Below are 118,714 nucleotides of genomic sequence, written 5' to 3'. Positions count from 1 at the left end.
ATGCCTTTCCTCTGCCCTCCAGCCCTCACCCCGCAGGGCCAGGGCGCTGAACGCTGCTCCCAGCATGACCGAGGGCCTGATGCCAACAGGCTAAACGGAGTCCTGATTGACAGGGGACAAAACAGCAGGGAAAAGAGCCTTTGGATACCCTACGAGCTCAAGGAAGATAAAGTGCAGGCTCATGACCCGAGGAAAGAGCCGAACGATCCCGCTGCAGTGACGCTTGGTGCAGTCGCTGCTTCTTTTGGTTTAGTCTTTCCAGAAAGGATTATCTCTAAGCAGAGCAAACGAATTTTAACAAGCAAATAAACTTACATCCAGACAAACAGGCTTGAGAACATTCAGATAAAGTGGATGTCTTCAGGTGGGTAGGGCCTTATTAATCCTGGAGCACTTAACGACCTGAACACCAATGCAACCTGAACCACGGGCAGCTCTCTTTGAGGCCTGTAGCAAACAGAAGTCTTTAAAAACTGAAGGACCAACATCAAGTTTGTCTTCAGAAAGGAAGCATCCAAGAAATTATTGGTCCATTTGTCCAACTTTTACCCCTACAGTAATTCTGAAAGAAAGTAAACAATTTTTTTTATTCCCTTCTTTGCGTTGTTTACCAGCCATCAAGAACAGTTTGTGCCAAAGCAATCCAGTTTCCCTTTTTGATAGGCCTCATGTATGAGGCAACATCCTTCTAATCATCGTGAGGAAACACGACAGTTAATCACTGAGATGGATACGCAGCTGAAAAAAAAAACCTCTTAAAGGAGCACTTGACCACCCAGCAGGACAGTGAACGCTGCTGTTCTGCAGGAATCTGTCAGGTTAGCAGCTTTATGTAGCACCTTGAACAACTTGATCGTGTCAAAGAAGGCATTCCATGGATTATATCAAAGGAGGAATAGTTAGAAAGATGTCCAAGGACACAATTAGAGCATATAAAAAAAAAAAATTGCAGCTGTTTTCCAAACGGCACAGCAACACAAGCGACAAAAATGCAACTCAATAAAATTGTTAAAAGCATTCCTCTCAGGCAGGAGAAATCAGTTTTCCAGTAAGGAGTGACTGACGGGGCAGCAGCATTGCTAAAAAGCTCAGAAATCATAGAAAGCCACTGACGGAGGCCCAGCCATACAACGACCCGTTGCCACAGAAAGCAGCAGTGGCTCGTTCTGGAGGAGCGTGGGGAAAGAGGGCTGAGGGACAAATAAGGTAATTGTTCTGCTGGCTTGGGGATGATGCAGTTGGCTGAGAGAGCAACACAGCCCTCGATAAGACCAACAAGAACGATGAATGATTTAGAAAACATAATTTAGGAGGTGAGGTTGAAAGACTTGGGCTTTTTTTTTTTTTTTTCCAAAGCAGAAAAGAGCAGAGACAGAACTGATAGCGGTGAGATCAGGGCGCAGACCAGATGGTAAACCACCACAGTCTGTGATGAGGGGAGGAAGGAGGAGAAGGCAACTTAATTTGCAGCAAAACCAATTTATGTCAGTTACTGGGGGAGTGTTCTAATTAAGCAGAATCCAGCAGTGGGTCAGAACATTTGGGAGACTCTTTCACAAGAGTTTTTTCAGCAGTTGGACAAACCTCCACCAAGCGCACTCTGTCCTGGTGCTGCTCAGCAGAGCATGGGGCCAGCCGTGCCCTTCCAACTCCTCCAGCCCTGCCTAAGGACTAATAAACGGATGATCAATACCATTTTACATACGTCCCAGAAACAAACAAACAAAAAAAAAATCATGTTACACACCTAATAAAAATGGCCTGGTGTTTCCAAGGCTGCGGGATTTTTGCTGCGATCCAAGCTCAAACACAGCCCTGAAGACCCGCATACAGAAAGGCAGATTCCCTCCTCTCTGACTGGGATCTTGTCAGCTTTTCTGCCTTTTATTCCTCCTAGGAAAACAAGTCGCAAAGTCTTGTATGCAAAAAAAGTGCTATGAAAATCAGCTGTGGGAAAATGTCGACTAATGGCTCTGCCTTAGTACCTGCCGATCTGGTGAGGGTTATCCACAGCTGAACGTTCTCCTGGAACACGATAGGATGTGAAGTTAAAACTGAACAGCCAGACCCTGAGTAACTTCCCCCGTAGCTGACTTTGACATTTGAAGGATGGAACAGTTTCACACTTTTTAGAGTACCTAGCTGGCATTTCTGAAGTTTCTACACTGACGTTTTTTGTGTGAAGAGAGGAAACTAGTGACGCTAAGAGGCTTTGAAGTGCAGGAGGGAGAAAGGCTCCAAGAGGCAGAACAGACAGACACGAGCTAATTTTAGTGCTCTCACCACCATCGTTAAAAAATCAGTGGATTCTGTTTCAACTTGCTACGTTAAAACAGGTTCAGGAGAAGTGGCAATGACATAGCTAAGTGCTTTAAAAACGCCCCATTTCTGGTGTTTCAGACTTTACAGAATTACACTGTACATGTGCAGCGAGTTCTGAGACAGCAGTTACTGATCGCACGGGAACTAACCAATCTCTCGTTAGATCACTAGGAAAGGATGCCCGTTGCACACACCAATCTGTTCCAAGCATGAAGCACATGTTCAGTTGTTTGGGGTTGGGTTTTTTTTAGCACAGACGATGTAGGGCCAGCTGTACTTTTAAAGCAAGACATTAGTTTAACTCCTGGTTCAAGCTGCTCCTAACTTTTGATCTAGCTAAGTAAATTTTGTCCAGGTGCCAAAAAGCGACAGCGTCTGAGCTTAACCAAACCTCCTTCTCGCTAAGCTCTCAATCTTGTCGTGCTCTTTGCCAAGTCCATTTTAGCAGTTTGAGCCAAATTAAATAGTGGAAGATTTCAATGTAATAAGTTAAGAGTATGATTACTGGAAGTACTGGTTAACTGGAAAGCATCTCTTTTTAGATGCTTTGTGCAAGAGTCATCAAAATAATTGCAGTACTTTGGCAAAAGCAAAACAAGGAGCAGAGTTTTACTAGAATACGCTGGCTGTTTTACAGCTCTGCGGTGACAGCAGGGATTGTCTTTCCCTGCCGAGTTATTACCTTCAGAAGTCTGCTTGGCAACAACAGAGTACAGCCACAGAAGGGATACTTCAGTGATAAACAACACAAGGTTTACAAGCAAAAAGAAAGGATTTCATTAACCTAACCAATGTAGCTGGTGAAAAGAGAGCAAAAAAAACCCGAAAAACCCCAAAAGTCATCACCAAGCTTTCAGGCTCTTATGCGCTACCAGCCTGAGGCAGAGTTTCCGGACCTGAAAGAAAGTTTGTCTCTGCCCTATGCCTCCCACTCCAACCCACGTTGCTTTGCTGTGGTGACAGCGTGGATTTGGTTACATCATGGTGATTGCAAGACTCCTACTTTCACCATGATTCAACATAGATAGCAGGAAGTTCATCCAAACAGAGAGATTTTAATCTGGTTTTGCATTCAGATTTTAAGTACTATTAGAAGCCATGTTTCTAGAGCTGGCAAACGCGACCCATGGGGCTTGCTACCATAAAATGGGGTGGTTTTTTGCAAATATCGAGTAAAACTGCAGTATTTGGGAGTCATCTAGATGAACCTCCAATAACTCTGGCAGATCTGCCCCTTGCAGCCCCACCGTACCCACTCCTGGACCCGAAGAGCTGAGCCGCTGCCTGACCACAGCACTGGGCTGAGGTGAAGGGAGCGAGGTCCCCGTGGCGCCCTGACCCACATGGGTTTCTACCCACCCACCTCCCACTTTAGCTTGGGTGAGGGGAAAAACCTCCAAAACTGAAAGTTTCTTTTTTTTTTCTTTTTTTTTTAAATGAAAAAAAATAAAAATCAACCTTTCCCTTCCAGGGGAAATTCTGAATATTTGAGGTTCCAATTCAGAACTAATCTTATTAGATACTTTCCAGTGAATGGAAATACCCAATCTGAATAGCTCTACCTAGTGAGCATTGAAACACCATGGCTTACAATTCGGTGTGTTCATCTATTCACTCCCTTAAAGCTATCCAACTACGTAATGGCATTCCTTAATTGAAATAAATCAGAGTTCACCAAAAAAAAGAAATAAAATGTTCAGTTTTTCTAGCATGCTGAATGCTAGAAAAAAAAATTATTTAACATAATGTATTAAAATAGTTTAAGGTCACTTATTGGGAGTGATCAAAATCATTATTGCCACAAAAACTGTAGAATTGGAGAAGAAAAATCCATATAGCCTTGCTTTTTAACTTCACTGTTTATTCCTTAATTTTGAATGACCTGCTCACTGACCTGAAGGGAACAAAGCATGCTTTCCCTGAATCTTTCAAAGACACCGCTGCTGATGTGTTTATTTGGCACTGGAACACATTTGGGTCTAAGCAACTAGGTAATGGTTTTCATCAGTTTAGCGACGTGGCATTTTCAACGACCTCAGCAGCTAACAAAGACATAAAACACGGGAGCTATGTTTGATAAGGCTGCAGCAACCTCAGTCAAACTCCAGTTTGAGAACTAACTAACTCCCTACAGCGTTACAAAAAAACATGCCGATGTCAGGCAGCAGCATGGCACTGAGCGCATGGAGAGGGAGAGCACAAGTCTCGGGCACAGCTCCATCTCCGCTTCGTTACCCCAGCCAAAAACCGGCAGCCGTAGCATCCCCAGGGACGGCGTGGGCCGAGTTCACTTTTGAAAGGGAGGAGGGCAAAGCAACACTCAGGTTTTCTTCTCTGGGTTCCGCACACCTCAAACACAGTTTCTCATTAAACCACTGCCATCTCTTCTGTCTCAGTTTATCTCCTCAACCAAAGCCAGCCAATCATATTTTTCAATACTCGTATTTATTCATTCTTTAAACAAACTCACAGATCAAGTAACTGCAATGAAGAACAAATAAACGATAGCAAAATTTGGAAAATTTCATGATAAAAACCCTAACCATAAACAAGACACTCATAGATGAAAATATACTCAGACACTTACTTTACATGCCAAAACACCGACTCAACAAATCCATCCATTAGGAAGTGTGTCAATCCCTATTATTCAAGAAACAAAGAATCACCCCCAAACATTTCTATATAGCGATGTAAACCATCCTCTGCATTTAAGTCCTCCTTTTGGCTTAACACCTTCCATCTTTTTTTCCCCACTCCTTTGGTTTTATGAATTTTTGTTTTGTTTTTCAAACAAATGAACTTTGGCTTCACCATAAACACCAAAACAGAAGTCAAAAGAGTTTAGGGTAAAGTACCAAGGACCAGCTTCCTAGATCAATATACTGAAAGCCACAATACTTGATATTACCCCATTACGCTTACATATGTTGCAATCATGTATTTCTGTTTGTCTACGATGAGCAACGTTCTAGATGAGGTAGATTTGAGAAATATTTCTATCGCTATAATGGCATAAATGTTGCAGGGGAGAGGGAATGAACTTGGCACAAGAATTTAATTACCTTTTACCCCTCACTTTTCCTTTACCTTGGGAATATCAGGTGGTGCTACCAGATGACTTGGTATAACCTGAGTTCTGTTTTATCTCACTGAAATCCCTGAGGCTTTCTTTTTCTTTTGTCTCATTAACCAATTTTTATAATGTCTTTTTTTTTTTTTAGCCTGGTTGTAAGTGGAAGATTTACATTAATATGGAGTCTGCTGGTTCTGCTACATTCCTCCTTCCCTTTCTAGCACCGGTAACGAGAGGCAGAGAAGAGATGTGGAGGAAATTGCATATTTGAGAGGCTCAGTGGGGAGCGGGGAAAGAATGGGATTTATTGAGAGGGAGGGGATACGTAAGAGGGTAAAGGATGTAAATTTGTAACTAAAAAGCAAGCTCCTAGTTCTACTCCTTGCAGAACAGTATGTTCTAAAAATGTAGCCTTTCATTTCAGATTTTTGACTGAATGGAGTTTGAGGACAGGGCTGAACTTTAAAAGGTTCATGGCTGTAGAGCTTGCTCCTAGCAAACTTCTGAGGAGATCTCTTCCCAGTCTGCTAAGACTGACTGTATCAATGATTAACGTGTCTGCACTCAGCTGGGAGAAGCAAGAAGTTCCTGAGCACTAACCATTAAACAGCCTGCACGGATCCTTTTCTCCCCATGGCGTTACTTCCTGCCTCCAGCACGTTCAAGGAACTGCTGTTTACACCCTTGCGCACAGACAGGGTAGAAACCACCCTCAGAATTCAGAGCAATGTCACAGTTGTGCCAGAAAACGTCTATTGAGCTTTGCTGGGTAAAGCAACCTGAAAATAAAATCATCAAAGAACAAACAAATCAATTCGTTATTTACAAAAAAAAAAAAAAAAAAAAAATTAAAAAAACCCCAAAACAAACCAAAACTCAAACTAGCACCTTGCTTTAAATTGCTAAGTTCCTAGAAGGGAGGCTCAAATCACAGCCCCATCACTATAGAAACAATGAAGTTTAGCCCTTATAAAGCAGGCCAAGGTTGTCATCCCTTCTTCCCCCAAACCCATCAGCTCAATAAGGACAGGTCATGAAGTCTTTGAATTAATTCGGTTTCACTGGCTTAGCACTTGCTAATCAATTTGACCACAGCTCCTTAGACTTGTGCATCCATCCCGGTAATTTCGCTGGACAGATTCAGGATGACTTAGCTTCCAAAAATCAAGGTGTTTTCAGGCCAATATGGCCAAAGTAGAATCACAGTCTGGTGAGACTCAATACATTTATCTGCCACTGCACAACACAGGTAAAAAAAAAAAATATCTATTTATCATTTTAAACAAAGTACAATGAACAGAAGAAGTTCATGAAAGCAAGGCATCTGAGAACAGGCACTTGAAAGGATGAAAAAATAAGCTTTTTCTATGAATAGTCTGAATACCAGCTGGGAAGGGGAGAGGCTTTTCATACACATTTTAAAAGAAAAAAACAACCCTGTTTTATGGGGTTTGACCAGGCCACAGCTGACGCTCATCAACCAGAAGTGAAAGGTCAGTCCATCAATGCCCTCTGGAAAGCGCCCTGCCCTGGAGCACACAGAACCAGCCATCCTCAAACGGTCCACGCTCTGGCAGCAGTTCCACACAGTGGCGATAATGGGCCATCTACTGTAAACAAGCCCCGTCTCACCTGCTGCGAAACTGAGCCAAACGCTTCAGAGGAGTCACAGTGCTTGCTCCAAAAAATCCATTTGCAGTCTAACGTGAGGCACAAACACGAGTGCAAACAACAAGTAACAGGGCAGAGCGGGTGGGAGCCGGGCTGATGAGATGCTGCGATGCAGTCAGAGGGAAGGTATGTACACGCTACTCTCCAATGATCCAAGATGAGTATTTCTAGCAGAGATGGAGGAATGGCCACTGTTAGCGATGTATTTTCTGAGCATCACAGAAGTAAGGCTCCGAAGGGACTCAGTAAGGTGAAAGTTGGTGACTGTCTTGCAGGCCTCTTCACATCTACATTGTGCGGGAGCAGGAATGAAAGTTTCCTCATCTTTCACTGGTAAAGCAGAGTTTATCGGTTTTCTTTTTCAGAATTAGCGGACACTGGAGTTTCTGTTAAAATTAAAGAATGAATTTCTTCTTCCTTATTTAACCTGTCATAAGCATTCACAGAATCATCCTTTGCACAGCTCTGAAAAAGAACAACGACATTTTTAACAGTGCTTCTTCACGGCAAGCGTTGCTTTTTCAGCCCAATAGGATAGACCCGTTTCACAATGTATAGCCTGTATTATGGCGAAAAAGCCAAGGTAGCTGGGCCACAGATTGTGCTTATTAGGGCCCGGGTTAGGCCTGGTTCACAGAAGAGTTATCCTCCCTGAAGACAAGGAAGAACTGAAGATTGGCCCTCAAATTAAGAGTGCTTCCAACTAGAGCTAATGGGTGAAGCTCAGGCAGGAGGACGGAGAAGTGAGGATATACACACTTAGTAGAGTTTTCACTGGGACCCTGAGCACGTAGAGAAGACCAAGATAATACTCAGAGGCAAGACCACAGCGTTAGTTGGGGCAGTAACGAAGCACAGGTCAAAGCACAAGAAAGCGTAACAGCTACCGTACTTATGATCCTCATGGCCAAGAGTCCCATCTTAGTCCCATAACGACTGATATATGCTGAAATATGTATCTATAAGGTAGTAAACTAGGAGGCCAGATCCATGCTTTCCACATAGTTCTGGTTTATTATTAGGTGAACTCAGAATACCCCTGTGGGAAAGGGGAATACTGGATTTTGGACTCTGACTCCTTTTGCAATTGGGAGGCCACAGAAGGAGACTTCTTTTCAAGAAGTCAGCAATTCCTGCAACTCCTGTTCAACTGAAAACATCCAATGCACATGCAGCACCAGACACCCAGATAGTCATTATCCTCCACAAAGGTTTCACGGATGGCATCAATTTTAAGATGCCACAGTGAGTCAGAAGGCCCCTTCCATACAAGGACTGTGTTCAGAGAACAACATACACCACCTCAAGTCTAGGTTTGAATTAGGGCTCGTCAGTTCCCTTTGGACTTTTATAAAGGGCTACTGAGTTAGATTTGTTTAGAAATAACAGTTTCCATAATCAGCATTACGTTTATTTCTCCTGAAATAAGGGCCGATAGCAAGTCTTTCATCAACCAAAGCGTGAAGCAGCTCTAGTTAGTTTTGTTCTTTTGCCAATGAGAAGCTAAGTGTCCTGATTTACTTCATAGCTAACTGACTGTGATAAATGTGAAAGTGCTAAAAATATGAACTTCTGGAAGTCAAATATGAATAGCTTTATTCAGCATCACAAATACGAGCAACCAGCAGAGAAAGACGTAAATGTTCAGGAGAAGGAGTTTAATGAAGCTGAAACCAAAACAAAAACCAAAAAAACACCCAATAAAACCCAACACCCAGACAACCTGCACCCAAAAAACCCAACCCCCCAAACCAAACCGAAACACATTTAAGGGACTAGCAGTCTACGAAATAACAGAATAGCGCAATTCTACTAATGTGTCTAGAAAAGTATATGCAATTTAAGGGGGGAAAAAAAATCCCTCTCAGCTTTAGCTAATTGTTTCTGAACAACTCTTACTATTGTAAATGCTTAATCTTCATACGACATACTTACATACAGTTGGTTTTAAGACAGACATATGTATTAGGAAAAAGAAAACTGGAACCCTAAAGATTCCAGTTCAATAGATTCCTTGGCCCAACAGCTTCTTACTAACCTGGGAATCCTCATTCTGCTCTCCAAACATGCGCTTCAGAATTTCTCTAGGGTCCGGAACTGGTGGAAGAATTAATATCTTCAGCCTTCAGAAAATTAAAAAGAAAAGCTTTAGATGAAAGATGTATTAATTTAAAAATCACCATTTCGATGTCATACTTGGGTGCAGTCAAGAAAATCTGTGGAGTCAGCTTTGACATCACTGGCCAGCTTTTGTTCTCTGCAACTGTAGCCCAACTCTCATTTTTACTCCCCAAACCAAAAGGAAACGGGCACGTTCACGCCGACAGATTCTAAATAACATTCACTGTTGACAAAGACAGGAGCAAAAGGAAACTTTTTAAAGAAATCTGGTAAAATATGCTATGTAAGCTTAATTTTGAATTTGGACTTCGTTGCCTAACGGAAGGGGATGCAACAGCTGCGCAACAAGAAGCTGCAAGCTCACAGAAGCAGAGTTACCCAAGTGCGCCCAGAGCGTGTACGTGGTCTATAGACCTAATTCTAGTGACTGAGGCACGATGGTGCTGCCACTTCTGTTATGCAATGCGTGTTACGGATAAAACAGCCGCTACTGAAACATGACACATCACGGACGGTCGCCTGGAAGAGACGTGACTTATAACACGAGTCAAAGATCAATCAGAATTAGTGGGCTGTAAATAAAGGGAGGTCATTATTTACCTTTTCAGATAAACTAGTAGAATTATCGTAGATACTGCTACTATTAATGGAATGGTGATTATTAAAACAAAATAGAATGTAGAGTCCGTCTTCTCACCTGGAAAAGAAAAATTGTAGAAACTTAGGGATGTCTGAGAGGCTTTTTAGCAATAAGGATAACAAATTAATTAATTCTCTAATTTGTTCATAGACAATGTTCTCCAAATACACTAGCACTTTTGTAGGCAAGGACTCATTTTTCAAAGCACTATCCTATAATGTAGATACATTTGGCACAAAAAATGAACACCAGCAAGACTCAGGGCTGAAAAACTGACGGCCCCGGGAAAGGGCAATTGCACCAGCGGTGACCGCAGCAGCGAATACAGTGGTACAGGTAGTAACTGATGGCGCTGCTGAAGGACTAGAGCTCCCTTCCCCTCTTTTCACCTAAAATGACATAGATACATTGGAGGATAGTCTTCAGCTCCTGTTTGCTTAGCAGACAGAAGGTATTAGACGCCTTACAGATGAAGAATAAAGTGCAACAAATCGTAGGCACAACTGTTCTCACCAATACTCTTCTCTTCACTCCAGTCACTGAAGAGCTTGCTGCTGTAACACTCGGGCTTCGGTTTTGCTCTCACTTTGAAGGTGTACTTGCTGTTAGGATCAACGCTAGGAATTGATGTATAATTAATTTCAACCTAGGGCAAAAAGAAAAGGTAATTTGCTTTGTTCAATTACCAGTGTATTCTCAGTCATTTACAAGCCCATTTTCATTATGCAGTTAATGTATTCTGAATGTTTGCATAGAAGATCTTTTTGTGAATACTAAACTTCATAAAAAAGGACATAGTAGCATTTAACCAGCAAAGACTGCCTAAATAGAGATTCCAAAGCTAAGATTTAATCTTATTCGCTGCTACATCTATTGTGCAGCATTTGGCATCAATGATTAAACTCAGATTCGGTGTCTGGAACAGTGCCCTTTTTTTTTTTATCTTTTTGAGAAACATCTGTGATTTACACTGCCTTCCCCTCTCTGTCAGGGCAGCAACGCTGATCCAACTTTGACCACGCAAAAGTCTTCTGTGATGTCTCTACAGAGGCACTCAAACGCACTAGCTGGGATCAAACTCCACTTATTATTGATTCAAAATGCTGGTTTTCTGAGGTATGTTGGTATTATTTGAGTTTGCTAAAATTTGGGGTAGGACAAACAGCTAAATATGCTCCACAGGAGAAGACTGCCACCTTACTTTTAAATTTATCACACTGTTTACCATTCTGATCAAACAGAGAGTCAGTCTGGCTGTGCAGATCCAGGCATGAGTACATCCAGACGCCGAAGTCAGTGCTTCTACAGGTACATTAAAATCAGTCTATCTAAGAGCGCACACCTTTTTCTCCCCTGGCATCCTCAGTCTTTTTATCCCCTTGTTTTTCTGTATAACGTTCTGCGTTCTTGTGTGCACGAGCAACTAATTTTGCTTTACGGTAATCAAGTCCCGTCATTCAAGAACACGGCAATCATCTGACCGAGCGCAGGCCAACACCAGGAAAACCCAGCACCAACAGACCAAAGTCCCGTATCAGGGAGAAGCAAACAGGTACATGCTCCGCAGTATATTTCCGGATAGGTGTTGTTTAGTTTAGTAAGTACTTCTTTACCAGACTGTTCTTACACGTTACTCCTCTGCCGTAACAAATGATGGCAAGGATTCAGAAGACCAGCTACTGCACCAGACCCGTCCACATGCAGCAGATGTAATTTTTCATTTTTAAACAGCAAATATTTGACTTACTGTGAATAGCAACATAAATTATAAAAGATACATAGTAAAAAAATAAATCGGTTAACTGTAAGTAATGAAAAGTTACTTTAATTATCTGAGCAGTGTCCAAATCACCATTATGATATTCAACTTCATAAAATAAACAATTTTCTGGGAAGGTGTCTGATTCACTCCATTCTACGTATATTCCATCATTAATCTTTGACAGTGTAAGTCGTCTTGGCGTAGCAGGTCTTACTGAAATGCAAAACAGAAGAATTAGTTACAAATTGTATTTCACTGGTTACAGAAGTAGTTAGAAGTCCTGTATTGCATAACTTTACACTTACACTAGTTTAGGAACAGAAAGAGGAAAAAGCACCAAAACGTTAAGAAAGAATAAAACCAACAAAAGAATAAGAGTAAAATTGAGCGGAAAATAAATAAATAAAAAACCCAAACAAACAAAACCCAAACATCAAACATCCACCCCTCAAAAACACAGCCTGTCTATATAATTCCTAAATCAAAGATCAAGAGAAGAAGAGAGCATCGAATCGTGTTGTCTCACCCACAACTCATCAGTTGCAAGCTTCTCAAACACAGTGATACACTAGCAAACTTCTTTCTTTATATTTTTTGTAAGATGGTGTCAAACTTACCAAGGGTGGTAGGATTTTTACTTGCACACACAGGCCTAATGTCTTCAGAATCATCTCTAATCAAAATACTTATAGCTGGGTAAGTATTGGTGACCTTGGGGAAGCTAAGATTGAAAACGCATCTTCCATGGTCCGTAGAATAGTTGTTGCACTTCTTAGGGTTTTTCAAACCATCAAACCTATAGGGATTAAATATATTTTTTTAAACTACAAAAGAATAGGACAGCAAGAGGCAAGCTTGTTTTGAAACCTGTGCTACGAATTCTAAAGAGTAATCTTGCATTAAAGCTGTGCTATAGCACATACAGAAGTTAAGCTAAGCAAAGTAAGAACCTTCTCATTATCTCAAGCTTTAGAAAGAATATTATTTTTGTAAAGAGTGCCAAGTAGCAGAATAAGAGGCAGGTTTGCTTTATACCCAGGCATCAAAGACAACAGCTGCTTTCAGCTTTGGTTCACATTTTCCATACAGGAAAACAATTTCAAGGAAAAAAAAAAAAAAAGTATTTAGAAATTAAACTAATTTGTATCACTTCCTGTCAGCAAATTTTCACTTCTGTGCTAGAACGAGCGGACCTGTCTCCTTCAGTGACGCCTCGGGCACCGCAGCTCTCGCTCCAGACGGTCCAGTTTCACCTACTGCCTGTGGCTGCTTTGCAAAATGTCAGTGCTCACTTCCAATAACAGAGAAGCTACGACAGCCTTCTTCCTTGCTTCTCTATGCTCCCCAAGTTCCAATGAGAATATGCCACCAGCTTTTCCTCCACAAAAGATTGGGAAATAGATTTTTATTTATTTTTTTTTTTAAATGATATGGAGCAAATCAGAGCTTTGTTTAGGAGCATAGTAAGAGCGGCACTCCCCTACTTCACACCGCCCTGGACAGGGGCTGCAGAAGACAAAACCATCTCTCCCATTTTCACGCCCAAACCCCCTTTTTACCCCCCTCTTCTCCCCTCCCCGCCCCGGGCTGAAGAAGACGGGGGCATTCAGAGTGACACCATGCACCGACCCGCTCTCGTGCGCCCATGGTTCAGCAATTAATTACTGGGCGCTGACGGGATGCATTTGTTCTAACCTAACATATTCACGTTCGCTTTGGATGAAGAGAGAGGTTTTTGGAGGAAAATATCAATGAAGAATGTAAAAAAGAACCATCATTTTTCAGGTAATTGCTCGCTCATTTCTGAAAAACAAAAACAAAACAAAAACTCCACCTCACCTGCACTATGGAAAATGTATCTTTCAGCCCAAAAATCAAGTGTTTCCTTAGTTTTCAGCTTTAAAACTAAAAAAAACCCCAGCAGTCTCTTTCTTTCTAAGCAGCAGGAATGAAAACACTTTGCTGTCACCACAGATACATCTTTCAATAAAATTAAGGGGTAAATTGAAAATATATAGCTCTAATCTAAAGCATTATTCCACTAAGTATCCGTACACCCAGAAACTCAGACCCCCACCATCTCATTGTTATCGTTCTTGTAATAAAGAAAAAAATTTATTTGAGTAGCAATTTAGAGACAGAACAGTCCTCCCTGCATTTAACTAAGGCAGCAAGTTTTCTGCTGTTTGCTGCCCAAATGCCTTAAATCAAACAGCCTGCGAGACTGCCACTGGAGAGGAAGAGGAAAACATTTATTTAGTCAGTTCAGATAAGACAGAAAGCCGATTTAAAACTACAACAAGGGGCTTTCAGAGAGAAAACTTCACTATTTCTACAGAAGCTAATGCAATCGGGCATTTCACAAGCCCCATCAACACGCAGAGCCGTGCGGAGATCAGCGTGCGCAGAAGACCTTGCTGCCAAGTTTTTGCTCACACCACAAGTTTGTTCCTTTGGAACAAGAGTCTATTTATGGCAGTCAGCTGGCAAGCAGGGATGATGACAAAAAGATGTTCTCCGTAACTTTCAAGGTGAATCAGTTATTTATTACGTTGAAGACACAAACAGAACTACTGCTAAACGTTATTAATGCTTTCATACCATTTCACAATGATTTAAGAGCTGACACATAACATTAATGAGTGATTCCAACTTAAGCAGCCCATGTTTGTTGAGCTCCAAAGAAAGCAATTAATATATTGGTCTAGCTCAGTTCTTAATTCTTCCTTCTTTGAATCCACAATTAGAAAAAAATTAGAAAGCAATAGCAGCTGTTTTAAAATGGGCTACAGAAGCAGCCAAGCTTCACATAGCGGTTCTATCAACTTCCCAAAAAAAGACTCAGCAGCAGCAACCTCTTGACCCTTCAGCAGCGAAGTTCTCTGCTGGACAGGACCCAGCGCTAACTTGTACACAATGCCCCGAGACATTCAAAGCAGCAGAAAGCAAACAAGTAAGATGTGTCACGTAAAACTAAAGATTAGAGCTAAAGCACTTCAGAGTTGGGAATAAAAAGTTCTTACGAACCAGTAGAACAACGTGTAATTGGTATCGCTGCTTGCATTCTCCCCAGGACGCCACGAACAATCCATGTACTCCAAATTGTGCCAAACACAGCTCAAACCAACAGCAGCAGTACCTGGAATACCTGCAAGGCAAGTTGGAAAGGTCTCTTCAGATTTATTTCGCCAGCAAAGTATTCTCCCCAAATTCCTGATGCAAAACATCCCTTTTTAACGTAACTGAAACAGTCTGGAAGGCAAAGGTGGGCCACCTCAGCCTGTCTCAGCACAGCAAACAATGAATTCCAGTTGTTTATCGCTTGCAGCGGCTGAAATCCCAGAGTAACTTCTAAATGCAAGCCAATCCCAACAGTGAATCTCAAGTTTCCACCACCTCAGAATTACTACTTAGAGTTACCTGATGCTAAGGACCAGGTGTTGAGTCAGGAAAATATCTTGTTCTTCTAAACTACCGATACTTTAAATAGGATTTGAAGTAACTAGCAATTACATGCGTAGCACTTAGCTTTGTTATAATTATTACAGCCATCAACATTAAAAATAGTCAGCATTTTTTTATCTTCTGCAGATACAATATTAGTTTCTCAATGTTCTGATTATGGAAATACCTGTAGATCTTAAATATGGACAAAAGCAACGCTGGTTGAATTTTTAATTGAGACTCTTATACCCCTAGACATTCAACTTCTTCAACATACCAAAAACCCAAATTACAGAACGTAATGAGTTCTGTAAATGAGTACGTAGTACTCATAGTTCTGGAAATGAGTACATAGCCATTGTGAATAGAGACGTCAATGTATCTCCCAGGTAGAGCTATTACGGAATAAAGCCTTTCATATTCAATCTTGCATTTTTGTACGGTACAAGTTCTTCATACTGTATTATCATATTACAGCATATTAGATATTTTTTCCTTGTAACAAGCAGCAACATCTCCACAAACTAAAAATAAAATGCATGTTAATTTTACCAACAGTCCAGACTTTTTATTGATAGCAAACCCCAAACTACCTTCTCCTTCCGAGCTTGCATTCTCCCTGAAGTAGCAACTGTCTAAGAGTACAGGAAAATGAAACCACTTTTCCTATTTCAGGAAGCATTTAAAAATATTTCACCTGCAAGCAGACTTTTAAAAGACCCAGCCTGTTTAGTACATGCTGTCCTAATGACCTCCTTCCCCGATTTTCCAGAATACCCTTTTGACAGACACGCAGACAAGCCTGATAAGGTCTCAGATCCTCCCCTCCACAGGCTGTTTTCATCCGCATCAAGTCACACTACTGGGTTAGACAGACTTTTACTATACAAGGGAAGAGGCCCTATTTCCTTGCTGTACCTGCTAGCTCCCAGCACAACACATTATTCCTTAAAGTCTGCTTCCTAATAATTTTGCTATGGACCCCTTATTTCTGGATGTCAAGAAACAAAAAATATTTTTTCCTCTATTCATTTTGCTACGCGCAGCTTTGCAGGCCCCACTCACCTCTTCTGAAAAGGAGAGCGCCCTACTATAATTATTTAATTAAGTCACTTACTTATTCAACAAATCGTTAAATATGCTAGATTCATCCCTCTCAATTTACAAATGTAGGTTTGTTGTTTTTTTTTTTATGGACCTGTGCTCACATGGAAAAATCATACAAAATAAACTGACTTAGACATCAGTCGTGAAGTCAGCAGGCCTAATACAACCCAAGTTATCTCTTCTCTCACCGCCACAGCGCGGCAGGGACAAGAAGAATAACAGGAATCACTTTGGTGCCTTGGAAGAGCACTTAAATTTTACAAGCTTGCCCATAAGGTTTTAAGCGTCAACAGACTCCAGTCATGTTTAAATGTAGTACAATCGTTCTGCTTAAACTCCATCCATTGAACTAGCCGTTGCCTCTGGTATCTCTCCGTATTTCTCTACGATATACGCACATGACGTTTTGTTAGAGCAGGACAGAAAGCAAGGCTGTGTCCCCTCAGGCCGGAGGGAGATGTGCCGGGTCCGGCGGCTCCGCGCGCTCTCGTTACCTGTTGGCAGAAGGGAGGTCTCCACCCATCGGCTGGGCGCGCTGCCGTTGCCATGCCTGCATTCGCTTCTCACTTTGAAACGCATTTCCTCATTCAAGAACGTATCCGTCACACGGAAGCGACTCTTACTCCATTCCTGGGTTTAGACGGAGGGGAAATATAACCAGAACATTTGGCATACCGTACCAAACACGTGGGAATTACTATTAATGCAAGAATACATTAGAGTCCCTAAAAAATACTGCGGCTCAAAGCCAAACAAAATGAGCATCTGGCAACACGGGAAGCCTCAGCATGGCTTCGCTTTTCTTTTTCCTCACCAGGCACACTCAGAACTCACCAAAGAAAATCCGCTTCTACTCCAGTGACCCGCAGACATGAGCAATGGCCATACAGAGATCAAGGAACAACTACAACATGGGGGAGAATGTTCCTACGGTAAGTCTTCAGCTATATAAACAGGAGTTTACAGATCTAATCCTCATCTTCCTCTGTGTTTGCACACAAGCGTGTGACAAACAGAAGAAAGAATGTTTGAAGGCGTAACCACAAAGCAATGAGAAGAGTTTGCATGGATTTAAAGGATTTAAAGAATTTAAAGAGCAAAGGTAAAACAAACAAACAAACAACCCAAAACAAATCCACCACAAAATCCGCATCAGGCCTGAGCAGCCCGTGAGCTCCCATTTTCAGAAGAGAGGTTGTGTTTGCGTGAGAAAAAAGCTTTTCTCACATGCTTTCTTGAGCATCTTTTATTGGGCTAGGGGGGTGCCTTTTACTTAACTGGAAACAGAACAAAAAAAAAAATAATGAAAGAAATCTTTGTTATGACCAAAGAATGGCATAACCACTCACGTATAAAAAATAATAATAAATATTAGCACTAATGAGAGGGCAAGGAAATCAAACCGCAATGAACAGACTAGGTGCTACAGCTGTAGTGCAAAAAGATGCGGCAAGATGCTACGCAGTCTGGTCCGTCCTGTTGCTGTTCCACTGCCGCTGACCTTCACATCGGTGACATCCTTCCACAAACTCATTCAGCTCGTTAACCACACAGACTTTCAACTTATTAATTTGTTAATGAACCCATCAGAAGAGGTAAATAGGTTTCTGCCGAGTTAGCAACTTTGACCTGCTCATCTAAAGGCCTGACGAAGATCATTAGAGAAGGGGGTGTCAAAAATGAAACATCACCCTTTTAGCAGCGTTAAGCCACTAGATCAGCTCAGCTGTTTGTAAACTGCAGCCTTACCTCAAGTCCAGGATATCCCGGAGCTGCCAGAAAGACCACGGCAGCCACTGTGAGGAGGCCGTTGAAAACATCAGGACATAAAACTAATGGGGCTCAACAGCAAAAGTCTGCTTCGAGAGGCATCGGATCAGTTGTGACCATACCCAAAATGGCAGTGCTGCCGAGCCCACAGCTGGTGTGTTTTCACGGCTTCAAATTCTGACAGTTTGGAATTATGGACTGATAGCATATTATCTTCCTGGCAATAAACTGTAAAAACGTTTGTCCTGCAGTCCCCTTCGGTGCCACGGCGGCACCGCGCTCAGTCCTGACCAAAGAGCAAGCGACACTGGGCTGCAAACCATCCGACACGAGAATAAAAACAAAAGTCCGAAACAAAGAAGTTTTACAATTTCTGTTCCGGGGAACAAATGCATTCCACGTTGTTTTCACACCACACCACACACACCCTCCCCAAATAACTGTAAGCGCAGGGACAGGATACATGTGGGAATATGTTAAGACCTGGCATCACCTCCAACAGACGCTATGCTGTCAAATCAGAGCTACACCCAGGCCAACCTGCACGCTGCTTTCCTGAATGGAGTTCAAAGTGAAAGCGATCAGCCTTTCCAAATTCCCATTGAAGTCTCAGGGATGCAGACTGCCCCGTATGTATCTTATTTTTTTCTAGAAAGCTGCATAAGCAAAGACTGAAACAAGACTTTTCCACATGGTTATTATTATGGTACTTCTGTGTTATCGGCAGCAGCTCCATTATCAGAGAGCGACAGACAGATTTTTCTGATCTGAAGATCCCACACGCTGGTATGACTCATTTTGGAGGTTTTGATCCCATGACAAGAATCAAAGGCTATACTAAAACAGTATTTTTGTATGTTTCTATACGTATATACACACAGACAGTTTTATCGCAATAAGACATTTACTGGGGCACAGCAGAGTTTGAAGAGGTGATGCACTCACTCTTTTGTCCTGAGGGACCTCATCAATCACGATGTCGCTGGAATACTCCAGGTCACAGCTACCGCTGACGTTCTCTGGGGGGTTCCACGTCCAGTTCAGGGTGCAGATTTGGATGAACGAGTAGTCTAGGTTGGATGGAGGTGGAAGAACTTTTGCCCCTAAAAGAAAGAAGTTATCAGTGTAACAACCCTGTTGGTCCACATTTCACCGTTAGCAGAACTGACAGATTTTTAACTCTCCAACAGAAAAGAACACAAATGACTCCTCAACTTCATCAGCTCGCATGTGCCATATCAGATAAGGTACTGCCCACTAAATTGTGTCTATTATTCCTGTTATCTTAGTCCATCAATCATTTAAATAATTATAAGGAATGCACACACACAAAAAAATCATTGAAAAGTGATTTTTAAGAAATCACAGCTTGCAACAACGTAGTGGCTGTGGTAATGAAACTTACGCTCGTGGAGGGAAGACAAGCCTCATTTTTCAGGTCTTTTCTGCTGCAAGTTTGCATCACACATGCCAAATCTTTAGCAAAAACAGTATACACATTTTGTGGAGCAACTAATATTTTATTCTACCCAAAAAATATCCATCAGTGCAGTTTCAGAGAGAAAACTTTAAAGAGCCACGCGATTACATGTTGCAAGCAACAGCTGCATGTCAGAACCACAATTTAGCCCAATCTCAGCCAAACCGAGAGTGCTAAAAAGCAACAAAAGAAACCACAATGCTTTTTCAATTACTCACCTATTAAACTTTTAATGCTATGCTCCAGCACAGCGAGCAAAAACCAGTCCGGGACAAATAGTAATTTGCTGCTGGCGCAATTCAGCCGTACGTTTTTTCACCTCCCCAAAAGCAAGATAGAAGCCGAGGAAGGGCCATGACTCAGACGGTTGCTGGGATAAATCCATTTGTGCGTTGACGCTTCCTTACTCTTGTGCACTGAGTCACAGCCTCTTCCATGCCCAGTGACACAGCTTGAAGGTCGTATTAGAAAACAAAGAAGGGAAATACGGCAGAAACCAGAAAAATGCCAGGAAAAATGAAAGTATGCGGCAAGACTCCAATTCTAGAAAAAAATTACCAACTGGTAATTCCCTAAGAAAATGAATTTTGTTTTTTTTAAAGGGCTGCTCCAGTGTGTACTAGTAGAAGACGCGACTGTTTCTCAAGGGTATCTACAGGTATTGTCACTGAGGCACCGCCACCTATTTGGCCGTGGAAAGGAAGTGCCCTTCTTACACAGTAGTTTCACAAGCGCTTCAGAGCGACATCAACCAGCGCTGCAGGTCTTGCTCGTCCCAGGAGACCGGGCTCGAGCCGCCCCAAGATCTGGGGAAGCGCAGAGGGAAAGGGCAGAATAATCCCACCCCTTTTCCCATCCAGGTCACGGTGAGGCCCCGGTTCCTTCTGCCAGCACAAGGAAGAGGGCAGATGGAAAGGCACACCAGCTTATTTCCGCAAGAATTCTGCTCAAAGCATCCGTGACACCATCATCTTGCAGTTCCCGAGGGACAGAGCTGCCAAAGCTTGAAGAAAATTCATCGAACTCCATCAGACCTTTGCACAGTTAAAGGACAGGCAGTGGTAGATATCAGGCATTGTTACCATTGGCGTGTATGTGCGCGTAACATATGCTCACAGAGAAAATGTGAATAATTACTAGGATTTACATTTGTAGTTTGAATATGCTCAGCTTTTTTGAATATTTGAAACTTCTGGAATTTTTATTTGCTTGTTCAGTTTCACAGCTGACCTCAGAGGCAGGCAAGAGAAATTTTTGTTCTTATAAAAATACAGTCTCCTCTGAGAAAACTGAACCTAGCCAGAACACCTTTGCCTCTTACCTGTTCCACTAACAAAACCTTATAACGGGTTTTGGGAACAGCATTGGGGCCTTAAGTTTGTGAATACCGAGTCCCTTAGATCACAAAAAAGAAGTAATTTATTTTAACAAGACTACACAGCTCCAAGCATTCTGTCTTTTCCCAATTAAACTTTTTATTACCTACAAAAGCGACAAACCATTAAAAAAATTCCAGTGTCATCCCTGGCTGCCGCTCTGAAGTTCTACACATTTCTTTTTCATAAGCTCAATTAGAAGTAATTGCGCTTAAGCTTACAGATTTCTAACTGCACGAAGTAAGAAGTGGGGATATTGAAGGTTTATCAATAAATTGACGAATTGTATTAGCATAAAAAGTGGAAAACCTAGTAGGTTTTAGACTGATCTATACAATTCTGAAGCTTGTGCTTTAATGTTAGATTCAGCTAAAGATTTTGCTTTTATTCATAGGCTTGGCCAGTCTCATAGTTTTGATGTGTAAAATAGACAGACAGTCTAATACTTTTGTTGTTAAAATCTCATCGCTACTGAAATTTAGCAGAACAACTCAAAGACCAACTATGAAGCACAGGCAAGACAGTATTTCTCGCTTACAAGACCAAACCACGGGGATGCGTCCGAGGAAGCCAAGCGCAGCGGTGCCGAGCCGAGGCCATCCTGCCCAGAAAACGCTGGATTTCTAAACGCCGTAACGCGGAAACACCAACAAATGCCTCGCGTCAAGCATCACAAAAGCGTTACACCATAAAAAACTGTTGTGTTTCGCCCTACTGTATTTTCTTAAGGTCGGTTTCACAGTTAGAAAACGTACTGTAGCCCGTTGAAAAATAACAATCCTCTAACATTTGCAGCTGTATTTTTGCAAAGACAGAACTAACACAGCTTCCAGCCCCGGTTCTTACGAAACACGCCGGCGCACGGGCAGCTTTCCTGCCATAAACGTTCGCGCTCCTGTCCCGGTCTGAGGTAAAACAGAACTCCCAACAGCGGGGAACGGAAAGGCGAAGGCGACGGAAGGGGCTCACGGGGAGCCGCGCCCGCTCCGGGGGACCCCCGGCTTCTCCTGCGGCGCCGGGGGCACGGGCGGTCCCGGGAGCCGCTGAAACGCTTTCCGCGGCCCTGCCGAACGCTGCCTTTCGGGGAGGGAAAAGCAGATTTTATTTCAGGCGCTCGCCGTCCGGTGGGAAGCCGGGCTCCCGCACGCAGCTGACGCCCTTCGGCCCGTTTCTACCGCAAAACGAAAGCGTTTCGCTGAGATTCGCGGCCGAACGCGCCCGCCGCCCGCCCCGTCCTGGGGAGGCCCCCGCGGCCCGTCCCGCTCCTACCTGCCGCCCTCCCCGCGGCGACCACCAGCCAGCAGACAGCCAGGAGGAGCCGGCGGGCCGGCGGCGCTGCTGGCGGACCCATGTCTCCCTCCGGCCGTCCCGGCGCGGCTCCCGGCTCCCACTTCCCGCGGCGGGGGCCGGGCCAGACGGGAAGAGCCCCGGCCGCGGCCCGCCCAGGTAGCGCCGGCTCGGCGGGGAGCGGCGGCGGTGCCGCCCCTCTACCTGGTCGGCGCCGCCCCGGGGCCGGCCTCCCGACCCCCGCTCCCTCCTCACCCCGCGTCACCCCGGGCCTCACCCGCTCCCCGCCCGCCCGTCTCTGCTGGCCGCCGCCCGCACCGCCCTGCAGAGAGGCTTCTCTCCCCCCCGCGCCGCCCCAGCGCTCCCGCAGGAGCAGACCGGCCGCTGCCCGCGCCCCTCGCCCGGGACCGCCCGGTGACCTCCCGCCATCCCCGCAGGGCACGGCCAGCAGCTCCGAGACGTCTCCCCCGGGGGATTAGACTCGCCTCCCCGTCGCAGCCGGACCCACGCTCAGCTCCCACCACTGCTGAGACGTGCCTGAGACACTCATGTCCTCTCACCAGCAAAGCCCATTCCTGACTCACTATCTTAAACCTAGTTATCCAGCCCTCCCCCCCTCTCCCCGCGCCCGGCAGAACTCCTCTTTGCAAAATCCCTCTTGCAAATTCAGGTCATTTCTATAGTTCTCATCTGTACTAAAAACACTTATTGTTCTTGGAACAGGCTGCCCAGAGAGGTGGTGGAGTCTCCGTCTCTGGAGACATTCCAAACCTGCCTGGAGGTGTTCCTGTGCCACCTGGCCTGGGTGACCCTGCTCTGGCAGGGTGTTGGACTGGATCATCTCCAGAGGTCCCTTCCCACCCCTGCCATTCTGTGATTCTTTCCCTGATCCACTTACTACAGATGCTTCTTTCTACACACTTCCCCAAACACCCTCTGCTCCTCTGCTTCACCCCCTTCCGAACACCACATGGTCACTTGCAGTTTTGCTCTTACTTTTGTGGGTCTGATGCAGCAAGTAGTTTTCCTAAATTTTCACCGAAGTGGGAATATCCTGCAAGTGATACATAGATACATTTCAGGATAAGACAACCTCTGGGATAAGGCTTTTTCTTCTGAACTAGATTTTTGTGGTAGCTAGCAAGCTTGCTCCTAGGCGCCACCCAAAACCAGGTATTATAAAAATAATCCCGATCCAGCAGAGAGGAAATTTTGGCTAAGTTTCAAGACAAAATTCATTAGTGAAAATTACCTATTCCTTGATCAACAGAACGTTTCAGTGTTTACGCAGCTCTTCAAGGAGTTTTGCAAGAGTTTATCTGCTTTTTAGATACTCATTGCAGAAAAAGGGAAGCGGATCTTTTTATGACAGGGCGGGGAATATCCTGTGTTAATGTTGATTTTTTTTTCTTGCTTTTCTGCCTGTTTGTTTTTGTATTTCTGGGAAAAGAAGAGGATTTAGCAAGTTTCCTAGTTGCTGTTACAAAGTGCCCAGGGGCCTGCAATTATAATCAAATAAAAATTGTGGCTTAAAGTTCCAGGCTGTCAGCATTTAAGCCATGTGACTGTGCCCAGGCTGTGTGACTACCTGTAGCCGGCGTGGACTACGCCTGCTGGTGCTGGCCTTTCCTTTCCTTCCTTCTTTCTGTTTTGACTGCTCTTTCTCCCGGCAGTGCCAGTGCCGTGCACACGTCCACGCGTTCGCGTGCTTTTGGCCGCCTGCCCAGCTGGTGATGTTTTTCCCTGACGGTCTCCCTCCTCCCCGAGCCCCAGCTTGTCCCGCTGCGCGGCAATCATAATTCCTGCCAAAGCCTTTGATCTCTGCCACCTACCCGCGACTTCCCCGTTTCTCAATCCCATTGAGTCCTGTCCCGCATCGTTCAGGTGCAAATCTCTTGCTGGCTCATGTTCTTCTTAGAAAACACGCCTGCGCTGTAGTGACTGGAACTCACGTAGACACACCCGGCCTATCTTTAAAATGATCTGTTAAACAAGCACTTGGGGTATGGCTTCACGCTTGGTGTAAACTGATTGAGGATCGTGTTGGGGATCTGCCCTTGGCCGTGCATTCCTGCTGTTCCCACCCACGCCACCAAAGCCAGTGACTGGGGGGCCGTGCAGTAAGTTTCCCACTGCATTAAAAAAAAAAAAATTTTCTTTTTCAGTACCTGTTCTCTAAATCATATTAACAAATGACACTGATGCATGGTGTGGCTGCACAATTACTAGGTCCAATGAGAAGCAGCAGTAATTAGCAGCATGGGACTGTGGGCAATTGTCCCTTTTGGCAGCAGGAGTCCTTAGTTGCCCCTGCTGATGGTGAGGTTCCTGCTTTATCATTTCTGATTTTGCAGCAGCTTCTGTGAAGACTTTAGATCTCAACTGACATAATTATAGGCTCTTCAGAAGATGGCTGGGGTCATATCAAAAAGGGGTAAGTCAATTAGAATACAGCTGGATTTGAGGCGCAAAAATCCAAAATTGTGAGCTGAAAAAACCCGGTCTGACTCACGGGGCCTCATGGGGAACGTCTGGAGATTTGTGATACGTGTGTTCAAAACGGCTGTGAACTTTGCAAGTTCTCCGCGAGCTGCTGCCTGAGCATCACCGGAAATCAGAAATTACACCGAGGAGAAACGACGTCCTTTGGAGAGCACTTCTCGGTAGAAGTGGAACTAAGCATGCTTGTGCAAAAATTGTTTCCCTCTCCATTAAGCTGCCCTTGCAAGGCCACGCATCAGCTTTTCTGCTCACAGGTCCCTAAATACCAAGGTCAATTTAATTCGTCTGTTTATCCAGCAAGGGAGTGACTCCTTTACCCATCACCGGAGGCAGGGCGTGAACCTGGTTCTACAGCTGCTTGGCCAAGGCGTGCAAGAGCCCCGTACAGGCAGCCTCCGCGGTAGAAGACAGTAGAAAAAGCAGTTTGTCCTTTATCCGCTGGTGAGGTAAATAGCGATAGTTACACCTGACTTACGTCGCACCATGTAACAGCCAGTACAGCTGCCTGAGCTTGGCACGCATACGGGTACACCGGCCGTTTGAGTTAGCTGGAGAAGAGCAGCAATAAATACATTCCCAAAGAGCAGAAGTCTGGGTCTGCAAATTGGAACTACAAAACAGACCCAAAACCTGACCGCAAACTTACTGAATATTCTTTAGGAAAGCAGGCTGATTTGCTGGCCCATTTCCTCACTACTGATTCACTTATTTCTATTTATACATTTGTAAGTGTTTCTATGCCTGGCTCAGGTTTCCTGATGATTTTTTTTGGATGTGTGGCATTTGTGCTCCTTCAGGATTTCTGAATCAACGCCTTCTATTTGCCACCGAATAATTTCGTGCTAACGGTTTCATTTGGTGTACTTGGGTATTTGAAGATTTATTAACGTCGTCTTCTTTAGAGGCAGCACATGCGACAGCTCATTTGACCAGGTTTTAGTCCCATGACTCTTACACTGGTACGAGCTTCAGATCACTCATCGTGTTCTGTGATGAGGAAAAAACCCCTAAGCAAAACATGTTTATTGCAACACTTATTTTTCCTGGTTTTGTAGTATTTTTTTTTTTTTTTTTTTGACCTGGAATAATCTCTCTTTTATCTGGATCAACTGAAATGTGATTTTTCCCCGGCTTCTTGTAAAAATTACTGATTCTTCAAGAAAAAGAGAATAAAAACAGCAATATAGGATTGCTGGTCTCAGAAAGCTCTGGAGCAGCGTCGTGTATTACTGGGTGTCACAGGTACATCGTTAGCAGCCGAGGCAAACGCCATGTCCCGTTCTGTCATCACACACAGAAGGTTAAACAGGGCTCGTACAACACACGTATATACAACATGCACAATAAAAACACTTCTGTTATGAATATGTAGTAGCAGGTGTTAAATTTACATGAAAAGAGAGTAAATTACATCCAGAAGAGCTGAAATACTATGTGTACATCATAATATTGTAGGGTTATTCTGAAGCCTGTTGTGAAGTCTGTGGGAGGGGAAGGGAAAACAAACCTATTTTACCTACTTTGAGACAAAAGGTGCTATGCTTCTGTAAACTCTTATTCTATGCCAAAATACCACGTGGCATATGTTCAAAAGGCTTCCGGAACCAAACAAACATGTTACACAACACAGGTATTCTCACATCCATGGTTTTCTATTTGTTGTCCTATCTCACGACAATTTCTGTTATCGGAGGAAATTTAGAACATTGACTAGTATGTAGAAATATATCCTTGGCTGCCGGTAAATTCTGCGTTCCAGATTTTTTTGGGGGAAAGAAATGTAAATCTGAAATTATTTGTCCTAAGATACTACTTTCTAAACAAAAGGAGTAAGCCAAAGAAGAGAGTAAATGTTTACGCTTTGCTTACTCTGTCTAGGTGTATAAATCTCTAAACGCAGGTTCAGGCACATAAACTGCTGGCAGGCCCTGTGTTGCTTTATATGTCCTATTTGCAAACAATTTGGCTCCAACACATACCATTACCCAAAAGAGTCCTGATACGGAGAGCAGCCAAGTGCTTTTAATCCTCACCGACGGATGCTTTATCCTATTTCTCCTTCTATGCAAAATTTCCAGGGCATCCCTTCTGAAGACTTGATGTGCCATACTGCAGTTTTGCAGCACAAGTAATCAGAGGTGCACGGATAACACAGGCGTGCGTAGCTGTACTGATACATAGAAAGAATTATAATTTGAAATACGTCTACGAATTTTTACAGACCAAAAAACTCCCGCCATTCCTTAGGCGGTATAAGAAAAACAAAAGTGTTAAAGAACAATAAACAGTTATATTCTTCCAAAAAAAGGCAGCAAATAGGAAGCACCCAATGTGAGCATCAGCTACATATAACAGGCACGTATACAGCACACTCCCCAGATGTATCTGTGAATTAAGCTATTTCAGCCCGAAATAAGAAAAAATCTGAAGGACTTCTTTGCACTGGGACAATTGCGTAGGAAAAGGACAGGAAGAGAAAATGTAAACAACTTCTTGGTACCGTCATCCAGATACAGTTGTAAAATATCTAATGACCACTCCCTAACGACCACCAATTTCTAGATTGGTGGAAACGTAAAGAAAACCCAAGCTGGTTTGTTACCAGGCTTTTTATAACCCACCTAAAAAGGAAAAATTTTCCTTTGAGATTTTTCCGTTAAAAATCCAGTGGCATTATTTACCTGCAGGACAGAAGGCAAATCCTTAGGGCATGGTCATTTTTGTTAACTCATCAAAACTGCATAAAAGCGTGTACTCTGAACTGTACTGTCTATATATATCCTAATTGGATGGGTGTTAAATACCTTTTTTTGGCTGAATTACCGAGACAGCTTCCCGGTACATTAAATTGAAATGACAGGACAACTCCAATACCAACAATAAATTGAGAAGTTCAGACAAAAATTCCTCCTGAATCATTAAAGGCGTGCGAAGATATGAATAAGAATTTTCACTAGAATAGGAATAGCCATTGAAAAACCAGCCTACAGTGTTATTTCAGAACACTAAAGACATCAAAAAACATGAATAAGAATTTCACTGCGATTCCAGGAAAACTATTAGGCTAGCTGTAGCATTTAAAAAGGCTATAAGTGCAAGAGCTTTGGGATGACCACCCCTCGTCACTGCTGACTGTGTCCAAGATACACCGTTAGTCCTGATGCGGAGAGTTTAACTGCCTCCAAAACAATCTCGTAATGTATCCACTATTAATCGCCTTCATCACCTTTTAGTCAAGTAATTTGGAAAACTCTCACTGTCTGCCTTCAAATATTATTTGTTGAAAGATGAAAAACAATAAGGTAGTGACCGTATTCAAACGTACTAGTCTCTCTTCCTCTTTCTGTTAAGCTAAATTTAGAGCCTGCCTGGCATAAAAGCACGCACAAGCAGAAACACGGTCTCTTTGTTACACGGGCACATCTGTATGTGGCTAGCAACAGCGAATGGGTGAATTTACGGATCACACATTCTTTTCTCAGAAGACAATTTTAGCTATTTAGAATCATGCACAATGAACATCTTGGAATGTGGTCCAGTTACTATTTGAAGGTAATTTTTGTTACAGAAATTAGGAGCTTGATATTTTATAGCCACTACAGCCAAGCTAAATACCCAGCTGGAGCCCTTTTATTATGGCATTTTGGTACATATCCTTAAAAAACCCCATCCTACTGGAACCATATTTACAATTAATGGGATTTTGGAAAACGCAGATGTTATAAATGCTGCTGGATAAAAGAATTACTGATCTGTTTTCTTCTTCCTGCTTTGGGGAGGGGAAGAAGGAATAAAAGAACTCTGGAAAACACATTTTCTCCAACCACCAAGACAAAAATAACAGGCTTTCAGAAAACAGATCTGTTTAACAAGAGGGAACATGCATGTCATCTGATGTTAAAAAAACCCCTCAATTTTGTATGAGTTATTTTGATGTGCCGCGTTTATTTTTTTAAAAAGCACGTCTCACAGATTATTAGATTTTTTCTGCAAGGTGTTAAAACACTTTATAATTCCCAACTCAATTTAAGGTGTCCTCCGAGTTTATATTTGTGTGAGACCATGAGTGGTACATAGAAAAACTTGTGTCAAATGACAAATCTCTTACATTGTCCTCAGCGAGTAGAATCCATCCTCCTGCGGTGGTGAAAGGGGAGCCTAAATTGAAATCAGCTACATCAGGCTCGGCTCTCGTGGAGGTTACTTTAGAATTAATCTGCTCAGAGGATGTACAAAAAAATACCATTTCTGATTTAGGTTTTAGTTATTCCAGACTAGGGCAAGTTTACTCTCATTGTCTGAGTGGAGCGGGGGCACCTGGGCCCCAAGACACTTTTTAAAAGAGGAAGGTCTCTTACTAGTGACTACGATTTCTCCTTTAACAAAGCTTTTAGCAGCAAATACGATATAATGCTCATTTCTATAGACTCTATGCTCCTTCTATTTACAAAGTACTTTTACATTTTATTATATTCCATTGTACAACTTTACATAGTACCATTACCATTTCAATTCATGGTTCATAGTTCAGCGATTCAATGCATATTTAGATAACTGCCTTTCCATATCCTGTTACACAGTTAGCTTGAAAAAAAATAATAGTAGAAAACAAGCACAGTGGTGCAATGTCCAGGCACTTTCAACGTTGCTCAGCAAAATAAGCAAGCACCCTGTTTGAAAGCATGGCAACTTTTTTTTGGGGGGGGGGGAAATTTGAATCTTTGCTGCTCAGCATGTATTTCCTTAAACATCCTTTGTACGGTTCCAAGTATTCCTGAGAAAGCTCTGTAAAATACGACTGATATGTTTAAATTTCAGCAGTGGGTCTGAGCGAACAGTAACTTCCATCACCAGATGTTCCGCTGATGGCACAGAAGACATGCAGGGAGTCATGCATCCACGGCGAATGCATCGTATCTTCATGGTAGATCTAGACGAAACAGAATAATCACAGATTCAGTAAAAGTTTCGGTTCATTATTATAATCAAGCTGTTTAAAAAAGGTATGCAAAAGAGATATCCAACCTTGCGTTCAAAGCTGTTTCGCAAAGGCAGCATAACAAAGAAATGAGAAAGAAGAGTAATTTAGCAATTTCTGTAGCATTCGTATATACACTGTTCTACGTATTACTGGATTATTTTTAGTCTAGGAAAGAAACAATTGTCTGTATAGCAATTTTTTATTATATCTTAGCAGTAGAAGAATTATAGTAGCTTTTTTCGGGAAGCACGGGCAGTTCCTACAGCTAAAGAACAGCAAACGCTCACTACATCCCTGCCAGGTGGCAAGATCCTGTGCCGTATCACCTGAAGGATGGTCTCACAGCCTGGACTGGTGGAGCTGCTCTCGAGCTGAAGCTGTAATTTTTTTTCGCCCTGTGGTTCACCAGTCACAAGTCAGTTAGCCTGGATTTACATGAGCGAAACTGAGATGACTGGCCATCAGAAACAGTTTCTGGACATCTAGTTTTCTGCCGCTCTCTGAGGCTTCCTGTACGTCTTCAGCTGCAGTTTGTCAATTTTCGGTGTTTATGTTTCCCTAACCTAAAGGATCTGTGGACAGGCCACAGGCTGACCCCGTGAGTTACCCACCTTCCCTGCCATCTCAAACCAAGTGCACTGCCTGTCTTGTTCTGGGGCGCTAACAATGTTTAGAAAAACGTATGTTATTTGCAACCACAGCCCTGAATTAACGTAACATACTTTTTATGTTTAGCTGCATAATTTTGCAGAAGAGGAAAATGCATTCCAGTAAGTTTAATTTGTTAGAGACTTAGGTAATTTGATAGCAATACGTAAGTTCAAGCCAGCAGTTATCTACATAATGTTGTACAACCATAAAGAACAGTGCTCGTAAACGTGATCTTTTAAGCTGCCTTTTGATCTAATACAAGAAGTAAGTGAAAAGTATATCCTTCCCAGTGAGCCCTTTCCTGCGACGTTTCAGTTGCTCTAATATTTTGCCCATTAACCAAAGGCAACACGACAGTGGATTTGTAAATCTATCAAGATAATAGGGAGTGCTTTAACAATGCTCCTTTGTTCTAAGATAATATCAACTATTGTACTGCGACGGGGACGAAATGAGCGATTTGGTTTTGATTTGACTATTGCAGAATTCAGAAACCACCAAAGTTCCAACAGCTGCATGCAAATGAAATGTCTTGGAAAGGTCTGCTTGCAAACAGCTTACAATAAGCAGGTGGCAGCTCCTGTGAATGAATACCTCTGACCAAAATTCACCCGTGGGGTATACGTGGCAGGTAACGTACAAGAAAAAAATGAGCGTGCCGAATGTGCAAAATTAGTAGTTTGCACATGAAGAAAATGATGGTCAGGAGCAGAACAGCACGGTAATCTAGCAAAAGCGAGGGGGGATGCAGCAGTCCCTTATTCTCAAACGGATCCTCCCTTACACTCCTACAACAACGCTCAGCCCCATCATGAAACTCTTTCCCTGAAATGAAACTGTACTCTTCCATAACAGGACTCTGTTTGATTCCTACACGCATTATTTTATCGTAAATAAACTTAACTTACAAATAGCAGCCTGGTGCAGCTGTATTCTTTTGCCCATTTTTGCATTCGTTTGAGCAGCTGCTCAACTTACTGTGGCATTTGCCTATATATTTTTTAGCAACTTAAAATGCTGCCATTTTAATTAAGTCACACACGGACTGTATGTGGAGTAACAGGGAGATTTTGAAAACATTCTCCTAAACGTCAAGAACTATCAATCGCAATGCAGTCTGTACTGTTCATCTTACATGCTTGATAATATAAATCCACAATGAGCTTTCTTTTTAAAGAGCAGAAGTACGCAGATTCCTTCAGAAAGACATTTTTCATCTAATTTCACAGCATGATACTAGGTCAATTTGCAACTGTTCTTTGAACCTCTCACCTCTCTGATGCTACTATTCAAATGTATTTTCCTAGGAAGATCCAAGAAAAGATTAAAACATAAGTCAGATAAATTATTAACTTTATATTTCATATTATTTTTTATCAGTGCATACAAATGGCATGTTGGCACTAGGCCAAGGTTAAAAGAAAACATCCTTTAATCCTTTAAATAAAAAAAAAAGAACTTAAGCTGGACATAACCAAGGAAACGGAAATTTTGCCAGAGAATTTCAACCTGTGACTTATCACAGAATTCTTATGATGTAGAAAACATGAGGCAAAACCTGGCATGGGATTTCTGATGACCCCGGCAGCCAGGAAACTAACGGTATGCATCAGCGAAGACTCCACCCTGAAGCATGCTGTATACCAACACCAGGCTGCAACCTTCCACCCTGGGAAACTGGTTTTAGGAATCCACCAAGTGTATTGTTTACTTTTCACGCTCAGTTACTCGCCTTTTTGTATTTAGCTAAATAACATGAAGAGTGCTCACGTTATCAATTAATTTTCGGCATTAACTAGTTTCAAGCACAGAGAACCACCCCCGTGGGCTCCTGCCACGCAGTACATGCCTGTTCGTGGATGATGTCAGAAAGCTCTTTCACCATATCCCGAAAGTTTGATTTCAGCCCCTCATGGTACTCCGCTTGATCCTCCTTAATGAGTCGCTCGTTGAGCTCCAGAGCAATTCCACAGGCTTGTATAAACTTCCTGGGGAGGAAAGGAATGAACTTTGGGTGTTACGATAGACCAGTCTTCTTCCAAGGCAAACAACCAGATAGGCAAATCTCATTTTTCCCCCCGCCTTTTCCCCCATATTTGGGACAAGTCACATTCTAGGAGCATCCCTGGTACAGTGGATGAGGGAATGGGGAGGACTTGCAACACAGGCACTAGGCTTTCAGCTGGAGCTCCTTCGAGCTGGGTCCTCCATAGATGGTGGTCTCGCAAACTCACCCCGACCTGTAGGACCACCCACAGGTTGCAGACCCCAGCTGAGCCCAACCAGCTGCGTGTGGGGTCACAGAACAGAGGGAGCCACGGTCAGGCACAGGGACCAACAGATCTTGACTTAAGTAAGGCTTGACTTAAGCAAGGTGTTTGACATGGTCTCCCACAGCATCCTCATACGAAGGGTGGGCTTGATGAATGGACAGTAAGGTGGACAGATAACAGATTGAAAGACAGAGCTCAGAGGGTAGTGATTAGGGGCACAGGGTCTAGTTGGAGGTCAGTGATGAGTGGTGTTCCCCAGGGGTCAGTACTGGGCCCAGTCCTCTTCAATATATTCATCAGTGACCTGGATGAGGGGACAGAGTGCACCCTCAGCACGTTTGCTGATGACACAAAGCTGGGGGTGGGGGTGGGGTGGCTGACACACCAGAAGGCTGTGACACCATCCAGAGAGACCTTGGACAGGCTGGAGAGCTGGGTGGAGAGAAACCTTATGAAATTCAAGAAGGGCAAGTGTAGGGTCATGCACCTGGGGAGGAATAACCCCCTGCACCAGGACAGGTTGGGGGTGACCTGCTGGAGAGCAGCTCATCTGAAAGAGACCTGGGAGTCCTGGGGGACAACGGGATGACCATGGGCCAGCAATGTGCCCTTGTGGCCAAGAAAGCCAATGGCACCCTGGGGGGCATCAAGAAGAGTGTGGCTGCAGGTGGAGGGAGGTCATCCTCCCCCTCTGCTCTGCCCTGGGGAGGCCACATCTGGAGTGCTGTGTCCAGTTCTGGGCTCCCCGGTTCCAGAAGGACAGGGAACTGCTGGAGAGGGGACAGCTACCAACGGCTACCAAGATGCTGAGGGGACTGGAACACCTCTCTCATGGAGAAAGGCTGAGGGATTTGGGTCTCTTCAGTCTGGAAAAAAGACAACTGAGGGGGGACCTTATCAACGCTTATAAATACTGAAAGGGTGGGTGTCAGGAGGATGGGGCCAGGCTCTTTTCAGTGGTGCCTGGGGACAGGACAAGGGGTAACGGGCACAAACTTGACCATGGGAAGTTCCACCTCAACATGAGGAGGAACTTCTTTCCTGTGAGGGTGGCAGAGCCCTGGCACAGGCTGCCCAGAGAGGTGGTGGAGTCTCCGTCTCTGGAGACATTCCAAACCCACCTGGACGCGTTCCTGTGCCACCTGCTGTGGGTGACCCTGCTCTGGCAGGGACGTTGGACTAGATGATCTCCAGAGGTCCCTGCCAGCCCTATGATTCTATGATTCTATCTGGATGGATGTGACGGGGCACGTGTGCTTGAGGTCAAGTTGCTAACAGCAGGCACACCCTCCAGAGAGAAACTGAGGTCACAGGGAGCTGTAATATTGTTTCTTGGTTACTATTACTCATTTTCTTCGCTTCATTTCACACACATATTTCTCCTTTTTTATTGACTGTAATGAAAATAGAAGCACAACTGGGATTTTCCGGGATCTTCTGCATGAAGTAGAGATTGTGTTTGCCCTTCTGGCTGCACTGCAAGGCTGGAAAGTAAAATCGCCTTCCCTCTGTTCTGCATCCACATGTGGCAGGTTTGCAGGGATTGTTCCCTTGCTTGTTCCATGGTTTGCTACATTACCCAATACACTTAAGGAAAACAGGATTGGCCCAAATGCTGCCTTCTCCATACAGTAACCGATGGCCAAAGTGGGAGCCACCAGCATCCAGAAATGATTGCAGGAGCTGGTGGGCAACTGGTTGCTCCCAAGAGGTTCAGTAAGTAGCGTGTGAAAGGCACACCATCCTGTGGTGAAGCAGGAGCTGCCTGATTATATCTTGGGGGCCACTTTCAAGTGGGGGGCAAAACCTACCCTAAGGGACAGGAGTTAGAAAAACACCTGAGTGAGTCGTATTGTTTCAATTATTAGCAACAGATGCAAGAATGATGGTCCCCCATAAACTGGAAAGGGATTTGCTTTAAAATATTTCATGTTTGTCATTACATAGTAAAAAAATCCATTTGGAAAGATTGGGAAACGATGCAAATGTGAAAGATCCCTGAGCACCAGACTGCCAACCCTCTGGTTTTCAAACATACTTTCTTCACACTATAACACCCAACACCCACACAAACCGCTGATGCAGGCATCCAGGTACATCTCCCCAGGGAGATCACAGCCCTGAGTTTAGGAACTCTCTATGTACGTCATTACATTGTCTTTTTTCATCTGTCTGAGCACCCACAACCCTGTGAGACCTGGATCTTTAAAAGGCACATCTGAGCATTCAGCATCTGCTGATTTTGGAGACAGACAAAAATAAGAAAAGCAAGTCCCATGTTCAGCCAGCTGGCTAGTTTTGATTACATCAGAAATCCTACCTGAACATTTCTTTTAACTCATTCACCTTCTTAGTAGGATATTTGCTGGACTGGCTGTCACTTAGGAAAGCTCTGGCATAGGCCAAGGGGCCAGCATTAACCTAGGACCAAAGAAGGAAGAAATCACTTATGCTAGAACTTCTGTTGAGTTGTAAAGGCAGTTATGAAGAAAATAACTTTTTTTTTTTTTTTAAAAAAGAACCATTAGCATATTATTTGAATGGCACCAATTCTCTATTACTAATGCCACCGGAGATAAAAAAGAGAGATGCAAACTGTTTCCTCATACTTTTCTCTTATTTCTGTTTGGAAAAGCAGTATGGTCTGAGTCTTAAGGTCATTTATCCAGCTTCAGAAGTCAGGCTCACCAAAAGGCTATTTGTGCCTGATATTTACTGTACAAGCTTCAAGAATTAAGCCTATTTCACCATTCACCCACAGCCAGCCAAGGTGCAATTACACCTGGACTTGACACCGCAAACATCACTGGACACAAATACTAATCAGCTAACGCACCCCTGTACGTGGCAGGGCAAGCTGTGCTGGCAGGTCGATGGCTGCAGTGCTGCCAAGGAGGCAGTTAATCATTTCTGGAAAGTAAATGTGAAAACGTGACTCACTCTGAAATGTGTATATAACGCGATTCTGAAGGGGCACCAAGCCTTACCTGCACAGAGACACAGCCCTGCAATTTGAGCTGCAGCTGGATCATGTCAACGTCACCAGCGGAGCAGAGTTTTTGCAGCTCCGCTGTCTTGTCTTTTATTTCATCAGTAGCAACGTCAATTGGTTTTAAATTAACCTGGTGTTCATAATTGACTGGAATTCTCTTCTTTACGTACGGAAAGGAGTTCAAAGCTAGCAGAAAGAGCAAAGGAAGTTTAGAGATTGAAAAGTCATGCAGCAAATAGGAGGAGTCTTCACGAACACACACAGGCAGACCCTTGCCCTCGGGGTTTTACTCAGGATGTGTGAAATCCCAAACAAGGCTATAATTTACCAGCATGGTGTATTAATCTGTAAAAATCTGCAGACAGAAATATAAGGTAACTTCCCCGTACCAAACAGAATATTATTGCCACAATTCTGATTAAATAGCTGAGAGAATTTTGGACTCTTTTGGGATATTTTTATGCGCTAAAATTGTCTAGAAATAGTTGCTGATTACATAGAGTCTCATGTTCAGGTGCTTGTACTTACTAGTTAGAATGGTCCTTTTTTTACACTGTTCTTCCACACTGCCGTGCTTTTTTCCAGATAAAGTGTAAGGCGTTTCAAATACAAATCTGTTGATGTTATGATTTCTTTCAAATTCAGTCTTTCTCTCAGAGATTTCTTTGTCTTCAAAATAGGGCTTCACATAAGTCACTTGAATATGGGCATACTTAGGATCAAGGTCTTTAATGTTGACCTGTGAAGTAAGCGGGTTAGTCACTACAAGAACAAAGGTTAACAACTTCACTTCTAATTGGTGAATTTATCTGCTGGGATTGGATTTAAACTGATTCCCTGCTGACCTAGCCCCATCGCATGGAGGTGAATGACACACAAAAGCGCCTCCCTTTGACCTCGGCTGCGATGTCTAGACTGTCCCCTACCAGCCACACAGGACCATGAGGGCTGGCATAACAAATACCTCCTCTGGGGCCAAACATGCTGCATCTGCAACAGGCAGCCATGTCACCCCACCCACCAATGCAGCACCTGCCCAAGCTACTTAGGCCTTCTCATACGACCATGTTGCTTCCAGGCCGTGAGCTGGCGCTCGTGCAGTATTGCGCTGTGGCATGCACAAAGCAAGCTTTGGGATCGCCAGCACTGTCTTTAGCAACCCAGACACATCCATGGTTGCATCCCCAGGGCGTGAACAGCCCTCGCAGGGTGCATAAATGGATATGCCACAGGGAAAGGAAGGAGCTATGGCTGCAAGGCCACAAAGGATTTTCTTTTAGACTTGCAGTGTCAAAGCAACAACAAGAAGTTAACTCTGCTTCCAGTCATCTGCTCCTCTGTGCTGGCTCCTAACGCCTCCCAACAAACAGGGCTCAGTGAGATGTGGATTGCAATTTCCCATCCGTAATTCCCAATTCATTTATTTCCACCTGGGAGACAGATCAGCACCAGAACGTGTCAAGCCACGCAACACGTCCACACAGGAGCACCCGGGTGCACGGAGGCAGTCGGACGCCAGGTGCTTGTAAGAGGGCAGAAGACAGGGCTCAGTCCACCGTTCTGACTGGCAGAAGGAAGGGATGCTCTATCACCTCCATCTTCAGCTCCACAGAGCAGAGCTCACCCTTCTGTGCTCTGCTGGCACAGTGCTCAGAGCAGCGCAGCCCCAGGCCCTGAACAGTATTCCAATACATTCCATATTTTTCTCACATTCATCAGTGCTCTCTCGAGTATGTGGTTCTGGTGTTCACTGCTAATTGCATTCCGTTACCTTGTTCATGCAGTTTAACCCTACCTTATTAGAATCCTGGATAATCTTTACCGTCTCCGACCCAAATTTTTCTCCATAAAGTTTAAGAAGTCTGAAGGAGATCTCTGAGAGGCCCGTCAGCTTGGGTTCCTTATAGATGTATTCCTTCCCATCTTCTTCTTCAAAGAATGTCTAGCATTAATCACAAACAAGTAGTGAGGAATAGCTGGGTTTCTTTGCTTGGAAAACTTTATTTTAGATTTGCTACTTTGAAAGCAACTTTCTACTAACATTTCAGAACATCAAGATCTGAACTTGTCCTGTTTAATAGGTTCCTTCAAAAATTGTGTAAAAAAAAATCATAACATTCCTCAATCAACACAAACACGTCATTTGGGAGCACAAAGGCTTGAGTATGACCAGTGAGAAATCTAAACAATGTGGAAGAGAGGTCTGGCCAATGGTTGACTTTTAGGAAGGCTGTAAAGCAGGAGAAAACCCACAAAAACAAGGCACAGAGAAGGAGCAGAGAGACACATATATTGAAGAAGCCCTGACAGCAGAGCCACAAGAAAAGCATAAAGAGAAGGATTTTGTGTAGGCTGAGAGGGACTTCAAGCAAGCAAGAAAGAAATGTGTGTCCTTTGCTTTCATTCCTCTTGTATTCAGGGGAGTGGAACTTGGTGTATCTGCTGTAAATAGAGAAAAAATTGCATTAAAGGTCGTGCCCGCATCACTAGTCCTCCCTGTAATGGAAGCAGCACAAAAGCTTCACGCTTTGGCAAGCTGTTCCAGTCAGAGGTTGTGATAGAGTGTTAGAATTATCTCTCCGTAGCCGGCATATAAAGCTGGCAAAGCTTTAAGGTACATAACTGGATTGTTACAACCAACAACTATTGGTTGTCAGGATGATACGTTACATAGCTTAATTTAGGAGCTGATCCAGTTATTTCTACAGCTTCTAGAAAACCAAGCTAGCAGTTGTTTCCTTTTATCTACTGCTAACCTTATATACTTTTTACATATGCAAAGCTGAAGGTAAGATGAGGACAAAAATAAAATGTACGTTTGCTGCAGCAAAAGCCAATGCTTAGATATGTTCTGTGTATGTAATGACTGCGGTCTTCAAAGGTACAAACCCAGGATGGTTTCAGGGGTACTCATCATCTCCTCTGAAAGAAGGAACCAGGAAAGGCAGGGCTAATATCATCTGCATAGCAATTTCTAAAGAGGGGTCCTGCATCTCCCCCATGGTTATGGGTCCACAGACAGAAGCAGGTAGTTCAGAGGCACAAGGGAGATGAGTGGTAACACACTTTATTAGAAAATAAAAATAAAAATGCAACTGCTTTCAGGCTCAGAAGACTTCATAAGATATGATAAGATCATGCGCCTTTTCAGGACTCTGAGCTCTAGATCTTGTCCATTTTCCAAAAAATACCATCTACCTCTACAAGCACGTAACCAACACTAATACATCATTTGCCTCCACCTTCTCCTAAAATCCAGAATGGAGCAGCAATTTTATGTAGAAGAAAATGTCTGTTAACTACTACTGGTTATATGCTATGGTTATATACTGCTCCTGCTTATATACTATACACGCTACATCGTGTTTGTAACTATAATTACAAAAAAAAACCAAACCCACTAAGCCATTTCCTTACTGCTGAGGTGTTTTACGAACATCCCACCAGCAGAATCATAAACTTTATAATAAACGAAGTGCTCCTGGAGAGAGACAGAAGCTCTCAGCTCCGGGGCGCAATACCAAACCACTCATGGAGAGGAGCCAGCAGGGTTTTCAGCTTCAGATCCGACGGAGCAGCGGCTTTAGGGGACAGGATGCCTGGAGAGACGGTGTATATACTTACTTGTCCATAAAAGGCCACTCTGAAAAAGGTTCCAAGAAGCCTCTTCCTCGTGTGCATTACTTCCAATATCTTAGCATATGCTCCGTGAAGTGTTCTGTACAGCTGAGTAAGTTTCTGGAAACCAAAGCAAGATTTTGCAAGCAGGAAATGCTAGCTAACACTGGAAGCTACTGAGATATCTGAACGCAATCCTTCGGGAGAATTCAAACTTGAATTTCTAAAGAGCTTGAACTCACGCCGTTTTCTTTGAAAAACCTCAGTCTGAAGCACAGCCAGCAGTAATGTCCCTGTCCCTAGAGAGAAGGCTGAGCCCGCTCTCTCAGCATGGTCCCTGGCTGAGCCTTTAAGGGTAGAGCAGCTTGCAGCATTTTACCCAGAAATTCTCTTTTTGATTAAAAACAGCTTTATGATTAAAAAATAGGTCAAGGCTTCCCCTGGCTTCAGTTATAGAGTTGGATGCTGTCCTGGTGTGGAGGGGGTCATGGGAGAGGGGGGCAGTGAGCAGCAGCCTCCCGAAGCAGGTGTGGGGAAGGAGGGAGGTGAGGGCTGGTAACAGCTGCCTGCCTTCCTCTCCACTTGCCACTGAATTACCTGCAGATCTAGTCCTTTCTCTGAACAGTTCTTACTCTGGTTTTAACCCTTAAAATGCACAAGTCTCATAAAGAATCTGGCTTTGATGAGCATATGGGATGATGAAAGCTTTATTTTAGGGGAAGGAAGGTGAGAACCATTCACTAAATAGAAGTCTTCCGTGTCTTCAGCTTTAATAATTAGCCTCCAGGCCATAGAGTCGTAGAATCATAGGGTTGGAAGGGACCTCTGGAGATCATCCAGTCCAACCTCCTGCCAGAGCAGGGTCACCCACAGCAGGTGGCACAGGAATGCGTCCAGGTGGGTTTGGAATGTCTCCAGAGACGGAGACTCCACCACCTCTCTGGGCAGCCTGTGCCAGGGCTCTGCCACCCTCACAGGAAAGAAGTTCCTCCTCATGTTGAGGTGGAACTTCCCATGGTCAAGTTTGTGCCCGTTACCCCTTGTCCTGTCGCCGGGCACCACTGAAAAGAGCCTGGCCCCATCCTCCTGACACCCACCCTTTCAGTATTTATAAGCGTTGATAAGATCCCCCCTCAGTCGTCTTTTTTCCAGACTGAAGAGATCCAAATCCCTCAGCCTTTCTCCATGAGAGAGGTGTTCCAGTCCCCTCAGCATCTTGGTAGCCGTTTGCTGTCCCCTCTCCAGCAGTTCCCTGTCCTTCTGGAACCGGGGAGACCAGAACTGGACACAGCACTCCAGATGTGGCCTCCCCAGGGCAGAGCAGAGGGGGAGGATGACCTCCCTCCACCTGCTGGCCACACAGCTTTCACTAATTTCCATTGCTTTCACTAATTTCTTTAATCACCAGCAATGAAGCAGTGTGGTCTTTGCTGTCACCAATTCATTAACTCATAACTTCAAAAATAAAAGAGCCTCCTGTTTGCTTTATAGTGATCTACGAAGTTACCCGATGGATGCAAAGTAGTTCAAAATGCCTACCTCAAATTCACGCCGCTTTTCATAAATAGGAATGATCAGTTTGGAAACTTCAGAAATTGTTTCATAACGCTCTGCTTTCCACAGGCCATCTACGCATTGCTCTAGCAGCTCTACCAGGACCTCCTACGAGAGCAACCAAATGGGTGTTGTTAATAACAGTCCAAGTTAGAAGAGAAAAACATTTTAACTTCAGATACTTTAACAGGTTCCGGTATAAGTAGACACACCCTGTGTGTTCCTGGCCTTTCCAAAGGTATTATAAATTCTGGGGGGTGGAGGTGGGAAAGGACAAGTTATTTTTCAAAAGTTCATTCATTCTTAATAAATCTATAGCACAACAGACAGCAGGTATGTCTTGGTTATGTAGCTACCTCCCCAGGAGAATGCCAAAATTCTTGCAGGGTATGGAGATGACAGCACTGGAAGTCAGAGACACATGTCTACGAAGAACACAGAACACGTGTGCAATAGCAGTGGGATGTGATGCTAAGGATCCTCAAGCCTAGTCTTGATGAATGGGCAATTGGGCAGCCGGGATGCAAGGCCACCTCGCTCAGCCACATGGCCCACCCAACACAATTGTACGGGGACGCTGCAGAAGTAGTTGTGAGACTTTATGACTCACGGGAGGATCTACCCACTTCCCCAGTGCCCTGCCACGGTTTCTGGATTGTTCTGCTAAGGTGGTGTCCTGCAGCACAGCCCTAACTCAAGGGGAACCCAAGCTGACCTCTCGCTTGGCAGAGCTCGACTTGCATTCTGTCCCTCCTGGGAAATATCATGCTGCGCTGCCCTGTGCTGGCGGAATTAGCATTTGCATAACATGGCAGACAAAGATTTAAGTGTAGCTTTTTCAGTCTCAGTGCTAGAAAAGCCTTTCAAAGGCACCAAGAACTTATGCCCATTTTACCTATTGAATTGCACACAGAATATCCTTCAATGCAGATTTCTCTTGGAAATTGCCATGGAACAGTCTTCCTTACAGATGCCAGTTCACAACTATAATTTGTTAGAACTCACATGAACAAAGTCTAAAACTGAATCTTAATCAGTGATGAAATATCCTGTGGACCTCACCTCACTGTAATGTACATCCATCATGCCACCATCTTCTTTCATTGCACCTTCTTCATCAATGTTGGGAGTGATTTTCCTGAAGGCGGTGCATCCACTGGGGAAGAGTTCTGTATTAGACAAAAGCGAATGGATTAGCGGCGTAACATATCTCAAATGCGTCACACTTCAATGGCCAGGGAAGCAGTCTGGCTGACAGCGAAAACCTAGAAGCACCAGGGGACCTGACTCCCATTTTTGCTAGTGATTTGCTATATGAGACACGCCAGAACCTCCCCAGCCATTTGCCATGGGAGTCATCCCTAGTACTACTATCTACCTAACAACGCCAAGCACAACAGACTTCCCAGTGTGCTATCTCTAAGTCACCTTTGACCAACCCAATGGGCTGCAAACAACTGAAAGTCAGGAGAGAAGGACAACTGTATGTTTTTGCACAGAAGATGGAAGGTGTAAGCTATTGCTGGATGCTGGAGAACTAGGTAGCAGGTGAACAGGACTGTACACTCTTAGCAGAAAGCAGAGTTTTTTAGGCACCCCAAAACTTTGAGTAGTTCAGCCTTTACTGAACCCTTTCCAGCCTATGTACGTGTAAAGGTGCCAGTGACAGAGATAACTCAATGTATTTACTTGATACTCCTTTGGATTTGTTCCTCTTCTTTTTTTAGAGTTCTCCTTTACCACTGGTTGTGGTGAGAAGCCTCCAGGGTACAAAAAAAGAATTGCCAACTTTCAATACTCTCCCCTCTGCAGCCATGTGAAATGTGCGTATGTATCAGAAAAACAAGTCCTGATTTTTCCCAATTAGCCAACACAAAGTACAGAATTTGGAGGGACTCCAACAGCCGAGCCAGGCACTTAAGACCTTTCCAGCCAAGGCAGCGCATGTAATCGGCTTTCATGCAGCCTTAACTTTCTGAAATGTTTACTGTCCTTTTCAACAATTAGTCCCTTACATGGAAATGAGAAATGGGGTCAATATATCAACTGTGGAACAGACATTTAAAAGAAAACCTGCAAAGCGGTGTTATTTGAGAACACACAAGTCTCTCCTTCCTTCCTGTTTTGCATTAAACCCCAACACTCTGATGTGTTGTTTCTGATTGTTCTTTACATATTTGTATAGTTAGGCTGTACTCTCATTTTTTGACTGAATTCTGACTGATTTATTCTATAGGTTTCTGTACCGTCTATGGTCATATTTCTGATGAACATATTGACAGCCAGTTTTTAACACGGGCTTCCCCTGTGAGCACATTTCCTAATGTAAAATACAACTGAACATTTAAACTGAGACATGATGCGTCAGTTCTTATTTTACTCAGCAAACTGCCAACACGACTGTCTAAGCAGACCTGGCCAGCCTAGTAAATCCCTCTGTTTGAACTCTTGGATTCCTTTCTTTAAAAATACTCATCTTCTTCCAGCTTTATCCACTGCATTGATTTTTTTTTTTCCTTTTTAGCTTGTTTCCAAAATAATCATTTATCAAATCAAAAGAAACTTCTCTTTAAAAATACTCTGATCTCCTCCCCAAACCATCACTGCATTGTCTTCCCTGTGCCTCCCAAACAGCACACACTTACTTTTCCTGTGCAGAAACTCTGCAACGAGGGCAGCTACGTGAACGTAACACATGGCTGCCTGCAAAGAACAAAGGGAAAATTAAAATGTCATCTGTACAGCTCTCTTGTTGTGCATCATGTTTTTAATCACATCAATTACCTCTGAAAAGTCTCCGTTTTTGACATGTATCTTTGCCATACTGTCCAGCCACGTTTTCCGGAGCTCTGGGGTACTTGCGTAAGATTTGGCTAAACTGTACTGTAGATCTATCAGCATTTCTGGATCCTTTTCATGTTCTTTCATTTGAGCCGTAGCCATAAGCACTGTACGGATTCTCTTTGTCAAATCTTTGACTTCGGAAGGAAAAGCAGTTGCCTGACACAAAACAAATCTAATTAGAAGCAAATACAGAAATAAAAGCTGTGCCACGCTTTGCCGAAGAAAAAACGTTGCTACCCTTTCAGCCAACACTCCGCTTACTGCCAATCTGAAACCGCCGAGGACACAGGAGACAAGACTAACTGCAGCTTTTACTTATTGAACCCACACTGCACACAGAGTACAGGATTTCACATGCCATGAGAGGCATTTCGATCTGGGCGTGCACAGGGCCAACCTCTCCTGGCCATGTGCAGGGTGCCAGGTTGGCGCTACAGCCAGGCAGGTCCTTCGACCTGCTGAGGAGCTGGTGTGAGAGCGAGAGAGAAGCGCTCCGTGCATGCAAATGTCCCATGATGGGACCATAAACCATGCCCGAAGTATTTTTCATGTCATTCAACATCCGGCTTATTGGTCTTTGATGTGGTCACTCTTTAATTCCAAAAGAACCAAAGGCATCTGTAGAGCTTCTCACCACAGGAATGTCGTAAGTAGAGAAAGAAACACAGGCTCCAGGCTGATCCCCTGCTCAGAGCAGGGCCATCATCGAGTTAGAGCAAGGCTTGTCCAGCCAAATTTTATAATCTCCAGGGACAGAAATCCCACCTCCTTTCTGGGGCCTGGCCCAGGCCTGCACCATGTTCTTGGGAAATAATTTTTTCATTAAGATGAGTTGGAATTTCCCTTGCAGCAATCTGTGCCCATTGCCTCTTGTCCTGCTGCTCCGCACCTCTGAGAGTAGCCTGACCTCCTCATCTCTAGGATCTCCCTTTCGGTAGTGGACAACCGCGCTTAGGTCCCCCTCAGCCTTCCCTCCTGTGTGATGAACCTGGCCCACGTTCCGTCTCCTCGGGCTCCTGCTCCCCAGCCATCTCCGTGGCTGTGCAGGGCAGACTCTCCAGTGTATTGAAATCTCTTTTGTACTCTTGCACATAAACCGTATCTAATGATGTAAAATACGATCAGAAAAGTATGGCTCAGTGAAACCCTTATAAACACCTGTGTATGGAGAAGAACTGAGGTTTTTGCCAGGTATATCCCAACTACAACTTTGTTATAGCACAATTCAACAACTAACCAAGGCTCACATTCCACCTTTAGGTCACAGGATGATCACAGCCCTGTAAAAACGCTTCCCATTGTCCTCTATCCTACCCTGGCAGCTACTCTGTGTGCAATGGAGTAAGCTGCAGTGAAGATATATTGTTCAGTGGGCTGGGTAGAAATACAACCATCAGTCTCCATGAAAGAGTGCTTTCTTAATATTACTGACACTCAATTAATTACTATCAATTCCTGCTAATTATGACCTGCAGGCAACAGAAGTACCAGACCCTCTCTTGTCATTCCTCTCAAGGCTGGAAGTTCACAGAAAGCTCTGGGGACACCCTTGCAGGCAGCACACTTTGCAAAGCGTAACCTGAACTGCTGAGCTCCCTCCTCTCGGCATGAGGCCTCACGGATGGAGCGTGACCTGCTGCGCAGCTGGGCCTGGGGCTGGTGGCACAACACTTGTTTACTGAGCAAACACAGCCCAGTACAAGTTTATAAGTCATAGCTCCAATCATTACCTTTACCCTTAAACATGGTTTCCTTGAGCACATCCCCAGTCTTGCATTAATGTCTGATAGCACACGATGTGATTTAAAGTCTCCGACTTACCTTCATAGGTCTGTCACTGTTTGCAAAGTTGTTAATGATGAGCAAGGAGTCCTGAAACCTCGTCCCACCGCTGAGTGCCACATCTGCTATTAATTGGCTCACCGCAATTATTATCTGTTGGGACAGGGTAGGGGCTTTATTTAATGAGCCCTGATAGAGGTGTTTTAGTGTCACAGTTACATAAAATGCCCATAGGAAAACATCAGGCCTTTCCCACAGCATAAGCCACGGTGGTGGTTGTGGCTTTGCTGTCACATCTCCCGAGGACCAATACTCTACAGAGGATCAAACTGCTCTGCTGAACAGCAGGTTCACAGAATTAACAATATGACAATCGTAATACAAATCCCTGTTTGCACATCAGTTACCTTCTTTCGTGCTTCATTATAACACAGACGGTATTCCTCTATGCCCTTAGGTATCTAAATTTGCTTAAAAAAACCCAGTGCTGCAAAAGCAGCTCCAGAAAAATCCCTCCTCCTGCCTCAAAGGCAGCTCTTCTTGCCATTCCTTCCGCCCCAGCCCAGCCAGCCTCCAGGGCAGAGATGTGTCGTGTGTGGTTCCAAAAACCCAACAGCTTGGAGTACTCGATAGCAGTGTATTTCACCCAAGGGGCCCCGGGCCAATCACTGCAAACAGGAATTAGGCAAAGCCTGGAAATCAAGAGGATTTTTGTCCATATAACGACGACAAGATCCTCTGCAGATACGAGGTGACATAGTTATACTGAAATATCTGGTCATTAAGTCTGAGATGATCTGCTCTCTCCCTTTTCCCCAGTCACTGACCTGAAGATGCGTTCTCAGAAACGTTCTCCTTTTGGTGAACTCAAAGTTATTTCTCATCAGGAGATACAGAAGAGCAGAGGCTTCGTTCCTTGTGGAGGACAGCTTGGAAGTGCAGCACTTCAGGATCTCATAGCAGAGGGCAGCGCACATGTTCACCCTTCCCTTGAAAAATGCTGAGGGAAACTTCACCAGAGGCATGCAAATATGAGAAAATATACCGTTAAATTAAACCCACATAGCTCAGATGGGCAGGGACATGGGACAACACAGTGGGCTCCAGCCTGGACAGCCTCAATAAAATTTCTGCCAGAGTTCTGAGCCTGAAAGTATTTGTGGGAATGAATTCGAGGCCTATTTTAAACCATGTTTCCTAGAGCAATGTGAACTTTGCAGTCATACTTCTTAGGGATGTGCTCGTGTACGTCCATCTATCCCCTCCCCCAACACCCCTTCCCCCAACAGCTTTTGGGTTCATTGGCAAATTCTCACCAAATTGGACGGATAGAAGTTTTATTTTCTTACAAAAGCATAAACACCACCAGTGGGGCAGAGAGGAGAGGTCCCACAGACATTCCCACCAAAGGCTGCCACCTGGGACATCAGAAAATCCTCTGGAGCCCGTCCAGAAGTCCAGGCCCGCTGGGAAGCGTGACCTGAGATGCTCTCACAGCTCCTTCTACATGTTCCCCCCAAAAAAACCTCAAATCATGACTGTCATCATTCAGGAATGCAAACAAGAGACTTGTCTGTCCCAGCAACCCTAAAACACACAGTGACCTGCCCTGGCCCCTCGGTCGGACCCAGCCCCAGGTAGGAGGAGGATCAAACCAAACCGCAGCGTGAGCTACCTCAGCTAGCAACCGGGGCCCAGAGATTTGCAGCAGGGCAAAGGAAAGCAGAAGGGGAAGTCTGCCCTTACTGCCCGTAGCATGTCTGTCACCTTACCAAACACTGACAGCTGAGTACCTCTGCAGGGGCAAGCTCAGCCACGCCTGACAAGCAGACGGCTGAGGGGAGAGGGTTATCACCAAAAGGGTTATCAAACATTGGAGCAGGCTGCCCAGGGAAGCGGGGGAATCACCATCTCTGGTGTATTTAAAAGAAGGGCAGATGTGATGCTGAGGGACATAGCTTAGTGGTGGTTTTGGCAGCGTTAGGTGGACGGTTGGACTCAATGGTCTTAAAGGTCCCTTCCAACCTAGACAATGCTATGATTCTGTGACTGCCAGTGTGCAGCCGTCTGGCTGCGGTCACCAGTGGTGGCTGGCAGGCAGGGGGCACCGCACATGGCTTCCTTCCACCCCGGCCACAGCGGGCTGGGCGCAGGGAAGCAGAAAAAGGAAGGGTTTTGTGCTGGCACTCAGCCGCCTCCGCAACCACCACAGAGACCTGGCTGGAGAGGGGTGACGCCAGCACCTCCCCGAGGGAGCAGAGGCTAGTCGAGCATCGCACTCTGCTCCCCTCTGCGGCAGATGGGGACCAGCCCCAGGGAATTTCCTGGCACAAAGAGGTGACAGGGGCAACTGTGCTTTTTGTCTGTTCAGAGGAAAGATGTGCTCACTCAATGTGTAAATTCAAGACCCAATGATTCTCATGGGGCATGGTCCATGAGCCGCTTCGAGCTGCCCCATTACCTTCTCCCCGTGGGAGATGACAGTAAACACAGTCAGACTGTTCACTCACACCCTCCAAGTCAGAGCCTGCAGCTGTTACCGTGGCCCTCTACTCCTTGTGTTAAGTATATATGATTCAGAAAAGTAGGTACCGCTGTGGCCACCACCATGGCATGCTGGTGAAAGGGTGTCAAAACAGGAATCTAGGAGCTGTGGCTAGCAAGACCACTGTTGTGATTACACCAAGCCACAGAGATCACAAGGCAGCACGAAGACACTGATGAAATACTTGGTGTCCACTGCCTCCGGCCAAAATTATTTTCCAAAAAAAAATGGGAAAAAGAAAAGAAGCAAATAAGCATCATAGTAACACAGGGCCAAGAGGATCATGTGCGCACTTGAGAAAGGAGCCATTAAATAAGTGCTGCCTGTTGTAATGCAATCCTTCTCCCACAGCCAGGTGGGGTCAGGCTCATAACTGGCATTAGCCCAGAGCTGGCCACAGTGGTGTGCGATGGGGCATGCGCAGGCAGCGCACAGGCACCCAAGAAGATACGGCTGGCACTTGCTCTCAGCAGGAACCACCGCTTGCCTGCAGAGGCTTTTCAGACCTTTCCAACCCAATGCTAGGGAAAAAAAACTTTGTCTGGGAATCTGCTGCAGAAGCAGCCCAAGATCCCTCCCCTGTGTGCTCCCCTCCACACTGCACCAGCTCTGGAGGAGAACCTGTGCTCTGTTCACAGGGAACCTGCGTCCCCAGGCAGCCACCTTCTGGAGACCAAGTCCAGGAAGATGCAACCGCTCGGAGCGCCAGGCCCGGGGCAGCAGGCCCAAGGGTGCATGCCTGCTGGAGATCTTCACCACTGCACGGGAGGCTGTAATGATGCTGCATCCCGACAGCACGTGGGGAGGGAAAGCACAGCTTGACATGGTCAGGGGACACTGCTAACAGGGAAAAGCTTCCCAAATCAGCTGTTGCAGGGAAGGAGCAAGGCTCTTCTGGCCTGGTCTTTCTGATGCCTCTAATGTGCCCTGCTAGTGTCAACGCACCGAGGGAGCAGGCAGCTACCTGGGGTTTCCATCACCCCCACATCCACAAGCCTGAGCTGCTCTTTAATGCAGGGCAAGTCATCTCAGCCCCCTCCTCTGTGCATGTTTTCCTCCATAACCTTTAATTTCAAGACCATTCCCAAGCATGTGTACATGTATTTATCTGTAAGTGATACTCTGAAAAGAAGGATTTAGTTGTTAAGAAAACCTAGAGTATAACATAAAAGCAATCTAGTTTTTGTTGCTTCTTCCCAGACAGTAAATCAGAGAGTTTTCTTCCCAAATTCCCAGCACACATGCTTGCAAGCAGCATTCATTCTAAAACCAAAACCAAACATGCAACGAATTACAGAACTCGTTTGTTCTTTGCTTTCTTGCGACATTTCTTTTTTCTTTTTTTTTTTTTTAATCTTTTGCCTACCAAGTAACCAGACTTAATGCAGAAAGAAAGCTATATATGACAGATTTTGGGATGCAGAATAAATCTTGGGAGTTCTTTCCCTTCCAGCAACCATTTTCTGTGACCCTAGATAACAGGAGGATTCTTTTCATTGTAATTATTAGCTACAGAAGGCCATAAAAATGACAAATTGTCCATTCTAGCTGTGTCAAAAGTGTAACTCGCTTTTGGTTTACTTGAAGTTAACACTAATTTATAGTTAACAGTGATATGCAACCCAAAACCAAAGCAGTGCAGCTTTCGTATTTCAAAATAAACTTGCAGGAAAACATGCCATCCTTGCACGTCTCGTGAAACGCAGTGACCTTCACTATTTTATTGTCACTTTGGGCCTCAGAAAAGCCCTTCAGAGGACTTAAAAGGAAGTTTGGGACTCATGTGGTTGTGGAGTTGGCAAAGAAAACACTTCCTTATAGATACCATCTGCTGGGCTCATATCTTGCTTTTACAGAAGCAACACTGTGTCCTGTCATAGGGGAAATGTGAGAAATTAACTGAAACCAGTATTTCGTATCTTTGAAGACCCATGATGCCAAATCCAGTGTGGATTCAGGCTGGCATAAATCCAAGAAAACGACCCCACTGCCCCTCCTTCCAGCAGCCAAAACAGCAGCCTGTGTTGCTGTAATCAGCATTTCAGAAAGGCCTGACAGGCTCCGGGTTTTGAAGGCTGATGGTGAGATCCAGTTGAGCGGTGCACAGGTTTGGCTTCAGCATTTGAACACCCACAGAAAATTTGCCAGGGAGGCAAGGATGGTCTCTTATCTGCTGTAGGCACAAAACAAATATTTCTGGCTAAACAAACTTTTGACTAGTCAGGGGAAGAGACGTGCAGAGAGGCGGTGTCTGGTGGGGTGTGTGCAGACCTGCAGCAGGATGGATCTCAAGGCTAAGCAGATCCCACTCAAGCAGAAAACTCAAAAGGAAGGTAGAGCAATAAACTTGTGCTGGACCCTGTAGAAAAACGGAGCGATTCCTGCCAGTTCCCAATCTAGCAGGCTTTCAGAAGCCCCATGGAAAAACATCTCGTGGGAGACCATGCTGTCTGGAGCCAAACAGGTAGCGAGCAAGACTTCTGCATTTTCTGCTTCTCACATCTGCTTAGGACGACCCAAAATTCAGCCCTAGACACGCTCATACTAGCTCTTAGCTTTGCTGTGGGGTTATAGTAAAACGTACATATCACAGACTTTTCCCACCTTTGAAAAACAGTTTAGCGGCCTCTTTCTTTAATCCAACTGTGCTTGGCAACCGCTGCAGGGCCTTCTTTGGAAGTGGCCCTTTGCTGCCTACCGTCGGCATACTGTGCTCTGCCTGGCTGCGATCTCATGCCACGGGGATTTACCTCATTAATGAAGTGTTGCGTTCAAGTGATTTGAGAGGTTTTAATTCATTTTGAATTTATGATCGTCGTGGTTGGGTTCTGTTTTACCTCAAACCGGGACATTGATAACTGTGCAGCTTGGAAGGAATGGACGTAAATCTGGTCTCCCAGATGTACTTATGAGAAGTGGCAGGTTTTGACAAGCATGAAGGGAAATGTCAGCAATAGCATCAGTCACTGCTCTCCTGTGGTTAGCTGCGGCTTTGACACTGCTTGAGCTCAGGGGATTAAACAGCCTCGCTCCGTACCAGGGCTCAGAAAAGCATAAAGAGAGGTTCGGCAAATACTACCCTCTTTCAAAGGCAGTGGGAGAGGAGCAGCTTGTCAGTACAAGTATTATTCAAGCAATAGCATCGTCAGCGATACTGACGGTTTGGGGCAAAGATTCAAGACACACCAGCTTTTGATTGAACAGATACTAATCTTTAACAGCAGTTTTGTGACCACGGCAAGCGAAGGAATTCCTAGCGATTGCTGCTTTTGTTTCCCGGTATCCAACAAATAATAAATAACTGTCGAAATAGATAACTTAATCTGGGCTGTTTTTTAAATCAGTTCAGAAATTGTTTTCTAAAACCCATCTCCAAACAGCACAAAATAGCAGTTCAACAGGAGTTGAAGTGCACTGATCTCTTCTGTCACACCTACATAAATCTGGAGTCATGTATTACATACCTTGCTAATGAAACCTCTCAGAGAGGCGAACACATGCTTAAGAGCTGCTTCCGACTGCCCGTTTTTGAGAAAAGCAAGATGAATATCAAAAACCTTCTTCATGAGTGGATTGTGGCCATCGTTGCTTAAAAGCTGGGTCTGGAAAGCAACAAATGATTTTATTTTGCAGAGATGCTGTGCCTGAAGCTGGAAATGACATAGGTGATTCTGCATAATTAATCACATCAGTTCTAAACCAGATAAGGTTTAAGATAAAAATAGGTTTAAGATACAAATATAATCAATAAATGTGACAACCAGTACAAACTTACAGTAGTTGGTCAGAAGCTATTTTTACAGCAGAGAATAAACCAAAAATATTTTACCACTTTTGCATCACTAATTCCAAAACCTAATTCAATAATCTGTACAACTTTAACTGGTTGCTTAGAGTTATTTTAAATAAAACAGGTTGTTACCAACATAACTATTGCACTGTTTTTTCCATTTCTTATTTGTCTCGAGTGTTTTATTTGCAGCCCAAAAGAGAGAGAGAGAGAGAGGGGGGGGGAAAAAAAGGCTATCACATCTTTTCACAGATTGCTGTACTAAGTCACTACACTTCCCTTGTCTTCTGCAAAGTTGTGACAGTTTGCACCTCCTGGGAACCTATCTCCCTTTTCCCCCATCCCTGCAGAGAGGTGATAAAATGCAATTACTTGGAGAGGATTAATATAGTTTGGTGTCAAGAGTTATCTTGCCTATGCCTGTGTCATCCTTGCAGCTGCTGCACAGGACATGGTGGCCACCCAGCAAGGACATGGATGTCCCATATCCATGTTGGAGCGAGTCCAGAGGAGGCCACGAAGATGCTGTGAGGGCTGGAGCCCCTCTGCTGTGAGGACAGGCTGAGAGAGCTGGGGGGGTTCAGCCTGGAGAAGAGAAGGCTCCAGGGAGACCTTCCAGCCCCTTCCAGTCCCTAAAGGGGCTCCAGGAGAGACGGGGAGGGACTCTGGAGCAGGGAGGGGAGCCATGGGACCGAGCGGGGACAGTTTTAAACTGAAAGAGGGGAGATTTAGATGAGATATTAGGAAGAAATTCTCTGCTGTGAGGGCGATGAGCCCCTGGCCCATGTTGCCCAGAGAGGTGGTGGAAGCCCCATCCCTGGAGGTGTTCAAGGCTAGGCTGGATGAAGCTCTGAGCAACCTGATCTAGTTGAAGATGTCCCTGTTCACTGCAGGGGGTTGGACTAGATGGCCTTTAGAGGTCCCTTCCAACCCAACACATTCTGTGATTCTATGATTCTAGATCAATAGGAGATCAATAGTCCCTATCTCATTGCCAGTCCAAGCAATCCTTGGGCTAGATAAGATTTGTCTTCTGACATCCTATACACATCTTGTAGTGGGGTAAGTTTAGGTTCCATACTTTCTAACTGAACTTATTTAACACTGTCAGTGGGAGCACCATCAGCGCTTTTACTGCAGAATAGAGCACACTTCTGTGCGGTAACGCTGTGTGACCATAAAAGCAAAGCAGAAGCCCATTAAAGCGGAAGGGAATCCAGTCTATCCTGTGGTTTGAAAATCACATTGTCTTGTGGTTCAGCCATATTCAAAAAGAGGCAACTGAGAAAGTCAAGCAAGTTTTAACTCTTGCATCTAAATCCTTCTGCTGTTGCCAAACTATCAAGGAGTAATTTATTGTATGCACCAGGCTGGCTTTTTCGCTCCTTAACAAAAAAGGGCAAAGGATATGAAGCAGAGAACACGATGAACTTTCTCTTCATGTTGTTCAGTACATCTAAAAAGGAAATCTTCATTATGCTTACTCTGAAATCCAGCGTTGCACTTGTGACATTATGCAAGACACATTGCTATGAGCAGGATTCCTCCAACCACACTTCGAGGAAGAGCTTTTCTGAACAGTATTTCAGTATTTTGCTGCCAGCCTGGGGTTCTCTTCACCACAGAGGCTTTGATTCTTGTACATGGCGATGACTACTGGGAATGTGAATCGGTATATGGAGGAGAAAACTTCTACCAGTGTTACTGATCCTATCTGAACTGGTAACCACAGCTGGAATGCCTCAGCCCCAGAGACATTTATGTTACACTGATTCAAGGAATTCCAGGCCTCGCTTCTAGGCAATTTATGGTAGAAAACAGTGACTGTTCTAAAAATGCTAGACCTTCATTTCCCTTTCCTCTAGTCCCTCCTTTCTACATGATGTACATTTCCTCTTATTCTACTTTTGTAACGCCTACAGTCATGGTATAACATCCACATCATTTTTTCTGGTCTTGCAGTTTTGAAGAAATTGCAAGATTGCATAACTGCACGATTGCTCTGAGACCTTGTGAAACACTCAGCGTTTTGGAAAATAAACAAGCTGCAAACAATTTGCTTTTGTAGAGCCTTCCACACTCTGCCACTCTAGGAGAATGGATCACCAAAATCAAAACCCATACAGAAACACAGCACACTTTTCTACAATACTTTTGATTTCGATGCTGACCTTGAAACTCTGAGTGAAAAACGAGATGGTGTCCAGGATGGTGAGGCACACTTCGGTGGCAATATTTCCCTCCAGTAAGGCCTGGTGCACAATATCTGCTTCTGAGGTGCCTGCATCTGCGGACAGAAAGGAAATCGGGAGGAAACAGTGTTCAACACTCCAGATCGCAATGCCGATATAGATAAGGTTTCCCCTTACACTTCACTGGCTTTGGAAGATGAGGTTAAGAACAGCAAGATGCTGAGTCTGCCAGCCCTATTTGGATAAGCTGCCTCAGCCTGATGCCGATGGAGAAAACCAATGTCAGTATTCCCGCTTAATGTCACTGTCTTTAAAGCCAGACAGAGAATGAGGTGTCCAAGGTGCATCCACAGAGGGGAAACGGCAAGATGCTTCAATGGGGCAAAATTCACCCATGTGGAGAGGCTCAGAGCAGCTCCCAGCCCCCATCTCTGCATAGGGCTGAACCGTCCCCCCAGGGCAGCCCTCCTGCCTGCCCTGCTCACCGCACACTCTCCACCAAAGAGCCGAGCCAAGACAGGCCAGGGGAAAAAGCCACCCAAGTCCTAAGCCCAGGGGTGATTTTTAAGGGGCTGGCTTAAATGTCACCCCCACCAATCTAGGAATATTGTAGGGAGGAGCGGTGACCACTGTAATTCTGCAGAGTTTGAATACCCTGAAGCAACAAGCAGCAAGTGGACAACGGCTACATGCAGTTTTCAACAGGCTAATACTCCGTGGTTCCATCTTGCTTGGCTGTACATACTGTGGTTGAGCGTGAAGGAGGTCTCCAAGCTGCCCAGATGCTGGAGCCGCACCTGCATCCCTCCGGTTCTGCTGCGGAGCGCTGGCATCGTCTGGGATTTCCTATCAGCTCCCGTGTGCTTGGACAACCAGGCGTCATGTACCCTGCAAGGGGAAGGGGAGAGCATGGGTTTGGATAAGCAGTAGCGGCCACACCACTACAGGATTACACGAGGCACCAGGACGGAGACCTGGCCTCCCTCCAACACATGAATCCGGCTTATCCCTGGCAATCCCAGTGGAACTGGCCAGGCAACCCTGGTCTCGCCTGCACCAGGTGGCCCTAGAGCTAATGGAAGAGCAGTGCTGCTGCTCAGGGAGCACAGATGCCACTCATGTCTCACCTGCAGCCGTCTGTGGGGGACACTGCCGACCTGGGCGGGCAGCCGGGAGCACCTGGGCCTGGGGGTCTCATGCAGGAGCTGGAGGGGAGGGAAGGGGCAAGGGGCTAAGATGAGGGGATTCTGCTCGCGGCGTGGCGCTGAGCAGAGTCCTGGCCCCGCAGGCTCCTGGCTGGCCTGGGCTGTCCTGGCGCGGCTGCGCACGGTCCCTTCCTGCCACGGCTGCGGCTGGGAGCATGGGGATGGCCCCCACCATGGCCCCCAACGGAAGAATACAGTACCTGGCAATGTTTCTCTTCCCCACGTATCTGAAGTGAAATAAACACACCCTAGAAAGAAAATAAAATACATCTCTGTTACAGATCCTGCAGATCAGGAACAATCCAGAATATCATTCTAGCTTAGGAAGTGTGGGTTAGATGAGTGGGCAGAGGGGGATGGAGAACTTGCTGACCGGCAGAGCTCAGAGGGTTGCGGTCAGCAGCACGGAGTCCAGTTGGAGGCCTGTAACTAGCTGTCATCCCCAGGGGTCAGTACTGGGGCCGGTCTTATTCAACACACTCATCAACCACCTGGGTGAGGGGACTCTTCAAGTTTGCTGATGACACAAAACTGACACCAGAAGGCGTGGTACCATACAGCCAGACCTAGACAGGCTGGAGAGCTGGGCGGAGAGGAGCCTCGTGGAGTTCAACAAGGGCAAGTGCAGGGTCATGCACCTGGGGAGGAATAACCCCCTGCACCAGGACAGGTTGGGGGTGACCTGCTGGAGAGCAGCTCTGTGGAAAGAGACCTGGGAGTCCTGGGGGACAACAGGATGCCCATGGGGCAGCAATGTGCCCTTGTGGCCAAGGTGGCCAATGGCACCCTGGGGGGCATCAAGAAGAGTGTGGCCGCAGGTGGAGGGAGGTCATCCTCCCCCTCTGCTCTGCCCTGGGGAGGCCACATCTGGAGTGCTGTGTCCAGTGCTGGGCTCCCTGGTTCCAGAAGGACAGGGAACTGCTGGAGAGAGTCCAGGGGAGGCTACAAAGATGATGAGGGGACTGGAGCATCTCTATCATGAGGAAAGGCTGAGAGCCCTGGGGCTGTTTAGCCTGGAGAAGACTGAGAGGGGATCTCATCAATGCTCATCATTATCTAAAGGGCAGGTGTCAAGACTCTTTTCAGTGGTGCCCAGTGACAGGACAAGGGGCAACGGACACAAGCTGGAACACGGGTAATTTCATCTCAACATGAGGAAAAACTTGTTTCCTTTGAGGGTAGCAGAGTACTGGAACAGGCTGCCCAGAAAGGCTGCGGAGTCTCCTTCTCTGGAGATATTCCAAACCCATTCCTGTCCAACCTGCTCTGGGTGAAACTGCTTTGGTGGGAGGGGTTGGACTAAATCATCTCCAGAGGTCCCTTCCAACCCCTACTGTTCTGTGATGCTTCCCTGTCCTTGTCTGCAGACACACTCCTGGGATTTGCATTTACAAGTTACTTGATTTCACACCCTCGGATTCCAAACCCTATGGCACATCCCTGTCACCTCACCCATCTGTTCCACCGAACCCACTGCAAAGCAGAGGCTGTGCTGGTTACGGTGGGATGCTGTGCCAGTTACAGTGGGATGCTGTGCTGTGAGCCCTGCTCACTACGGGTCGGGGACACCCTCCTCACAGCCTGGACTGAGCACAGGACTCCACCACTTCACCGGGCTCCCTCAATACACACATGTTCCTTATCAGAGGGAGGAAGAACATTTCATGACACCCTGACCAGAGGCTGCTAGTGCTACCCAGGACCGCGGGCACCCAGCCAGACACACCACACTCCTCCTTGACTGGTGCTGCCTGCACAAAGGTGCAGTGTTTGAATTGCAGCCTCATGATACTCACTCCAGAAGCACTAGGACGTTGATCAGCTCTTGGGGAGAGAATTTGTTCCAGTAAGCTAAAAGAGTATCTGAAAGAAAGGAAAGAACAGTGCACCGAGATTTAAAAAAAAAAAGAGGCCCTAACAGGCCAAAATCACCAGTGATGGTCTCTTGTCTTTCTGGCTGCCTTGCAGTAAGCAAGACCCACCAACCTTCAGAGATCATCTTCACAATGTAGAGGTAGCACATCAGAAGCGTCCGGATCTCAAACTGGTCCAGGCGGCTGCAGTGCGACACGCTGCTCCTTGTGGAGCTTCTGCGGACCTAAGGGGACATGGATGTGACATGGAGGCCAGCGGCTGCGGGTGCCCGGGCTGCACCCAAGCAGAGCACAGGGCGAGACACCAGCAAAGCCGGCACATACCAGATATGCCAGCATTTCTTCCGTCCCCCTCCATCTGCACCCCCACAGCACCATTTGTGACACGTTTTGAAGACATCTCGCCCCTCAGGGTTGCTGCCCACACAGTGATGGGCAATTTAGAAATCCCGGACACATAGCCAAATGCTTCTCTGGCCAGACAAAAGTCGTCTGGGGGAGAATGATGGCTTATCCAGCAAAATGCAGGGCAGCCCTGCTTTCACTTCCCCTGCTCTCTGCGGCGTCTAAGCTCCCTGGCATTCTTGAAGTCAGTTCTTGTCAAACAAAACAGTTCATCAGCTGCCACGGTTTAAAGCAAGAATCCAACTTTCTGTTAAAGATGTACACTTCAAAACAAAATGTCAGTTATTAAAAAAACCAGGAAATTTCAGCTTAAGAGAACTTTTTTTTCCCTTGATTTTTGGAAGCGTCTCTTGTTTTTCTTCCTACTTAGTGACTTAGGCAAAAGTAAGTGAAATCCTCCTGGTGAGTCAACCTGTGTGGGAAAGGCTTAGGCATTGTGTGGTCGGAAACATGACTTTTAAAGCTTTACCAGTTTTTGGGTTTTGCTTTCTCTGTGCTCGCCCTAGCTGTATCCTCCGACAAATGGACACGATTAAGCCCTAAGCAGGATGCTTCTCCTAAAGCTGTGCCTCACATGTTTGGAGAGCGATCCGCAGATCTTATTTGTTGTTTATTCTGGGACAGGCTGGGGATGTGAGTCATAATAAAACAGAATTAAACATGCAGTTCAGAGTTGCAGATACAGTGCTACAGCCAGAACTTTGCTGTTGAACATGCCAAACTATCAAGCCAGCACACAACTCACTCCAGAGGAACAGGCGATAAGTGACGTGTCTACCTTTGTGGAGCAGTGTTAAAGCTGTGCTCCGCTATGTGGCATTGCTTTTAAATGGTTTTGTGGACATTGCACTCCCTAACAGAAAAGCTGTTTCTCAACGGCTCTGAAAAACGTACCGTCAGGGGCTCAGAATAGGATGCCTAGCTGTGGGGAAGAGCTAAGCTGTGAGCAATAACGCTTTCTAAAGCACACCCCGCCAGCAGGGCTGAAGCATATGCTTAGAGCTGTGCGGAACGGGAACAGTTCAATACCCAAGTGTTTGACTGTACTTGGGTCTTGCAGCTTCGTGATTCACGTGCGAGAGCTTGAAAGGCCCCACCTCTCCTCAGCGTGTCAGGACACAGCCAGCAGGAGCCCAGGTAATCTGCGACGTGCTTGTTGTAAGGGCCAAAGTTTTTAAAGATGCATCAATGATTCATGTCAACCAATCCAAGACATCTGGAAAGCGCCCCGGGGAAAACCAGCGGCTGGTTCGCACAAATACCTGATTCCCATGCGCGCAATATGCCAACACAGAGAGCACACCCTGTCTGAAGAGTGGGGTCAGAGCTCTTTGTGGTGTGACCGCCGTCACCTTTGGCAAGTTTGGGGCTGTGGTTATTAGCCTGTGACAGTTTTCCTACAAATACCTCCTCTTATCTTATGTCAGGGGTCACTGGCCATCTCACATCACGGTGCTTTGCCTCCCAGCTGTGTGTGGAAACCAGTTCCCAGCACCGTGCACTGGCCGGGCTGAGACCCGTCCGTGCACAGGGAGCACGTCTGAGTATGGATAAATGCACCACGGGAGCAGAGATTTTTCCCCATGGATTTTGCCTTTCAGCTTTGGTAAGTAATTTGTCAACAGTTATATTTTTGTCTCAGAGATGTTTGAAGAGGCAAAGCATACCAGACCAGTGAGCCTGACCTCCTCTGTTAAACATGAATCTTACTTGTTTCCAAACAGAGATATTTATAAGCCAGCTTTTAAGAGTGCTACCACAGGGAACTCCTTTTCCCTCCCCCTTTAACACAGCCCACAGACTACTGCAGTGAGCACTGTCCTTTCTAACCCCAGATACATTACATTTTCGCTCTGATCCAGTGAACTGGTTGCCCCCTCTGAGTTCAGGGATCCTTTCGAGTCCTCCCGCTTTATTGCGTGACCATTTGGAAGTGCTGCTCCACAGGCTGAAAAAACCCAAACCCCGCAGTTAAGCCCTTTGCACTGGCACTCCCCAGCACATCACGGCTAGGGAGTAGAGGATGCGATTCCAACAGTACAGACAGGGCTTGCCAAAGCCCCATGTCAGAAGCTGATTAATCTGGAAAGGCCAGTTGGGGTGACACCATGTCCAGGCAAAAGCATATAAACTCTGAGCGGCCCTTTGGCAGGCAGCTATTTCAGGTTTTGGGTAGCAGGTTTTGGCTTTTTGGGACTGCTAACAGTTACATTCAAAATCAATGGGAAAGTTCAAGTTTAGAAAAATCAATTTACCTGGATCTTTGTCTGCAATGAGGCTGGATCTATTTGAGGGGGATGCAAAACTGCACATGAATTCATCCCTGGATGCCTGTAAAGCAATATGCGGTTTTTGTGACCAATGGAAGATAACACTTATTCTCTTATAGAAGAGAATAATGAAATAAAAAAAGGCAAATTAGAGCAGCTTTTAAAATGCAGATGAGAAGAAAAAGATCTATTTCCTTATTCCTATAACAAGGAGAGAAACGACTTGGGGAGGAGTGCAAAGAATAGCAGAACATATTAAAGTAAGTCATAGCAGGTTTTTTCCCTTTTGTTTTTCAACATCCGGGTTGAAACTTTGAATTGTTTTTTTCAAAATTTTTTTTTTATTGCTGTTGTTTTGCCGCAAACAAGGACGCAAGCCTAGTCTGCAAGGCTAAGCCCTCCTGGGAACCACACACAACCCTCAGGCAGGTGGGCAACTCCCCAGAACGGCTGTTGGGGTCTGAGGCTGAGTCCTGTTGCACCTCATTGCGCTTTGAGGGGTCGGGGGGGGACGACAGACAGACTTACCTCACCACATGGCACTACGCAGACCTGTAAAGAAACATATTAAACAATAGCAAGCAAAAGGGTGGAGTCATTGTACCCAGCGCTGCAGACTGAACCAAGTCATAGGAAAGGCCAAATTAAAAGAAACAAGCACATTACGGAGGAGAAAAACACACTTATTTCTAAAGCTGAGCCTGGTTGCTGGCAGCGGGAGTTGCGCAGGGTTATGCAGGGAGAGGAGGACGGAGGAGGAGGGCGAGGAGGCATCGCTGGTTTACTCACGGGGCTGGAGGCGGCTGTGCAGGAGTAGAGTGCCTCACGGCTGGCCACTCGCTGGAGGTTCTCCAGGAGCAGCCCAAACAGCGGCAGGTAGAGCTGGGCTATTTTTGCCTGCTGGTTCTGGAAAAAAAGCCAGGGAGAAAAATGTAGGTAAGAGCCCAGGCTTTTCAATGGAGTGAAAAATGGAAAGTCTTGAGCCAAAACACATGCACATACATATTTACACACTGTTTGTGGTGTCCGAGGACAGGGGTTGGTTTGGCTTCTTGTCTCTGCTTCCACAACTGCCAGGCAGGTATTACCCCTCAGGCAGCGAGCTTGGGACACTCGGGGTTTTGGGGGCTGAATAACGTTCCTAGTCATACAGAACATGTGACGAACGAAACCCCGCATTTCCTAACTCTTTAACTGGCACTTCATTCACACGGTTTGACTTTCAAGTGCAACACCCAGCAGTAATGAAACAAAAACATTTGGTCCTCGCCTGGTGCTGGCAATCGCTTCCAGTCAGAAATTCTCCATAGCAAATGCTCCTACTTAAAACAGTTTCTAAGAACAGATTGATTTGGACTAGGTGATATAGATCGAAAATGGTCTGGTTTCTAAATGCAGGGCTCTCATGTTCATTTTTTTTGTTAAAAAATTATTATTATGGACTTGACAGAAAGGTTAAAAAAAAAAGAAATTTAAGGCTTGCAAATTGAATGGTAAATTTTGACCGATATAAGAATACAATTTTTTCTTCTGGTGCAGTATGACAAAAGACAAAGAAATGCCCACGGGGTGAGAAAACCCTCTCTCAGCCCTTGATGGAGGCAGGGTTTCCTTGGTCGAAGTGAGACTGCAGCAAGAGGGGTTGGACTAGATGATCTCCAGAGGTCCCTTCCAACCCTATGATTCTATGATTCTAAGAGACCTTGCCAGGCTCGGCCTGTCCTGCCTGTGACGTGATTTTTTGCTTTGGTGTCCTGGGACACCAGCTGAGCATCCTGCCCTGGCTCCAGGCCAGTTGCTGGCCACACAGCCCAGAGCACAACACATGTACAAAAATCCAGTGGCACAATTTTAAGGCGGGTAGTGTTTTTGAGGAGGCAGGGAGAGCGCTGCACACTGTGGGGGCAAACAGCTCCTGGACTAGGGGGAGGGTTTTCAGGCATCCAGAAGAGCAGAAGCAGGCTGCCCCCGACACAGTCTTGTCAGAGAGCTGGCAAATCTCCCCTGAAATATCAAGTCTTGCCAAGTATCATGGGCTACAGTTCTGTTTCCAGGCTGTGCAAGTCACCACAGATCCTCAGCGCAGAGGAAAGTAAGCCCACCTCCTGCTCAGCCCTTCCAAACAGGGAGAGGAGAAGGAGGAAAAGGAGAAAAGGAGGGAGGAGAAAAGGAGAAACGGAGGAGAAAAGGAGAAAAGGAGAAAAGACAAGGAGAGAAGGAGGAGAAGGAGGAGGAGAAGGAGAGGAGGAGGAGGAGGAGGAGGAGGAGGAGGAGGAGGAGGAGGAGGAAGAGAAGGAGAAGGAGAAGGAGAAGGAGAAGGAGAAGGAGAAGGAGAAGGAGAAGGAGAAGGAGAAGGAGAAGGAGAAGGAGAAGGAGAAGGAGAAGGAGAAGGAGAAGGAGAAGGAGAAGGAGGGAGGGGAGAGGGGGAAGAGCTGGCTCTGACTCCACGCAGAGCGCAGGACCCTGGGCACATTCGGGTCACTTCTCCCACCTGGCATGCCCGGGAGTCTATTCACATTCCCAGATAAAATTCAGAAATGCAGCACACTAGGAGCAATGTGAGGAGCTAAACTCCAAAGAGAGGCATGTTTTCAGCCTAGGGCAAGGACAGGTAGTATCCGTACAGGTAGCTCAGTGCTTTCAAGGACATATGGGTCAGCAGGGAGCAGCATCAAGAAAGAAAACAAGCCCATCTCCAAGCTCTTTCAGGAATACCGCACGCTCAGCCTCTGACCAAAGAAAGCTGAGAGCTACCCAGCGGAAATCCAGCTTCCCATGGGAATCCGCAGATCCTCTCCTCTGAGTCACTAATTAGTAAAACACGCAGCTGACCTGTAGCAGAGATCAGCCCTGTTTCCTAATTATAGTATATTAATGTGGGATATTAATTTAAGCCCAAGACCAGAACAACATTGACGTTGCTTAATTTTGTTGAACAGCCTCCTGGCTAACGACACTCTCAAGATCCTTAATGGCTCAGGGCTTTATTATCTAAATACTCAGCATGAATAAGAGCACTGCAGTTATCTGACTGCATTGTTTGTGTTTCTAGATCATTTCTCAGAGCTATTACTGTTATGCCATAACTATCAGTTATTTCCAACATTTCCCTAACAAAGTAATTAGAATACCCTTGGTACACCACACAAGATCTAAAACTCTGATGTGTGTTTTATTCATGAAATTCAAGAACATTACGTTTAAAAGCAAACAAAATATGCCTGACCTTGTGCTGGTATCTGTTGTCAAAGGCGTGCTTTATCAAGAGATTTTTTAAGACTGAGACGGCCATATATCTGATATCGTAGTTGTCCTGCAAGGCAACAGAGGCTTCTCTGAGAAGCATCCCCACCAGGAAATGATGCCTGCAATACTCATCAGTTAAACTGTACTCAAGATTTACATCTGAAAGAAACAACAAGGCAACGGTTAAGGATCTGTTCAGAGAAAGACACAACGGTCACGTAAGCCACAGCAGTCTGTGAGTACGGTTCATCGCTCTCTCCTACAGTGCACTGACTATATTTTTCTCCACCACTATTTAAGTCATATCAAAGAATTCGTCATCTTCCAGTTCAGGCTAATCATTAATTTCAGCCTTCACCATTTCAGCAGCAGCTAAAAGAAGGATTTCTGCAGTGTGATGCTTTACAAAGCTTAGCGCTCCAAAGAGTCATCTGTAAAGTAAGAGACGGATGAGATGGGAAAAGGCAGCAGGACTTAACTGCCTGGGGGCTGCCTTGCTCCTGGCTGGGGGTTATCCTGTAAGTCCCCAAACTGCCCAGGCACAGTGGTGCCACCCTCCGCGGCAAGGGTGGTAGCGGGCAGGGGAGGTGGTGCATTTACTGTGGTCACCCAGCCCTAGCAGCACCATCTCTGCACCCTCCTCCACCTCCCCCATGAGCCCTGCATTCCTTCTCCCCAGAGCAAAGGAAATACTCCCACTGGGATGAGGGATGCAAACAAGGACACGGTGCCAAGTGACCACTACTGCGTCCTCCAGCGGCTCACACGGACAGGCTTCCCAGCCCCGCGACAAGGAGCAGGGAGCCAGGACAGCGTTCCAGGCAGCTGCTTGCCAGGATCTGTGAGCTTCCCACCAGCAGATATCGAACGCAGCTCCCTAAAAGCTGCACTGACTGCCAGAAGAAGGCAGCTCAGTATCTAATCACCTTGGTTAATTTAACTTGTACCCTGCATCTCACATATATACTGTGATCAAAGGAGCGTCTGCTGCAAGGGCGAGGCATCATTCCCAGTGAGGTGCCTGGATAATGCAGCAGGGAAGCGACAGAGACAGAGGTTTTGGTGAGGGGGGTGTGTGCACCCAGGCTGCGACCCATGACCTTGCCCTGACACCGTTATCTCCATCAAAAAACCCATACGCCTCATCAGAGCCATGACAGGCACCATTTGACTGTTGCATTTTGGCACTAAGCCTCCCAGCGGGATAACCCCAAAGCTGTGCGTTCTTCCCCCAAGGGGTACAAATACTGTCTGCTCAGCTCAGACATTTTTTTGTGTGAAAATCCCACAGGTGTGAAAGTTTTTCTGTGGTAAGGCAGGCAGGCATCCACACAGCTTTGAAAATCCCAGCCAAAGGGTTCCAACAGCTCTGTGTCTGCAAAAGATATTTTTAGGTTCATTGATTCATAAGTAGCATTTACTGGTTTGTGAAAGTCTGATTCAGAGGAAAGAGAAAACAATCTATCTGGAGCGTTACTAGCTTTCATTGTTAGTCATGTTAGCAAATGCTTAAGTGTCACAAATCACGGTTATTTCATTAATCAAATGCAAGCGAATTGATTGGAAGCTGTGTATTTAATTTGACATTAGAGGATTCAGTGATCCCAGTTGGACCTACCTACTGAAGTGAACCGTTCCACAGCAAATGAAAAAAAATCTAATTCATGTGTAAAAAGAAAAGGGACAAATAAAAAGACAGCAAAAGTAAACAGGAATAAGTAATGCTCTAAACCCTGGAGAAACAGGACAGTACAACATGTTTTAATATTATTTGTAAGGCTATTGCTTAACTCCCAGCTTCTGTCAGTCTCTTGGGTTCTTTGCTATCATGAGATTGCAAAACCAGTTCTGCGCTGCTGGTTGTGAGGACAGGCTCGGGGGTTCACTCTGGCCGATGGCACACACATGTGCCCCCCCAGCCAGGCTGTGGGGATGCAGACCAGCAACAGCCTCGGTAGCTGAGGGGTTTCAGAGAAAATGCTCCAAGCGTAATGCTCCAACTCAACATGATGCAGCCACAGGGATGTGCTCTGCCTGCAGGCCCGTCTGCACCAGCTTCTGCTGCAGAAGCCCTCTCTATCCACCTTCTGGGGGCTATTCCTTCTTTTCCCAGTAACAGAGAGGGCTGGGCGCGTCCCCTCTCTTCATGCAAACAAGCGGATAAAGAGGTGAGGCACACCAGCAGGATACCTCCTTGGTGATGTGCACATCACATCTGCCCATCTCCGAGTCCACTATACCCTGTAATCACAGGTCTGTCCATAAAAACACAGGTTTGTGATGGAGACACATCACTACATGTCACTTTACAGCTTGCCCAGAGAGGTGGTGGAGTCTCCGTCTCCGGAGACATTCCAAACCCGCCTGGACGCATTCCTGTGCCACCTGCTCTGGGTGACCCTGCTCTGGCAGGTGGTTGGACTGGATCATCTCCAGAGGTCCCTGCCAACCCCAGCCGTGCCGTGATTCTGTGATCCTGTGCCATGGCAGAGCACAGCCACCGCTGCAAAGGCACTTCTGCTGCCTGAGGATAGGCTGCTCTACTGTAAGAGATGTGCGTGAATGACAACTGCTACCACTATTTTAAAATACATATTTTAAAAATAAATCCTCATCTGGTAGGTCCTAGTCGGAGTAAAAGAGAGGAGGAAGGATGAGCTGCTCTTACAGCTTTTCAGTTTAACCATCGCAAATGCAAAGGTGAATGTTAATCAAGAAAGAGCATCCTTACGTTATCATGCCACTGAAAAGCAATCGGGAGGCACTGCGGGGGTGTTTTTCTCTTTCTCAGCCATTCCCAGCAGTGCACCTTGTTAAACTGTGCCAGGCAAGTAGCTAAACTAATGTAAGAGATTAGCAGCTGGTGCAGAAAGCTCCGAGCAGTCAGAAACATACCAAAATAAGGGAAACTTCACAGTCACTGGTGCTTCTGCCGCCTGGATGTGTGTGGAACCACTTTGGGACTTGTATGGCTGCACCCTGAGACACAACCAAACATCCTCTTGCCTCCATCAGAATAAATCGTAGAACCATAAATCCACTGGGCTTTCACACAGGGGAATCCCAGACCTCACTCTCCTCTCTGGTACTTATCTTGGCCAGGTTATTAGCATCCAAACCTGGCAATCTTTACTGTATGAGTCTTTTACATTTAGAAGTTTACAGATGAGAAATCGGGACCCAGAGAGAATAAGGCTAGCCAGTCTCTTGAGAGAGAACATACCTTGAACTCTTTGTAGCTTGGGTTTGGAAAAGGTCATTGGTAAGTTCAGAGGAATGTAGTGCTCATGACTGCAAATGGTTTGAAGAAATTCAAACTTGTATTCAACCAGCAGCTGAGAAAAAAAAGAAAAAAAAAGACAAACATAAACTATGTTTTCAGCTTGACTCCTTCACTTCCAGTTTAATGTGTTTGTTGCACAAGGACTGGGGAGTCTAAGTAGCATTTGGTGAAGGCAGATTCTTGTCTTGTTCCCCCTGTCACTTCATGCAACTGTCACATGGGACTTCACCTTTTTTATCCAGACCATCAACCAACCTCTCCTTTAGTTCTGACTCCTTACTTTGTTTTAAAGCTTATCTGTATTCAGGCTCTTGGCCCAGACAAAGAGGTCTCTGCCTCCAGAGGACTCGGCAGGAACAGTGTCTAAAAGGCCTCCAACAGTTGTACAAAATAATCACTACAAAGCTTTGCCTGGCGTAGATACATACAACTGCAAACCACCTTTGACAAACCATGCCGCTTACCTTAGGGTCTTTTGGGCTGAATCCAGAAATGTAATCATTTATCAAGTTAAAAACGAACCCTCTGTCCATAAAAGTCAAGCAACGCTGCAGAAAAAAACAGCAATATGTGATCAAGCATCAAAAATAAAAGCATTCATGCTAAATCATCTCCATACTACCGTCCCGCCAACAGCCAGATTTGATCCTCTCGGCTGCTGCTGGCTGTCCAAAACCTACTTGATCCTGTTTCTCTGCAACTGTTTAGATGACCTCACTTAAGTCTTCAGTGGACAACAGAAATATTTAAAACGAGAGGACATGTATTTCCTCGCAGGTTTTGAACATGACTGAAAACCCTAGATAACATATAGTGTATCATAGTCTTTATCTTGGAAAGAGAAAGTTTCTTTCCTAGGAAAGATAATCCCCTCCAGAGTTTTCATCATCAAAGAAACCAAAGAGATGATAAAGTACGAACGCATTTGTTTGCTTGCTGCTTATTTCTAATTGTTTGGCGCTTTTTTCCTGATAAAAGCCTGGGAGAAGGAAAGAAACTGCTGACCTTCAGGAAGTTAGCCAAGCTAAAGTTGACATTCCTGGACTCTTCGGGGATTTCATTATAGCGAATGGTGACGTGAGGAATGATGGCGAGCAGCAGCGAATGCAGGGCGTGCTGGTAGGAGTCGGGGAACCGCTGGCCCCTGGGCAGCTGGAACCAAAAGCATGTCCCACGCTCAGCGCTGGAGAGAGCCGAGCACAGGCACAAGTTCCCTTTAGCATTTATTTATGTTATTTCCTAATAAAACACCGGCACAAAGAAAGCACTGGCTGAAACTGCAGAGGAGGCAGCTGCGTGAGCCATAAGGGGATCTGGAATTTTTAAATTACAATTGAGAATGAAAAGGGGAACAAGGGAAAAAAAGGAAAGCTCTGGCTAGCTGTTCAGCTTGCCAGGTTTTTTTTAAATAAAGAGTTAGATGGCTTTTCAGAAAAACTTTTGGAGGAGAGTTTGTTTGTGATGGCTCTGTAATGCAAAATTACACAAATTTATTTTTACCTTGATTTTGTTTTCTTCCAGTAAGTACATTGCCATTGACTTCGCCAGTGCTTCAAAGAAAAACCAGGAGTACTAGAATGAGGAAAGGATACTGTTATCTTTCTCAGCAGGATCGAACGTGTTTGACTGTGTGGGGAAGCAGCAGCATGGGAGGGAGAGCTCACGTTCGAATGGCATTCGTAAGCCCACCCATGCTCCCACAGCTCGCTTGGCAGGGCTACCTTTGCTCCCTGGAGGAGCCCTGCCAGTCTCAGGGTGGGAACAGCTCCGTCCCCTCCGCACCCCAGCGCACCCCGCAAGGAGCCAGCGGAGTTTGGGGGTGCAAGCCCTGCAAAGGCCCAGAGAGGCAGAGACTCAATCTGCCTCCCGTGAGCCACTCCTCACGGGCGGCTTGAGGGAAATAAATAAAACTGGCAAAGTGAAGAGCCCTTTGCTGTGTCCTGCCATTAACACAGCCAGGTTCCCTGCAAGAATTCAACTCTCTTGTAAGGGGCAAACCTCAAGGATGCAGACGCGAGGAGCTGCCCTGGTAGCTTTGCTCCTGTGGTGGGTTTGGATGGTTCAAAGTGTTGGGCTTTGTACCAGAGCCCCTTTTCCTCCCCTCCTCCCTTGGCAGCCAAGTACTGCCAATACTTCACCTTGAGCAGCTTATTGATGGCTAGAAAATCTGCGGACTGCTTCAGGATCGTGGCCATGGAAAGGACCAGGATTTCATGCGTCATCTTCGCCTGTGTGACGCTGGGTTTCTCAGCTCGAAAGACGTACTGAGGCAAGAGGAACAGTGTCAGCAGCGGGCCTGCTCCCAGCAGGGAGTTTTGCAGTGCGGTGTGTCATGACTGACCTTTATAAAGGAGCGCAAGTAGTGGTCTAGACCTTCTTCATGGCACTTGGACACGATGTGCAGAAGAACCCTGGGGACAAAATGTGGTTTGTGTTCAGCACGCAATGTGAGGGCAAGTTCCTCCAGCTCATGAAAGCAGACACCATCTGTGTCCTATCCTGCTCAACCCCAAAAGCCTCACTGCTGGCACGGCCAGACATGCAGAGAGCCAGCGCTTGCAGGCGAGCATCCCTCACAGCTCCTGGGGCTGCACCATCCTTGCTGCAGCACGGCCCCTTGCCGGAGCACTCAGAGCCGAGGTGGCCAAAGCCTCTTCTCTGGTCTGGTGCTGGACCAGGTGTCGCCCAGAGCAGCTGCTTTCAACGCTGGAGGCTCCCTGCACAAGGAGGTGAGGTGGAGCAGGGGACTTCTCTGCAGGGGACATATCCTGTTCCTTGGCCTCCGTGCATGCCAGGATTAAAGCCTGCTGCTACTTAAGTTCACACTGCAGTGAACATTAAGCACCTGAACAATGCCCAGGTGTTAGATATCTAAGTCGAAAACAAAAATATTAAGTTTATCTGCTCTGCACCCAGTTCTCTCTGGCTGTACCGACGGACCTGCTATATGGAGAGCAAGCCTCCTTCCCCCACTGCATGCCTTGGATTCACCCACCCCGTGCAGCTTACCACGTGTTGAGTCTGTCCTCACTGGGACGCTGCCCTTTCCTAACAATCACACAAGTGACAACAAACAACTATACTACTACATCAAGCCTGCAAAATGAACACAAAAACCCCACAGAATCTCTGCTGAGAAGCAGGGAGAAAATTCTCCATCATTTTTAGACTCTGATACCTTCCTGCATCCCCTGAATTTATTAATTCTGGAAGGCTTTTCACTGAATTTACATCATATGCTCCTTGTTACATGCACTGGATTATTTTCGGGCTGTTGCCTTGCAGTTCACTGGGGACAGACAGACGCTGGAAAACATGCCAGCCCTCTGGAAGCACTCCAGGCGGCTGATGAAGGCAGCAAGCGCCCAGTTTCCCCAGCCAACATTGGGGATTTACATTCCAGTCCCAGCCAGAGGGAACAACAAACGATTGCACATTGTCACAGACCCCACAGGCCAAACCACAGGGAGGAGTTTACAAGACATTTATCAGATAAAGAGGGTTTTAAATTCCACTCTGAAAGTCTGGATGAGAAAAAAAAAGTTGTCATTAAACAGAAAGCTATTGACAAAGTGGAGAGCATCAGGCCAAGCTTTAAAAAGGTCTCTGGAAGGGAAGGTGGGAGCCGGTCACCCAGTAGGCAGCCAGGGCCACTTGTTCCCTTGTCTTTGCCCTCTGCTGATTCAAGCAGAGTGGGATTGCAGTGCTCCACGCAGGGGGAGTCTCCACAACCTGTACCACATGGCGCAGGACTGTGACTGCATGGGCCCCGCGTCCCTGGGAGAGCAGGGCTCAGGTCCCGCGTCCCTGGGGGAGCAGGGCTCAGCCTCCGACCTCCGGTTCCATGGGAACGAGATGCTTTGGGTACACAGACGCACAGTACCTCCCGGAGTCAGAAAAAGATCTCCATGGAGCAGCATCCAGCATCCCCCTTTGCACTGCAGCCCTTCACAGAGGAAGATGGATGTTTTAATGCATCCATCAGTTTAGGGGTGTTGTGGCCCGCGGTAGGCAGGAAAGGTGCTTTTGCAGCTTTTGCTGCCTTCGGGCCCCGCAGAAGGCTGCAGGCAGCAGAAGCTGGCCCCGGCCGGTGCTGCCCTCTTGGGGCTGCGGGCTCGGCCGAGCATGGCTGCACGAACACGGATGCGCCGCCTGCTTCTGCAGCAGCCAGCTCCGGGGCTTTTTAGCAGTCCTTCTGACTCGGAGGACCGGTGTGCAGGGATGGGAGCAGGGCACCATTCCTGCAAGGAAACCTCATCTGCTGCCTGCAGCTGGGACATGCCTGGGCGCTCCGGAGCTTTTCGACACCCCAGTAACTCGGCTCACAGAGCCATCCCCGCCAGAAGACCCTTTTTCTTTTGAAAACCAAACCGGGAGTATCTTGAAAATACCACGTTTTTCCGCATGCAGCTCCCAGGACAAGGTCCCCACGCTGCCCCATGCCACCCGGTTGTGCCAGGAGAGGACCGCGGCTGGTGTTTCACAGCGCGGGAGCAAGCAGCAGGGGACGGGCAGAGCCGCCACTCCGCGCCTTGGACTGGGAAACCACACCCTGCTCCGTGCTGTACTTGTGGCTTTGCATTTGTAACTGCAGAAAAGCGGATGATTTACCAGACACTCACATGGTGCAGTTGACAGCTACTTCATCTTCCTGGGTCACATTTGTAAGGACTCTAAATAGTTGCATAAGAATTACAGGTAGAAACTGAATCATTACTTGGATCTCCATGGCGTGCAAACACTAAAACAAATGTTCAAAACACAGACACTTTTAGTTCAACATTTTGCAGATGTTAAATATTTACAGTGCACAGACATTTCTGCGGCAAAAGGACAGGCACTAGCAAATGCTTCAGGGTGTGGGCTTCAGCCTGCCGCAGGACAGGACTTAGATCCATGGCAGCGCTCGCTGCCTGCCTTCCAGCTGACAGATCCCAGCTGCGTGCCTTCGGGGAGCGACATGAATCACTCGTGGCAGGTGTTCATCCTCCTCTCCGATGTGCCCAGGCAGCTATGACTTAATTAGAGGTCGCATGCTATGCTTTGACCCCCGATAACCCAGAATTTAAAGCTGAAGTTTTGCTCCCAACTCTTCTCATCGCTCGAGACAGTTTTTTGAAGTGACTAAGTCACAGAATCACAGAATGACATGGGTTGGAAGGGACCTCTGGAGCATGGAAACCTGATATCCAGTGACTTGCAGTGAGACTTTTATTCAAAGAGCATATCTTGCTCTTGGAAATGGAATTTAAGTGACTTGGTGAAGGTCAAGATCAGCTGGTGCATACGCTCTCCACCCAAGTCATAGACCGCTTTTGCCTGAATCTCATGACACAAGTCTAGGAAAGACAGTGTGTTTCATTTTCAGTTTTCAAACCTGCAAATCTAATGAAAGGTTCTTAAGTCTGTATCTAGCCATTTAAATTACTGAGGTATCGGTGGTAAAAAGCCCTCACTGTGACATGTAAATGTCTCCCTGTCTGCAGGCTGCAGCAAGGTCACTGTGGCTGGTCAGGGCTGGGACAGAAAGCAACTGTTCTTCTAGAGCTTGGCTTCGCAACCTGCCATTATTTCTATTTCTTAATATATTTAGACGTTATCTGAAACACACCCAGTAACTTTGTGATGATAAATCCCCACCGCTGGAAGCGGAGCTGTTGCTATGGCAGCACTCTCAAAAACAGGCAGTTATGGAAAGAAACAAGGAGAGTAAACAGCCAAGAAAGATATTCCCTGCAGAAGCCTGTGCTGGACCTGCTCTGAGGCCCTGACTCATGCCACAGCGACTGCCGAAAAGCTGGGGCTGGGTCACAGGTCATCTCTGGTCAAATTTAACTGACTGATAATCTCACAGATCCTTTCCAGCCTGAAAAAAAAATATCCCGTTTTGAATGGATAATCCTGAAAACAAGGAACTGTGCTACAGTTTAAAGGTTTGAATCAGATCTAGGGGGCAGCAGGGAAGGAGTGTGCAAGCCCACCAGGAGGAGGGTTTTCCATGAGCATGGCAGAGCGATGCCGATGGCTTGTTTTACCAACTGTGAAAGGCAGCAGGAGGCAGCACACAGAGAGCAGACAGCCGTGTCAGTAAGCAAAGGTGAGGATATTGCACACTGCGCTGGTCCCAGCGCTGCAGCGAGTGCCTGTTCCTACAGGGCAGGGCTCTGGTTACGTACTGATGGTCCGTAGAAACACAGACAAAGCCCACTGACAGGCCTTTAGGTATTTAGGTTCACCTTTAGGTATTTAACAAGTTCTCCTGGGACTTCCTTAGCTCCCGCCTGAACCAGCTGGCAATAGTGGAAGAACTTGTGCAAGTGCATGTCCTGGAAGAGAAGAAAAACAAGTTCAATGCAGCGGTCTCAATATTTGTCAACCCCCTACTCTGCAGCGTACACCCGAAAAATCTGCCGACTTACCTGCAGCAGCGGGCCCTGTGCCTAGCAAGCCCCACGTCAGTGCCAGTGGCACTTTTGGACCCCAGCTGCCATCTCCCAGGAGTACAGTACTGCTCCCTGCCTTCTCCAACATACCCAGCCACTGCCCAACCCCTGGCTCCCAACTAATCTTGAGATTAAGCACAAAACTGCCAGCAGTGTTAAAATTCTCCTGTGGTTGCACTGCCCCAAGCCCCAGTCCCCATCCGACACTGGCCTGGAGAAGCAGGAGCCCTTCTGTCCTGGCTGCAATGCTTTGAGACTGCCTCAGCATCTGCCTCACCAACCTCCTCCTCTCCATCTGAGGCACTCTCCTTCCCATTTCTCTCCCTCCTTCTCCAAGGTTAAATTTAATTACGGTTATTTAACGCTGAAAAGCACCTGGGAATGTAATTTGGTGGGGAGTGGAACTGCTGTGCTGCTCTCAGCGCTGTACAGAATCAGCAGGACCCTAAAACAGGTTTAGCCAATGCTGGAAGCGAGCTGCTGTGAATGGAAGCGCAGCCGATGATTACCTCCAGCACGGCAGAGGAAGCCCTGCCAAGGGCCCTTCCCCATGAGCAGCGCTGACAGGAGGTGCCCCAGAGCACGTGCTGGGGATCTTTGCTGCACAGCACATGAAGCTCGGGGAAGGCCATCTACCGTAAGAGGGCGGAACACATGAGGACTTGGTAAAACAGCCTGAACTAGTTCCAAAGGGAAATCAGGACTCTTGCTTTCTTGTGTCTTCTGTTGTCAGCAAACTTTTATTTATTTTTTTTTTAAACTCAATGAACAATCAAATATCTGGGGAAACCTCCCATTTCCACCAGTTTTTCTCTCTTTTGCATCATCAAAGCAGATCATTTGCTCAAATGTTTCCTTGGTGCTGCCAGCTACAGTGCAATCGGCCAAGAAAACATCAGCCTCTCCCCAGGCTCATTCACTCACACAACTGCCTCATCACATCCGGACGAAGAAGCAGATCCCTGCAAGTAACCCCAGACTGGCTGCTCCAGAAGTACCTCAGCGCTGCTCTGCAAACACAGGTACCTCTTTCCCACAGCACCTACGGCATAGCATTTGTGTTGAAAGTCTTTGAGAAGGAGGCGCTCGACTTACCTGGGTGTAAATGGTCGAATCCAAATGGATTCTGATTTTAAACAGTGGCTTCGCTCCATCCACCCACTTCGCATCCATGCTGGGCTGCTGTGAACAGACAACACGCAAGTACTTGGTTTCAGCCTGCGGTGAGAAGGTGACTCTGTGCAGGCAGACCTGGGTTGGGGGCGGGGGGAGAATGGGGCCCCCCCGGTGCAAACACCAGTGACCTGACTGCAGCCATGGCAGGGCAAAGGCACCCCCAGGAGAACAAGCCCGCTCTCCTGCTCTGCACCACCTGCAACAGCCCCATCCAGCCTGCCACAGGTTGCAGGTATTCTCTGCAACCTCGCCACGGGAAGTGGCATTAAAAGTGTCCTGTCCCCCACCCCTAAGAACTTTGAGCTTTGGGGGCTGCCCTGCAGTTGGGATCTTTCCAGCTGAGCGGAGCACAAACACAAGCCCAGACTTAGAGTGGGACCAAAAGCTCAGTTCTCCTCTTCCCTTTATGTTTAAGCCCATTTCAAATGGCCTTCCTACCCTTCGTGACTCTGTGTCCCCAAGACCCAGGTAGCCAGGTGGAAGGTTGGATGAAACTGGCAAATGCCGCTCCAGGGTGACAATCCGTCCATCCTTCAGCAACGGGACCCAGGCATATCCCACTGCGGAGGCAACCGGTGGACCAGAGTGAGCAGGCATACAGCCATACGTGTCCAGCTCAAGCTCCAAAAAGAGCCGTGTCTCCCCCCGAGAAGATCAAACCCACAGTTGTGCAAGAGACTTCAATGAGGCCGGGATTGACCATGTCAGCCTTGCAACAGCATGTTTTACCTGGTGACACGGCGAACGGAATTCAGGCAGGGCACAGCCCAGAGCAGAAGTGGGTTTGAGGGGCAGAGACAGGGCGTGAGCCATGGCTGTGCACCACGGCGAGGGTCCTTCAGTCGCCTAAGGACTGGCTCAGTGGAAAGGCATCTCACCCCATGGGACCGGGGCACGCTCAGGCCCTTACACATGCCCGGTGTCGGCAGGACCAGCCCCGCGACCCTGATCTCGCCTCCAGTGTTTGCTGGGGACTTGGCTGACAGCAGGCACACACGTACAAGCCAAGCCAAGGACACTCAGAAATAGCTGTCAGATTGCAGCAAAAATTTGAGCTTTAGCATACACTAAAAACATTGTGGTTTATTCCAGTTTAGACCTCCGATTTGTATTAGGTTGTTTTCAAAAGAGAAAATTCAGACAGGCTAGTATTTTAATCAAATATTTTTTCACACCCCTACGTTCATTTTATCTTGAACTCTTACGCTCCAACAGGAGTAATTTAAACAATGAACATACCTTGAGTTTCAACGGTGTCCTGTTTTTTCGATGTTGCCTTTGTATTAATTTCACAGCTGACATGATAGAAGGTGAAAAGCAAATGATGCTTTTGATGGAGGTGAATTGGAAGCTCAATTTTAATCTAAAATGATATCATGACAGATAAGACTGTATTTTTAATTCTGGAGTAATATTTTAAGTTCTATTTTATTTCACAAATGCTATGTTGTATGTAGTTACACAAGACACATTCTTACCCATCTTAAATAACTCCTGGCTAACATTTTCAGCACAGTTGCACATTACTTATTAATGGGAGCGTGTGATTGGAGTGCACAAAGCGTGACAGTAAAGACAGCAGAAAACAAACCGGCATTAAAAATTGACAGAGCCTCTGGCTTTGCTAAACCTTCTACTGACACAAAGGGCTGATGATTATTTTAACCCATATTTTACCCAGCCCCGGAAAAGGAGATAGCCTTTTGGCTTTGTAGTATCCAGGGAAATCTGTTATTTCCCACCATTTCATTTTTACCTCGTCGTAGAACTCTGGGCTCTGGTTGTGATGCAGCACGGCAGCATATGCATTTGTGGTCAGGAGATGGCCTCCGGGTTTGCCATATATACACTGGAAACACAAACGAAAAGCTGGATTCAGGGTTGCTGCCGGCCAAATGAAAACAGTGAGCATGGAAACTCAGTGCTTTCCTATTGTCCTGCTCAGCCTGGCTGGCACACGGTATAGAGGGGCAAGCAAATGTCGACCCTATTAACAGGTACCCACCTTTAACGGCCTGCCATCAGCTTCATCTGAATCCCTGAACTCAACACAGACAGCAATGTTCCTTGCCTGAAATGGGGGAGAACAGGAGGATGAGCCATTGCTACAGGGCAGCAGCATCAACCTGCACCACGCTGAGTCGGGCTGCAGGCTCTCCAGGCCACGCACCTTCGCAAACACCTTCTGGTTCTCATACTTCAAATGCAAGGGGTAGACGTAGAGGTGGTTTTTGTAAACAGTGAAGGGATAACAGTATTTTGCAACTTCTGGGACAAGCTCCTCCACTTCAACTGCAATGTCCTCACAGCTCTTCTCAAAAGGCTTTATAGGAATATAAGAAGCCGTGACACAATCTAGGAGAGAAGGGAAGCTTGGATGAGCACACACCCCATAGCCCATGTGAAGGGAAATTCATGGGTCTGAAACTCTGCTCTCGAGCACCCAGTTCTCTTCACATCAGAGGATCGTGTATGTCGACCAGGCAGCAGGACTTGCACCACTCCCATTGAAATGATAAGAGAAAATTCTCCCTTAATCTTCTTCTGTGGTCCCCAACTGCCTTAGCAATACTGAGAAAAGATGGGTGCAGGGGCACCGCGGGGCTTTGCTCTCCTTGCCAGTGGGGACTGTAGAAATGACACTTTCCTGCAGCTCTGGGCAACAACAAAGGGTCTTGCGAGTGACCCGTGTCCAGGTAGGGACAGCTGCTCTGCCCAGGACCTGCACCTTGACTCTTCCAGGAATTCGCCCCATTAAGCTACTGTCTGATAAGTCACGCAAACAGCACCTGACTGAAGCAGACAGGCTACTGAGATGATGACTTGAGACTGACGTCTCAAAGTGCATCCCACTGCGTCAGTCCTTCTCCACTCTCTGTTTCAGAAAGCTGATGGGCGGTTTTGTTGCCTCCAAATACCAGTGCACAAGCCCTGCCCAATTCACCGAGACTCACATCCACCACGAGGGAGAGTTCATCTCAAGTGATGGCCTTTCAAAGAACAGAAAAAATTAAGTCCATTAGAAAAGCCTTATGGACAGGGGACCGGACTATGGAACTTGTGACAGCAGCTGCCAAAAGCCCGTGGGGTGACACTGAACACACCACGAGTCCCTTCTTTGCCTCAGTTTCTTTAAATGGAAAGTAAAGAATCACACTGACCATGTCTGTGAAGCCCTCTGGTGTTAAGCATCATATATATTATATTAGATTGGTGTAATAATAATAGCAAAAGCAGGCAGATGGCTTCCTTTAGATTTAGGATGCGATGGCCAAACTGCAAAGCAGATGCACCCCCTGCACTTGGACAACATCCCTCCACAGAATCCATCAGAGAGACTTACAAGACAGTGGTTGTGCTGAATTACTCATTTCTCATTGCAGCCCTGAGATGCTCTGGTTAATGAAACAGCAAAACTCCCCATAGAAGCATTAACTCCTGAGGCTAGAGCAATCAGCATTTATTTTAAGATCCAAGATCCTTACTTGTGAAGTCAAGAGGGATGTCTTTGATGACGATATTCAACTGGGCTGGAATGATCTGCAGTTTTGTCTTCTCTGGTCTGCATTAGGGAGAAAGGAACTTGAAAGTTCAGGTGCTGAACACATCAGCAGTGCTTTCTGTCGTCTCATGCTTACGCTTAACTGTTTACAAATGTGTATTAAAATGCCTGCTCGGCCAGTCTCTTACACTTACTTCTTATACTCTGCTAAAAGCTTCAGCATATCTTCGTTTGAGAGTTTGCCGCTGTCTTGCTTGTAGAGAGGCGAGAATTTTCCTTCAGCATCAAGAGTGCCCTGGGAGTCTTTGAAAACTGGTCTGCAGAAAAGAAGAGAGACATTTCTTAAACATTGGTAAGTACGCAGACACCGACTTCTTTGACATGTCAGGCTGAAGGGCGGGTCATCAGGCAAGAGGTTCGCTGGCCCGCGACTGCTCTGCACACCGCCAGACCTCCCGGTTATCCTCCCACCCTCACGTGTTGCTTAGACCGCACGCAGATTGCAGCCCACCGTGGCATCACCCACATCCCTTCTCTCCAGCCAGGTGAGAAGCACAGACCCAGCCCAGCTCCGAGCCTGGTCCACAGTCACAAACGCCCTTCAATCCCCTTCCACTTAACACCAACTGGTAAAGTAATTTCTAGGTTGCTCGTCCCCATGTGGGGTCAGAGCATGGAAGTCCTCCTAGGAAAGGAGTGCACAATGAAGACCAGTCTGAGGACACACACCAGCTTCCCCTGACCCCAGAGCAGGGGCCTGGACTCTGCCCTGGATGAATACTGGCATCTTTGCCCTTGAACATAAAGGCTGTGAGTGTCTGTGTACAGCAGGAACGTTAAAGCACCTGTGCTCCCTTTCTGTGCAAACTTTCTTCCTCTTCTGAAGCACGCGAGGAAACCGTTCCAGGGATGCAGAGCAACACAGTGCCCCACCCCAGCCTGGTGGCCACTCAGCCGGTCTCCAAATGCAGCTCTTTACCCAGCAAGAACAAATCTGCAGCCTGTCAAAGTCAATGCCCACAGAGGGCCCACCATTAGGCTGTGTGCTGGCTCCCGGGAGTGAGCTGCAACCCAGAAAACACCACCTTGAAAGCGTCACAGCAAATTCCAGCCCAAGAATATACATTGCAAGCTGTACACCACCCGATCCTGGCCTGCTGTGACAGTCATCTGCTGTTCCTGTGTCATTACTATCCCTTTTGTCAGCACCAAACAGCAATTTAGCAATAGGAGGCAAGAGGGATGAACTCGCCTTCAGGCCTTCCTTGACGTGACATTTAAGGGAGTTAGCACTGACATCCTTTATCAGTTCCAATAAAAGAACAGCGAGGGACTGGGATCACTATCTCCAGTCACTCCCAAGAACATTAATTAAAGCAGAGTCTAAGATGGGAGACAGAGCCCAGCAGATTGCCCCCGCCAGGCTGAAGGGCCTCCACTCTCATCCTCTCCCTGGCAATGGCTGGTGCCAGGAGGGAATTTCTGTGCTGATTCCCGCAGTAGCATGGGACGGGGTAATTCGTCCCCAGGAACATTCTGCCATGGTAGCAGTAGCTACAGGTCAGCAGGAAGGTTACTGTCTTCCCAGCACTGTTTAATTTTTTAATATTTTGTTTCTAATTTTAGATAGAGCATCTCAGGCCAATCCCCATTCTGCCTTGGGAATTGGAGCCGTATTCCACCCTCAGCTGCAACTTCACTGGCTCCAGTGGCTTGGCCTTGGCCCGCTGGGGTGGATCGCAACCCTGATACTGGCGGCAGCTCCCGCCATGGCGCAGCCGCGGTGACTGACCTGGCAGCCCAGCCAAAGGGCATCCTGTACTGGCCCAGACGGCTGCACACCTGCTTGGCCACCTTATGGACCTTCTGGGCAGTCTGCAAAACACAAGAAAGGTTAGCTCATGCTTCCACGCTGCCCTGGGAAAGGAGTGAAGAGGGCTGCACTCTCCAGGAAGAAGAAACTCCGTACTCCGCAACGCAGAGCTCCCCAGGCACACGGAGCAGCTGTCGCCGAAGCACTGGCAGACATCCCTCCCTGTCACTTCACACCACGCACATTTATGACTTTTGCAAAGCAAGAGCAAACATGTTGCGGGCACTGCCATATTAAAACTCCTCTTGATTCTGCATTAAAATGTCACGGTATGAGTATTTTATTTTCCAAAGGGTATTAGTTTATTTTCCAAAACTGACTGTAATTGCCTAATTCTATACAGACTTATGAAGTGTGCCGAGGGAATGTCGGCGCATACGAGGTGTTCCATACATCAATTTTCCAGGGACAAATTTTGACTGGCTGCAGCAGGACGGCATCAGCTCCACCTGGCACGCAGAGACCGATGCCGACAGCACCAGGGCCCCTCGCTGACCACCCTTTGCGTAAATTCCCCCATACGATCACGGCACTCTGCATGGAACAAGAGAGAGGCAGGGCAAGCAGAATAAAGGGTGAAGCCCATGTTCTGCTGCCACTAAACCATCGCTGTTCCCAGCGGGAGTGAGCCAGGACCACTGTGTGTAGCACCACGTAGCAGTGCAATCTGCTTTTCTGGGGATGAAGTGTCCCACTTTTTTGCTGCCAGTCCAGGTTGAAGTGTAACGGGGAAAGGTCCCCCTGCCCCAACAGCTTGGCTCTTTCTGAAAATCCTCTGCCTCTTTCCAGGGAAAAGAACTGAATCTCCCAGGACAGCCCAGCTGAAGCCAGCCTGGGAACAGTGCAAGCAGCAGAATGGGTGAAGAACAGTATTTGCCAGAAAGAAGCTAAAGAGCAGCAGAAACAGCCCATGTTTCAGACCACACTACTCCCTCCAGCAGCAGACAGCATCACTATGCAGATAACCTCATGGCCCACGGCCCCATCCAATACCTTCCCCAGGTCCGAGTTTTTCATGTATGGCTCTGCACAGTGCGTTATGCTGCCCTGCAGCACCTTCTCCACACGGGCCACCAGGAAGATCTCCACATGTGGGTTGGTCACGGAGAAAACCCCCTGCAATAGAAAGACAGCAGCCGTCAGAGAGCAGGACACCCTACCTGATTGGGTTTGGCCCCGATCACCTCACCATCCCTTCCCACAATCCACACAGACCCTGCTCTGGTTGCTGCTGTGAACGGGCCATGGGGGCTCACAAGGCTTGAGCACGGTCAGGTCTTGAAGAACTCTGCCTGCTGCTTTGTCTGTCACTGCCAGTGAGCCCAAAGTGGCAACTGGCCTGAGACACTGACCAAAACCCCACCACTCAAGAGAGAAGCTGACTTCTGCTCCTCCACCCGGTGGACAACAACACGCTGCAACGCTGCTGAACAGCCACAGCCTCAACAGTGATACGGAATGAGGAGAAAGACAGTTGTTCACCCGTTTTACGTAGCGCAGGCAAGACTCGGGGACCCCGTGCACAAGGCTCTCGCCTGGTGAACATCCCTTGGCGCCCTCAGCTCCGGACGCAGAGTTATCCAGCAGCATGTCACGGACAGACGGAGGGTTCAAGTCCACGTGGAAGTCAGCTGAAATCTTGCAATTATTTTTCAGGTCAAATAATGCCAAGCTTAGGAAAAAGGGCTCAACCTGGAAATTTGATTGAATGTATGCATCAAAAAAACCGCACGGCACAGGCTCAAGAGTATCAACATGCATTGCCTTCCCTGCTAGGTTTGCCTTCTGCATCTGTTTGTTCCTTTAGTTTTGTACACCAGCATTTTACAGAATTCTTACAGACAATCCATGCTTATTTGCTTTACAAATACAGTTTTTTCCTGCATCTTCTTGCCTTTTGATCTGGTCGATTTGACCAAAGCTACTTTAAAACCATCAATGAAGCATAAAGAACGAAATCCATAGGGGTTTTTAATATAAATGATAAACTATGAAGTTAGGAAGCAAAGATGACCCCAATGCATCAGTTAGAGCTGTTTATCCTGTGCAATGAGAAAGAAATCAACTTAAGAGTGTTTATGTTCACATGCTAAGGACCACTTCACTTTTATTGTCCACAGTCAATCAGCTCTGGATGGCCCAACTGCAAGACACCCAAAATGTTCCTCAGCTGCTCTGCGCTGGGTGGCACAGGAGCAAAGTCAGCTCTCCCAGCCAGGAGAGCTCAAACACAAGCCTAACGCTGCTGAGGAACCGCACGTGCAAAATCTGCCAACTCGCTTGTAGCTATTGACCTTGACAGCATAAGGAAAGTGGCAACAATTCCATGTATTTTTAATTCAAAGATCCTAGCAGGAATGCATTCATGTAAAGATAAAAGTGAAGGCCTGAAGATAAGACTGTAGCACGTCTGAGACATTACAGCGTAACTTGAAGGCATTACATCAATACTAAAAACATGCTGATCGGGTCTGACTCTGGGCCTGCTTAAGGATGAATGACAAGAATCTCTGCCATCAGTGACACATTTGTCTGCTGGGAGTTACCGGGGAGAACGAGTCCGGTGTTTTAGCTGTGGGCTGCCAATATGAAACCATCGCAATTCTATCAGCCATCCAAGTACCACCAGCAGAGATGGGCGAGCGCCAGTGCTGCCACCTCCCTCTGCTGCTCCGACACCCTTGCATAAAGGGTCGACTCCAGCCAGAGCAAGTGCAGGACATAACAACAGGGAGCGTGTTTGGGGAGGAAAGGCTGGAGGAGCCTGGGCTGTTTGGCCTGGCAGAGCAAAGGCTGAGGAGAGATGTAATAACTGCATACAGACATCAGAGGCTCAGAAAATACAAGGAAGAGCTTTTGAGGCTGAGGCACCACTTTGGCACAATAACAAATGCATATAATAAAGTGACTGTGAACACAGTTAGGCTGGGAGTCAGAGGAAGGTTTCAGAACAGGGAAATCCCTTGCCATTAGGGGAAATGAAATAAAACACAGCAGCGAGTGGTTTGGAGATGGAGCTTAATCATTTACCAACCGGACTTTCACAGGGGCCCAGAACGTGGCAGACACATGCTCTCCATTCCCTGTGCTTATGAACTGCTGGTTTCCCAGCAGTCCCAGTCTCTGGCAGGCTGAGGCATGGCAGGACAGACCCTGTCCCCAGACACATTTCTGGAGCACCAAAACACCAAGGCAGACAAATCCTGTGAATGCCACTGCCTGCCCAGGTCCCACCAGAGCTCATGCAAAAATGGGATGTTTTTATCCACCCAGATTAATCTGCTGAGGGTTTTTCTAGCTGGCAAGGAGAAAGAATACAAAGCAGGACACGCCAGAGCTCCCCTTACGTTGGTGGGTCCTCCTTCCGACCTGTCACCGAGCTGAGCGAGGAGGTTGAGGGAGAAGTCCTGGCAGCACACCACAAAGCGCCTGCTGCACTTTTCCTCAAATGGCTTCACGTCTGGCTCGATCCCCGAGAAATCTAGCCTCTAGACAGCAAACAAATCTGGTCTCATTAAAAAAGAAAATAACCCCCTGAATGATGTTCAGGGATCACATTACAGCCAATACTATCTTAACCGATTTTTTTTTAAGTGGTACAAAAGGTACAAGACATTCACAAATGAGTGCCATTTGGTGATGTTACACAAATGTATTCAAGACATGAATTCATGGGGATGTATCAATTTTTAGCAATCTGGTTTGTAGAGCACAGAAAACTAAACCTCAGTATGATTTCAGTTCCTTCCTGCTTTGTTGTAACCCTGGGGATCTTCCCAAACACCATTTAGAGCTTGGGGAAGAAAGCGGAACATAAGGCGTCGTTACACTCAGAAAAGTATCTTCCACTTTGAAGATGTGACTAGTTTAAGAGATGGTCCCTGTGCCTGAAATAGAGAGAAGGCACACGCCGTTGGGATCGTGAACAACATCTCGAAGTGGAAGGCATTTCTAGATGCACAGCAATAACCGGCGTGGTTAGAAACAACAAAGGCTGTCTGCAGAGCCGGCTGGGAAATCCAAACAGTCTTAATTATAATCACCTCCTTCCTAACCCAGAAGACCTATGCCTGGGCCGTGCCTCAAGATCTGCCTTTCCCAGAGAGCAGACACGTACGTGACCAAAGTACCTTCAGCCACCTAAAGACCCTCAGCCTTCACCACACCCATCGTACCGGGCACTGAGGACACAGAGATACCAAACCCCTATATATCAGCACATCTCTCAGTGACAATATGGCACAGTCCTATTTGTTTTTCCCCCTCAAATCCTGAAGAAACCTTCATGCCAAACTTAGGGTGTGGATATCTAGCTCCCAATCAAGCAATTTCAGCAAAATAGGCTGCAATTGTTAATCCAGTTCTGGGAAACTCTTCCCGTTGTTTCCCCTAGTTCCTTTCGATGAGGAAAGTATGTTGTGGGTGTATGTTCCTGCTCCCAGTTTCCTTAGCACCAGGCATATAAGCGTGCACGTGCACACCAGTGCTGACTAGGGCAGTGATTGTGAATGCCCAGTGTTACAGCAGACCAACCGACCCACACCAGAACGAAAAGCTCTGGGTATAGAGGGCGGACAGTGAATTCAGCCTAACCATTTGGTTAGGTTAAAAAAGATATCTTAGATACTCTGCACTGAGTAGTATTTCCATTTTTATTATCTGACTAGAATATAGGAAACTTCTCAAAGCTTCTCTTAAAAAAAAAAAAAAGCCTCCTCAACGCTTATCTTCTTAGCTTCTTCCTGTTAAAGACCTTAAAGAAGTGCCAAGAGAAAAGCTCATTTTGTACAACTAAACCTTTTAAGGACTAATTACATTTCCTTGTTAAACCAGAAAATTCTTTTTCACAGGTGTGAACAAGCCAAAGCATGCCAGAAGAAGAACTAGAAACTAGGAAATAACTTGGAACAATTCTCTAAAACTGTGTTAACAATTGCAGCTCATTCCACTGAAATCCCACACCTGGACCTTGGGCGGAGAGCTCGGCGAAGACGTCAAAGCCCAGAAGAAAACAAGCCAATAGTCAATGAACCCCTACTCCAGTGCGTGAGAACAGCCTTGGGTGTTTTTTCTGTTTGTACGTCCCCTACATTTGAAAGTCCCTGAAGACTGAAGTTTCCCCTGAAAACCCCTACCATGGCCTTTGACATCACTGCTCCCTACTCCCAACGTGCTGTGCCCATGCAGCATTGCAGGTGTCCTTGCAATACCCCTTCTACGGCTTTTGCAACCATGAGAACCTCCCAGAGGCCCAGACAACGGGTTTGAAAGCCAACAACATCAAGGTGCACCACGAAGAAGCCAGCAATGCTGGAGCCCGTGTGTTGGGCTGCTGTGAGTCCTCCTTTTGTTTGAGTTATCACCTGAGCAGCTTGTTCAGCTCTCACTGACAGGGACGTGGGCTGCACTTTTATTCTCCAATCCACGGAACAACACACTGCCTCTGTAGGTGAACGCTGTGGCCATGCACGGGAACAGGGGAGGCCCGACACCCAGGGAGCTCTTACAGAGAGCATAACCTCATGTTGGAAAACATGGGGGTGTTTACCTGGACTTCGGGGTCGAAAGAAAAGAGGTTTTGTCTCCCATCATTTCTGCTCAGTTTGTTCAGCTGATCTGTTTCTCTTCCATACTAGGACAAAAGGAAAGCATTGACATTACTGCCCGGCCACACAGAGGCAAACATTTGTCATTTGGAAAGCATGGAAGCAAAACAAAATACATATTTTTCAGGTTGCCTTTGTGATATGTGAGATGATGCAAGGCTTCTGAGCCATAGCCACCAACATGGTGCCATGACAGTAAAGTGATGTGGCTCTGCCAGATGAGAAAGCAGGCAGAAGTAGGCAACCACGCTCTGTCTCATAAACAGGAGGCGGCTGCCATCGAACTGCCCCTCCGCTCTCCTGGCCAGGACGGCCGCTCCTGCTGACCAGGGATGAGCAATGCTGACCATGCCGATCACAACGGCCCTTCATTTGCTTGAAGTCTGGCTCTTCCCTAAGCACCCCACGTGCGGAGCTGAGGAGTGTGCAGCCTTAAACCACGGAGCTGCACCCATGAGACAGGCAGAGGCGATAACAGAGACCCCAGCAGCACCCAGTGCCTGCCCAGCTCCCCCAGGGCTGAAGACACAGAACGTGGAGAACCTCTTTTGAAGTCACGGTGGAGAGAACTAGCTACGGGCTGGGGGGGCGATCTCTGCAAATGTGATACCTTCATCAGCTCCGGATGCATGCTTCTCTCCAGGCTCTCCAGGATGTTCTCTGATTTTCCCTGCGTGCTTGCTTCATCATCTGCAAGGACACAAAAAACAGATGTCCAAAACAACCACAGGAGCACCGCTCTGCCAGAAAGCATCCTGCAGTACTTGCTTACAATAGCAGAGAAACAGTTTACAGAGACTTTTCCAATCCTCAGGAGTAAGATTTTTCCATACATTACTAGTACCAGAGTATACTATTACAGCCTGCAAGGTCCTTCCAAAGCAGAACTTCAGCACAGAGCCAATTTTCCAGGAGTCTTGAAATTTTGCCATAGATTTCCCATCCAGAGGAAGGGTCATGTTTCCCTCCACGCTTATTCCTCAGACTATCATCTTTATTATACTAAGCCCTTTTGCATGATATCACGTGTCAGCCACAATTCTTGCTGTTAATCCAGAAGAGAAAACTATACACTTCTGCAGGCACACTGTTTGCATCCTGCTGGAGAAGGGTGAAGGTATGCATTTATTTACAAACTGACCTTGCACAGATTCCACAGGATCTTTCTTCTCTTGCACCAAACTCTCAGTATTGCTCTGTATGATCTTCCTTAGAGTTACCAGCCACTCTTCCATCTCCTGCTCAGTTTCAGCTGCCAGATAGTGGCTGTACTTGTCTATTGTCTTAAGTTCAAATGCATAACGGCGCATTTTAGGACACTGAACAAACAAACAAGAAATATAAAGATTTGTCTTACATTTTCCTCAATGACGCTGCACAGTACCTGCCATAAGGGTCCTCTCTGTGAAAGCATCCTGAACCGAAATATCATGACAGGGGAAAAAGAAAATAAAAAAAAATATCACATAACAAGGTACGCACCCTCCTTTGACCCAGCACCTCTCCTGCAGCAATCACAAAGGGCGTCACGGCTGCGATCGAGCCGTATGCAGCTCCGCAGCCGCCAGCTACTCTGAGAGCAGATGAAAGCCAGACTGAACTGCGGCCATGGCACCAAGGGGCAGGAGCAAGCTCCTTCTTATGTCATTAGACCTTAAGATTTACCCAGAGAAGCCAGGAACTGGATTTGTCTGGCACAGTAAATAATATTGCACTCCAGGACACTTAGAGGCATCTACCTTAAAAGCAAGTGGTTCAATGCAACATTTCTGAGGTCTGCTGGCTTTTAAACAGCATTTTCCAATGAGAAGCCAAGGCAAATCTGGTGCAACTTGGGAAGTACATCCTGTACATCACTGAGGCGTGTGCACTGCTGCTTTTACTGTGTTCAGAAAGACAAACGGAAACACACAGCTCTGACTCATCCATACTGAAGCAAACCGCCGGAGGAATTCAAGCTCCACCACGCTCAGTGCTTGAAGCTTCCGCAGAGAAAGAACATCCAAAGGCACAGCAGTGACCCACAGCTGCACTGCACTCTCAGCATAACAAAGCAAAGCCAGGTTTAACCCGTCCTAAAACCTTAACAAGCCCTTTGCAGGTCCTAAGTCCCAAAGGGCTGCATGTCTGCATGGACCTATCAAGACGTAACTGAAGAAACAAGAACCTGGTGTGAAGGCATCCAAGACCAAGTCACAACAACTACCTACTGGCTCCAGCCCTCAGGGTGTCTTGGAAGGCACCTGACCAATGACAACCGCGTGAAGGAGGTGGACAGAGCTGGGAGACAGCAGATGAGGTAATGACAAAATGCTTCCATTTCACTCTGAGAGCTGTTCTTCCACTTACTGTCTTCCTGGACAAAAATATGGCACCCTTATGAAACGTCTTGCTGGCCTTTTAATCAGATTGGCTGACAGAGCAAACCAGCTCTGGGTTAGTTTGTAAATCCACGCCCTCACCTCTCGATGGCACGGACCTCGAGAGAGCATTTCTGGCTCAGTGCTAGCGACACATAAGGTCAGGAACAGCCCCGCACAAAGCACACCCACCTGCACAACATCATTGCAAGCGTCCAAGAAAATACAGCCTTTGGATTCTTTTGAAATTTTCTCATCTTTGTAGGAATTAAGAATATAGGAGCCATCTGTGAGTTGTGACAAGTAGAAATACCTCCTCTTGAATACCTGCAAAAGAAGAAAGTCTTGTTCATGCAAGCATTCACTCTTGTGTATCACAAACCAGTCTCAGTATCTGTCCTCCTGATATTGAGAAAATACTGTAACAAGAAACACCGATGACCCTAGAGCATTGCAGACTCACCCCTTTGAGTACGACTTGTTTTTGTAAAGAGAGATTTCATCATCTTCTTTAATTTTAATGTCCCTGTTACTATAAGTTTGCCCATCGAAAGCAAAGCCCCAGGCTTCCAGCTCATCTCTCAGCTGTCTCCCGCCTCATTTGTCTTTACAAAGTAACGCTGCACAGTAAATTCAGATCAGCATATCGCTTGAAGATTCATCCCACCCTAGAGCAGGTATTTCCAGAGCCTTTTTGATAAAGAAATCAGTTAGAATTACAAAGCAATTCTCCAGAAGACTTTGGAACAGACATGTGGAAATTCCTAGCGCTCAAGTGTAAGCCAAGGGACGCTCTAATCCATTCAACTGCCTGTTGTTTTGTGGGGGTTTGTCTGTTTTGTGGGGTTTTTTTATACAAACCTATTTTCCTGAACTGGCTTTGGCTTCGTGTTCGTTTCTCACCTCAGAAAGCAGTCAGTTTGGGAGAAGTTTTCCTATGTTTGACCTATTGTTTTTTATGAAAACCGTATTAATTAAAAAAAAAAAGCTCTCCAGTATCTCAGAACACCTTCCTTCACATTTGTCTGCCCATAAGCACTGGACTATAATTCAGGAGAACGTTTTGGCAGCAATTATGGTAGCACCATATGCTGTCAGGTCTGCAAGGAGCAGGGTGCATTTCACAGTTGCCAGATATCTGCGTTAGGAGAATCGCGAAGGAAGCCAGGGCAAGCGGCACTGCGAGTATTTCCACTGCCGGCATATCTGGAAGACCTACGAATAAACACAGGATTTTTCCTCCCAGATGGAGGACTACTAGTAATTGCCTGCTCCTGTCATTAGTGACACTAGCAAATGTTGAATAAAACCACTCACATACTTGCACAGAACTGGAAGGGAGCACTGTGCTCTGAACGGTAACCCAAGCCCTCTGAAAGGGAACCTCCGGCACCAGTAATCTAAGAAAATTAGATTAACCAGAAATCTAAGTATGCTAAGCATTAAGTCAGCTTAAACACTGATTGAGCGCTTCATTGAATCAATCTCAGAAGCTTTGTCAGTGGATGCTACAGAAACCCATGATAGATCTCTCTAGACGTTACAGGGCTGATATCCCTCATGGGTATGGAATTTCATGCTAAACCATTTGCATCTTCTGAATTCTGTTCAAAAGGAAAGGCAGAAGCAAGCAGCAAACACAATTCCTATGATCTTCCCCCCTTGTAAGCACTGCTGTCAGAAATAATTGTCACAAGACTACGACCATTTAAAATGAACAAACGCGGGAGCAGAGGAGCATCCCCTCTGCTCGGGCTACAGACGCTGTTGGTGAGCACAGCAATCGCAGAGGGACAGCTAGAGAACTGGGGAAGTCCATTTGGGCAGAGATAAAAGAAAGAAAGAGAAAAATTCCTGACACTGTGGTTATAATGCAGCACGCCGACATGCTGCGACACAGACAGCAAAAGAGCTGGGCCAAAGCAGGGAAGTTCTCTGCAAAGGATGGGTTACTCTGAAATAAAGGTTGGCAGCTGTAGCCTAACTACAGCTGGCTCGTGGGCTGGCTCTCCACAAAACACACTCTGCACATGCTTAGCAACAGTGTGAGGTACCCACAGCTCAGCACACCACAGCAATGAAAGAGCCCGCGCTCCGAAGATGGACGCATCTGCTTCTGCCATAGCACAGCCACCTCTCAGAGCGGCGGTAAGGCTGAGAACATTCAAAGTCCTCAGATTTCTCGCACATGCCTTAGGAGGTGTTTTTTAAGACACAGAACTGACCACGACCAGCTCAGAAAACGGCTACTGATTTTCCATACTCTGATTTCTGAGTTTCACAAGACACTCAGTGGATGTTATTAAGCCACTGTAGTTCAGATAACATCCCTGAAGGGTGGGTCTGAGGTGCTGGGCACTGAGGCCAACAATACCACAAGAGGCACAGTCAGGAACAGACCAAACAAACTGCTTTGAGCACGTGTGGTACCTCCTCCAGAAGTTACAGGAGCAGAAATGGCTTCAACCTTGCTGCTCAGAAAAGCAGAGGATCAGAAAACCCTGTCCTGTCTATCAGCTCACGAGGAATCATTTTAAAACTCAAATTAAAATTAGGCTTTTGAACTGTCCTGTTCCACTTCTCATGAAAGCATAACTCATTGAACTGAGCCTCCGAACGACTGAGCTTTTTGAGATGTACCAATATCCTCACAAAGCAGCGAGCCTTGCTGCAGCCGTCCTTCAGCTGCATGATTGAGCGTTAACTCCCTAATACTCTCTCTATGCTGTAACAAGGCAGCTGCATGGTGGAACATCAGACAGGCTCATTGCCACAGCAAAAACCTGCGGTGGAACTGTTAAAAACCTCCACTGCAAAACCTAAGCAATGCCACGCCGGATTACATACAGAGGAGAACAGGAGACAAGGCAGCTGCTGCTTCTAGGTCAGTAATGCTCCATCTCCTCAGCGATATCACCCTGCTTTTAAAGCAAACACTCTTCATTTCCATTTGAAGTTGTCCGCTGTACATATTTCCCACCAGCAAGGAAACTATCAATTCAGAAAGTCTTCTTTGCAGGGCAGCTGCTTCAGTTATTTAAATGGCCTTCCTCTTCTGGGCCGCAGCTGCTCATCCAGAATCACAAAATGGTTTGGGTGGGAAGGGACCTTAAAGATCATCTCGTTCCACGCCCCTGCCCTGGGCAGGCACACCTCCCACCAGACCAGGTTGCTCCAGGGATGAGGCAGCCACAGCTTCTCTGGGCAACCTGGGCCAGGGGCTCACCACCCTCACAGCCAAGAATTTCTTCCTCATATCTCATCTCAATCTCCCCTCTTCCAGTTTGAGCCATTCCCCCTTGTCCTATCGCTACGTGCCCTTGTAAAAAGTCCCTCTCCAGCTTTCCTGTAGGCCCCCGTCATTTATGTCATCCATTGGCTGGCCTACCTCATCCAGAGCCTTATACAGAGGCACCTGGGCTTACTAGAACACGCTTTGTCCTTTTGTTCAGCTTGCCTGTCAGGATTTGATGTACATCAGAAGTTTTCTGGGGAGGGAAGGGTCAACGGCTGTTGCCAGACTGGGTTTTCCGGTCCCCCTTGGGATGCTCTGCAAGAGGGAGGGATGCCCATCCAAACCCAAGCCCACCCACTGCACTCCTGCTAGCTTTAGAAATGTGATCTGAACTTAAACCTCGTGCCTCGTGCACCATTAGCATAACGCCGGATCAGACTCACCTTCATGGTAACAGTGATTGTGCTATTTACATTTGCTTTGTGCAGCCAGCCTTGCTTTATCACACCACCCTTCTGGGAGCAGAGGGAGGAGGAATCCTGAAAGAGAGAGAAAAATAAGAAAAAGAGGAGGTCAGGTGAACTGCCTCCCACCCTGGAAAGCAATACTGGTTTAGCCACAGCAATACGGTAACACGTAGAACATACGTGACACACGTACAGCTACACGTACAGCGTTATCACAAAAAAATTGAGGGTTGTCTCTTTCCAAGAAAGAGGCAAAAGAGGCTACTTTGGGTCACCTTTTAAAAAGAAAGATTACATCTACGCTGACAGAGCTGCACAGCAATTTTGCAATGAGGAAATGCATGTTGGTTCTTACCCAGTATTTCAAAAAGCTGGGGAAGAAGGAAATTTTCAAAATGGTCTGTTAAGGAAGTTGCAAAATGCAGAACTCCAGACTTACTTTGTCATTTCCTTTTGTATAAGTTAACTCACCATTTTAAATTTGGGCGACAACCACCAAACCCCAACAGCTGAAAGGTAACTGACTGGTTTCACATTTATCAAAACAAAAAGGTTGAAGTGACCCAACCAGGCTGTTCTTGCCGTACTGGCTGGGGTTTCCAGCTCTGCTCCTGTCCTGCAGGCCCAGAAAGGGAGAATGGCTCTCCATCCCCACCGAGCCGTGACCTCCACTGGGAGGGAGGGAAGCGAGATCCCAGACTGACGCAAAAAACCTCGCCCTGTGACTTCCAGTGACTCAGCAGCGGAGGCAGACCTGCACTGTCTGCCGATTAGCTACAAAGGGACTGGTTTATATCGTCTCCTGCATCCTAAATGGCAGGTTTTCACTCTTTTCTTGTCAAACTTCCAACAACAAAGTAATTTTTTTGGTGCTTTATTTCCCTGGGTAAAACAACCCATGATTTCTCCCTTATAATGGTTCGCCTTTTTTCATCAAGAGATTTCTTTTACTTGAATTTCCATTACAGAATTATAATGCAAATGATCTGTCACAAAACCACAACAGAATCCTTTAGATATGGCCATGCCAAAAGAAATAAATGCCAAGGTATCTGCCAAAGCAATTGGAACACTCTTCCATAAGCAACATCAGTAATTTCACTTGTTTGAGTATTTGGGACGCTGGCCAGAAGAAAAAAGGTCTCCATCAAATTTTGATAGCATTTTTTTTTCCCTTTTGCTATTTTCAGAAGCATGCTGATAACATACTGCACAGCTCTGTCTCCAGCCCAAATTAGATATTACTAAAGAGGTAACAGCTCAAGTTAACAGCGTAATGCAAACTGACGACATGGACAAAAAAATTAAGGCCAAACTTGAAAATATATTTCCATTTAGGAAAAAGCCATCCCAGTCCAGACCTGAGGTGTGCCGGGACATTCACGGCAACTGTGAGAAATGTGCGTGGAACAGCCCCTTCAAATCCTCAGCTCTGGAGAAGAGAAACTCCCCTTTTCCTCTGCAAGGTCCTCAGCAGCAGCACCTTGGTGCCATGCGGGCTTTAAACAGCTGGGCTAAACTCTTCCCACCATAAACTAAAACTTCTTCATGCCATGTGCGTGAATTAAGCTGCACGTGGTACTTGAGACCAAAGAATGCTACCCCCCTCCTCCCTTTTGTAGCAAACGTGATACGCACGGGGAAACACGGCATCTGCGTTGGCCGAAATGACCACCGGGTTTGAGGTGTCCCAATTGTCACAGCCCCCAGCTCAGCCCCATGGAAGAGCTCCCGGGCTGCAAATCTTATCACAGAATTGTAGAACGGTTTGGGTTGGAAGGGACCTTAACGATCATCCAAGGACTGGTTAAGAATTGCAGATTATGCAGTAGAGCACAAAACTTTTGAAGAGGAGGACCCCAATATTGCAGTGTAGTTGAAAGCCGAATCATCCACCTTTAATATGGGACAGGATTTTACTTCATAATTGTTTGGCTTCTTTTTTTTCTCTTCCATTGCTACAGCATTTCAAGTGAAAAAGCCACGAGAAATATTATGGTTGATATTCCAGATAATTTCGGAGACTCTTGGCTCCAAGAGATTATCTTGTCATGCTTTGAAATAAATCACTGTCTCAGTTTTGGTTCCATCTTCGCAATACGAAGCATGTCACCAAAAAACATTCCTGGGAACTGAATTCTGACTTTGCCTTGTGAAATCTGCTTTTTTAACAGATCTTAGAGAGGAATATGTAAAAAAAAAAAAAACAAAAAACAAAACTCCTTACCTCGTCCTTTTCAAAGTCTTCATCAATTTCAAACACATGGCTCGGAATCTTGTCTGGCCTAAAGGATTTGCTGCAATCACAACACATTTTCATTTTAATGCCTGGGACGCGAGGGTCCTCCCAGCCAGCAGCTGATGCTGGGTCCAGAAGCAATTGCCAAAGTGCAGACTGCAGAGCACAGCAGAACTGTCCTCCTGCAGGAGACAGACTTCAAGAGACCTACAGCCCCTCGCAGCTGGAGAAAGCTAACTTCTGAGTGCACTTCATGGAAATTAAGCACAAGCAGTATGCAATTAGCTTTCTCTGTGTTAGCTGTCTGATTCTGCAGAGTTTTTGCTGACTTGCATTTATGCAACACAGAGATGCAGGCAGGACAGTTTATATTCCAGCTTGCTAAAAAAGAAGCAAGATCAGACTGCAAGGTTATTCACAAATTTTACTACGATTTGATCAAAAGCATGGCCCCATTGCTGCTTCACATCCCTGTGAGAGCTTCAGAACAGACCCACTTCAGCCGATTAACAAGAAAAAGCATTGAAGAAGCTGCCAGCACATGAGCGGTCTGAACAGTGGTCCAGACAGGCACGGAGCACGGAGAGCAAGAGCAGAGCAGGTGCCACCACCGAGAAAATAACAATCCAGCAGAAATCTGAGCTGTATGTGCCTGTCTGAAAAAAATGATTAGTTGCGGGGCTGGAATCGGTGTCACAGCACACAACTCTGCAGCACTGCCGGCACCAGCAGCGGCGCTACACCCCAGGCTGAAGCTGTAAAACAACATCTAAATGACAGAGCAGGTCTGCTCAGCATGGCAACACCACGTCTAGCGCACGGTGAACGCCAGCCCAGGGGGACAACGAGGGTCCCGATTCGGGGTGAGAGGACACCGTCAACGCTATTCATCCTGCCACGTGCCCAGGCTGCGGTCCGTCCTCAGCCTAGATGGAGGGTGGATACGCACACTGGTGGATGGGACGGGAAGTAACGACCCAGGCTGGCAATATTACCAGCATCTCCCTGGCACAGCCGAGAGACAATGGCACGATAACAGGAACCTCTGGCTCTCCAACCTTCAGTGACAAACCTCTGGAGGGGAGGCCGCTTGTGGCACAGGCATCAGGAAAAAGGGCAGGCTTTTTCACAGCCCTGTGACCATGTATTAGTATTCCAAGGGAGTGCGACACTTACCATGGCAACATCCGAAAGTCTCCTGAGTATTCCTCATACTTGTAGTTTACCACGTGCCAGTCTGAGCTGTAGGTTTTAATGCACTGAAAGGAAAACAATACAACTCTTTGAAAGCTACACCAAGCAAAATAAAACCACGCACAAGTCTGAAAGGTTACGGACTGCTGGGTGAGGTAAGCGCAAGTGGAAAGGGTCTGAACAAGGCTGCTTCGCTTTTTTTGGGTTGCAATACAGAATTTCATAAAGAACATTTTCAGCACAGAGACAAAAATCACACAGCACCTGGCCTGCCCCACAGCTACTGATTTTGCATTTATCACTCCAACGCTTTAAAAAAGGAGTAGTGATTTGGGACAGAACCATTTTCCAGAAAGCACCGATTTTCTGCCCTCGGAAATGTGGTGTCTCTAGCTCGACATCGACCATCGCTTGGCACGTAGCTCCACTGCATTTGGAGGGAATGTTCCTAGAGAGCAGCATGTTACAGAACAGACCCCTGGCACTCGGGATGCTCCTTGCCGCTGGGGCAGGGGGTGCAGAGCCACACGCCTTGTCTGCTGCATACAAAACCCCACGGGAAGCAGCCCTGCACAAGAGCCTCCCTGAGAACCATCTCGACGGCCAGCCTGACGGTGACTGGTGCTTCCCACACAGGGAAAAGCAAGTGATCTGCAGTCCCGCAGAGTGGGAGCTACAGCAGAGTGTCTTGCCTAAGGATGTGCTGAAGGCGGGCATTGCGTGGCCTTTTGCCCTCACCTCTTTGACGAAGAGACTCTGAGCTTTCTTTAGAGCGTCTTCTGGCACTGTGGACTGGACAGTCCTCCTCTGTCGACTGATGACTGAGATCTGCAGGGAAAAGGAGAACATGGTTTCAGCGCAAACTGGGTCTTCAGGGCTTGGTGCTTGCCTTAAGTAAATGTGGTGGGCCCAAATCACCAGGGGGTCATTTTGGTTTTCTGTGTCAGTAACGCAGCCAAAATCAACATGTGGCTAACAGCGGAAATTTTCCAAGGTAAGCAGGACTGGAGATGAACGAGACTCAAACACGAGAAACAGCCAGTGCAAACTCACAGATACGTCTTCGATTGGAAATATCAGCAGGTCCCGGAGGGGATCACTGTAGATCTGAACTTTGCGTTGAAGGATCACGTTCTCATAGTCCAGGGGTTCAACCACTTTGGTTTTTTCCTGCAGGAAACACAGAAGGTGAAAAAAAATCACACACGTATATATAATAGATAAAATAACTAACATCTTGTGCTTAATTTAGCCTGACAATTTCAAACCATTACCGTGTTACCAGTGAACTGCTGGCTAATTCAGCAATCTCATACTCGTGTGATGCAGGTAACCACCACCGTGTGTGTTTTACAGAGAGGGAAACAAGGGGTTAAGTTATTCATGCCTGGTAATGAGCTACGGGAAGAAACAAAGCCCTGCAAGCACTGCTGCTCTGGTCCAAGCACAGTCTCTAATTTCTTAATGGACCACAAAATCCTCCTGGACAGGCCACAGCTTTAGCAGCTGCAAGCTTCAGCGCCTTTCTGTGCGAGAGAGTGGCTCATGGGTACGGCGGAGAAGGAATTCGGCTTCTGGCACTGGCTCTGCTCAGCCCGAAGCTGGTTTTGCTGGAGGAGTTGACGAAGTCGTACCCTCTCTGGAAACGTGCCGCTGGCAAGGTGAGAGCAAGCCAGCTGCTACCCCCTTCAGCGCAGGAATTCTGCCCCATGGAAGGAAAAGCGGAATCCCTCTGGAAAGGCAGGAAAGCCCTCTCCATAAATCACACCTCAGCCACAGCTGAGGGCTGGAAACATCTGGGGCCTGGTTTTGCTCTCACTTATATTTCTGGGAAGCAAGAGGAACTTCTCCAAAATCCGTGGAGTCGCAAGTAAAACCTATTAGGAGAGTGCCATTACATTTGCTATTGCACTACTTTTGCCCAGGTTACAAGTCCAGAAAACAGAACTTAAAAAAAATGTGAGAAAACACAAGGGCAACTTCTGAAGTAGGCAAATATCATCTCCGCTGCCCAGACCAAGACTTCAGATTTCATAAGCAAGAGCCAGGCACTTAGCACCGCAGCTGTGAAAGTTCAACTTTACACCAAAAGCAAGCCCATGACTCTGTATATGAGCGGTCACAATAAAAGGGGAAGCAAATTCAGACACATCAACTTTGCCTTGTTTTGAATCACGGCCAAAAGGCTGTTGATGCCCGGCAATGCCGCGGACGGTATTTGTGAAAGCCTGCCAGCAGCCTCATGCCTCCTGGATGGCACGTGCTGCTGGGATGACACCCTTGCAGGGTGGTGTGTTTGGGCTCCCCACCCTCGGAAGGGGAACGTCGGATGCTTCCCCATCTGCAGCAAGCTTTACCTCCCAGCTGAATGATTTTGCTGGGATGAGCTACTCACGTAGCACGCTCCCCGAATTAAAAACGAGACCAGTTAAAGGTCTCTCGCTGAAGACAGCAAAACCTGCAGCGTGGGAAAATGAGTCCAAAGTGAGGACCAAATCCCAGCACCATATAACACCTTGGGGTAAACTGCCCCACCACCAAGCATCCAAACAGCCCAATGTTGCCTATGACACATGAGATAAGCCAAGACAATGTTGCTCTTCCGAAACCAACCATAGCCAAAGGGTTCCTGTCCTGTGCCTTTGGCTCCTGAGTCTCTGGGATGCATTAAGGAATGTTTTCAAGCCCTTTGCAGCAAACGTGAGCCACGGTTCTGCTTTAATGACAGCTGAGCATCTCCTGCGTTGAAGCGGAGCTGCTGCTGGGAATCTGGGGAGGCAGTTGCCATGCGAGGGGGTAACGGCCCCAAGCAAGAGCTATTTGGGGATGGTCATATTTTAATCTTGTTTTAATATTTTTCTGAAATGTTGCAGAAAATCTTTTTATGGTGATGTCTTCTCACGCACCAGCCCCTTTAAAAAAAAAATAAAAAAAAAATCAAAGAATTGAAAAAAAAAAATTTACTTTCCTTTTTTGCCATACTCTGGTGCATGGTAAAAAGAGAATAAAAATCCAGGGTCTGTAGCAGACCTGGACGGTCCACCGGGCTGGAGCAGCAAAGGCAGTCACCTCTCAGGCTGCCTCTGGCTTCTCTCACCCAAAGGACCAGCCGCACCAAGCAGAGGCTGTTCCTCCATCCCAGGTGCGCCACTGGTCAGCCTTTAATTCGTTCAGAAAGCAAAACTGAGATGAAAGCTTTTCCCCACAGCACCTCAGAAATGCAAAGCGGGTACCTTTCACGCCGTGTTTCCCAGGACTGCATCCCAGCAGCAGGACGACATCCCAGCATCCCTCCGATGGAGGACAGCACAGAGCCTCTGTGCAATTAAGGCCTATTTTACTAATGTAAGCGATGCCTGTGGCCACATGAGCCTTTGGGCAGAGCAATTCCTGCACAGCCATTTGCCGAGCACCCGCTCTGCCGTGCTTCTGGCCATCCACAAAGAAGCTCTTACTCTTGGCTGGGGAAAATACACCTCCTGCCTCAGAGAGTTTTGCATTCAAAATGTCTCTTTTCCATACTGCAGGAATGCAGCGTGGATTAGCTCGGGCATCTGAAGCAGTTCCCTCTTAACCGCACTCTGGAAACTTTGCTTCACTGCTTGCACCGTCCTGAAAGAAACCTGGTGCCATGTTAGCACCGGCAGAAGCACCGCAGCCACCGCAGGAGAAGCCCACTGTGTTGCTGGTGGGACAGACAAAGGCCCAGAGGAGGAGAAGACCCACCGGCCTGGCCATGGGGATCGGGGACACGGGGTGAGGAACGTGGCCAGCCCCAGCGCTGCCGGCTGCCAGCATCACCGCACCAGGAGCCCCTGCTCCTTCACCGGAGTCTCAGCAAAAAGGAAGAGATCAGCTGAAAAACAGGAGTCCCAAAACCCCAACAGGTAGATGGAGAGAAGGAATCCATTTTCTCTCAGTCTCATGCTCTTTAAATGCTTAATTGAATTTGGTTAATCATCTGAAACACTGGTCTTCTTTCAGGATAACACTATGCGCTTCTGCAAATTTGCCAAGCTTTGCCCATTAATGTGAATTAACAGGACATTCACGAGCTGCTTCCCCATTTGCAGGTCTGGGGCCAGATGTCCCCAGGGCTCGGCCACCCCACGAGACCAGGCAGGACCCGACACACCGGGTGCACGGGGCTCTGCCGACCCGTCCAATTTACCTTTCTTGCTGCTCATCGCCACAGCAACCCTGGCAAAACTCAGCAGCGTACGCTGCTCAAAGCAGCGCCTGGAGCCGAGCACTGCTCACACCAGCTCCCATCCCACCTCACCCTGGCAGCAGCTGTCATGGTAAATGAGATTCCCTCTAAGAGCCTTTCACATGGCTATGGCATTAAATAGCAGCTTTGGACATGCAGAACTCAGGCCTTCTGATTACACAATATTTTCAGTCCTTTTTTGCAACGTGGTCCTGAAGCTGGGACTCTTGTTTCTAAAGTGGTTCTTTTTAAAAGCTGGGGTTTTCATAACACTTCTTTTCTAACTCTGACAACTCTGATGACCAGCAAGACAAAGTCGTGGCGGTGACCCTCGTGGGATTCGACGGCCATTAAAGAGTAAGGAGTGAAAAGAATCCCGCATCCTCACACGAGAGGCTTCAAAACCCATACAGCACTTCTCACCACAGATAGGAAAAAGCTCCTTAAAATAACCCACTGCAACCCTTCCACACTTGGGGATTTAGCGAAATTGGACAAAACATGTTGTGCAGGCTCGTGTTGTGCTCTATATCCTGTGAGGCCGTGATGAGTCCTGGGACAGGTGGAGCCCCATGAGGCGAGGGATGCCGAGAGCTGTCACCCAGATGGGCTTTGCAGCACCAACAGACAGGCCTTTCTCCTCCGGAGCTGTTAGAAATGCAGTCCCTAGAGCTCTCCTTATCCAAGCCATGTGATTTCACAGAATCACAGAATGGTTTGGGTTGGAAGGGACCTTAAAGCCCACCCAGTGCCACCCCCTGCCCTGGGCAGGGACACCTCCCACCAGACCAGGTTGCTCTAAGCCCCATCCAACCTGGCCTTGAACCCCTCCAGGGATGGGGCAGCCACAGCTCCTCTGGGCAACCTGGGCCAGGGGCTCATCACCCTCACAGCAAAGAATTTCTTCCTCAGATCTCAGCTAAATCTCCCCTCTTTCAGTTGGAAGCCATTCCCCCTCGTCCTGTGGCTCCCCTCCCTGATCCAGAGTCCCTCCCCAGCTTTCCTGGAGCCCCTTTAGGGACTGGAAGGGGCTGGAAGGTCTCCCCGGAGCCTTCTCTTCTCCAGGCTGAACCCCCCCAGCTCTCTCAGCCTGTCCTCACAGCAGAGGGGCTCCAGCCCTCCCAGCAGCTCCAGGGCCTCCTCTGGCTCCGCTCCAACAGGTCCACGTCCTGCTTATGCTGGTGGCCCCAGAGCTGGAGGCAGCACCCCATTTCCCAGTTTCAGCTCTCCCGCACCTGCAGCACGGCGTTATGCCGGCTGTGCTTGCACCCAGCACGACAAAGCCGGGCTGTCACAGACCACAGCGACGTCTCTAAAGTGAAGCCAAAAGATGTAGGTCAAGCCGTTTGCAGGCAAAGCAGCTGCTCACAAAAGGATGTGGCCTGTCCCCTGCCTGCCATCACTGAAACACAGACTCCTCTGTCCATCATGATCCACGCCGGCTGGAGGAAGCCATCACAAATATTTTTTTCCCTTTAGCCTACCCTAGAGTCCAGAGTCCAACAGGGCTGGAGGTAAAGCTTTAAGCCCTGAAAAACAGCTTTCAAAGTCTTATTTTTTCTGACAAGCTTGGTTAAAGCACACCCCTTCCAGCACCCAGGGCTCAGCCTCATGCTGCCTGGTGCTGCAGCATGGCAACAGCAGATGGCACCCACCAAAGTCACTATGAAAGCAGAGGAAAAACTATTACACTAAAGCAATTAGAGTCTTAGAAACCACAAATTCCTCCACGGGGAAAGCCAATATCCAAGTACAAAGAAATGCTGCCAGTCCAGCAACAAAATCAACCCATTTCTGCAGGAAAAAAAACCATGCAGTGCTGCCAAAGCCATCCTGTTCTCCGTCGTACAGGCAGCAGCTCTTCGCCCAGGGCAGTCAGACAAGTGCACGGCGATGCTCCTGGGTTCCTCCAACTGCGTGGGCAGGCTGGGGCGAGCTGCCCTCTGCACTCCGAGCCCAGCCACAGCCACTGCACTGGGATAAAAACGAAGACCCGTGGGAAACACCTCACAGGGGAAAAACACGACTTTAAACAAAGGTAAGGGGAGAGCAGCGTACCCTCCTGGATAAGCACACTTACCTCCCTTAAAAAAAACACTGGTTCGAGCCCCCACGCACCAGCCTGTTCCCAAAACCCACACGTTGCTCTCGCTGTCCTTCTGCTGCGGCCCCTGAGCACAGGGCCACAGGAGCGCGAGGAAGAGGGTGGTCTGCCGCGCTCGAGCCCTGGGCCAGGCTGGGTCACGAGGCTCCGCTTGGACAACGGCGCAGGGAAACAACAGCCTATCTATTAGAGTATTGACTCTCCACCAGCCAGCAAGTTGGCTGGCATTTTAACAGGAAATTCAGTGAAATGACTTCAACAGAAACATGCCCACGAACACCAACGCAAGGCTCTGCCTTCGGCCAAGCGCAAGCACAAAGGGCCCAGCACACAGAAAACCCCGAGGAAAGGTCCTCATCCTCAGCGCCCAGCTTGTCCTGCCACCCCCGCCAGCCTGAGCAGAGACCCCAGCCCAAGAGAAACCACCAGAGTTTGGAGGAAAGCTTTAGCAAGGGAATTACCCATTAACCAAGAACGGGGAATCTTAAGAAGTCTAATTAAATTGTCACCTTTCTGTATCCATTTGCAAAGCTTATAAAATTCCTTATATTTGCTTGTTGTGAACAAAGGTTTTTAACGATAACTGGAGATACTCATGTGGGGAAGAACAGAAAAGGCCATTTCTATTTTAAACATTTATTGCCTGAAAAACAGTAGCCACCTGTCTTCCAGCATCCTGCACTTGTACATCACATGAATGAGCCAGCAACGTGCACTCACAGCCCAGAAACCCCCCGCAGCCTGGGCTGCATCCCCAGCAGCGTGGGCAGCAGGGCGAGGGGGGGGATTCTGCCCCTCTGCTCCGCTCTGTGGAGACCCCCCTGCAGTGCTGACTCCAGCTCTGGGCACCAACAGCAGAAGGACACGGAGCTGTTGGAGCAGGGCCAGAGGAGGCCCCGGAGATGCTGGGAGGGCTGGAGCCCCTCTGCTGTGAGGACAGGCTGAGAGAGTTGGGGGGGTTCAGCCTGGAGAAGAGAAGGCTCCGGGGAGACCTTCCAGCCCCTTCCAGTCCCTAAAGGGGCTCCAGGAGAGATGGGGAGGGACTCTGGATCAGGGAGGGGAGCCATGGGACAAGGGGGAATGGTTTTACACTGGAAGAGGGGAGATTTAGCTGAGATCTGAGGAAGAAATTCTTTGCTGTGAGGGTGATGAGCCCCTGGCCCAGGTTGCCCAGAGAAGCTGTGGCTGCCCCATCCCTGGAGGGGTTCAAGGCCAGGCTGGACGGGGCTTGGAGCAGCCTGGTCTGGTGGGAGGTGTCCCTGCCCAGGGCAGGGGGTGGCACTGGGTGGGCTTTAAGGTCCCTTCCAACTCTAACCATTCTATGATTCTATATGATTAATGTTTTTCTGAGATCCTTTTCTCCCAGAATGACAACAGGTATATAATCCAAATGATGTGAATGTACCGAAAGTGAAGGAGAAATGTTCCATTCAAGTATATTTTTTTAAAAAAACAGCGGCCAAAAGAAAACTACGAGAAAGCTTTTGTATTTTCAGACCTTTTAGGTGGCGCACCCACACCCCTCTCCATCGCTGCCTGGGCGGCCCTGCGAGGCTTCCGCCTGCCTTCCACCGAAAGGCTGTGGGTTGAGCAGCAGGCGGGACCTGGCGCTTTCTCACTTCCTCAGAAGCAAAGCGCAACCCCGCGCCTGCATCCACGCTCACAACGCAGCTAAGGCACAAGGGCGATCCCAACATTAAAAGTGACGGTTCTTTAGACTAGCTAAAGAAAGAGGAGGAAAATAGCATGGACGACATTTATTGCCTCCAACTGCACAACTGTTCCCCAAAATTTAGCCAGCATTTTACAGCCTACCTATTTACTCCCTCATCTCTTGCAACCCTGTTTTTCTACTTATGTGGAAAGTTTGGCAAAGTCCAAATTTTAAAACAAATTCCAAAGGACCCAGTAGGTGAAATCCACTGAAAATAGGAGGCAAAGTCAATCTGGGGAACTGACTAAAAGCTAAAGGGTGGGGGGAAAAGGGAAGCGAACAACTATCCTTTGGACGTACTAGTCACAGTCACATCACTTCCAAGACTGGCAACAGCCCAGGGCAGAGAGGGACCACTTCCCCCTGCAATCTGGAAATGCGAGGATACCTCGCAGACAGCAAAGAGAACTCCCCATTCTTTATTTTGCTCACGAAACCTGACAGTACATGGGAGAATTTGAATGGGAACTGAGAACGCTCACTTGGCAAACCATATGGGCACACGGAATGGAGCAATTTCTATCCATAGAAAAGCTTTTCCAAAGATTCAAAGATCTCTGGTCAAGGCTCTCTCAAATGGTGTGACCTTTAAGAGTTGGTTGGTTGGTTGGTTCGGTTTGGGATTTTTTTGTGCTTCTTTTTTTTTTAAACAGTACATTTGTGACTCTGCTTTTTCTGCCCCCAGCGCCTGCACTGCCATCTGATCTCATCTACATGCTCTAACTCAGGCTTGCAGAAAAACTGCAGAGCTTCATTTAGAAAAGCTGAGATTCACGCATAGTCCATCATTCCAGGAATCTCGGCTAGCCAGCACCTGGAACTGCCATGACCCTGTGCCAAGCCAGAATAAAGTCTCTTCCCCAAAGACTTTGCGTTCAAAAGCCCAGGAGAGGGGGGAGAGGTGGAAACAGAGATGAGAGGAGGACGGGCAGAGGGAGACGGTGTGAGTCAGCACACATGGCAGCAGTCACAACATGGCGCAGCCCTGCCGCTGCCAACAGCTTTGTGGGCTTCTCAGCAAAGCCACGTTCTGGGAGGAAATCAGGAGAGGCAACGAAGCAGCTTTCGCCAGGCGATGGGGAGGGAGCTTGTGCCCATGAGCCTGCTGCAAACCCAGCACTTGGCTGGGCCCAGGGCAAGGCGCAGAGACGGGCCATGGTAAAACCACAAGGATGAAAAATAGTCAATAAAGCTGGGTATGAGCAGGCCAAAACTGTTTTTACGCTGTCCAGAGAGAAGGAAGTTTAAAAACACAAGAGGAATGCCCAGACAGGAATCCTGGCTGTGCTGAAGGCACAAAAATGCTGAGCTTGAGACCACAGGGGAAACGTCTGCACGTGGGACAGGGGAGAGAGGTGGGCGGCAGGACGGACATGCAAACACACTGAGCGCTTTGTGAAATGCCAGGGGAGGAAAACCTCCCGAGGAGGAGGAGGAGCAGCAGCAGCAGGGAGAGGTAAGGGTGCCAGAAGCTGGTCCAAGGTGGTGGCGGGGTGGGTGGGACGGGGGATGCGGGCTTGGCTCAGCTGGGAGGTGCTGAGCTAGAGGTGGGTGAGCACAGAGGCGATGCCACAGCACGCAGGGCTTGAAGAAAGGCTGGGGCTGTGCCGCTATGACAGGGGAGATGGGGACGGGGGGCTGAGGTGCAATGGGGGAGCGGGCAGGAGATGGGGACGGAGCGGCTGAGGTGCGAGGCGGGCAGCGGGTGTGCGCTGCAGACAGGAGGGAAGGGCCCCACAGGCAGCCAGGAAGGGACAAGGATGAGGTGAGGAAAAAGGGCCTGACGTGGAGAGATTGGCTCAGAGCAATGCTCCACACAGCCCTCCTGCGGGCAGCGCATTAGCAACCTCAGGAAGAGCATCGCGCCGAGAGCTCCCATGGCAGCCGGACAGCATCTCCTGCCCCCCGCTCCCCCATCCCAGCGCAAAGCTGGCGGCACTGCCCAGCGTGGATGCTCACAGCACGTGGATGCTCTGCAACCCGGAGCAGAAACAGGAAAGCAGGACACAGGCTCACATGGGCCGGACCAACACACGGGACCAGATGTATGGCACACCAGCCCTCCGAGGGCTCTCCCTTCCCAGCAGCAAACAGACCCTCTCTCGGCAGCGCGGGCTCCCTGAGGAGTTGTTGGGTGCTGCCTTCAGCGGGGTACCCAGCACCTCCACTCTCCCCTGCGGTGCTGTGCTATGCCCTGGAGGGAAACGTTTCCCCAGCCGTGGTCCAGGCGAGCAGACTGTCTCTTCCCCAGACCCCAGCACCCCCACAACGAGCTGCAGGACTCGCTTTGTCTCTTTTACACCCAGAAGTGGGTACGGGGGGGCTAAGGGAGCCCAGCGGCTGAACAGTGGGAGACACAGCTGCATCATTTCCAGGGGTCCCATTAGATGGGGCTCTGGGTGAGAGCCCCCATGCTCCTATCTCCGTAGAGGAGCATGTGCTGGTCTGCGCCACGCTCCTGCTCTGAGACAGCGCGGAGAGCTCAGGCTGCTGCACCCCTCCCTGCCCCGCATTAAATGGAGATGGCTGTGTTGGACAGGAGCTCTCAGAGAAATAAAAAGCCAGGTGGTGGGGAAGGGGAGATGGGTGCACAGTCCTGGCACCCTGCAAGAAAACACTTGCAGTGAAAATGACTCACACTTCCTATCTGAAAGCGCAGAGCAAGAGCCTGCCCCATCTCCACTGCTTCCCTGCACCCTGCCCAAGTCCTGTGCAAAAGCATCTCACCAACCCACACCTCCCGCCTCCACGGCCCCGGGTGGCTGCAGAACCTCATCGGAGCACTGCGAAGAGCAGCCTGGGTTCTGGGTATTTTGTACCTTGGACGTCTCCTTTTTTGACTGCAATGCCCAATTCTCTAGTGATAACGCAAGCATTTGCAGTTATCAGGGCTGTCTCTGAGAGTGGCGGAGCATCAGTGCAAGAAACCAGCTTGGAGAAGGCTTGAAGTCAAAAAACTGATGTTGGTGTAAACGTACAAACATTTACCTGTCATTACTGCTTAGGCAAATAAAACTAATTCAGGCTTGAAACGTCTTCAGCCTGGCTTAGAAACTTCAGGAAGCCAGGGTAATCAGCATATGGCTTTTCATTTCCCTTCCACTTAATTCAGAAGTGGGCTCCAAACTTCACAGCCTTTAGCAGATCACATTTTGAAACTTCCTCCTGCAGCCACAAGGGCCAGGAATGCTGTTTCTCCCTGAAAGCTGGAGATTCTTGCATAACCCCTTCAGCCGAGGAAACGGCCGTCAGGAAGAAGCTGCGTACCACGAAGCGGTGACAGTCCACAGCCAAGCCGCGAGTGGCCCGGGCAGTGCTGCCCCTCCAGCCCACGAGTGCTGTGCCCTCCCACATCACCTCTGGAAAACGCTGCCCTCAACAAGCGCAGTGTTGATGGGAAAGCAGTGCCAGAGGCGAGCGGCAGCTGGAGGCGCGGTCCACCTCTGGCTTAAGCACTCACTGGAAGTGATCCAGCACCGCTCCTGCATGGGGCAAAGCATCTGACATTGCTTTCAGTACCCTTGTCCTCTGTGCCCTGACCTTCCTCGGGATCACCAAGTGCTTCTGCGTGAGAGACACCGGTGACAGCTCAGTGCAGGCTGCCATGGCATCTCCGGTCCCCAGACACACCTTTCAGAGTGTCCCTGCCCGCGCAGGGCTCAAATCCAGCCCTTCTGCACCGGGAGCGGAGGGAGAGATCAGCGCAGCTCTACGTCAGCGGAGTTGCACCTGCATCCAGCTGAGCATCTGCCGCAGAGCCTGAGAGCGGTGAAAACACAGCCCAGCTCTGATTTTCTCCTCTGAAAATAATAGCTTTAATAGAAATTGGCAAAAGAGTACTGGTTTCTATGGGACAGCTGAATTTCTGCCAGATACGACTTCTCAAAACATTCTGTAAGCGCAGGCATGCTAAAAAAGGAAAATAGTAATTACAACGATAATAATACATGTTATTTATGTAAGTTCTTAACTGGAGCATCCCAAAGTATTTTTCAGATGTCACTGGTGTTTCATCATTTATTTATGTAGTATCGGTTTTATATTTAGCATCCAGTTCCAGAATAGACAACTTCAGAACATCTTAAAGCAATTAATTGTACAGAAGCAGAACCCCTCCCTTTCCTGCCTGCTCTTAAAAAACTTGTTTTTCACTTAAGAAACCACTTGCACGCGGGGCCAGGCCAACAGTGCAGCCACTCCCCGGGGGCGAGCGGGCGGCACGAAACAAGCCCGGCCATGGCAAAGCGACTTGCCCGAGCCCAAACAGCCACGCTGGGGAAAAAACGGAGCAGGAAGTTGCAAGACGGTTTTGGGTTGCCTTTAGCAATACAGCGAACAGCCCCGGCAGCGAAGTCAAACCCCAGCCATGTCCGCGGTGGTTTAACCGGCTCAGGAAGTTGTTTTTCTCAGCCCCCATCCGTGCTCTGTCTTCGGGCCACGGGCATCGGACGCAGGGGCCGACAGCTGCAAAGGCAAACCCTTCTCAAAGGCGGAGGGCCTGCGGACAGGCTCTGCAAAGCTTCAACACACCCGCCATCAAAATGTCGTTGCCGACGGAAGCACCTCGAAGTTTCCCCAGAAGAAGACATCCACACAAGCTCTGGGGTTATGCAAAGGGACAGGGGAGCATGTAGGTCTCCCCAGGCATGGAGGAAAAGGCAGAACCATGAGGGAAACCTGTCTGAGTCCAATGCAACCTTCCTGGACCCCCAAACTGCCACGGAAAGCGGCTGGGTTTGCCGCCCTGAAAACCACCTCTGTGGGCATTCAGCCCACCCCACCATCTCCCCTCCGAGAACGGATGGGGCTCCTTTCTCCTCTCCCGACCCTGCCTTTTGCTGTCATAAGCCCAACCCCCTGTGCCCCTCCAGCCCTCTCCCCGAGTCCCTGCGGGCCTGTCAGGCTGGCAGAGCCCCGGCAGGCACGGGACCAGCCGCCACCCCAAGCCGTGCCTCCCTTGAGACATGCCCTGCTCCGCACAGACCCCGCACTGTGGCTCCAGCCCCCATCCCAGGCTCCCACCACTGCCCAAGTACAGTTATCCACCTATATATGCTGTTACAGACAGCAACGTACAGCACTTTGACATGACTAATACGGCACAGGAGAGATGTCTTGCTGGCTGCCCCCATGCCGTGTCCCCGCTCTGGGGATGAAGGGATCGGGCTGCGGGGGAGGACGTCACCCAGCACGGAGCCAGGAGCAGGAGGATGGAGCAGGGAGCGCTCTGGACCCAACCAGGCAGGGTCCCCTCCCAGCCGCAGCTGCTCCCCAGGGACACCCCCGGGGCAGCAGGTATTAATAGGGCAGAGAAAAAAATTGCATTTCAGCAAGAAAGGAGAGAGGGGTGAGAACGGGGTCAGGAACAAGCAGACCTGACCCCGTTAGAGAAGCGGCGGGAGGCCGGGAAAAGCTGTAAAGATAAGCCAGGGCTGTGCTGAAGGGAAGAGGAGCCAGCAAGGGAGAGCTTTGATTTGTACATTTTAAGGCAATGAAAGAGACGGAGGGAGATGGTGGCAGGGAAACGAACTCCAGCATTTCTGAGATGACAGCAATGCCCACAAAGGCGAACGAAACCACCCTTTCCTTCCCTTTTCTTCCTCGGGCAGAAGGGGAGTGAGGAGGCCAATTAAGAGGGGAAGCCAAAGCCCACGCCTGCCCCAAGCCTGGCTGCTGCTCAGCGGCTGTGCGTGGCTGTGACTTGCATTCACAGGCTGCAGAAATGTCAAAAGCTTTGTGTAACTTTGCATCATTAGAGATAATAAATCAGCGTGCAAAGGGCTAAGTCAAACGCTGTAAGAGCCATCGAGCTGCACATATATAAAAGGATGCTACAATATGCACTACAGCAGGCAGAACTGGTTCAAACTCTCCTGGTCCAGGGGAGGGGGTCTCCGCAAATACCTCCAGGCCCCAGAAGAGGCTGAAACAAAGCCCAAGAGCCATCCCCTCGCTGGATTTTGCGTGCACCAAATCTGCAGCCGCATTGCTGGCATGAGCTGCAGGCACCACCAACCAGCCATCTGTCCCAGGCGTGCCGCTGCACTGACGGCGGCCGGTTGGGGCACATGCTTGTCAATGCAGGGACAGCTGCATTTTCATGACGCTGTCCCTGGCGCAGGACAAACCGCTCTCAGCCTTGCCCAGCCAAGTGCTAAAACCCCAGCCACACATCCAGCAAAACGTGATAAGGGGTATACGCACACGCGTGTAAGGGCTGGATGCTTTGCGCTCTTCCTAGAGCTTCCCTATCATGGGCAGGAGGACACACACACCTTTAAATGAAGCCTTGGGAAGGATAAGATTTAGTCCCCATCAAAAGCTTGTCATAGCCTCCAAAACCCTCAAGAAATGGCTGCATTGACCACAGCTCACCCTGCACACCTGTCCCTCGACACGCAGGTGTGTGCAGAGGAGCGAGGTCTTGCTTCGTCTCTTCTGGACTGGGTGTCTGGAGGAGAAATACTGGAAATTTGCTGAGAAGTGGCCCCAAATAGCTGCCTGCTCCTCTCCATAAATCAGTGCCCTTCATCCCCTGCGCCACCGGGGTGTGCTCAGGCAGGAGCCGAACAGGCCACCCTGCGGCACTCAGCCCCCCCGGGGCTAAAGCCAGCCCATCGCAGCACACAAGCCCCAGTTCAGGAAAGCACGTGATTAATTTTAAGAACGCCTTGAAGTGTTTTCTTGAATAAGCCCCTGTGAGCAACAATCTCTCTGTAAGCACGTCCTGCCCGAGCGAGCTGCAGCAGCCGACCCTGCAGGCACCCCAAAACTTGCCCTGGCTGAGCCGACAGCAAACCTCCCACCCACCCACGCAGGGGCAGAATTTGCTCCCATGTCTCATCTACGTCTCTTTTTCTACGTAAATTATGCAAACACAGCATACTGACTACACTCAAGGGGGAACACGCATATATTCCGTGTCTCTCTCGAGCACCAAGATCACTACAAACGCTGCATATAAACAGCCTTCACATTGATCAAAGTGAATTTAGCTTATTAAAAGAGGATTCTATGCAGAAAGCTGATTTCCTCTGCGCGAGTATAAATTCAGACACTAATAATATAGTTCAAGCTGAAAAAAACCACAGAAAGAACAAAATGCCTTTTTGCTTCCCATCAAAACCTTCTTAATATCACTGTTAAGAAGCTTTTTATCTCCTATTTTGCGTCTGCCTGAAACGGAGCCACCTATACAAGCCCAGCCCAGCCAGGATCAAACAAAACCCATCTTCCCCTGGCACGCTGCCCACAGTCTCACGGCGTGGGGGGGGGTTCAGGGAGCACGTCCCGCAGCACCACACAACACAGGAGAGCAGACACCCAGCTAGAACACCCCTGCGTGGCAAGAATCGATGCGGTTGTTTGCAAGCAGAGGTTCTCCTACGCGGCGATTGCTGGGAGATCATGTGCTGGCAGATAGAATCACAGCATGGTTTGGGTGGGAAGGGACCTTAAAGATCATCTAGTTCCACCTCCCCTGCCCTGGGCAGGGACGCCTCCCACCAGACCAGGTTGCTCCAAGCCCCGTCCAGCCTGGCCTTGAACCCCTCCAGGGATGGGGCAGCCACAGCTTCTCTGGGCAACCTGGGCCAGGGGCTCACCACCCTCACAGCAAAGAATTTCTTCCTCAGATCTCAGCTAAATCTCCCCTCTTTCAGCTTAAAACTGTTCCCCCTTGCCCCATGGCTCCCCTTCCTGATCCAGAGTCCCTCCCGAGCTTTCCTGGAGCCCCTTTAGGGACTGGAAGGGGCTGGAAGGTCTCCCCGGAGCCTTCTCTTCTCCAGGCTGAACCCCCCCAGCTCTCTCAGCCTGTCCTCACAGCAGAGGGGCTCCAGCCCTCCCAGCATCTCCGGGGCCTCCTCTGGCCCCGCTCCAACAGCTCCGTGTCCTTCTGATGTTGATGGCCCCAGGGCTGGATGCAGATGGGTGGCCGAGAGCTGTGAGTGTGCCCAGGTGCCACCAAGCTGTGCCTTGGGGTGCCTGGGGATGCCCCAGTGGGCTGGCCGACACTCATCGTGGGCAAAGCCTGTGCAGCTGCTCCTTCTCAGATTAGGTGCTCCTGATCTGCATCCTTTGTAAACCTCTCTGGCAAAGCAGTAAATGTATCTTCAGTCAACCTGTGCAGAAATGATATAAAGAAAATCAGAGTAATTGTGGGAGACTTAAAATTGCCACCAGACGACTAGTTTTGGCAGCACAGTGGGAACATGGATTGTCTGGGTTTTTGTTAAGTGCTTGCTCCTCTGATCCCATCTCCCGCACATTTCATTCCTCTGTCACGACATGGAGAATGGCACCTTTAGAAAACTTGCAACGGGTTGACACACTGCCCTCTCCTTGCGGGGCCTGCCCGCTGCCAAGGACGTGGGTCCCACGGAGCATGGGAGGCTCCAGCTCAGCTGCAGCCGTACACACACACAGGGAAACCGTGAAAGAGACCCCGTGCAGCCGATTCGGGTCCCCAGGCAGAAGGGAGAGCCCTTGCTGTCTTCCTAGTGGTGCCCAAGACCCAGGATCCCAGATCTCATTCACGCGCACGCGTGCTCTTAAACTGCTCGACTCTATGGCGCCCCACGACGCTTTCAGAGGGAGAGCAAAGGTGGGCTGAAGGAGATTTGCACGGGCACCAGGGCATGGGATCGGGCACCAGAGCAGGGCTGAGCATCCTCCTGAGCATCCTCTCGCGATGCTCCCGTGTCAGCCAGTGCCTTGGTGGAGGGTTCTCCTGCCTTGCCGTGAATTTCCCACTCACACCCAGCAGCATCCCGCGCATGGAGAGGACGGGAGGAGGGAGACTGCGCTGAAGGTCTGAGCCCAAATCAGGTGCCTGGCTGCTCTCCTTGAGGTCGAGCCCAGGTGCCTCTCCCAGGCATCACCAGCACTTTGCACCCTGGCTCTGAAGTCGCACTTCTAACAAACACAAGTGTTTTGCTGTTGGTGCCCCAAGGTTTAAGCTGCAGGTAATTTCTTGGTTAAGAACAGTTTAAGCTATCACACTTAGGCTTTGACTGTTCCTCTCTTTAACCTAATTGTAAAGTTTTCCTTCATCTTTTAGCATGTCATTTATCCCACTCGCCAACTTAAAGGTTTTGCTAAATTTGTCTGTTTATTTGAACATTGGCCTCGTTTGTGAGTTATTCTGCCCGAACTCCATCCATGAGTCACAATCAGTAGCGTGCACCAGGGGCTGTTCAAAGCTGGAATTGATACCATCTGCCCTACAGAGATATGGGGCTCCCAGCCGCCCTGGCTGCTCCGCAGGGCTCCATGCGCTTCCACGGGATTCCCGTTCCCTCTCCCTCTCACCAAGACCTCCCTCGTGCAGCCCGTCTGTGAACAGGACGCAAGGCCAGAAGGAGAGCCGGGATGCTGGGAACACCAGCACAGTGAGGAGAAACAAAAGAGCCCCAAGTGAAAGCTGCACTTCATCCTTCCCTGTTCCTGGGGACCGACGTGCCCCCAGGTCCCCACCACAGCAACAGCGCCAGATTACAGCTCTGCTTACACCATGAGAGGAGCAGCGCTGACTGCATCCTGGCAGCTGGTCCAAAGGGCAATGGGTGGCACACGGGTACCCCAGGACACCTCAGAAAGGGACAACCTCCCTTTGCTGCCGATGTCTGACCACCACCATACCCAGCGCTCCCGTTTTGCCTGCACATAAGAGCAAAGCTCTGCCAGAACTCACCAACCAAACTCCTGCCGACTTCACTCCAGCTTTGCACACCAAAGAGAAGCGAAAATATTGTCCTGGTGCTAGACAAGCATAAACGGAAAGCCAGGAACAGAAATGAGATGACATGAGCCTCACCGCACCTGCGGGACAGCGGTTTGGGAGCTGCATCGCACCAGACACCATGCTGCTGGCCACAGGAGCACAGCGCTCATGGCTGGAGATGCACCTCCTTTAACACACAAACTGCAGCTCCACACAAGCTGACCGCTTCCATGACGTTAAAGGCTTTCCTCACCGAGACGTTTTCATTTACTACGCTTTCATTTACTACGCTTTCATCCACTGACTACAAATGGCTTCTTATTTCAGACAGTTCCTTGTCGGCAGGGAGCGCCTTGAATGCCCAAAATGCCGAGCTCAATCTAGGCATGGAAAGAGCCCTACAACGCCCGCTCCTCCCGCGGATGAAGTTCTCTGCTCTGGTACAGGCAGCATTAGCTCTGCTCCCCAACCCTTCATCCCATCCACGTTCACCACCACAGATCCTCCCGGTCCCAGCTGCAATTGCCCCAAGGCCAGCAGACAGCGCAGGTCTGACAGGATCACCGAGGGATGAGCAGGGCGTCCCCAGGATCCCTGTTCACATGCTCTTATTGACTTAATGTCACCTGCAGTGTCCAGGCTGCAGGAAGGGAATGGCACCTGCCAAGCAAGGTCCCTAGTGCGACTCCAGCCTGCCAGAAAGCCCCAGCTCCCAAGACTCCCGGACGCACCGCATGGCACGCTGCCAGCCCGCCCCATCCACTTACCGAGCTCCAGCCCTGGCTCCCCACCTACCCATCAGCCGTCCTGGTGGCACCGGTGAGCTCAGCACCAGCCCGCTGGCACACGGCTGATGCTGGGGGCCGTCGGTTTCCCCTGCTCTGCCTGTGGCGAGCAGGGGCAGGTGGGCAGGGGACGTGCTTAGGCCACGCTCTGCAGCTGCCCGGCTCATCAGCGCCAACGCTGAGCCTTGCCTCGCGAGCAGGGTCAGAAACTATGGCTTTTTGGTGTGTGTCCCCTCTCCACCACTCCCCACCATCATTTCCCGGGATGCTCCCTCCGCCCTCCCAACAGCCAGCACAGCAGTGCATAGACATCCCCTCCTCGCAAGGACAACAATCTGGTAGACAGAGAGGACACCTTTTTCTTGAAGGAACCTGGAAAGCATAATCTCATCTTTAATCACTGAGGGTGGCCAAAGTACCATCTGAGACAGCCCTATAAGCTTATGCCACCTCCTTCCCTGCTCCCTGAACGCCGCAGTGTCTTGTGGCTCTTCCTATGCAGAAGTGCCAGGATTTATCCCTCGTCGCTGAACTGTCGAAAGCGGGAAACTCTGCCAAGACCTAGGAACTAGAGACACCTGCCCTCGCCCCCCGTGGGTCTGCCTGGCTGCAAACTGAGCAGCAGGGCAGCTTGGGGGGGATTTGCCTGTCGGAGGGAGAGATGGTGTGGGCAAGGAAACCCCAGAGAGGATCGGAAAGAGAGCAGCTGCTGGGCTCTGCCGGCTCCTTCGGGGTGCTGTCAAGGTTTTATTTATTTCCATCTGCAGCCCCACCCATCCCTTCCCTCTCTGACAGAAGGCACCTGGCACAGGCACCCAGTAACCATTTGCCTGTAGGATACCAAAGCTCTTCAAGTCCTACGCAAACAATTTCATTTTTAATGAGAGGTTCCATCAGCGTGTACAAAGCATTTGTCCCCGTGTATTGTTGATGAAAGAGGGAAAGCAAATCACACGGGCACCCATAAGGATCCCTGAACATCTGCACGTAGGAAGCAGTAGCCGTGGCACAAGGAAATCAGACTGGATTATTACCATGTCTTTTTTCAGCTACAGAAATCAGTAAATTCACAAGAAAACTGTTTTTTAAAAGAATGATTTAAAACCTTCCATTTATTTAACAGCACGTACCATTTCATCTGTCAGTACAGAACTAACAGAAATTATTCACCGAACTTGCACCGCGCTTTCTGCGCATCCCATTGACTAACCTTCCATCAATGTCAAGGTCAAAGTTGATCACACGCTAGAGTAATTCACCGAGCGACACCGAAATGCATCCGACCAAGCCCAGGGGAGCGCTGAGCTGGCTCCAGCACCCCCCCGGGGGACGGTGGCGAACGTCCGCACAGCGTCGGCGCAACAAAGACAACCTGCTGCAGCATCCCGCACGCCGGGATGGAGCCCAGGGCTAAAGCAGGTGACTTCGCCCCGGACATTTGAGCGCGATTCCCGGGACGGGGCGGACTCGGGCCCGTCGCCAGCGCCCGCGGCGCCCCCCGCCGTGTCCTCCTGCTCGGCAGCGGGGCCGCCCCCCGCCCGGGGGCTGCCACCGCGCCAGCGCCCACCGACTCCGCCGCTTACCCGCGCCCCGACCCGGCCGGGGACGGCAGGTGGCGGGCGGGGGGGAAGGCGGGATGTCGCGACACAAGGCGGAGGGGGACGCCAGCGCGGGAATTCTGCCGCTGCCCCGCCGCGCCCTGCCCCGCGCATCCCCCGGAGCCTCCCCCCGCTCCGCGCAGCCCCTGCCCAAGGCTGCCCCTTCCCCGCCCGCCGCCCCGGGCCGCGCCCCGCCGCGCTCACCGGGACGAAGGAGCCCCGCACCGCTTCCGAGACGCTCTGCCGCAGCTCGGCGGCCGTGCCCGGCTTGCTGAGCCGCTTCGTGAACTTCCTCACTTCCGACATGGCGACATGGTACGCGCTGAGCCCCGCCGACCCGCGGCCACCGCCTCCCTGCCGGCGGGCGGGGACGGGCCGGGGGCGGGGACGGGGAGGGCCCCGGCACGGCCCGACCCCCGGCTCGGCCCCGCTTTGTCCCCGCGGCAGGTGCCGCCGTGTCCCCTCAGGCGGGCGCCGTCCCGCCCCCGCACACGGCCCGGGCGGGGCTCCGCGGAGGTGCGCCCGCTCCCGCCATGGCGGCCCCCAGCCGGGGCTACGCGGGGTACCCGGGGGGAGTCGGACTCGTCTCCCAAGGAACAGGCGCCAGGACAAGGGGAAAGGGCCTCGAGTGGCACCAGGGGAGGTTTAGGGTGGACATTAGGGAAAATTTATTCACCAAAAGGCCCCTCACGACAAGAAAGACACTGAGGGGCTGGAGTGTGTCCAGGGAAGGGCAACGGAGCTGGTGAGGGGTGCGGAGCACAAGCCTTGTGGGGAGCGGCTGAGGGAGCTGGGGGTGTTCAGCCTGGAGAAAAGGAGGCTGAGGGGAGACCTTCTCGCTCTCTGCAACTCCCTGAAAGGAGGGGGTAGCCGGGGGGGGTCGGTCTCTTCTCCCAAGGAACAGGTGATGGGACAAGAGGAAATGGCCCGACATTGCACCAGGGGAGGTTTAGGATGGATATTAGGGAAAATTTCTTCACCAAAAGGGTTATCAAACATTGGAACAGGCTGCCCAGGGAAGCGGTGGAGTCACCATCCCTGGAGGGATTTAAAAGACGTGTAGGCATGGTGCCGAGGGACAGGGGTTAGTGGTGGGCTTGGCAGTATGAGGCTGATGGTTGGACTCGGTGATCTGAAAGGTCCCTTCCAACCTGGGCGATTCTATGACATTTATAACACCCCTATCCTGAGGAGGCTCGGTGCCGAAAGGGGCATCAGGGGGTTTGGAGTGGTGGTCTCCACACAGCTGTAAGGCTAAGCTGGATCCAGGGATCGTACCCCCGAGCACCTCCAACGTTGAGGGTTTGCTATAGAAAAGTGCTTCGATTATAAAGGCCATGATCCCATCTTCCTTCCCGGCTGCAAAAGCAAGAGGTCAGGACGTGGAAGGAAGGCGCTTTAGGACTGAAGTTAATTCCTAGTCCTTGTTACTTTGGCATTGTGCACTGTTTTTAAGGATGGGACCGGGCAGCCCGGTTCCCCCTGCGGTTCCTCGGGGCAGGCCGGGCACTGCAGGAGAGCACAACCCCGCCGAGCGGAGGCCGGCACTTGCGGCAGGGCCACTTCTGCCTTCGGTTTGCTGCACTGCTGTTACGGTTTGAGAAACCTACGACAATTTGTTGTCCTTCAGACAATTATTCTCTCACCCCATGACCCCTCCCTAGCCGGGAAGGGGAATCGGAGAAAAAACAAGGAAACCTGAGGGTTGAAATATAAACAGATTTAATGCGATAAGACTAGATAATTAACATTAATAACTCTAAAGAACCAGTATTGAGCCCGATACCAATATAAAGTACGCAAGGACTACACCCAGTTTTCCCAGGCATTAGAAGAGAAATTCGCCCCGTGTCTCTCAAACCAGGACAATTTGGAATAGTTCTGACAACCAGGGTATTGGCCAAGGGGCTGAGGAGGAGAGTGCTGTGAGGGGTCACTTGATGAGAAATAAAATCAGCCCTAGAGCACCCAGCCCTCGTTTATCCAGTCAGGAGCAAAAAGCTCCTACTAAGGTTAGGAGCTTGGTTTGGTGCCAGCGTGGGGCCGCATCCCATCAGCTGCCTGTCAGCCTCCCACTCCACTGAGCTCAGCAGCCGTGGCAGACCAGTGAACAGTGAGGCTGTTTTTTGGAGCTAAGCACGAAAACAAAAGGAAAACAGAAGCAACGGGAAGGACACATCACATGAAAACAACATGCAGAAAGCTGTGACTCCCTCTCAGGAGGCCAAACATCACAATAAGAGTCTCGGGAACAAGGAGTACTAAGGCAAGACAACAGCAGCCACAGCACCACTGTGACAAGACAAGCCCAAGGCTGCAAGGACTGTGGTTTTCATCTCCTTTTTCATGGGGAAGAAAGGCCAGCAACGGTTTATCAGCATAAGGCAGGCACCCAAGAACACACAGGGGCATTCTGGAGGTGCTGAGGAATTGCAAACAACCGAACTTTCTTGAACTCAGCCTGCCACGGGGAACTGAGACTCTACTGCGCTAACAGTTTCACCTCTTCGTTGAGACTAGAGCCTTGAGGTCCCTGATGTCATTTTGATCCCAGACTGTTCCAAAACACAAGCATCATTGAAATCACTTCCATTTTCTTCCCACGTACGCAACTGCAGCTTCTCCTTTGCCTTTAGCAGGTTCAGTCAAGAGCCCTGAGCGCCAGGCTCTCCAGCCGACGGACCGACTGCCCTTTTCCCAGGCATGTGTGATTATTGGAAGCCCAGGAACAGCAGTGAACACCAGATTCTCTGAAGAAAGAGTCTTTGCTGCAGGCTGAGACTGTCTTTAGGACAGGCAGCTCTTCCCGCTTCCTTCGCCTGTCACCCTCTACTCGCCCAGTTCAGGCAGGGAATTCCTCTTTCTGAGGAAAGAATCACGTTCAACAGAAACATGCGCTGTTACTGGCCGGGCTTGATGACCCACTCAACCCAAAGGAAATTTCAATAAAATATCATTATCAGCTCAGGAAAAAAAAAAAAAAACCACAAAAAAAAACCCCAAGAAAAGTAAAAGAAGTGGTGGATCTGCTGAAACAACATGGAGTTCATGTGCAAAAGTGTCACTCTTGGCTGACCCAAAACTCCCAGCCTATAGCAGCTTTTGAGTTTGACTGCCGACCTTAAAAAACCTGAACCTCCTTACAGCAGGCACAGGATTAATGATGTGGCACTAGAAAAACACTGGAAGTATCAGTGGTTTGCATTACCTGTGCTGCTGGGGAAACCCCGGTATAGCCAGCTGGGGGTGAGGAGCTGCACAGGCGAGCTCAGCCGGCAGCCGAGGAGGAGGCCTGGGAGGGAAGGAGGGCGGGAGGATGCCACACTACCGACAGTCTTTCCACCCCAGAAATCTGAATGCTCCCAAGAAAACGGCAGAGTCAGGCAGCCCAAGATAACTGCAAAAGGAGACATGTGCATCTTCGCATGACTTACTTTCTAGAAAGTTGAATTCTTAACCACTTCCATTCCAGACATTGGACCACCGGGGGTTTGCTTCCCGCGCCTGCCTGGCTGACCTGAGGGTGAGCACCAGCACCAGCTTGCAGCGAGGAAATGCGCTGGAAGGTACGGCCAACATGGGTGAAAGAGCTCTCCTGCCGCCTCCTCCCCAGATCCGACGGACAGTACAGACTATGAGAAAACAAAATTTGCAGGGGACATCGTATGAGACTTACTCGTATTCCCACTTGCAGGTAGCATTATAGCACAGAAAATCAATTTTTTTTGGCTAACATATATCAGTGTGCAGCTGACGCTGATATAAGGCCTGGAACCATATACAGGGGACTTCTGGATCAGCTCTAAAAACTTCCCAAATGAGCTGTAGGGCTGGTGACAAGCTCAGAATTTCATTTCTTACAAGCCATCCAAGATAAAAGGCACTTAATATCATTAGACAATAATTCTCTGTTTTGCACTGCCTTCACTGGTTATCTGTGGGCCTTTTTATCACCTGCAAATGGGCCTATCCCAGAAAACCACTGAACTACGTGATTAACCTTAAGCAGGTGCTTCACTCCATTGGACAGGGGCCCACATTCCCGCAGGACTCAGTAACCCCAACCCAGACATGCTTTTTGCTGGGGAGGAAAAGGATTATAAATGCCATTACATCGACAGTTTGCCAGCTTCAAAACTCCAGTGAGATGCAGCTGTGGTGTTTTAATGTATTTCAAATACCTTAATATATATATAAGAAAAAAAAGTGGCCTTATAATCACATCTACGCATTGACCTCTATTGATAACGAAGCCAAGACAGACTGGTCCGTGTCTGTAAGCGAAATGCTCCTTAAGCAATGCTTTTTGTGTAGCTTGTGCCTCCTGTGAAAGCAAGAGGAAAAAACTACGTATTTGGGTAATTTGATTAGACATTGCTCCTTACCCATACGCGCAGTTGCGCCCAGGAGAAGTCCAGTTGTGG

The 118,714-nt window shown here is 47.9% G+C and overlaps 2 protein-coding genes across 8 annotated transcripts; both read right to left on the bottom strand.

Annotated features, from left to right (window-relative positions):
• Positions 1-6,225: 6,225 nt before the first annotated feature.
• Positions 6,226-22,311, bottom strand: IL13RA1 (interleukin 13 receptor subunit alpha 1). The gene is made up of 10 exons (XM_063346535.1): positions 22,039-22,311; positions 18,859-19,016; positions 16,638-16,773; positions 14,620-14,740; positions 12,210-12,388; positions 11,654-11,805; positions 10,344-10,476; positions 9,791-9,887; positions 9,108-9,192; positions 6,226-7,534 (listed from the first exon to the last, which is right to left on the bottom strand). Exons 1-10 carry the CDS (start codon positions 22,118-22,120, stop codon positions 7,415-7,417), a joined length of 1,263 nt encoding a protein of 420 aa, XP_063202605.1. The 5' UTR covers positions 22,121-22,311; the 3' UTR covers positions 6,226-7,414.
• Positions 22,312-26,610: 4,299 nt separating this feature from the next.
• Positions 26,611-114,657, bottom strand: DOCK11 (dedicator of cytokinesis 11). Of its 7 annotated transcripts, none has more exons than XM_063347435.1 (56): positions 114,495-114,657; positions 95,212-95,328; positions 94,897-94,986; positions 94,141-94,223; positions 92,953-93,022; positions 90,702-90,797; positions 87,216-87,350; positions 85,805-85,982; positions 85,274-85,353; positions 84,606-84,689; positions 82,405-82,545; positions 80,540-80,749; positions 80,051-80,173; positions 78,977-79,059; positions 77,379-77,501; positions 77,168-77,244; positions 75,853-76,037; positions 75,688-75,753; positions 75,439-75,531; positions 74,922-75,045; positions 74,121-74,242; positions 73,602-73,688; positions 72,300-72,389; positions 70,686-70,804; positions 68,405-68,474; positions 68,202-68,327; positions 67,564-67,635; positions 67,069-67,215; positions 66,528-66,611; positions 66,004-66,115; positions 64,399-64,437; positions 62,761-62,939; positions 60,324-60,440; positions 60,063-60,086; positions 59,520-59,595; positions 59,109-59,212; positions 56,972-57,083; positions 56,782-56,848; positions 55,186-55,233; positions 54,908-54,985; positions 54,526-54,668; positions 53,760-53,875; positions 51,263-51,400; positions 46,081-46,263; positions 45,293-45,406; positions 43,412-43,627; positions 43,273-43,330; positions 41,690-41,796; positions 40,613-40,735; positions 39,080-39,193; positions 37,251-37,397; positions 35,984-36,194; positions 35,451-35,641; positions 34,784-34,884; positions 32,040-32,178; positions 26,611-29,488 (listed from the first exon to the last, which is right to left on the bottom strand). In XM_063347435.1, exons 1-56 carry the CDS (start codon positions 114,594-114,596, stop codon positions 29,366-29,368), a joined length of 6,357 nt encoding a protein of 2,118 aa, XP_063203505.1. In that variant the 5' UTR covers positions 114,597-114,657; the 3' UTR covers positions 26,611-29,365. The 7 variants fall into 7 exon arrangements, with proteins under 7 accessions (XP_063203505.1, XP_063203506.1, XP_063203510.1 ...); XM_063347436.1 differs by having other exon boundaries at positions 73,602-73,685; XM_063347440.1 differs by lacking the exon at positions 54,908-54,985.
• Positions 114,658-118,714: the final 4,057 nt, after the last annotated feature.

The sequence above is a fragment of the Chroicocephalus ridibundus genome, chromosome 9 (assembly GCF_963924245.1).
Source record: "Chroicocephalus ridibundus chromosome 9, bChrRid1.1, whole genome shotgun sequence".
Taxonomy (NCBI): Eukaryota; Metazoa; Chordata; class Aves; order Charadriiformes; family Laridae; genus Chroicocephalus; species Chroicocephalus ridibundus.
The sequence above is the reverse complement of the archived record's forward strand: the minus strand, read 5'-3'. Positions and strand labels throughout refer to the sequence as shown.

Excerpts from the sequence above, each read along its gene's own strand:
- DOCK11 (XM_063347435.1), bottom strand. The coding sequence starts at position 114,596 with ATGTCGGAAGTGAGGAAGTTCACGAAGCGGCTCAGCAAGCCGGGCACG. Across the intron at positions 57,084-59,108 it reads CACTGGATCAGAGCGAAAAT|GTCCGCAGAAGCTCCACAAG; the intron begins GTAATGTATCTG and ends ATGTCCCCTTAG. Across the intron at positions 34,885-35,450 it reads AGGGCTGTGTCTCTGTGCAG|GTTAATGCTGGCCCCTTGGC; the intron begins GTAAGGCTTGGT and ends CTTTGGTCCTAG.
- IL13RA1 (XM_063346535.1), bottom strand. The coding sequence starts at position 22,120 with ATGGGTCCGCCAGCAGCGCCGCCGGCCCGCCGGCTCCTCCTGGCTGTC. Across the intron at positions 9,888-10,343 it reads GAGTGAAGAGAAGAGTATTG|GTGAGAAGACGGACTCTACA; the intron begins GTGAGAACAGTT and ends TTTCTTTTCCAG. Across the intron at positions 9,193-9,790 it reads CTACTAGTTTATCTGAAAAG|GCTGAAGATATTAATTCTTC; the intron begins GTAAATAATGAC and ends AATTTTCTGAAG.